This window comes from Schistocerca nitens, chromosome 3, assembly GCF_023898315.1.
Source record: "Schistocerca nitens isolate TAMUIC-IGC-003100 chromosome 3, iqSchNite1.1, whole genome shotgun sequence".
In the NCBI taxonomy this organism is placed as follows: Eukaryota; Metazoa; Arthropoda; class Insecta; order Orthoptera; family Acrididae; genus Schistocerca; species Schistocerca nitens.
This window is the reverse complement of record NC_064616.1, coordinates 977,530,370-977,674,548: the sequence shown is the minus strand read 5'-3', so window position 1 is coordinate 977,674,548 and position 144,179 is coordinate 977,530,370.

The following is a 144,179-nucleotide window of genomic DNA, read 5'->3' as shown; positions in this document are numbered from 1 at the left end:
CATAAAATCTGTATGTAGGCTTGTGCTGATTGACAAGAACCAGCAATTCTGCTTTGGTATGCAAAGAGCTATGAGGTATTTCTTTATTTGAAAGCCATGCAATAATGTCTATCTTTTTGGAGTTCGTATTTGGAACTTTCTTTACTTGCACTGAGTGGATGCTCGCATTGTCCATGACTGTAACTGAAGGCACAGGAATATGTGGCAATAATTGTTGCGTAAACCACCTTTTGAAGACGCTGTACGTCATTTCAGAGCGACAATCTTCAGAATTCTTAGCTTTAGACGCCTTAAAAATCAGCTTACCCTGGGGGATAAAACCAGTATCTGCTGATCCGACATGAAGCACTATAATTCTGTTACCCTTACCAACAGAAACTTTTAATCCACTGTACCCATTGCTCATTTTCCAGTACACAGCCCTTGCGTGGTTCTGATTAACGAAAGTTTCATCTGAGTAATAAATTCAGAGATATGCCAACTTCTCTGATCTCCTGCATTGTTCTCAAAAACACAGTCGTTGCAGCTACAATACCACTTCGTTCCATTAATAATTTCCTACCACTGTTCGTATTCTGATACCTGAACCCCACGTCTTTCAGTATCCTCAACATGGTCCATTTGCTTACGTTAAAATTTTTAGCTTCTTTCATACGCGAAACTAGTTTCTCTGCTGTTGGATACTTGCCTTGAGCATACATGCTGAACACTATGCGCCGCAAAAAGTTTTTCGCAAAATCGTCTATCTCACCCACTTCTTTTCTGTGGTTGTGTTGCTTCCCTAGTGATTTGAAAAAAGCTGAGCCGCAGTCTTGGATACAGACGTCTTAGCTTCGCTGGTTCGCTGGATATTTTCTGAACGGTCCTCAAACCAGCACCACAAGCTTCAGCTGTCTGCTCCCGGCATTTGGCAATGGCGCGACCCGCGCCTCGTGCCAGCGTGGATTCATCGGAAGATTGTCTCTTAAAGTATTGTTATACACGGAACACCATTCCTCTTGCATGTTTGTGAAGCACTTGGCGTGATTGCTTACCATCACTCATAATGAACACTATGAATGCAGTTAGCACTCAGCACGGAACACTATGACTCAAATAAGCAGTTAGAACTTCCGAACACAGCACGACCCACACAGAACGAAGACAAGGATGTCACTGGCGCCCGATTGGCTGTGAGTCACGTGGTACACTTCCGCATGCTTCTGCGCATCCCACCCTCACCTGCTTTCGTAGCTGCTCTCCACTCCAGCAATACCCAAGGGCCGCGTGGGATTAGCCGAGCGGTCTGAGGCGCTGCAGTCGTGGACTGTGCGGCTGGTCCTGACGGAGGTTCGAGTCCTCCCTCGGGCATGGGTGTGTATGTTTGTCCTTAGGATAATTTAGGTTAAGTAGTGTGTAAGCTTAGGGACTGATGACCTTAGCAGCTAAGTCCCATAAGATTTCACACACATTTTTGAATACCCAAGGACAATGTGCAGCCCATAATATCGATGTATCGGTGTTAGGGCAACTGTACATACTGAATGAATATTGTGGAAACAATAGAAAACACACATCAAAAAAAGTTTTGAAACACCTTGGTTCTGAGAGTTCCGGAACCTGTAAAAAAAATTGGAATAGAGATCAACGTAAGCATCATTTCCGACCTTCTTATTGCTCATGGAAACCACACATTGCATGTTGGACCACCATACAGCGAGACCGTCAGAGGTGGTGGTCCAAAATGCTGTACACACAGGTACCTCAAATACCCAGTAGCACGTCTTTTTGCACTGATGCATGCCTGTATTCGTCGTGGCATACTATCCACAAGTTCATCAAGGCACTGTTAGTCCAGATGTCCCACTCCTCAACAGCGATTCGGCCTCGATCCCTCAGAAGGGTTGGTGGGTCACATCGTCCATAAACAGCCCTTGTAAATCTATCCCAGGCATGTTCGATAGGGTTCATGTGTGGAGAACATGCTGGCCTCTCTAGTCGAGCGATATCATTATCCTGAAGTTATTCACACGATGTGCACATTGGGGGCGCGAATTGTCGTCCATGAAGACGAAAGCCTCGCCAATATGCTGCCAACATGGCTGCACTATCGGTTGGGGAATGGTATTCAAGTATCTTACAGTCATTATGGCGCCTTCCATGGCCACCAGCAGCGCACGTCAGCCCCACATGATGCCTCCACCTTGCTGCACTCGCTGGACAGTGTGTCTAAGGCGTTCAGCTGGACTGGGTTGTCTCCAAACACATCTCCAATGATTGTCTGGTTGGAGGCATATATGACACACATCAGTGAAGAGAACATGATTCCAATCCTGAGCTGTCCATTCAGCATATTGTTGGGCCCATGTGTCCACGCTGCATGATTAGTGAAACAAGTTGGGCATCACCCCAATGTACCGTTATCCAAGATGAGTGGCAATGACGTCATCCAAGATGGTGGCCTGTAGGCTTGGCAACAGTGCATGACATCATCCACGATGGCGGTCGTGGCGTCAGCTGATGATGCAAGATACAGTTATCCAAGATGGCGTCTGTTAGCGTGAAAGTGCCATGCCCCCTGCCACGCCCACCTGGCGGGTTGTTCAGATTCCATCAGGACGATGCAACACACAACAGCTACCTCCATTAAAATAAGAAAATGGCGGGCAAAGGGCACTTTGGCTACCTCCACTAACCTAAGCCACCCGGCCACCACCTCTTCCTAGGAACTAGTGGGAAAGGGACTCGGCCTGTGCTGGACATATGGCTTTATTTAAACAATTTGAGGCAGTACCTCCATCCATTGTGTTCACCAAGGGGTCTGGATTCCAACCGACCTAGTACACAGGACTGCCTCCACAGGTCACAGTCATCCCTCCCATGACGTAATCCAAGATGGCCAGATGGGGTGGGGGAAAATGGCGGCAAATGGATTCAACCTGTGCTGCACAAAAGAATTTATTTTGCATGCATTCTTTATTTAAACAATTACAGGCAGTACCACCAACAAATGTGTTTGCCAGGAGTGCCAGATCCAACTGACCTAGTACACAGTACTGCCACCAGAGGGCGCTGTCATCCCTTCTGTGACGTAATTCAAGGTGGCAGGCTAGAGGGGGAAAATGGCACGAAAATGGCTCAACCGGTGCTGGGCTGCTGGAGAGGGGAAGGAGTGTACTTGAATTATTTTTGGAACAATTTATTTAGGGACACATTTCGCGTAGTTTATTTATTACAGAGATACAAAACACATGCTCTGAAATGCTTGAGGTCGCAGTTCACAGCCTACAGACCCGCAAATTACTCGTAAATTACCGAAATAACGCATGTTAAACGCTCTGCAGACATGCTCACTAATTCTAAACTGTCCAAATAATGCACCACGCAGCACACTGACGTGCAAACTACTTGTAAATTATCAAAATAATGCACTACACTGAACTACAGACACGAAATCAACTCGTAAATTACCGAAATAATGCATATATAATGCTCTGCCAATACGCTCACAACGCTTAAAAAGCCGAAAATAATGCACTGCAAAGACACTCAGTGAACATAAAAAACGCTTTATAACTATAGTTAATCGCGACATAGCACAGACTCCAACACTCGCTCATCTCGATGCCACCGCGAGTCACCGTCACTGCTGAGCCATGCACAGGTGTCTATTCGGGTTCCGCAAGCATGAGGCGACATCCCTTTCATACTTGACACGTGAGAAATTCCTGTCGAAAATACATGGTGTTGTGGTTGCAAAGATGGACCTCGCCATCGACATCGGGAAGTGAAGTTACGAATCATGCAGCCTGCTCCGCACAATTTGAGTCTTAACACGACGTCCTGTGGCTGTACGAAAGTCATTATTCAACATGGTGGCGTTGCTATCAGGGTTCCTCTGAGCCATAATCCACAGGTAGCGGTCATCCACTGCATTAGTAGCCCTTGGGTGGCCTGAGCGAGGCATGTCATCGACAGTTCCTGTCTCTCTGTATCTCCTCATATCCGAACAACATCACTTTGGTTTACTCCAAGACACCAGGACACTTCCCTTGTTGAGAGTCCTTCCTGGCACAAAGTAACAATGCGGACGCAATCGAACCGTGGTATTGACCATCTAGGCATGGTTGAACTAAAGACAACACAATCTGTGTACCTCCTCCCTGGTTGAATGACTGGAACTGATCGCCTGTTGGACACCCTCTGTCTAATAGGCGCTGCTCATGCATGGTTGTTTACATGTATGAGCAGTTTTAGTGACATCTCTCAACAGTCAAAGGAACTGTGTCTGTGATACAATATCCACAGTCAACATGTATCTTCAGGAGTTCTGGAAACCGTGGTGATGCAGAACTGTGTGTTCGTAGTACCACAGTTTTCATCCACACTCAGATGGACTAGTCACAGACTGAAATTGACGACAACAAAGCAAATGGTGAACTCCATTATTAAATGTTACTTTACAAAGGAAAATCCAGGGCTATTGTCCCAGTTTAATTCTCGTAAAACCGCAGAGATGGGTGATATAGAGATTAGTGTCACTGGCACTGAGAAACTGCTGAAAGCCCTAAAACTGAATATAGTTCCACGCCTGGTGGAATCCCAGTCAGATTCTATACAGAATTTATGGCTGAGTAAACACCTCTTTTAACTATAATATAACATAGATACCGTGAAGAAAAAAAAAACGTGCATACAGTTGCTATACAGCATGTCTATTTGAATAGTAGCAAAAATGATCCATAAAACTACCATCCAGTATCTGGGTCATCCATGTGTTGTAGAATTTTAAAACACATTCTGAGCTCAAATGTAATGAAGTATCTTGAACAGAATGACCTGCTTCATACCAGCCAGCACAGCTTTTAAAACACTAATGATATGAAAGCTAACTCGCACATTTGCCATACGACAAATATAAATCAAATGATCGAGGCAGTAAAAAGATGCAGTACTTCACTACTTATGAAAAGAATTTGTGTTGTATCCGCCGTGTAGCCAATTCCACACACCAGGCAGGCTCTGTGGGCAGCCGCACAGCCAGGACTACGTGGCTCTCATCAGCACCGAGATATTTTCCTCGTATGGCCTGGGCTGTTTACCATGGAATTATACATCACCTTCACAGTGTCTGGAGGCACCACCTTTGCTGACAGGCAGCGTGCATATCACAGCAGAGAGCTTTGTCGGCTGGGCAGTATTTTGCTACGCCAGGCCATGTGCCCTCGCTGTGGCCGCAGATATCAATCCGCGACCGACTATTTAGGCAAAAAAGAAAAAAATCAATTGCGACGAGGCTGTGTTCAGGTGTGTTGTAGTTGATTTCTCTCTCCTCGTCCGCCTTATAGTGCAGAGGTGACGAGGGAAAACGTCTTCCTGTAGTAAGCTGTTAGGATGGGTTATGGTGCTCGCTGTGTGTTGATTTGTTTGTCAGAGCAGCGTTCTGCTTTTCTCACTGGTTGAGAGGCTTTGCGGCGAAATTGTTTCCGCTTTTGTGTGTTCATTTGTTTTGATGATACAGTGTATTTATGTTTTTAGTGTTGCCACAATCCGTATTCAGTGGTGTTAGTTGCATTCTGCGAATCTTCCGACAGTATCTGTGAGTCACTTTGTCCTCTTCCATTCATGGTCGCTGCTGTTTGGCTGTGTTGTTTTCAGTGGTTAGTAGGCCCCTTTTTTCGCATTTACTTGACAATTCGAGTCCCAAGGCTGCGGTATGATGGCTGACGTACTGCTGGTGAAGACAACGATGAACTGGGCTGGGTCTGCCGGCACGGAGCGCTGAGACAAAACTGTTGATACTGCGAACTTGTAGTGCTAAGACTGAACTGCTGATGCGGCCGGATAGAGCTGCTGGTACTGCCGACTAGAGGTGCAGGGCGTAACTCTTAGCACGGTCTGGCGGTGGCCTAAATAGGCGGGAGCGCATGAGCATACACTTGGGAGAAAAATAGTGCATTGCAAATATCGATTTCTGCTGCCTGTCGGCGAGATTGGCGCCCCCAAACGCTGTGGTGGTGACACGTAACTCCATGATAAATAGCCCAGTTCATACAGGGAAAGTATCTCGGTTGTTGAGAGCAGTTTACGCACGTCCTCCTGTCGGAGCGGTTGCCTGCAGGACCTGCCTGCTGTGCGGAGGAATTGACTACCAGGCGGATACAACAATTTGACTCAGTACTACGCTCACTATCGGAAGTACGATCGTATGGGATATCACGTGAAATTTGCGACTGGAATGAGAATTTGTTAGTAGCAAGGATCCAGAATGTTGTCACGAATGGAGTGTCATCAACAGAAGTATGAATAGCTTCTTTTGTGTCTAGTGGAACTTGTACATTAATAACCTCACAGACAATGTTGATAGTAACCTATGACTTTTCACAGATGTTATGGTTATCTGTAATGAAGCACCGACTGAAAAAAAGCTTCACAAATATTCAGTCGGACCTTGATATGATTTCTTACTGGTACAAAGATTGGCAGCTTGCTTTAAATACTCATAAATGTAAAATTGTGTACTTCACCAGACAAAGAGGTACTATCTTTTGACTACAGTATCAATTATTCGCTATTATAATTGGGCAACTCATACAAACATACTGATTTAACAGTATGTAGGGATATGAAATGGAACGATCAGATAGGCACAGTCATAGGTAAAGCAGGTGGCAGACTTCGGTTCATTGGTAAGAACGCTACATAAATGCAATCAATTTGCAAAGGATATTACTAATAAATCACTCGTGAAACCCATCCTAGAATATCACTCAAGTTTACGAGATCCTTACGAAAAAAAGCGTAAAGGGGATATGAACGCTTAAGGTAAAGGACAGCACGAATAGTCACTGGATTGTTTGATCCATGGGACGGTGTGGTCGAAATGATGATTAGGATAGGGAAGGGGGAAAGAAAACGAGTTTTAAGATAGATTGGCAGACACACTCAGTTTGAGAAAACAGATGAACAGGAGTCAGATTTTATCATACAGCCTCCATTTAAACAGTGTTTAACAGAAAGTAATCAGAAACTGCCAGTTCAACTTCGCCAAAGCAGTTACAATCCCATTAGTATGCAGTATCAGTTATCTTTATTACACCAGAACATTCCGGGACTTAGAAATAAAGTTGATGAACTACTCATTTGTATCGATGAAATGAATTCCTCTAACCAAATTGACATAATCTGCCTCTCTGAACATCAAGTGACCACTGATATAGATATGTTAAGACATTTCAGGATTTAAGCTAGCTTCCTACTTCTGCCGAGTAGATATGGATGGAGGAGGAGTTGCCACATTTATCAAAAACTGCCATAAATTCAAGAACATTGACATTAATAAATTCTGTTTAGAGCAGAATCTAGAAGCATGTGCAACAGAAGTAGAGTTCCATAACAGATCCTATATAATAATAACTATTTACCGAGCACCTGCAGGAAATTATAATCTATTTTTAGATCATCTAGAAGCTCTTTTGGGTTATTTAACAGGAAGAAAGAAAGAAATTTTGATTGCTGGTGACTTTAATACAGATTTTCTAATGCAATCTTCCAGTAAACATTCACTGCAGTTAGTAATGTTGTCTTTCAATCTAACTCACACTGTAAACTTTCCAACTAGGATCACTAAATCCTCAAGGACAGCCATTGATAACATTTTTATAGACAAATCAAAGGAACAAAATCATATCATAAAACCTGTTATAAATGGACTATCAGATCATGACATGCAGCTCCTTGTTTTAGATGTAAATTCTAAGCAGAGGAATCCTCGTAGTCACCGTGGTGGATGCTGTGGGCAGCATGTCGACTATACCAGCCACCAAGTGGAGCAGACAACAACAATGCAGGAAGAGGAGCTGGTTGGAGGGTGACAAAATGACAACAACCATGGCGTACTGTGACGCGACGCTAGTGAGGAAAACTAAACAGTGTTCCTGACGAGGTTTGATAGGAGACTAACAGTACAGGTGTAATGGTGATGTCGACAGAAAGAGCGGACATAACTAAAAAGTCACTGAACGACCTGTTATGAGAAAATGAAGAAAATTCTAGAGAGACAGTGACTGGTTGTGCAATTTCTTACGATTTTTGTGTTTTTTTTTTATCTTCATGGATGTGCATGAAGACCTACAGTACAGTGGTGGTAGTTTTACAGGTATTTCTGCAACGAAAATCTGTCTATCTATGAAGCAGAAGTTGGATTGTTTGATAGTTTTTATGTGTACTTTAAAAAAAAGTATTAATATGTTCACAGCAAAAAATGAAAAAAGCTAATCGCTGCAGGCTGGCTGTTGTGTACATGGCATTTACGGGTGATTAGCAGATCCATTCCTGAGGCATGCAGCCAACTGTCATGGCACATGAAATGCAGCAAAGGGATGAGAGCTGTGCCACAGAAGCCACGATACATCTAGCCACTTCTGAACAAGAAAGGAAAAGCGACTACAATAAACCATTTTCAGTTAATACTGTACAGGAGTGAGATCGCTTTTGGTTTGTCAGGAGTTCACGACGAGACTTGGCATAAATCTGCCACTTTGACATGGATGACAGACTGCCATCGATTCATTTGTTTGAAAGTTGAGTTCAGAGATTGCAATTTTAACTAAAAATGAGATTGGTTGCTTGTTTAGGAAAGGTAGGCACTGAATTTAAAGTTAAGTGATTATTTCTGTTTACGTAGGATTCAGTTTACATTCAGTTTACATAAAGCTAACATGAGAAGTAGGAAATAGGATTTTATTAAATTTAACTATAGACTACTGAATTTGCACTTTTTACCTCCAACAACTACAAAATCAAAAAGCGTAGAGCCTAATCCAGTTGCGAAAAAAATTAAGTTCAGCTAATCTTGTACTGTGGTCAGGCAACAATAACTGTTGTGCTATAGAAAATAACCGAAGCACAGTTTTTTATACTGAGAAGATGTCAAACAAACTTTCTTGTGGTTCAGATCACCACACAAGGATGAATCACCACAGAAATTATTTAGCTGTGAGACAGGAGCAGTCAAACAATATGTTTTAAAAGTCAGCATAACCTACACAACTGTGAGTCTACATCGATACTCCGCAGTCCACCTTATGGCAGGTGGCTGAGGGTAGCCCATACCACTACCAGTCATTTCCTTTACTGTTTCACTCGCAAACAGAACGAGGGAAAAACGACTGTCAGTCTGCCTCCGAATGAGACCTAATTTCTCGAATCTTATCTTCGCGGTCCTTACGCGAAGTGTATGTTGTAGGCAACAGAATCGTTCTGCAGTCACCTTCTAATGCCTTTTTCTAAATCTTCTCAATAGTGTTCCTCGAACAGAATGTCACCTTCCCTCCCGGGATTCACATTTGAGTTTCCGAAGCATCTCCGTAACACTTGTGTGTCGTTCTAACCTCTCAGTAACAAATCTAGCAGCCCGCCTCTGAATTGTTTCGATGTTTTCCTTTGATCTGACATCGTACTGATCCCAAACACTCGAGCAGCACTCAAGAATAGGTCGCACTAGCGTCCTACACGCGGTTTCCGTTAAGATGAACAACACTTCTCAAGAATTCTCCCAATAAACCGAAGTCGACCATCCACTTTTCCTGCCACAACCCTAACATGCTCGTTCCATTTCATATCGATCTGCAACGTTACGTCCAGATATTTAAACGATGTGATTGTGTCAAGCAGGACACTACTAATGCTGAATCCATACATCAAGGGTTTTCTTTTCCTACTCATCCGCATTAACTTACATTTTTCTACATTCAGAGCTAGCTGCAATTCATCACACCAACTAGAAATTTTGTCTAAATCATCTTGTACCCTCCTAAAGTCATTCAATTTCGGCGCCTTACCGTACACCATAGTATCATCAGCAAACAACCGCAGACTGCTGCCCACCCTGTCCGCCAAATCATTTATGTACGAGGGCTATTCCGAAAGTAAGGTCCGATAGGTCGCGAAATGGAAACCACGGTAAATATCAAAAATGTTTTATTTGCAACAGTTAGATACACCTTGCAGCCCATAGTCGCCGACCCGACTTAGACGTGTATCGGAGCGTTGTACCAACTTTCCCATACCCTCGCTATAGAAGGCAGCCGCCAGTGCTCTCCGCCAATTCTCTACGCTGGCCTACGGCTCGTTGTCTTGTGCCGAAATGTTGTCTTCATACCCAGCGGTTCATGTGACCTGCGCTGAAACTCAGAGGGAGACAATTACGGGCTGTATTGTGGGTAATCTCACATTTCCATTTGAAAACGATGCAGGAGCATCTTCATTGCCCCTGCAGAATGCGGCTGAGAATTGTCTTGAAGACGAAACAGCACGACAGTTATGTAATGTTAGCTGCATAGCTTCAGGGGAAATTTCTCACCAGGCCCCCGTACTTGGCGGCAGACACTATTTTCTAGACATCTTTACGCACTCACTGCGAGCTCAGAAATGAGAAGAGCGACGTGATGCTAACTGGGGTTATACTAGAGACACTACCCAACACATCTGTGCAAAGCTTTATCGGATTTTCATAGTCGTTTCCATTTCGTGACCGATCGGACCTTACTTTCGGAATAGCCCTCGTATATACAGAGTAATAGCGGTCTCATCACACTTTCCTGTGGCACTCCTGAAGTTAGCCCAGTCTCCGAAGAACACGCCGTCGACGACAACATACAGGGTTCCAGTACTTAAGAAGTCTGCGAGCTATAACATATCTGGGAGCTTATTCCTTACGCAGGTACCTTCATTAACGGTCTGCAGCGGGGTACCGTGTCGAATGCTTTTCGAAAATCTAGAAATATGGAATCTGCCTGTTGTCCTTCACCGTAGTTTGCGGTATATCATGTGAGAAAAGGGCAAGCTGAGTTTCGCACGAGCGATGTTTTCTAGAATCATGTTGATTCGTGGACATTAGCTTCTTGGTTACTGCAGCAAACAGATGTTAGAAATATTGGTCTGTAATTTTGCGGGTCCGTTCTTTTGCCCTTCTTACACACAGGAGTCACCTGCGCGGTATTCCAGTAGCTTGGGACTTAGCGCTGGGCGAGAGATTTGCGACAAATGCAAGCTCAGTAAGGGGATAATGCCGTAGAGTACTCTTTGAAAAACCGAATTTGGATTCTATCTGGGCGTGGTTACTTATTTGTTTTCAACTACTTCAATTGTTTCACTACGCCAGGGCTGCTTATTACTACGTCGTCCCCACGGGAGTCTGTTAGATGGTCAAATGGCGGTATGTGTGTACGATTCTACTGCGTGAACGTTTTCTTGAACTTGAAATTTTAAACTTCGGCTTTCGTTTTTCTATTTTCAACTGCCACACTACTCTGGTCAACAAGTGGCTGGATGGAAGCCTTAGACCCATTTAACGATTTTACGTAGGACCAGAATTTTCTCGAGTTCTTTGCCAGACCTTTTGCTACGGTATCACAGTGGTGGTAGTTATATGCTTCGCGCATAGATCTTTTCAGAGACACACGGGTCTCTACCAACCTTTGCTTGTCGTCATTTGCGCTCTCTTTTGAACCGAGAATGCAACAGCCTCTGCTTCCTCGGCAGTTTCCGATTGTCGTTAATAAATCATGATGGGTCTTTTTCGCCCTTAATCCACTTATCAGGCACATAATTCTCCGGACCACGATCTGCTACAACTTTGCCAATAGTTTTTCTACGTCCATCTTAGTGGACCTACTAAGTTCACTGTCTAAGTGAGATGATAACTGCTTATATGCTCTTTCTAGCAGAAACACTCAACTACCCTTCTTAACTGATGTACTAACTTTCGTAAACACAGTTGCTACAGTGACATCACGATCTCTAACGCCGTTTCTGTACTGTACTGTACTGTAGCTACAGGGTCTAAGGTATTTCCATTGCGTGTGGGCTGTCAAACCAGCTGCTCAAGATAGTTTTCAGAAAACGTATTCAAAAGTACTTCACATCACTGTCCGTCTATACCCCATGCAAAGAATCCATAGATATCCCAGTCTACATTCGGTAGTTTAAAGTCGCCTCCGAGTAGTAATGCATGATCTCGGCATTTACGCGCTACTGACCATAGACAGTAATTGAATGACTCTAGAGCTGTCACAGCAGAATCGAGAGGCCGGTAAAAATATCCAACAATTAACTTGTTCCAGAATGAGATTTTCACTCTGCAGCGGAGTGTGCGCTGATATGAAACTTCCTGGCAGATTAAAACTGTGTGCCCGACCGAGACTCGAACTCGGGACCTTTGCCTTTCGCGGGCAAGTGCTCTACCATCTGAGCTACCGAAGCACGACTCACGCCCGGTACTCACAGCTTTACTTCTGCCAGTATCTCGTCTCCTACATTCCAAACTTTACAGAAGCTCTCCTGCGAACCATGCAGAACTAGCACTCCTGAAAGAAAGGATATTGTGGAGACATGGCTTAGCCACAGCCTGGGGGACGTTTCCAGAATGAGATTTTCACTCTGCAGCGGAGTGTGCGCTGATATGAAACTTCCTGGCAGATTAAAACTGTGTGCCCGACCGAGACTCGAACTCGGGACCTTTGCCTTTCGCGGGCAAGTGCTCTACCATCTGAGCTACCGAAGCACGACTCACGCCCGGTACTCACAGCTTTACTTCTGCCAGTATCTCGTCTCCTACATTCCAAACTTTACAGAAGCTCTCCTGCGAACCACAATATCCTTTCTTTCAGGAGTGCTAGTCCTGCATGGTTCGCAGGAGAGCTTCTGTAAAGTTTGGAATGTAGGAGACGAGATACTGGCAGAAGTAAAGCTGTGAGTACCGGGCGTGAGTCGTGCTTCGGTAGCTCAGATGGTAGAGCACTTGCCCGCGAAAGGCAAAGGTCCCGAGTTCGAGTCTCGGTCGGGCACACAGTTTCAATTAACTTGTTTTCACCTAGACCTGTTATACGCGACCAGATAACTTCACTGTCACACTCAACTACGACCTCGCTAGAGACAATATTTTAATCAACTACAATGAACACTCCCCCTCCTATGGCCTCTAATCTGTATTCCCGATATACACTCCATGACTCGCTAAATACCTCAGAGCTTTCCATTTCGGGTTTCAGCCAGCACTCGGTCCCGAAAATAATTTGAGCGAGAAAACTTTCCTGGAGGGTAATAAATTCGAGAAATTTTTTACGAACACTTCGACAATGCACTGATGAAATTTTGACGTCCAAGTGTATTTACTCTGAACGCGTTCTGATTTCTCTTGCTGTGTATCGACCGGCGAATGCTCATCAGAGAACCTCAAACTACCGTCTAGCCTAAAAAAAAAAAAAAAACCCTCACGTGCACTCCATAAGTAATCTGCCACCCTAGTAGCTGCTTCCTTTGTGTAGTGCACCCCTGGCCTATCGAGGAGAGTCCTACAAATCCCCAGTCGATAACGCAGGTTTAGGAATCTGCAGCCAAGATCATCACATAGTCAACAAACCCTTCGGTTGGGACCCTCCACTCGGCTCCAAACGCTGGGAACGATGGTGCGAATTGCAAGCTCTGCTTGCAACCCATGCATGAGGCCAGTAGCTTTCATCACTTCCGCCAGCTGCCTGTATGAACTCAGGTTGGGCTCAGGACTCATGCAGAAGACGTCGTTGGTGCCGACGTGAGTCACAGCTTGTAGACGAACTGCACCCTGCATGCTCGATAGCCGCAGGCAAGCCCACCTCTACACCTCGGGATGAGCCCCCCCCCCCCCCCCCCCACACCAGACATACCGACTGTACATTAGCTTTCTTTCCAGCCCTGAACGCTCTCTGCCTATAACGCGCCTAACGTTGGAACTCCCGATAACTAGTTAATCCCTTCCCCGTGTGCCTCCTTGGACCCTACTGTGCGAGTGGCCATGTATCTACTCACCGGATATTCGGGCAAGGCCAGACAACCTACCTCCACACTGGCCCTCCGCCTCGAGTGGCGCGAATGCATTACCACCTGCCACTCACTCTGCTGTGAGGGTGGATCCATTGTGTCAGGTAGACTAGGAGGTGCCTCGGTAGAAGAGCGCGTGAGAAAAGCAAGCAAAACCTGAGGTGTCCCGTGCAACGCGCCAGATTCTCCGACAGTGTTACACCCCGAGGCAGCAACCAGGAGACTGAACATAGCCAAAAATAGATTTCGCTGTTCACAAACTGCGGCCAATTCCTCCTGTGTGCACACATGTTACCCATCCTAGCTGGACTAACTCAAGAAGTAAACTATAAAAGTAGACAAATCCTAGGTATGCAACTTGCTACCCTCCTGATGTGTCACCAATGGACGCTGATGCCCCAATGAGCTATGTAGCAGGCTGTTCAGAAGAAATGAAAATTGCGCTACAGACTACCAGAATTTGCAGTTACAAAATGCGAACTTACACCTCTACAAGTATACTACGAGGAAATGACAGCGAACGTTGAACACTTAATTTGCCACTTTGTAGATGTGTATCATCCGAGAGCTGAATTTCAACCATGATAAGTTAACCAGTTAAACAATAGTCCCAGTAGCAACTGTTATATGAAGCTCATCTCTGATTCATAAACAATTTAAGTTAGATACAGATCAGATATTTAGTTATTGCTTTGTTTTGCCCCACAATGTCACAGTCATTGATTCCAGTACCAAGAACACCTACCCCTACCGGTAATTTAGACATTATACAGGTACAGCAAAATTTCAGGGGGCTAGCGCAACTGTAAGCATATATGCATTAACATGAGTTGTAGACGAGTGAGTCCACTATAGTTATAAAAATTAAAGAAAAATGCAGAGGTGAAATTTTACTTTGGTCTGATTGTGCATCATTACTGTGGATAGATAGTTGGTGAGGCGTTAGACAGTTAAAAAGGTCAAAAAATGTTAAGTCCGACGAATTAGTGGACACTGTGTACCGTAGCAAATTGTTACGAGAAGTCATCTTGCATTGAAAGCGTAGCTTATCGTGCAGCCGGAAGTAGGGCAGATTTTGGTTCTGACGCTGGCACAGCTGTCGCTGGCGACAGGGCCAAGCGGGCCTTGTACTTGAGTAACGCTGCGTGCAACACGTTACACATACGCTACAGCATTTCATGTCGTACACAGACTCCGCGTGGCGTGTTTCGTGCAGATTATGAGACATTGTGGCGAGTTCTTCTTTACAAGAAGCCAACTGAACGACTGAATGTGTTAATTTACAAGTAGTCGTGGGTCAGTGACTGTTTAGGATGTTCAAAATATCGTTTCCGACTAAATATCATCTTGCTGCTTTCGTGTGTGAACTTGCAACTGAGACGGTCAGTAATATTACAAAATTGACTTCGAGATATTAAATACGGACCTGATAGCCATTTTCTGTGTTTTAAAGACAATAAACCAACTTACAGGAAATTTTAGACTTTTTAAAACGAATCGTGCAAGAATTCCGAACGCCGGATAGTTTGACTTTCAGCTGCTGACCATGGGCTGGAGTTTGTGGCCTTTGCGTGGTAGGTATGTAGTCGAATTTTCGTCAACGCTGCTTTTGTCCATCGCAAAGTGACGGGGCCGACAACATGAAACCTATCTACGTAAGTGGACTGATTATTTAATGGATAGTGTGAGACCAACCCGCCCCGCCGCAACTTGTAGTTCGATTAATGCTATTCTGCATTATGTAACAAATGGCTGGAATGTCGCATGAACATATCAACCTTTCTAGTAAATGTCATTCGTATTTTGAGTGTTGTAGGTGCTGCAAGAAGCTAAATCATCACGGAGCAGACCTTAGAAGTAGTGAGGAAGAATGGGGGCCATAGTGCTCAGAGCCATTTGAACCATTTTTGAAGAATGGGGAGGACAAGGATATCTCAGCACCAGTGGTACCAGGTCTAATGCGCCCTTGTCGGGGCCATGTTTCAAGCAGGCGATCTAGGCTGCAGCGTAGGAAACCACACCACAAAATCAACAAATATAAAAAAGTATTTCTTTTAATATTGTGCTGCAGACCTCAGAATCGCAAAAAATAGAGACATAATTACACCGGTGCACACAACCTATGGACGAAAGTAACCTTCGCTTGATGTGTCACTTCCAAGTAACATAGCTCCATAAAACTTGGACTGTACACAGAAAGAGCTGCTACTTTAAATACAAAAGGTAACTGAAAGAAATACGCAATGAGAAGAACAGAAATTACACTTTAGTCCAATGACAATAATTACATTAAAGTCACCGCAGTTTATGATGGTCCCCTGCCCCCTGGACAATACGAAAGGTGGGGCACGGTTCTTAATAGGCTGTGTGACACCACGGATGGTAAGGCACACTCGGCAACATCCTCCATCGTGGTCACAAGGTTGGTATGGATTTCTTGTGGTAGAGCATTCTGTTCCTCCACCAGAGTGCTTGACAACTGCTGGATGGTCGTTGGTATATGTGGACACGCTACAATGTGTCTCCCCAATGCATCTTACAGTGATCAATGCGATTTAAATTGGAGGAATAGGCAGACCAGTCCAGTCCCTCAATATCTTCTCAGTCCAAGAGCTGCTACTGTTTGATGCAGCCGTACACTGTTATCCACAAAAATGAAGTCACGGTTGAACGCACCCCTGAAAAGATATAAATGGAGAAGGAGTACTAAAGATTTGGAGGTCCGTATACCCGTATACCCCAACAATATAACACCCTGACCACCAAAACAAACCGAGTTCGGTGGCGCAGTGGTTAGCACACTGGACTCAGATTCGGCAGGACGGCGGTTCAATCCCGCATCCGGCCATCCTGATTTAGATTTTCTGTGAGTTCCCTAAATCGCTCCATGTAAATGCCGGGATGGTTCCTTTGAAAGGGCACAGCCGACTTCCTTCCCCATGCTTCCGTAATCCGCTGAGACTGATGACCTCGCTGTTTGGTCTCCTCCCCCAAACAACCCCAACCAACCAAAACAACCATGTTCGACAATGTTATTGAGGGCATAACATATTCCCACCTCTCGCTGTATGGGGGTACATTCAGAATCTCTACTCAGATGACTGAATCAGCTCTCATACCAGAAGAGCACATGACACCATTGCTCCATGGTCCAGTCACTACACTCTTGGCACTATCGCAAACAGTGTGGCTGAACTGCAGTTGTCAACTGAACACAGTGTACTGGTCGATGGCCGAAGAGGCCACCCCCATTCACTCCCTGTGCCACTGTGAAGCTTGAGACTACGTACCTTAAAGTCTAGTTAAAATGGTTGCAATTGCACCCACTATTTAATGCGCATCCCATCTTGCCTATTGCACAATGTAGTGGTCATCTGCTGCTATAGTCGACTATGGCTGATCACCTCCATTCCTTCGGACAGCAGTACCTGTGGTTTGCAAGGTTCCTTGCACATATGAAAAAATGCTGTCAGCAATACCAAACTCTAGGGCTACATTCGTCACACTTCTTCCTTCTTCCAGTTTCCCAATGATTCTTCCCCATTTGATATCAACCAAACGTTCTTCTTGGGGTATATTGTAATGAAGAACACCACCATAGTGCACTGTAACTGATCATTGATTGATACACACTATCTTTTTCCTGTTCCTTAAACTGCCTCATGTTGGCGCTATAGTCATGCTGACATCATGGCATATGATTTCAAGCTTTCTGTGCAGAACTGAAAGACCTCTAGCAACATGCTCTCGCACTATCGTTCGTTTCCACCAAATAGTAAATATATTATGGTACCATCACGTCCTTAAGTTTTTCAGAGCAGTGTATTGTGTATGGGCTTATTCGACTGACTTCTTCATTAAGTCAGCAGTCACCTCTCAAACTTGTGCTCCATCACATCAGTAATCAATGGTGGCCTGGTCTGACAAATTTTGAATACTTTTAACAGAATGTTTAATGGAATTGTGGCAGTTTGAAATGAGTTTGGTATTGTGGGAAGCCTATTTCTCCCGACCGAGACCAACAAAAATTTGTACTTGCTTTCACCAGATGCGGGTCCTGGAGCTCTTGAAATTGGGGAAAACTATTTTCAGTTACCGAAACATTATTCATTAACAAGACATTCTGGAAATGTACAAGATGTCTTAAGATCCATAACATTTGACAGATAACTTACTGATTTGTGACATCATAGCAAGGTCATGCAACTGCCGTATTTTAGCAGGAAATTAGGAAGTCAGAGAAATTTTCTTTTCTTTTAATATGAATGTGTATTTATAAAACATATTTTTGTCGCGATATTTGTAATACTAGCAATTGGAACCAACATCAAAGCATTTTCTACGTCCCCTATTACAGCACTATGACTGTTCAACGCTACTGCAATACCCACATTTGCATGGGAGCTGTACCCATCATTGTACGTGACTAACAATGTAACAGCATAGTAAAGATACCACTGTAAAAGACTTGGTTTATAGTTTTATAGTTTTTATGGGCTGCCATGAACTGCAAACCACTGCCATAAACTAGTATAACGACGAATTTCAAAGCACATGCATCAAATTGAAGATAGCAGAAGAAAACAATAAGAAGAATGAAGGAGTTAAAGCTATCCAAAGTCATATTCAGAGACAGCAAAGTGGTAAGTTCTACATCTACATGCTTACTCTGCAATTCACACGTTAAGTGCCTGGCAGAGAGTTCATCGAACCATTTTCGTACTTCTTCTCTACCATTCCACTCTCCAATGGCGAGTGGGAAAAAGGAACACCTAAATATTTCCGTTCCCTTATTTTATTATGATGATCATTTCTCCCTACGTAGGTGGGTGGGTGTCAACAAAATATTTTCGCATTCGGAAGAGAAAGTTGGCGACTGAAATTTAGTAAATAGATCTCGCAGCAAAGAAAACCGCCTTTGTTTCAGTGACTGCCACCCCAACTCGCGTATCATGTCAGTGACACTCTCACCCCTATTGCGCGATAACATGGAGCGAGCTGCCTTTCTTTGCACTTTTTCTATGTCCTCCGTCAATCCTACCTAGTGAGGATCCCATACCGTGCAGCAATATTCCAGCAGAGGACGGACAAGTGTAATGTAGGCTGTCTCTTTAGTGGGTTTGTCGCATTTTCTAAGTGCTCTGTCAACAAAGCCTCACGGCGTTGAATGTGAAATGCTACTTCCGACTGCTAACTGTGACTGCAATCGCAGTTAGATTTTGTGAAGTTGTTATTGTGATATCTGTGACTTCTCAATCACTGTGATTTCCAACAGATACGCGATTTCCCGCCCACCACTAAAGTGCAGTCTTTGTTTCGCCTTCCCCACGATATAATCTATGTGGTCTTTCCAATTTAAGTTGCTCGTAATTGTAATTCCTAGGTCTTTAGTCAGATTGACAACCCTTAGATTTGTGCGATTTATCGTATACCCAAAATTTATCGGATTTCTTTTAGTACCCATGTGGATGACCTCGCACTTTTCTTTGTTTAGTGCCAATTGCACCATACAGAAATTCTCTCTAGATCATTTTGTAACTGGAATTGATCGTCTGATGATTTTACTAGGCGGTAAATTACACCGTCATCTGCAAACGATCTAAGAAGACTGCTCAGATTATCACGTAGATCATTTATGTAAATCAGGAACAGCAGGGGGCCTATGACACTACCTTGCGGAATGCCAGATATCACTTCTACTCGATGATTTACCGCCTATCACTACGAAATGTGACCCCTCTGAGAGGAAATCACGAATCCAGTCACACAACTGAGACGATACTCCATATGCATGCAATTTGATTAATAGTCGCTTGTGAGGAAGGGCATCAAAAGCCTCCTGGAAATCTATGGAATCGATCTGAGATCCCTTGTCGACAGCACTCATTACTTCACGGGAATAAAGAACTAGCTGTGTTGCACAAGAATAATATTTTCTGAATCCGTGTTTGCTATGTATCTACATACACTCCTGGAAATGGAAAAAAGAACACATTGACACCGGTGTGTCAGACCCACCATACTTGCTCCGGACACTGCGAGAGGGCTGTACAAGCAATGATCACACGCACGGCACAGCGGACACACCAGGAACCGCGGTGTTGGCCGTCGAATGGCGCTAGCTGCGCAGCATTTGTGCACCGCCGCCTTCAGTGTCAGCCAGTTTGCCGTGGCATACGGAGCTCCATCGCAGTCTTTAACACTGGTAGCATGCCGCGACAGCGTGGACGTGAACCGTATGTGCAGTTGACGGACTTTGAGCGAGGGCGTATAGTGGGCATGCGGGAGGCCGGGTGGACGTACCGCCGAATTGCTCAACACGTGGGGCGTGAGGTCTCCACAGTACATCGATGTTGTCGCCAGTGGTCGGCGGAAGGTGCACGTGCCCGTCGACCTGGGACCGGACCGCAGCGACGCACGGATGCACGCCAAGACCGTAGGATCCTACGCAGTGCCGTAGGGGACCGCACCGCCACTTCCCAGCAAATTAGGGACACTGTTGCTCCTGGGGTATCGGCGAGGACCATTCGCAACCGTCTCCATGAAGATGGGCTACGGTCCCGCACACCGTTAGGCCGTCTTCCGTTCACGCCCCAACATCGTGCAGCCCGCCTCCAGTGGTGTCGCGACAGGCATGAATGGAGGGACGAATGGAGATGTGTCAACAAAGACTCACGGCGTTGAATGTGAAATGCTACTTCCGACTGCTAACTGTGACTGCAATCGCAGTTAGATTTTGTGAAGTTGTTATTGTGATATCTGTGACTTCTCAATCACTGTGATTTCCAACAGATACGCGATTCCCCTGTTCATCTCAGAACAGCACCTACACCCAACCTCCTCAGTTGTTGTATGTATTCTAATCTCTATCTTCCTCCACAACTGTTGCTCTGTTGCTGTGTTGCAGTAGATCAATTGTGTAAATGGTACAGGCACCAAGCAGCAGCATTCAGTATTCTGTGTATATGTGTATAGTCTTGTTTTCTACTGTATGAAGCTGCAGAACCACCCAAGCACAAAATGAAAATGAATAGATACAAAAAGACTCTACAGTACCTTTCTGGTTCACTGGCACTACTTGCAAACACCAATTCTTGTGTGAGCACCTGAAACAGTGGTTAACAGCATGTAATAATAATAATAATAATAATAATAATAATATGAAGAAGAAGAAGAACTGATCTAGCACTACTGTAAGGTGCTGAAACTTGGACCATTTGCAAAGCTATTGAGAACAGTGTTCCTACAGCTCAAAGAAGATTTCTATTGAATATCAAAGGATGTCATCTCTTACTTTATTCCTAGATAACAACATATGGAAATAACTAAATGCAAAGCCAATGCCATGAGCTGTCTCATTTGATTAGTCAGAATGGCTTCATTGTGTAAAATGGTGGTTGAAAGAAGATTGGTAATGTGAAAATATACAGGTCGTGTGGGAAAAGCCATGTACATTGACTTTGCAAGTGTGGAGTGACTCATAAAAAACGAACATGCTTCAGGCTTGATCGTGAATAGATGATAATCATTAATCATAATAAAATTACAGTTCGAACTGAAAAAAGGAACACTTTTTCACAGGCACCTTCTGATTGGTTTGATGCAACCTGTTCATCTCAGAACAGCACCTACACCCAACCTCCTCAGTTGTTGTATGTATTCTAATCTCTATCTTCCTCCACAACTGTTGCTCTGTATGGCTCCCTCTGGTATCGTGGAAGTTATTCCTTGCTGTCTTAATGATCACTTCCTACAGTAATTGTTTTTCATTCATTCCTGTCCTCAACAATCCTGCAGAGTATTTCACCATTTCTTATCAGTCCACAAAATTTTCAGCAGCCTTATATACACCACATTTCAGGCACTTTGTTTTGTGTCATCTCTTCTTTTTTGATTTTTTAGTCCATGATTCAATAAATACAGTGATTTACTCAAGACACACAATCTGTAAAATTTCTTCCTGAAATTAAGCCAGTTGACACTAGTAGGATTCTTTTGGTGAGTAATGCCCTCTTTTTCTGTGCTAGACTGCTTGTTACATCTTTCTTGATTCCTTAAGCATGTGTTACTTTGCTTCCAAAGTAGCAAGATTCAGTCACACTGTCTACCAGGCAGTCATCAGTTTTGGTACCAAGTGCATCACTAATCTCATTTCTGTCACTCCTCAATATTCAAATAACTGTGACTGATGCCCGAACAACAGGGACTTACATGCATTGACAACAGAAAATAGTGCATTGAGAAATGCTTGCTACTAGCCGAAATCTGGATTTGCGTAATAAAATCTAAAAAAGGATTACTGATTGCTGCACTCTATAATTTATAAGTCACATAACAGTCGCTGAGTGCACCCAGTTTCCGAATGGAAGGTAACCTGATCCTCAGTATTTTTTTTTTTTTTTTTCTTCTATGGTTTGCCTTCAGTCCATATCCTGTACTCAGTATACTCTACATCCCAGTTGACAGGTCCTGTTATTCCTCCTCACTTCCACTGAGGACAGCACTGTCCTCAATAAATCCCATCATTAATAGCCTTTCAGTCTTGATTTTGATCCCACCTCTGAATCTTCCACATTATTCAATGCTGCTTTGATATACAGGCTTGAAATGTTAAAAGGTTGAATTAGCACACTTTAATACTTAAGTAGGTGTCTGTCATTGTATAAAGTGTGGTGTAACTTTGTTAATTTTACAGCTCCTTCTTTAAAAATGTTCCTTGTGATTCTTTTCTTTACAATGTCAGGCAATTTTTGATATAGCAACTAAGAAATGATTTATGCACAGTAGACAAATTAACCTTAATGCATAAATTACAATTTTACATCATTATCTAACACAGTCTTGAAACAATAAAATCTGTTAAAACACTGCTTCTCCCACGGCTACCATCACTGGTGCTTCTATAAAGTTACAAAAATGGAATTCATTCAAATATATGGTTTGCTAGGTTGTTACAAATTACAGTTATAGTTTTACAATTGTGGATAGTTGAATAGTAAATATAGATGCATTTTTGTATGAACTTGTGTGAATGTACAGACAGGGAGGTGACATCAATAGTGACGAGCAGGGCACCGTGTGGTAAAGGGACAGGAACTGCAGAGAGTCGGTCGAGGAAATGGTTGGTATCTTTTATATGGGAGGATAGGTTCCAGGTAATAGGTTAAAGGTGTTGGTCTACGAGAGCAGAGATTTTCTCAGTGGGGACACAGTAACCGGCCACAATGGGGCATCCTGAGTAGTTGGGTTTATGGACTTTAGGAAGCATGCAGAAGGAGGGAGTACGGGGAGTGGTAGGGGTAAGTAGAGAGATGGACTCTGGCGAGAGGTTCTGGGATGGGCCTAAGGATTTGAGTAGTGACTCGAGATCCTGCTGGATTACTGGAATGGGATCACTGTGGCATGGTTTGTAGGTGGAAGTACCTGACAGCTGACGGAGTCATTCTGCCACATAATCCTTGCGGTTCAAAACAACGGTGGTGGTGCCTTTGTCTGCAGGTAGGATTATAAGGTCAGGATCAGGTTTTAGATGGTGGACTGCGGTTCTTTCTGCGGATGTAAGGTTAGTTTGCATGTTGAGGGATTTGGGGAATGATGGTGAGGCAAGGTTCGAGGTTAAGAAATTCTGGAAAGTTAACAGGGGGTGGTATGGAGACAGTGGGGTGGATCGCGGTTGGATAGAGGAGTGAACTGAGTTAGGCAAGGTTCAATATTGGTCTTTTGTTCAGTCTGATTGGTCAGGCTGGTGGCAAAAGGTGTTTCCACTGTTCCTGTCCCTTTACCACACGGTGCCCTGCTCGTCACTGTTGATGCCACCTCCCTGTACACTAACATTCCTAATGCCCATGGCCTTACTGCTATCAAAAACTACCTTTCCAGATGCCCTATGTATTCCAGACCAACAACCTCCTTCCTAGTCTCCATGACCAACTATATCCTCACCCACAATTACTTCTCCTTTGAAGGCATTACCTACAAACAAATCTGTGGTATGGCTATGGGCACCCGCATGGCACCACCCTATGCTAACCTATTCATAGGCCATCAAGAGGAATCCTCCCTAAAAACCCCGAATCCTAAACCCCTCACCTGGTCCAAATTCATTGATGACATCTTTGCTATCTGGATTGAAGTTCGGGATGCCTTATTCACATTCCTCCAGAACCTCAACAACTTCTTTCCCACTTGCTTCACCTGGTCCTACTCAACCCAACAAGCCACCTTCCTAGATGTTGACCCTCACCTCAGAGATGTCTACATCAGTACCTCCGTCCACATCAAACCTACTAACCACCAGCAATACCTCCACTTCGACAGCTGCCACCCATTCCATACCAAGAAGTCCCTTCCATACAGCCTAGCCACCCGTGGTTGTCGCATCTGCGGTGACGAGCAGTCCCTCTCAAAATATACCGAGGGCCTCACTGAAGCCTTCACTGACCCTAGTTACCCTCCCATCCTTGTACAAAAACAAATCTCCCATGACTTATCTTTCCAGTTTCCCACCACTTTCCAAAATCCTACAGTCTGGCCGCAGAGGAGCATTCCCCTCGTAACTCAGTATCATCCGGGACTAGAGCAACTGAATTACATTCTCCGTCAGGGTTTTTATTACCTCTCGTCATGCCCTGAAATGAGAAATTTCCTGTCCACTATCCTTCCCACCCCTCCTACAGTGGTATTCTGCCATCCACCCAACCTACACAATATACTCGTCCTTCCTTACACAACCCCAGCTCCCAATCCCTTACCTCATGGCTCATACCCCTGTAATAGACCTAGATGCAATACTTGTCCCATACATCCTCCTACCACCATCTACTCCAGGCCGGTCATTAACATCACCTATCCCATCAAAGGCAGGGCTACCTGTGGAACCAGTCACGTGATTTACAAGCTAAGCTGCAACCACTGTGCTGCATTCTATGTAGGCATGACAACCAACAAGCTGTTTGTCCATATGAATGGCCACCGACAAACTGTGGCCAAAAAAGAAGTGGACCACCCTGTTGCGGAACACGCTGCCAAACATGATATTCCATATCTCAATGACTGCTTTACAGCCTGTGCCATATGGATCCTTCCCACCAACACCAGCTTTTCTGAATTGCGCAGGTGGGAACTTTCCCTGCAATACATCCCACATTTCCGTAACCCTCTTGGCCTCAACCTTCATTAGTCACTGTCCTCACCCATCAAGCCCCCTCTCTGTTCCCATTCCAGCACTACACAGCTGTCATTTTACCGCCACACCCAGTCTTTTAATTTCTTTTTATTTCTCTCCTTTCCGCTACTTGCCCCCACCCCCCCTCCACAACTTCTCTCCTGCCCTCCGTCTAAACTGCAACACTTCACTGTCCGCTACTCCCACCATACTATCCCTCCCCCTCTCCGCCCCAGCCGCCTCCTTATACCCACCCAGTCGCCACTCCCATCGTGCACTGGTGCTGCTACTTGCAGTGTGGTTTCAGCTCTCTGAGAGTGCAGATGTGTGTGCAAGTTGCATATGTGTGTGTGTGTGTGTGTGTGTGTGTGTGTGTGTGTGTGTGTGTGTGTGTGTGTGTCTACTGCTGACAAAGGCCTTTATGGCCAAAAGCTACAATTGTATGAATCTTTTTGTTGTGCCTATTGCGACTCACCATCTCTGCTATATGGTGAGTAGCAACTTTCCTTCTCTGGTATTGTCACATTTCATCCTGGATTTTCCATTGTTTGAAGGCTATAGTATGCTTGATTCTTTTTTTTCATGAACTTGAAATACATAATTATGTCCAACAATGTTTTAACATATTTGTAAGGGTTGTGGGCAATGCATCAAAAACAAAATGCATCAGTAAGAAACTTCCTGGCAGATTAAAACTGTGTGCCCGACCGAGACTCAAACTCGGGACCTTTGCCTTTCACGGGCAAGTGCTCTACCAACTGAGCTACCGAAGCACGACTCACGCCCGATACTCACAGCTTTACTTCTGCCAGTTCGCAGCAGAGCTTCTGTAAAGTTTGGAAGGTAGGAGACGAGGTACTGGCAGAAGTAAAGCTGTGAGTACCGGGCGTGAGTCGTGCTTCGGTAGCTCAGTTAGTAGAGCACTTGCCCGCGAAAGGCAAAGGTCCCGAGTTCGAGTCTCGGTCGGGCACACAGTTTTAATCTGCCAGGAAGTTTCATATCAGCGCACACTCCGCTGCAGAGTGAAAATCTCATTCTGAAAATGCATCAGTGTTGTACAGTGATCGAAAATGAAGCTCGAGAAGGGATGTCGCATGGCAAGGTACACAAGCGGTTGGCAGAAGGGTGATCTGGAGGAAGACACTACCTGAGCGGCCGACTGATGAGCAGCACAATACCAGATTAATTCTGCGAGCAGTCACTGTGACATAATCCCTGTCCCCAAAAACTTTCACTCTCAGTGAGAAGGCATGGTGGACAGGTGCAAAAGACCATTCACAGATACAGGTCACACAGGACACGACAGTGCCACGGGCCACCATGGAAGGCTGGCACATGCCAGCACTATGAGACAACTCTTCTCCCCAGGAAAGGCAGACAAGAAGGGTCGACAAGACATGTGACACGCCTAATTGTAAGCCTCCTGTAGCAGCTGATGTGCCTCACTCACCCATTGACACACTGGTCTGGGGACAGGGTGCACAGCACAACCCATGCACCTGCTGGCATCTGGCTCATGGACGAGGACTGAATTGAAGCAACGAACACCCACACAGCAGAGCCAACCAAGGTACACCTCACTACTGAATTCATGCTCAAGGCTAATACCACGCCACAGGGAGAATGAACGCATCATCATGTAGCGCAGATGACAACAGTCAACACAGTAGTCAGCCACCTGTTCTGCAGTGTCTTGCTGTCAGCGCTCCAGAATGCTATCCAGTTCGAGTTACATTCGACGGCATGCAATCTCCAATTTCCTCACCATCTCTCGCCATGCCCTCAACTTGACCCTGCCCACCTTTTACCCGTACAAACCATGTTACATTCAGGACATTATGTGTGACAAATGCTGTGTGTTGAGATAGGTGTGTGGAACTTTCTTTACGTTACAGTCAATGTGGTAGGCTTTTGACTGGTGTGATGGCTAAAACACAACCCAATTCCAACTCATATATACTTGTACTTATTTGTACATACTCTAATGACACATTTTTATTGTGTTATGTTTTCTACTACTTCTTTCACTAATTAGTTCACAATTCATTTTTTCATTGTATGTTTAAATGCCTTTTCTTTGTGCATATTCTCCATGAAATATACTGATATTCAATGTTTTTTGCCAATATGATAACTTTCGCTCTTATTAATATATAATCTTATAGATGTCAACTCTATCATACAATACATTCATTTTTGTGATAATCTATATGCCTATGTACATCATACTATATTGACTTTGTGCTAGGATGCTTTCCACCATTATGCATTTTATTATGCTACATTGTTCAACTTCTATGGCGTGTATGTCTGGGGTTTGACTCTTTCTCTACACGTTTTTCAATTGAATGAAAATGATAGGACATTAGGTCAATTTGAACTGATTATGAACTAAATTTTTGCAATGGCAGGGGGCACTTTTTTCATAAAAGCCTCATGCAGGAAAGCGCAAGCTCAACATGAGTGCTGTGCTATTGTTTGTGACATTTCAGAGAAACGGTTGTCGAGCACAGGTTAGGTGACAGAACAGTGCCACATGCAGCATCCCAATTATCATATTCCATACACAACCCTCATCAAAGTTTCTTGTGCAAAGTCTTGGCAGAAGGTGTGATACACTCGTTGACTGTTATGTCAGCACAAGTTTGCAATCATCACCAGGAACTGGTAGGAAGGAATGGTATTGGCACCTTGGTTGACGGACTATGGTTGGAATTTGTTGAAAAGCCATACATGGAAAAGTTTTGTTTATAGTTGATGACTGCCCAAGTTCTGGCACAGAGTAGCAGTTGCTCTCTGAGCACACGAAGGAAGAGAATTTGATGGCGTTGGTACCTGGCCACTTCAAGAACTGGTCACATACTTTGGTGACCTTGCTGCACAGTAATTTCTTTTGCAATTTCACTTGTCTGACCACCTGGACAAATACTTAGTCTTTTTGTATTTGTGTGCTAATCAGTCTCCATGCCGGGGCCATCTCCATGCAGCAGAGCTGACCACAAGTAGCACCTGGCACCAGCACATCGCTTTGCACCATACTGCAAGATATGCAGCTTCACCCTGTAGGGTTTTACCTGACTTTTCAGCCACCCAAAATTTGAATTGAGATTTCTCAGCCATTGCATCCATAGAGCCACTTTGCTTTCTTAGGTGATATCGCAGTCCTGTTACCCACTTGTTTATTGACATTATACATTTCACCTGTTCTCTTTGTTCCCTCTTCTCGTAGTAGATAAGCACACTAGATTCCATTCTGTGTCATTTGTACTAGGTTCTTGCTAACACCTCTGCCAGATGAGGACTATTTACAAATTGGTTTATGTTCATATACATGATTGTTCCTTGCACACATTCATGATCAATTTTCTGTTCCATTTGTAGAAAAATAAATGTAATTATAATTGTAATTTTTAGGGTGGCATTTATCTGTTAAACAGTCACACTCACTAGAATTCTTTCCCACCGTGATTTTTGGAGGGACACATTGATCAGTTAACATAATGAATAAATAATATGAGAGACTAGCCACCCCACATAGGATTTATATCAGGGCCACTATAAGATTACGTCACACACCTTGTGCAGATTCAATATACACCCACTTGGGTGTGATTTGCATAACACCATGATTCTGCCCCGTAGCTTGCATATCAGTTAAGATTCCCACAACAGCAAACACACAGGTAGTGTCTACCATTCTTATTGTTCCTTCTACATTGTCACACATACTGTATACTATCTGTCTTTTCCCACAGCATATAGTGACTTTTCTGAGGATCTAAAATATCTAGCACTTGTTTAATTTGTCAAAAGCTGATCTAGGCTGACAAATAACATGAACATGTCTTGAGTTTTCTTAAGCATTGCATCCATTATGCAAACAGCTACATTCATGTCAGTAAATTGCTGGCCATTGTGCAGATCTAGAAATATCTGTTTGAACTACCTTCATAACTACTCTTACCACCGTAATTTATGAAGAAAACAACAATTACTATTCAGTATAATTACTTGTTTCATTTTATTTATTAAACATTTAATTTCTAATCAACATTCTTCCCCATCTGATCAGAATGTTTGCATCTTGTATTTGGATTGACTAAAATTGAGTAATTTTTTACATATTATATCATTTGGCAAATCACAAACTACCAAATCATATATCATTTCTTCTTGTGCTTTGCTCAGTGTCATATAATACATTTTGTAGTACAACATTTTGGCATTTGACTGTTAACATTATGCAAAACTTACGATACATATTTATATATGCCATAGAATGCTTAAAATTTTTGGCATGTACTTAGACATGAACTCTTCCACTTGAAAATAACCATGTCATTGATACACAACTTTTCAACAATGAAGAGGAAAAACAATAGAAATCAAACATAATGAAAAAGAAGGTGGAATTTTAGGACAAGTCTTAGAATTAGTGTTTAAAATATTGCACTGTCAGCTACAGTTCCAGATAGACTCCTCTGCTGCTTGTTCAATACGAGCCCCACCTTCACAAAAATTATTTCAGCTTGTACAAAACGAGCCACAGTTTACACATTTGTTAGCAGCAATGCACTGGAATATCTACTTTCTATTTTTCCCCTATTAGAGGATCCATGGAATGAAGTACAAGGAACTTGTTGTGCCACACACAAGAGAAAACAGTTGAAAGATATGGATACCATAATGGAGAAATTTTTATTAGTTAATATTAGCAGTATCAGAATGTGAAATACAATGAAACTGGAATGGAACTGTTAATTTTCTATAAAATATGAGTTATATACATTGTATATTCAGTAAATAATTCATAAATTTATCATTGACACAACCTGTGAGTATATACTTAACTACATAAAACAATAACACAAATTAAAGAATGACATTGCAGATTGAATTGTGACTGCCACAGCTGAACATTACTGAGCTATACAATACTTTGTCCATATGGGGCGTTAGTGAGAACAGCATACTGAACAACAATACATAAGTATTTAGTTCATTTGCAGACTAAGAATTATAGCTACTAGGAGTATTACGTTTTCAGGTTAATTAGTACCTGGAAGTACATGTGGCACAAGCAAGTGATTAATGCTTTTCTAACCCTGTGCGGCATGTCAGTTGCTGAAGTGTGGACACAAAAGGGTTAGTCTATACTGACAGGCATAGTGCACTTAGCAATGCAGTAACAACCACACAAAAAACATCAGATAGTAAATTATGGAACATGTCTGTGGGAAGACTGTGAGATGCAGCGAAAAAGACATTAAGACACTGAAGTGGGTACAAATTGAAGTAGCAATGATCACAATATCTACAGTTAAAACCCTAACACACTGTGTGTGTGATGTCTGTTCTTTAGGAGACATTCTTGATGCCACTGCGATACATATACATGAAGAAATGAAACGGAAATTATGAAATTGGCCACAGTCGGGCATTGAAGTGAGTTCAATGGCGACAAGAGAAATTTTTTTCTGGACTGAGACTCAATCCTGAATTTGCCACTTTACACGAGCAGTCACCTGAACAACTTTGGCTATTTGAGCATGCTTCCTGGCCAACCGAAATTCCGAAATTGTCGCACACATCTTACAAAACACCTCCCATCCACCATAATCATTTCTTGCAGCCTCACACTAATTTATATATATATATATATATGCTGTCTGTTCTTCTGGACATGTCTAAAACAACAGAAACAATTCTTTTAGCATATAACAGACTTGGATGCAAAAATATTGCTTTAATGAAGCGTTTTGCCTCTGCAGGGCATTATCAGCCTGTCACGGATTGAGGACATTAATATAACTATTATGAAGTGTAATAAGCTTACATCCAGATCAAGCTAACTGGGGCATTCATTTCTGATACAGCCATGACGGCAGGTGCAGTGGTGCAGCAAATGGGCACTCAGAATGACCTATCACAGTAGTAGACATTGAGCACATATACAATTGAGCATTAAGAGCCATCATGACTGTATCGGAGGCACAAGGCTTAATCTGGAAAATATGCTTACTTCACAGCGCAATAGTCCTATGAATGTCTCTCAGTCCAAATTATCTGATGATGCCCTATACTGAAAAAACACGCAATTAAAGCAACATTTTTGCTACCAAGACTGTTTTACTCTAAAATAATTTTTATAAGTTTGCTTGCCAGTTGGTCAGATGGAGTGACTGATGTTAAAAAGCCATTACAAAGTCAAGTAAGCCATGGATTACTACGGGAATTAAGATATCGTGTAAGAGGAAGAGGGAAATATATGGACAGGCCAGAATAAGTCAGGATCTGACGTTACTTGCTTACTACAAAAGATACTGTAATATTCTAAGGAAAATCATTAAGACGTCAACAAGCTGGTGTGTTCTGACAGTAATTAATAATGTGGATAATAAGATTTAAACTATATGGAATATTCTCAAGTGGGAGATGGGGCGGCCTGACAGTGCACAGCATACCATAGAAATAAAGCTAAATGATGATGTTGTGAGTGATAATTCACAAGTTGCAAATATTTTTAACAATCACTTTCTGAATGTAGCAGCAAAAATATGGTTAAAGAGTTCAGCTGAAGAAGCAAAAAAATATGTTAAAAATGTCATTCCCCAGGACTTTAGGCCTTTAGAAATAGCACCAACATCACCCACTGAAATTAAGGGAATTATAAATATACTGAAAAACAAGAGCTCATGTGGTGTGATGGAGCCTCTAACAGAATTTTGAAGTGTTGTTCAATTTAATAAGTGGAGTCCTTAGCAATATATGTAATGCTTCGCTGGCACAAGGAATTATTCCAGACAGATTGAAATACACAATTGTCGAACCTCTTCATAAGAAAGGCGACAAGAGTGACTTAAATAATTATAGACCAATCTAATTGCTGACTTCATTTTCTAAAATATTCAAAAAAGTTATGTATTGAAGAGTAGTCTCACATTTAAGTGAAAATAATCTACTCAGCATGTCACAGTTGAATTCCAGAAGGGTTACTTGACTGAGATTGCTATCTACACATTTACCCAACAAATAGTACAAGCCCTAAATAATAAATTATGGCAGTTGGTATTTTCTGTGATCTCTCCAAGACATTTTACTGTGTGGATCATGTCACACACTTAGAAAACTCAGGTTTCTTAGATGGCTCTGAGCACTATGGGACTTAACATCTATGGTCATCAGTCCCCTAGGTTTCTTGGAATTGAAGGCTATACACACAGCTGGTTTGAATCATACTCAATGAACAGAAAGCAAAATGTTGTGCTGAGTAGCACAAATAATGTTGGGTGGGTAGTAAATTCTAGTGAATGGGGAGTTATAACAAAGGGAGTCCCACAGGGTTCAATTTTATGTCCTCTGCTGTTCCTTATTCATGTGAAAGACCTCCTACACAACATTCAGCAAGCGAAACTAGTACTTTTTGCAGATGGCACGAGTGTTTATAATAAATCCCATTCCAGAAAAAGCAGTTGAAAATATTGTTAAGGATGTCTTTCAAAGAATTATTAAGTGGTTCTCAGAAAGTGGACTCTTACTTAATTTTGAAAAAACTCACTATATCCAGTTCTGTACACTGAATAGTCATACCGACAATTGATGTGGCATATGAACAGGGTTCAGTTAACAGGATAGATTTCTCCTAATTTTTGGGTGTTCACATACGTACAACACTAGAGGGAAAAATGACCTTTCCTAGCCGTTATTGAAGCTGTCAGTTGCTCAAAAAGGAGTACATTATTCAGCAACATAAATCTTTCATCATTTGCCCAACAACATAAAGTGTCTGGCAGGTAGCAGACCAAGTTTTAAATCTAGCTTAAAATGATTTCTTTTGGACAACTCCTTCTACTCCATGTATGAGTGTCTGTTTCAGAAATGGTCAAGAAAAAAAGTACCTCTAAATGTAGTTGCATGTGTAGAACTAAGACTTCCAGTAATATTAATACTAGCACTATTCATGTGTGTATATATATATCTCGTAATCTGACTTGTTCCACATCATATCGATAACATAATCGTAAAAATAATCTACAGAACATGACATAACTAAACTAAACTAAAACTAAACTTTTATGAGATACCACTCTTGATTCCGTAGCCGAACATAAACATGATGAAACAACATAGAAACTCTTACATGTCAAACAGAACAGACATCATACATATACATAAATATATACAACTTGATGGCCATTAAGAGACTTTCTGTGTGGATGCAATTTCACAAAAGCTTACAGAAATAAGCATGAGGGCATGAGCAATGAGCATAGTGGATTTAGGGCACTACTTACATAATGTGTAACAAATTGAGATCTAGGGCTGGACAAGAAGCATGCTTGAATAGCCACAGCAGTTAAGGTACTCGTGTAAAGCAGAAAATCTGGGTTCAACTACTACTTGTTCTTGTTCTTCTTCTTCTCCTTCTCCTTCTCCTTCTCCTTCTCCTTCTTCTTCTTCTTCTTCTCTGAGGACCATGTTAATTTGTGTCATCTTCATTTCTTCTGGTTTTTATTATTGTCCAATACTATTTCATTCTCATACTTTGCAAACTTCTGTGCTCTTCCATCCATGGTGAGTTTTCCCTGGGTCTAATTCTGTCCTGGACATCTGTGCCAGGTTGAATTTTTATTTGAAAGTCACTCTGCAGTAAATCTTTATTTCTTGTTTTCCTATTTCTTCCACGTCACTTTGTACTTTTATGATCTACTGTACTTTGGTCTTCTTATTCAAACAAAATAGTACTATCTGATGTGCTGACCTTCCCTGTTCCATTCCAAGGATGCCTCAATAGAACATGCTCATTCTTTATTCTTTTTCTGATGATATCCCAGATTCTACTGATCTGGGTACACATTCCTGGTTCACCCATTTCCTACACTAACTTTCTCCTGTTCTTCAAGGTCCAGATCCCTTGTGAGAATCCGTTGTTCCATTTCATTATTTACATAGTGTAAATTCTAAAAAACACTGAAGGTTTTCACAACCATTTGTCATATTTGCTGGTGAATCTTCCAGGTTGTATGGTTGTGGTCTATGAAACATTTTTGTTCCTGAAATTCCATTCAGAGCTGTGTTGGACACTTTCAGAGGCACTCCTGGTTCTTCTAAGTCTCACCAACAAATGGATCGTCCATCAGAGTGTGACATAAACATTGTGAAAAGGAGATGTGGTCAAAACATTTCAAGGTATTTATGCCACCCTCTGACATACGACCCATCTGTCGGCAACACACAGTGGAACCAGAACCATATCACAAAAGTGTTTGTATATGATAAAATCAATTGTGACTGATAGTGTTACAAAGAAATGGAGAATAAGAACTTCTGATGGGATATAAATATGTAGGTGGAAAAGGTCACAAGTAATTTGTAGTGAGCTGTTGGTTGCTGCCTTATTTAATGTTTTAGTTTGATTTGCTGCAGTCTGCCTGGATGGTATAATTTTTGCCTTGCGCATTATAGAGTAATTTGTGACAAGAACCAACTCACCTAACTACCAAAGCTAAGTATAGTAATTTAATTTTAACATTTGCTACCTCCATCACCGGCATGTGGATTTAAAAAATATTTTTTTGTGTCATTATATTTACTCACTAAAAATTTAAGTAAAATTATTATTTTTGAATATATTTTGATGGGGTAGTGATGTTAAAACAAAAACTGTATGACAATTGTTACTGCAAGGTATTTCGAATACAATACAATTTTTTTGCTGTGTCTTCTGAGGGAAAGATTTAATTTATTTCCTAGCATGATCCACAAAATTGTCTAATGTTGAGCAGAATGATAGCTGGCTGTTGTGGCCAGTTCTCAGCATCTCATGTGCTGCTTGCACACAAGGGAAATGTCACGCAATTGTTCAAGTAGCACATGTTACTGTGTCTGGCCCTGCAGCAGCACATAGGAAAAGCTCTGAATTGTTTAACTGCAGATGTCATATGGCTAACACCAGTTGCAGCAGCAATGTTAAGCACAGCCAAAGGCATGGTTGTGATGCGCAGTCCTACACAACAGCCAATGGACACGAATAATGCACAGAAGATACAAAGGAAACTGCTAATTCACAACCTTGTATTTGCAACCAATGTAAAAGATTGAGGCAAGGGAAAGTGCTGTCATGAAAGGTGGTGGTAGGTTTTGTTGCTGCTGTGGTTGTTACTGTTGTGATCCACTTTTCAGGATTCATTCATAGCACTACGTTTCAAAAGCTTCTACTCTTTTCTGAAGTGCTTGTCATCAAAACTTCAGTTCAATACTAGGCCACACTTTAGACCAATACCTTCAGAGAAAGATTTCCTAACACTTAAATTTATACATTGACGGAAAAAAATCACAACACCAACGACTAGTTGTGCTACACAAATTGAAGTTGGTAGCTGTGTTTCTACATGTGAAAGATGATGTCTATTCAGATTTCACAGCAGTCACATAAGAGTGGCATTAGTAGCACCACTATCAGGATGCAAATCAGGTTTGTTTTAAATACATGCTGTAACAGTTGTAAGTGTTAGTTACCTTCGAGACTGGATGTGAAGAATGCCTTTGATGATGGCAAAGATGATGATATCAGCACCTCACTGAGTTTGAATGAGGTCATGTAATAGGGCTACGAGAGGCTGGATGTTCCTTCTGTGATATTGCAGAAAGACTTAGCAGGCATGTAGCCACTGTATAAGACTGCTAGCAGCAGTGGTCACAAGAATGTACAGTCACAAGAAGACAGTCTGTACATTGAGTCGTTTGACACATAACTGCAGCCAATTGTAAATAACCTTTCACTCCTTGTATCTTATCCAAGCTACCTTCAGAATTTCAATGAGTGTATTCCACTCAACAGTGTCAAAAGTATCCTCTAAGTCCATAAATGACCCTTCTTAAACCTATCCTCTCTGAGCCTGGCTTTTACTAGTTTTTTTCGTTCTTCTGTTAATAATTTTTTCAGTATTTTGTAGGCATGATGGTTCTGTAATATTCACACCTTTCTTTAGAACTGGAATTACTACAGTCTTCTTGCAGTCTGAGAATATTTCACCTGTCGCATACACCTTTTTTTTCAGATGGAATAGTTTAGTCATGACTGCCTCTCCCAAGGATCTCAGTTACATTGAGAGTATCATTTGCTCCACGGGACTTGTTTGCACTTAGGTCTTTCAGTCCTCATCAAATTACTATCGCAGTACCTTATCTCCCACCACATATTCATCTACTTCCCGTTCCATTTCTGTTGTCTTCGAGTTCATTTCCTTTGTATACCCCTTAGTATATTCCTTTCACTGTTTAGCTTTCCATTCTTTGCTTAGTACTGGCTTGCCATATGACCCTGATGTTCATACAGTCCCCCTTTCCTTTTCAAAAGGGCTCCCACAGGCAGCCTCTATATCTCCCCTATTTATGCCTGCATCTACAGCCTTTGCGTTTTGCACTTTCTGTCAATCTACTTTATTACACATCTGTATTCCCGTTCGCCTTCTTCATTTGCTGCATTTTTGTATTTACTCCTTTCATCAGTTAAATTTAATAACTCCAGTGTTATCCAAGGACTTCTACTAACCCTTGGCTTGTTACTATGTTGCCTTCCATATTTCTTCTCTCAAAGCTAACCATTTGTCTTCTATTGTATTCCTTTTCTACACATCTCAAAACAAAATGTTTACAGTTATGCAAACTTTCTCTTTTTTAAATATTTGTAGACCACTGGAAATCCCTACCAGAACTAAGAGAAACAGGATTTGCTGCAGAAATAATAAAAATTTGGTTGAAAAAGGGTAATAGTTATCCTACTTTACAAGACAAACCGCATTCCGCAATGGTGAAGGTAATTTGTTGCACAGAAATTTGTGATACAAAACACCTGTTAATTTGTCTGGCAAAGTGAATGATCCTGTAAGATTATTATCCACAATTTCTGCCACAAATGGGTACTAAAGCAGACCTAATACCTTGTTTTCATGATTGCTGAAAGACTTGCATACATAGCTATAATGACAATTTATTATCTTTTTTCAACACAGGCTTATATGGCCAGCTGGTTGAAACTAACTGGTAGGTATGTTGAACTAGGTTTCAACACCTACTAGGGGTGTCTTCATCAGAATGAAATTCTGATAAAGCAAAAAATTATATTGCTAAGAAGCAATGGTCAGAATTTAGAGCAGCTATGTCCAAGTCATAAGGGAAATGAAATGTTCCAGCCTTTGCTACCTGTGCCCGGCTGGGAAAAACATCAGATATTGCTCTAAATTCCGACCATTGCTGCTTAGCAATGTAATCTTATGCTTTATAAAAATTTCATTCTGATGAAGACACCTCTAGTAGGTGTCAAAATCTTTAATGTACCTACCAGTTAGTCACAACCAGTTGGATCTATAATCCTATGCTGAAACTCGTATATGATTGCTGAATAACAGCCATGTTCAACTGTACATAACTTACTATCACACTCAGTGTTTTGTAATAACAAACCACCACCATGTACCTCCAGTTCGAACAAAATGTCATTCTTATCAGAACACAGCGTCTTACACTCATCCCACTAACCAATAAATTTGAGGTGCTGTCTTCTACTGAAACTGAAACTGAGCCATTGAGACTCATTTCAACTGCTGGTAATATTTACCACTTAACAGAAACATGCAGAAGAACTGCTACTTAAGTTTAAAATAGTTGGCCATGCAACTTGATCAATTTGTAGTTAATAGAACAGTTCACGACAGAGGGACCCTCTGTGATACACATTCACTGTAAAGAAACAGAGCCTATTGTGTAACGGGTGTAAAACAAAGCATAAAGTTACAGATAGTGAGATGCTAAATAAAATGCATTTGGCTGTCGAAAGAGCAATATGTGAAGCCTTCAGTGGCTGCTCTTGAAGAATATTGTAATAGGATCTTTCTGAAAACCTAAAGAAGTTCTGATTGTAGGCAAAGATATTAACTGCACCAAAGTTTGTGTCCAATCACACACAGATGAGGCAGGACTGAAATTGAGAGTAGCAAAGCAAATGCAGAAATGCTTAACTCTGTTTTCAAATATCCCCTTACAACAGAAAACCCAAGAGTATTGTCCCAATTAAATTTTTGCACCACTGCTAACATGAGTGAAATACATATTGTGCCAGTGGCACTGAGAAGTGGCTGAAATCACTCATATTACACAAAGATCTGGGCCCCATTGGAATCCCTATCAGATTCACACTTACTCTGCAACTCAGATAGCCCATCTTTCAACCATAATATACCATAGAGTCATCAAAGGAAAAACCATACCCAATGGTTGAAAGGAGGACATACAGATCACACCTGTTTCCCAGAATGGTAGAAGAAATGTTCCAAAAAACCACTGCCCAGTCTCATTGACATGCATTTCTTGCAGAATCTTAGAACATTTCAAATGTAGTGAGGTATCTCAAATAGAATGCATTTGGAAAACATTAATCATGTGAAAAACCAAACTCACATTTTTCTTAAGACATCCTGAAAGCTGAGCATCAAAACAGTGAGATAGTTGCAGTATTTACTGACTTCTGAAAACCATCTGACTCAGTACTGCATCTACAGCTCTTAATGAAAGTAACATCATACAGGGTATCAAGCAACATTTGTAACAGGATTGAGGATTTCCTTGATGGGTGGATGCAGCATGTTACATTGGATGGATGGTCATCGACAGATGCAAATACAGCTTCTGGTGTGCCCCAGGGAAGTATGTTGGGGCCCTTGCAGTTCATGTTGTATATTTATGGCAGACAACATTAGTAGAAATCTTGGACTTTTTGCAGGTGATGCAGTTATAATGAAGTACTGTCTTAGAAAAGCTGCCCAGTATTCAGTCACACCTTGATAAGATGGCATAGTAGTACAACAATTGCCAACTTGCTTTAAGTGTTCAGAAATGTAAAATTGTGTAATCTGGCATGGTGGTATCATGACTTCATAGCTTGCATGTACCACCCACACACAACTGAGCATGCAAGAGCATGGTAGGTGCCTTCAGAAGCTCCAGTCCTTCACACATTTGTCTCAGGGTTATCATCTCCTCGTAATAACACTCACTCATCCGTATCTGGCATGCAAACTGTGGGAAGTCTACTGCAATCCCTTATTCGTTTTGAAAATTATCATGTATCTGTACATTCCTGGAAGATGCTGCTGAATGTTTTTTTCAGGTGGAATGTGGTGTTGAAGGTGTCACTCATGGTACATAAAATCTCCCTGTTTGTAAAGACAATTAAATAATCCATAAGAGAATACCATGTCTGCCATTGCCCGCGTGGAATAATAGAGCTCCATTTCCCATTTACACTGTTCACACTACACTGAATCACTAACCTTATTCTGATGGCTACAGACCCTGATTTACGAGGTGGTTGTACGTGCAACTGTCTGACAACAGCATGACAGAGGACTAATAAGGAGACTTTATGGGTACGCTCTCTTTCATTTTCTTCATATTTATAGGCTTTTCAAGCTCAGTGCAAATAGATTACTTTCCTATAACAGAACGACACAATTCTCAAACAAACACAAAAAACACTTTCTCTGGAAACTAGAAAATTCTGGGCACTGTTAATAACAAAACATATCTGATGTGATGACATAGTCATTGGTAATCAAGCACATATCATGAAATTCTAGTAATCATAAAGCTGCTGGATCAGATCTCATTATCTGCAGTATTCTTTTTACTTTTCCTAAATTCCAGCTTTATTTACAAATAAAAACACTAATAAACAACTAATGAATCACATTTTTTAATGCAAGTATATCTTTATTTTTCATTACTAATGGTGTGACAATGCCAGTACTGACAATGAATTGAAATTTAGTGAAACTTCTAAAGAAAATACTTTCCTCTCCATGCAGATTGAAATATATTTTTTTCATTTAACAATAAACCATTTCACATGACAATATTATATTTTAATTCATTGTCACAAGACCAGTAATTAAAAATAACTAGATATTATATTTGTTAAAAATATGATTCATTATTTCCTAATCAATATTTATATTTAATAATAACTATAGAATTTAAATAAAAATATTTTTAAAAATTTTCATCTAGTGAAACTTGAACCAGCAACTTTACAACTTCTAGAGTTCTCAAAAGTTATGTTACTTGATTACAAATGTTTTGTATTCAAAAGTTTTCAGAAATCTTCTAATATTTAAAGATGAATTTATTGAGTTTTTTTTTCCTTTTTTTTAATAGTGTGTCATAATGCTTTAGGAAACTGATGTGCTGTTAAAATAACCTTAAAATCCTTCTAGCATGAAGAAAATCAAAGAAGGTGTGGTGTTACATACCTCTCTAAAGCAGTGCTGTTTATCCCAGTGTGTTCTCACTCACAAATAATACAAATGAAGAACATTAAATGAGTTAACATAGAGGAAAGCGCAAATATTGTGTGATTCTGTTACTGCATCTACAAGTAGAGAGCCATGTCAAGGGATGATACATGTCTTCAAGATGAGATAGTGATGGCAGTAACTTCGCATGGAAGGGAGTGTAGAACCTCTTAGCATTGCCAGCCTACTCTGAAGAAGTGTGAAGTCCTCAGGAAACACATACAGGGTGTCCATAATTAAAGTACCAGTTTCAAAATACTGTAGAAAGAGAACCACTGCTCTGAATTACATCAAATTTGAACAGCCTATGATTGATGCAAGTAACAATACTAAGCAAAATGACATCAGTTTCTAATGGTCATGAGACTGCTGCAAGACATGTTCAATATGTTGTCCACCACTTTCTGCCTCTAGTTGAAATCGAGAAACAGCATGTTCCACAACAGATCAAAGTGTCTTAGGGGCTACATTCAGAATGCATTACATAATGAGTGCCTTTGATTTGGCTACATTTTTAACTGGAGCACTGAACATAATATCTCTCAGATAACTCCACAGATTATGATCAGGTGATCTGGATGGCCAGGCTTTAGAAAAATAGTGTCTGATAATTCTAGCATTTCTGAAAGCCTCTGCAGCAGCTGCTTCACTGGCTGTGCAATCTGCAGAGGAGCACCATCTTGCATAAAAATGATCATACCCACACATGCTCACTGTTGAAGTGTTGGAATGACACTGGTGCACAAAAGTCTCTCATAGCATTTACCAGTGACAATACAAGTAACAGAACCCACAGGACTCATCTCCCCAAAATATTTTGGCCCTACGATACACAATGCTGTTAACCTGCACCACACAGTCACTTTATAGAATTAAGTGGTACTGGCTGATATGTGTGCAGATTTTCTGTTGGCCATATTCTGCAAGTCTGCATTTTGACATGTCCTTGGAGATGGAAATGGATTTTGCTGTCCACAGAATGTTCCATGGGCATTCATTGCCCACTCCTTATGACCAAGAATTTCCAGACCGAAAGTCTGTCTTGCTGGCAGGTCTGCAGGAAGCAGCCCCCAAAACGTAGGTAATTTTTTATAGATCTCAATGCAGGATGTTTTGCAGGATTTTATGCACCGAGCTCATGGGCATGTCCAACATTTAGACAATTCCCCACGCACTGCGGGTTTGCACATCACCACTTGATCCCTTGTGCAATGCTATGGCTACAAATTTGACAAATGTCAGATCAATATTTTCTTGCCCTTGCAACATTTCACTTCAAATGAATATCTTGCATTTCTTCATACCCTTCACTGTACTGTAAAAGAGCTTTACCAGCAGCACATGTTCCTTCATGAAGACAGTCATGTTGGACATCTCAAACACAACCTGAGGAACAGCTGTGCACTGTGCATCTGTAAGTGCACATATTCTGACACTTACAGTGCTATCTATTAATGAAATTTTTGTTAAACTTTTTTTGTCCCATGACATTCCCCCCACCACCCCTCACCGCCCTGCCCTTGCACCAATGATATGCTGTTCAAATTTAATGTCATTCTGAGCAGTGGTTCTCTTTATACAGCTTTTTGAAACTGGAACTTTAATTATGAACACTCTGTATATTTGTGACAACAGTTATCATGTTCACTCAGACAACTGAAATGTTAATAAAATGTCATTCAGAAGCATTCATTCTTTGAACAAACTCCTATGTAGATGTTTCATGTTGGACATTATACACACATACTGAAAAAAAGAAGAAAAAGGATTCGGGGTTTTTACATCAACTGCAATCACCGATACTACCCCAGGTCAACTGAAAGATACAATTCCACCTACACTAGAGTAACATTTATTCCAATTTCAATCAAACAGTACAAGACTTACGACTTTTACATAAATACATGATAGTCTGAAGCATTTACAAAATCTTATTATTTTCAGATTTGCATATAATGCAATGAAACATTTTTTTGTATATCACATTGTGAAAACATGACATTACAAAAACTGGTCATCCTATAGATTTCACTTTATAGGACTCTATATTCAATGGTGGTGGTGGCGGTTAGTGTTTAACGTCCCGTCGACAACGAGGTCATTAGAGACGGAGCGCAGGCTCGGGTTAGGGAAGGATTGGGAAGGAAATCGGCCGTGCCCTTTCAAAGGAACCATCCCGGCATTTGCCTGAAACGATTTAGGGAAACCACGAAAAACCTAAATCAGGATGGCCGGAGACGGGATTGAACCGTCGTCCTCCCGAATGCGAGTCCAGTGTGCTAACCACTGCGCCACCTCGCTCGGTCTATATTCAAGAAGAATCAGCATTTTTAAAAGTTGTAATTCATTTTCACTTCAATTATATAACCTACAACAAATTTCACAGGTATTCACCAAAATTCCAAATTTCATATAAGTTATGGAAAATCATAATTTATTATTTATCACACAAATTGTCTTCAGCATATTCAAACAATGTTATTAACTTCTCTTAATGGAAACTTTTTGTATTACAAAATGTAAACAAATATCTAACAATGTGTGGTGACAGTCGACTGCCAGTAACTTCACCAGAAAAAAGCAGAATAAATGGTCTTTGGAGACTTGAGACTCTTTGGAGGTTCCCTCTACTACTTGACTGAGTGATACGTATGTCATGAATTTCTGCATTGTTTTTCTTGTGTTTTCTGTAATTATACGAACCTTAATAAAAGTGTCTTATCATAATAAGTTGGAGTTTTCTGTGCGTGGTCCATCGCTATAGCCAAAAAGCCCACAAATTCATATTTTGAAATTTTTCAAACTTTCATTCAGCACTATATAAATATCTTTTGATAATATTTTGATTCTCAGATTTTTGCAAAAAGATAAAATTTTGTTCTGATTTTCCATTGTTATAACAACCAGATGTCATTATAATATTTAATTTGAGAGTGTAACTTCTAGAATGTTCTGGATATTGACTTTGGTTATAAATATAACCAAATGTGTCCCAAACAGTCAGACAATTAGTTAGTCTACAGGTAGTATTTGTCTCAGCTCTTTTCAAGCACTGATAGGTGACACACCACATGTAGTTCATCTTTTATTGTAAAAAACTGTGCACAAACAGTTCTCTTTTGTGTTAAAAACTGTATGTTGTATTTTACAATTTCTAACATGCCAAATATGAAATAATTCAGAAAGAAATAGTGTCATTAGTGGCAAGTGAACAACCTGTGGATCTATTCATCCCCTAATTAGATGACAAGCACCACATTACCAACAAAGAAAAGATGAGTGTCTTTTAATTTCAACGTTCACTAAATTTAACTCTGAATAACTTTTCTTTAGTTGATTTCCAAATGTGCTACACTAGTATTGAGAGAGGCTAGATGAATATGCAGAACTGTTGAAAATTGGCAGAACTGTACAAAGTTTTGGAAAGAGGGTCATTTCAATGTTCTGATTCAACATATTTTTTTATGTACATACAAAAGCTGTTCATATGTTTTTGAAGAAAAGTAAAGCAGCACTATTATATTTTGTTACGGCGATAACAACAAAAGGAGAAGATTAAGCCTGTTATATTTGTGTACAAGGCCATGGTCGAGCAACCAGAAAGTAAAGAAGAGACAATATTATATCTTCATTGAATAAACCACTTCTAACACCAAAGCTAAACACTACAAGGGGCAGGCTGTAAGATCCCATTGTAACTACAGAGCTAAACACAACCAATAAGGATGTGCAATGAATATCAGCAGGAAGACAGCCTGCGTCACAGAGTACTGCTCCAGAGACAAGTAAAACAGTTATACTTAAACAAGGTGTTTTTTCAGACATATATGTTTGAGCCCTTTCTTTTTTTAAGTTCTGAGGAGTATTATCTATTGTAATAATGTGGCAATTTTTTTCTTAACCTTGCAGTATACCTCTACATAAAAAGTATACTGCACTAGGTGGTGTATTTTTTTGTTACTAAAAGCTCCCACTACCCTAAACCGAATGTTTACAAGCAAATCTACAGGCAACTACTTAATATAAAGCTTGACCTTCCTCATTTTATACAGAGGTGACAAAAGTCATGGGATACCTCCTAATATCATGTCGGATCTCCTCTTGGCCAGTGTGCAACTCAATGTGGCAGGAACATGAAAAGTTGTTGCAAGTCCGCTGCAGAATCATTGTTTGGTAACATGAAGTAGATGAATGGCTGCAAATGTTCTCCAAGTAGCCAAACATACAATTTCCAGTAAATGAGGACCCAGTCCATTCTATGTAAACACAGCTCACACCATTATGAACCAACAACAGCTTATTGATGACCTGGGTCAATGATTTTGTGGGGTCCACCCCACACTTGACTTCTATCATCAGTTCTTCCTAACTGAAACCTGGACTCATCTCACCAGGCCATGATTTTTCAGTCATCTAGGCTCCGACCAAAAAACTTACGATCTCAGGAGAGGTGCTGCAGGTGGTGTCGTGCTGTTAGCAAAGGCACATCAGTCAGTCATCTGTTGCCATAGTCCAAACTGATTTCTGTGGTAATTTCAGGCAGTGTTATTCATCTATTAGCACTGACAACTCTGGAAATACGCTGCTGCTCTTGGTCATTAAGTGAAGGCCATCATTATCCGTGGTGAGAGGCAATGCCTGAAATTTGGAATTCTCAGCACACTATTGACACGGTGGATCTCAGAATATTGAATTCCCTACTGATTTCCAAACTGGAATATCACAGGTGTCTAGATGCAGCTACCATTTCATGTTCAAAGACTGTTGATTCCCATCAGGCAGTGATAATTACATTGCAAACCTTTTCACATAAATCATCTGAGTACAAATGACAGCTCCACCAATGTACTACGCTTTTATACCTTGTGTACACAATACTACTGCCATCTGTATTTGTGTTTATTGGTATCCCATGACTTTTTACCACCTCCGTTTACATGGCTGTCAGCAACACACCAACTGTAGACAGGCCACAGGGAGCATGACTCACCTCCAAGTCAGTCTCACTCACTGCCTCCTCATTCTCCATCTTCTCCATACTCAATATGCTAGGTCTGAGAAGAACTTCTGAAGATGAAAATGCCTGGAACAGTTTCAAAAAAATGATTCATAAGACAACCAAACTAAAACAAACATTGCAATGTAGCTGAATAAAATCAGTTGATGAAGGAATTAGAGCTGGAAATGAGACACATAAGTGAGTTTTGTTATTTGCACTACAAAATATCTGATGAAGGCTGAAAATGTAGACTAGCTACAGCAAGAAAATAATTTCTGTTAAAGAGGAATTTTTTGACATCTAATATAAATTTAAATGTTACAATGTCTTTTCTGAAGGTGTTTTACTGGAATGTAGCCTTGTAAGGAAATGAAATGTGGACACAAATCAGTGCAAGCAAAAAGCTGTTGAAGTGTGATGCTACAGAAGAATGCTGAAAATTGGGTGGGTAGATTAAACAGGAGGCAATGATTCAAATTAGGGAATAAAGAAATTTATGGCACAACTTGACAAAAAGAAGGCATCAGTTGATAACACACATCCTGAAGCATCATAAAATTGTCAGTGTGCTAATGGAAGGAAATGCCAGGGGTAAAAGCTCTGGAAGGAGAGCAAGATATAAATACAATAAGCAGATTGAAACGGATGTGGATTGCAGTAGTTATGCAGAGATGAAGATGCTCATGCAAGATAGACTGATATGGAGAGCTGCATCAATCCATACTTTAGAATGATGATCACCACAATACACCTTCAGGCAAAAGATGGGCTACAACAAAACTTCAGGTGAAATCCCAGAGAAATGTTCAGAACATTTTTCCTGTTTTTATACATTTTCATGCTGTGACCAATCTTTCTACACCAATTTGTTTCACCAACTAAGATGGTGTTGCTGCCAACGTTGTATTTAAGTTCAGGTTCTTTAGTATGGGGGATCTGAGAATGGTTGCTAGTCACCAGAAACCAGTAAAAATCAATAAGCAATTGTATTTTATTCAGACTGCAACTGTTAAAAATTTTTAACAAATCACATTTAATATTTTATCCATATCCCAATGCCTTAAAAATGATACTGCACGTGTTCATCTTTTCCAAAGCAAATCAGTTAACTTCACAACATCCCATTTCCCAATAACACCCAAGTACACGTACTACTTCTCAGGTGGTGAGGCAGCGCAGTGTAAAATGTGGAAAAATTATAGAAACATCACTTTCACCAGAGTAATTTCAATGTCTGTGCAGAGTGGCATTTGTCTGTCACATCAAATTGGAAAGCAGCAAGTAATGTTATCACTGATGCCATCAAGAAACTTGTCAATCTATAATGCATCTACAACTCTCAGGTAATGACACCTACACAGTTGTTTCAATGGTGTTCCAAGAACATAACAGATTTGGTTGCTTGGTTAAGAGACTAAACAGTGAGGTCACGATTGCCTCGGCCAAGGTGTAGTTCATCTGGAGTTAGACACATCATCCAGAAATTTGATCAAATTATGAAAGTATGTAGGAGTGGGAAAACTGAAGTACTGAAATAAATATTGATGCAATAGCAGAGAAATAATTTAAGGAGAATTAAAAGTATATTTTTCAGAGCAGTATGTACGTCAGAGCAGACATGGGACCTCCAAGAGCTCTTCTGTGGTGAGAGAAACTCCACATGCCTCTGACCCTTGCCTATCTGATTAAGGGCAAAGACAGAGTAAAGAATGCTCTCTAGTTGCGAGATCCATAATAGTAAAGGCAAGAAAGCTAAAAATGTAATGGACATCAATTGGACTGACAATAATAAAACAAGGTGAGAGAAATAATCAGATCAGTGTGTGGGTGGGGCCCAATAATACATTGTGTTGCTTTCATTATAAAACTAAAAGTTGGTATGAAGAAGGATCTCTCCTCCAGAGTGGTTTTCCAAGATTTCCACAATTGCAGGCACTCAGGAGTTACACCTTGTTATTCCTAGTGGCTACAATAACTCCCATAAGAAAGTTTTGTCCAGTTCACCAGACACCAGAAATGAAACTCTAACAAGGACCCAGGAAGCCCCATACCCTGGAGATATCACACGATTCATTCCATGCATGGTAGATTTCATATGTTTGAATGTTAATGAAGATATCAGTGAGGTTACAGTTAGCTTCCTACATCCTCAAAACCCTTCAAATGGTTCAAATGGCTCTGAGCACTATGGGACTTAACATCTGTGGTCATCAGTCCCCTAGAACCTAGAACTACTTAAACCTAACTAACCTAAGGACATCACACACATCCATGCCCGAGGCAGGATTTGAACCTGCGACCGTAGCAGGTTCCGGAGTGAGCGCCTAGACTCAAAACCCTTCACCTTCAAGTATACAGTCTGAGAAGCCTGATATCTTTACCATGGACAAGATGGACATTTTAACAAAGGCTGATGTGAGAATAGTAACAGATCAAACCTATGTTCTTTTAACAAAAGGTGCACAAATAGTGGTGTGGTAAGTCCTGATGATTGTGTTTCTTTTTGTAAATCTGAACCCCTCCACCATGCCTTCCACACGTACTACTTCTCAGGTGGTGAGGCAGTGCAGTGTAAAATGTGGAAAAATTATAGAAACATCACTTTCACCAGAGTAATTTCAATGTCTGTGCAGAGTGGCATTTCTCTGTCACATCACATTGGAAAGCAGCAAGGTAAAGGTCACTGCCCTTACTTCTGTACATTGTTTAAAAATGGCCACAATACATATCATTTGAAAGCATGTTCCCAGACCTTTCCAAAATTACCACTTTCACAGTTCTACCACTCCTGGAAATGAATTACACCCATTTTTTTCTGTAACATTTGTCAAATTCTTTGCAAATTTTCAGAATTCTGGGCAGCTATTTGTTTTGTAATACTTCAGCTACTGTTCATTAATTTGGCATGTTTCATTCCCCAATTATGTCCAATACCCACACCAAATTTTATAAAAAACAGAAGAAGGTAAGAATGGCACCTCTGATGATTTAACATTGAATGCCCCTATCCCAAGTTTAAAGTTGAGGGAAAGGTTCATTATTGTATGAAAATATATTTTTGAGAGTGACACCAGCAAGCTTCTGCAAATCCATGAAGAGAACAATATTTCACTGCAGGTGAAGGAAACTCTGAAAGACAATTGGTTGCATGTTCAAACTAGGTTGCTAACTCTTATGGCCATACATCCACACAGCTGTACATTCTTGTTTCAATGCTTGGATGATGATAATGTACTCTAGTAATGGTGACATTGCAAAGAGTCAGTTATGTATACATGGAATGGCAGGTTTCAGCAACACAGATATTCTGTACAGGTAGAAACCCCTTCAGAACTGAGTGTAAAAGCAACTTTGCAAGTCAGCACCAAATGTGGTAAATTTTTCATTTTGGCCGTGACTTTTTCCTTCATATTATTTTAATAAATTGAAGCTAGTATATCTGACAATGCATGAAATTGTAAAAAATCAGTTTCAACCAGACAAATATGATGCACATGCCTCATTTTAAACTTAAGGTCCAACTAGAAGCTTCATATGGCCAAATGCATCACTTTTGATCCACACTGATGTATCTGAGGTAGACATTAGTATAGGCATATAAAAACTCCAACTACCTGTTATAAAATTGCTTCAATTACAAACTAATAAAAATCTTACATTCCTTCATGTTGGTGCACTGCAAAATACAGTCCTTGCACATGAAGCTCTGAGGACAGATTTGGATTTGAGTGACAAGTGCTTGCTATGTTTGATAGCATGTTTTCATCTGCCTGCTTTGGACAGTTTCTGGTAACAGCTGTTACAATGTCATCTCACTGCAGTTGCAACCAGCTCGTGATTCCCATTCATTGGTGTCTCCTGAACATCATCAATCCTGAATACCTCATTTGCAGGAGCCTCACAGAAAGCAGTGATACCCATTTTTTCTTTTGTAACTTGTACATACACAGTATGAGCATTTACAATAGTAGTAGTGAACAGTAATTCAAAGGCCACTTTGTGGTATCAGTTCACTGACTTCCTCAAGCATAAGCCGTAAGTGTTTGTTTGATATGAAAGATCAATGACAGGTTTGGCTGCATTGTAATCCACAACTGCATTAGATGTTTCACTTCACCTCTCCTTTTTTTTTCACTGCCACAAGCTCTTTGTTTCATTGTCAAAAAATGATGTCCCTCTTGTGATGTCACTTTCTGTCAACCGCCTTCTCATTGTTTTCCACAACTGACATTTCGCCCTTCTTCAAGATTTTCTTGGGATAATAGATTTTGGATACCATATCCTTTTTTTGAGGAGTGTTCCCACCAGATGAGTTTGCTTTTCTAGAAGAATGTTCATAGAAGCGTTGAAGTTATCTATAAAGAGTGTCCTTCCAGAATTCAAATGTGCTTCCATTAAGTCCAAAACAGTTGTTGTTTTTAGATCTATAGCATTAACTTCTTTCCACAATACACTTTAACATTCCAACCATATCAACCTATAGCACAAATTCTGTATAATTCCACTCCATATTTAAAACATTTTCCAAAAACATAACCTTACACAAAATGGAACCATTGTTTCATCGATACAAACAGCTTTACCTGGAGTTAAAGCTTACTGGAATTTTGTGTTCAAAATTTCAAGGAATTTTGTGTTCAGATGTTCATAAGCTTCCTAATTTTGAACACCTTGTCATGTTCATCTATGTTTTCACTGCCACGAAAATATATGCAACACAGCAGTAAATCAAACATATTTCAGGACATAGTAGAAGACACCTGGTTCTCGTAAAGTGGATTTTGCTCAAATAATTCTTCATTCTTGGCTTATGATCAAGCCGCATCCACAGCAAAAGTCCCATAAATTTCCTCACATCATCAATGCTTATATCACTCCATAAAGTCACTCCTCATGACAGTAATCATGTCTCTGCAGTTATTCCACTAACAGCATAACAGTTTGTTTCCTTTACTGTGAAATCATACATTTCTTCATCAACAAAAAAATTGTAAATATCAGTGAGATAAATATTTGTAAGTAGATTGCCCAAAAGCGCATTGTCTACTCCACAATTACCAGAAAAAAACTGTTTAAATTCTTTTCATCAAACAGCCACAAAGTCTTAATGAAAAACAAGCACTAAACAATGCCACATATGAAATATATATATATATATATATATATATATATATATATATATATATATATATATATATATGGCCAGTACCAGCAATGAACATGTACCAACACTACACCATAATCAGGTAACAACAGCCAGTCATCCAGTGCTGCCACTACAGAACTAAGAACTAACATCACAGAACTTTTGGCAGTGGCCAGCAGTGTGTGGTGCCCATTTGTTTTCAACACAGCTGTGCTCATATATGCATCACAAGCAAATATGGCACCTCGTGTGATTGAATATGACGCACTCAGCAAAAACGGAAAAACTGATGTGCGTTATATATAATGCACATGGCAGTGAAAGTGTTAAGTTATGACAATGTTTTGGGACACATCTGTGTGACAGAGGGGGGTGGGAGATGGTGGGAGGGGGGGGGGGCAGAAAAGAATATGATAAGAATAAGAGTAAAGGGAAGAGAAAAGGCAATATGGGGGTGCTAAACGAAGACATACATGTAGAAAGAGGAGGTAAAAGATTGGAGGGCACTACAATGGAAAGGGTGCCAGATGGAAGAAAGGGAATGATGAGGATGTTTGGATTGAACTGTGTTGAGCAATACTTCCATAAGAAACATTTTTCACTGGTACATATTGTATTGTTTTGTATTGCATTCTTTACCAGTCCTTCTCATCATTTTTGTACAGCAAGTACATTATGATATTAAATACATCAGATTTTTATGACATTCTAAACATTCAAAAGCAATCACATACACTTAAACCTTATAATTTTCATCATAGCAGAAAGCAGTAAACATGCAGCTGTTCTACCAGCTCATTTATGATGAATGCAACTATTTCACACCCTGAAAAATCTTTACAAACTCTCTGCTATTAACATATCTTTTTACATTAATAATGTACACATTTAGGTTTTAGTGTCCTAGATACTGAGTTATACAACAATCACTCTTCTGAAGTAGGTAGGCTCAAAAAGATGTTTTAAATGGTGACATATTAAGTAATAAGAGGAAGAAAAAATATAATTTTACAAGAAAAGACATGCTAATGTTTCTCCCACAGATCTCAAGTTAAATGGTCCTGATGAATGTGGAATGAGTCAGATAATCTTAAACATATTTTCATTAACGAAGTAATGACGAACCGCTCATGGGCAGCACCAAACTTCGAACAGCGTCATGTCGTAACTAGACTTTCTAATCACGGCTTTAATCATCTAATCTGCAAAAACAAAACTTATCACGACCCAACCGCAACATGTGTATGTGAACTGTGTAACGAAGCCTGTGAACGATATCACATAGAACTGTGCACTAAGAGAGTGAAATCGATAAATGAATATGCAAAAATGTAAAATGTAAATGTAAAATGTTAAGCAAAGTAACTGTATATGGCTATTTGGTTGCAATTTTATTAAATAATTAAAGAAGTAATAACAAACTTGTCAAAACATGTAAACGTACAATACACTGAGCTGCATATGAAAATTCTTAGGTCATTATAGGCACACAGCATCAAACAGAACATCAGGCTACTGCATTTATTTACATTGATCACATTGCTGCACTGAAGATATCCACAGGCTTTATGTAACACTCAAATTATTTGATATTCTTAATAATATATATACATCAATCACTTCTACTAATAAATTCATGAATGGAGTAGAAGGAATTCTCTTTACATAAATCACTTGGCTCCTCTTAAACTGAACTTCATTAGTAGTCAAGTTTTCTTATGGCTAGTGGCAACTTAGAAAATGTCTGATCCTGAAAAATTGATGTCTTTCTGGACCTTAGCTATTGACTTTAATTATTTATAAACAATATGCTTATTTCTAGTATTGAATTCCAGAACTGAGCTATTGGTTTGGAAAATATGAGATAAATTATTTATGCATAAATTAATAAGCAGCAACGGACTTATTTGATATCTTGGCAATAGACTTCAACCCTACTTACAGGGGCCATAATTAATTAGGAGACTGAGGAAACTGACAGGGGGTTCAACACAAATAAATAGAGGTTAAAGATTAACAGTGAGATGTCTTCTACCAGATTTAAAAAACACATAGGCAAGAATATCCACCATCTGATGACCTAATACTACTTACATAGGAGGAAGACAGTGACAGAGACTTCAACCAGTCACTACGGAAATCAATACTTGAAACTACAAAATACCTTAAGTGCCACGTAAACTACTAATGTGCTGGAAAGACTAGTATGCACGTGGGAATTTCTAACACACTACAGACAGGGCTGTATCCACAAGATAATAATTGAGGGGACTTCTTACCACATGCCTGAAGATATCATCTCACAGCAACTGCATGACGTAGTAGTGTTGACAAGCAAGTGCCTTAGCTAAATAACAATAGTAATGAGTTGCTCTGCTCTTCCATCCAGATCCAAGATCAGCATGTTCTTGTGGCTAACAGAGTTATGCCATGTATAAGATTAAATTTTGATATTGCTATAATTATGTAATTTGTGAGTATAATGGCTTAGGAGCATGTAGAAGTAAGTCATTCTGTGTCTGAGCATCATCAGATAAATATTTTCCCCAAAAATTGCTATTTTACAAAATTTTACATCCAGCAGTACTCAAAAATACAGACTTGAAATTTTGATAATATGTGTAATTTGATGTAAAAATCTGATGTACAAATCTGCTTTAATCTTAGATTTTTTAAACAAAATATAAATTTTAGACTAAAAGTAACACAACATACTGGATTATCCACTATTTAGTTATAAGCTACAATACAAAAATTACAGCACCATATTTTATTTATTTATTTACACATCAAGTTCCATAAGATAAAAGTAGTTACGTTTAAAAATAACATGTTTATGAGCCCAAAAAAAGTCAAGCCGTAATTTTCAGTAAATACAGTCAACAATATAACATAATAATCAGCTTACTTTTTCAAGGAACTCCTCAACAGAGTAGGGGTGATCCATGAGGAAACTCTTCAGTTTTTATTTGAAAGCGCGTGGATTACCGTCAAGATTTTTGAATTCTTGTGGTAGCTTATGGAAAATGGATGCAGCAGTATACCGCACACCTTTCTGCGCAAGAGTTAAGGAAGTCATATCCAAATGCAGGTTTTGATTTCGACCGAGTATTAACTGAGTGGAGGTTCCTAATTCTTGGGAATAAGCTGATATTGTTAAAAAGAAATGACAGTAAAGAATATATACATTGAGAGGCCAATGTCAAAATATCCAGACTAGTGAACGGGGGCCAACAAGAGGTTCGCCAACTTACACCACGTATTGTCTGAACCGCCCATTTCCGAGCCAAAAATATCCTTTTATAATGGGAAGAGTTACCCAAAAATATAATACCATAAGACATGAGAGAATGTAAATAAGCAAAGTAGACTAATTTTCGTGTTGAACAAGCACTTACTTCAGATACCATTCGAATAGTAAAAATGGCAGCATTAACTCTTTGAACAAGGTCCTGAATGTGAGCTTTCCACAACAGTTTACTATCTCTCTCAATACCTAGAAATTTGAACTGTTCAGTTTCACTAATCATATGACCATTCTGTGAAATTAAAATGTTGGATTTTGTTGAATTATGTGTCAGAAACTGTAAGAACTGAGTCTCACTGTGATTTAGCATTAGTTTATTTTCCACAAGCCATGAATGTATGTCGTGACCTCCACTGATTGAAACTGAGCCAATGTTGCACACAACATCCTTTGCTACCAAGCTACCACCATCATCAAACAGAAATATTTTAGACTTACCCGTAATACTAGAGGGCATATCATTTATATAAATAAGGAGCAGGGATGGCCTCAACACTGATCCCTGGGGCACCCCCCATTTGACTGTACCCCACTCAGATCCCACATCACAGCCATTCTCAGCACTCTGAATAATGACCTCTTGCTGTCTGTTGTTAAAGTAAGAGGTGAACCAATTCAATTGTTAGCTATTCTCCATATTCGTTATGGTCCAATTTCTGGAGAAACATTTTATAATCAACACAATCAAACACCTTAGTTAAATCAAAAAATATGTCTAGTGTTAAAAACCTTCTGTTTATCCATCCAGTACCTTACATAGAAAAGAAAATATAGCACTTTCAGTTGTTACATGACTTCTAAAGCGGACCTGTACATTTGATAGCAAGTTTGCTTGCCAGTTGGTCAGATGGAATGACTGATGTTAAAAAGCCATTACAAAGTCAAGTAAGCCATGGATTATTACGGGAATTAAGATATCGTGTAAGAGGAAGAGGGAAATATATGGACAGGCCAGAATAAGTCAGGATCTGACGTTACTTGCTTACTACAAAAGATACTGTAATATTCTAAGGAAAATCATTAAGACGTCAACAAGCTGGTGTGTTCTGACAGTAATTAATAATGTGGATAATAAGATTTAAACTATATGGAATATTCTCAAGTGGGAGATGGGGCGGCCTGACAGTGCACAGCATACCATAGAAATAAAGCTAAATGATGATGTTGTGAGTGATAATTCACAAGTTGCAAATATTTTTAACAATCACTTTCTGAATGTAGCAGCAAAAATATGGTTAAAGAGTTCAGCTGAAGAAGCAAAAAAATATGTTAAAAATGTCATTCCCCAGGACTTTAGGCCTTTAGAAATAGCACCAACATCACCCACTGAAATTAAGGGAATTATAAATATACTGAAAAACAAGAGCTCATGTGGTGTGATGGAGCCTCTAACAGAATTTTGAAGTGTTGTTCAATTTAATAAGTGGAGTCCTTAGCAATATATGTAATGCTTCGCTGGCACAAGGAATTTTTCCAGACAGATTGAAATACACAATTGTCGAACCTCTTCATAAGAAAGGCGACAAGAGTGACTTAAATAATTATAGACCAATCTAATTGCTGACTTCATTTTCTAAAATATTCAAAAAAGTTATGTATTGAAGAGTAGTCTCACATTTAAGTGAAAATAATCTACTCAGCATGTCACAGTTGAATTCCAGAAGGGTTACTTGACTGAGATTGCTATCTACACATTTACCCAACAAATAGTACAAGCCCTAAATAATAAATTATGGCAGTTGGTATTTTCTGTGATCTCTCCAAGACATTTTACTGTGTGGATCATGTCACACACTTAGAAAACTCAGGTTTTTTGGAATTGGAAGCTATACACACAGCTGGTTTGAATCATACATAATGAACAGAAAGCAAAAAGTTGTGCTTAGTAGCACAAATAATGTTGGGTGGGTGGTAAATTCTAGTGAATGGGGAGTTATCACAAAGGGAGTCCCACAGGGTTCAATTTTATGTCCTCTGCTGTTTCTTATTCATGTGAATGACCTACTACTCAACGTTCAACAAGCAAAACTAGTACTTTTTGCAGATGGCACGAGTGTTTATAATAAATCCCATTCCAGAAAAAGCAGCTGAACATATCGTTAAGGATGTCTTTCAAAGAATTATTAAGTGGTTCTCAGAAAGTGGACTCTTACTTAATTTTGAAAAAACTCACTATATCCAGTTCTGTACACTGAATAGTCATACCGACAATTGATGTGGCATATGAACAGGGTTCAGTTAACAGGATAGATTTCTCCAAATTTTTGGGTGTTCACATTGATGACAACTTGAAATGGAAGAAGCATATTACTGAGCTTCTCAAAAAACGAAATTCAGCTTATTTTGCTCTTCATATAATTGGTAGTCTTGGTAATAAGAGATCGGCCTCCTAACTTACTTTGCACATTTCCCCTCAATAATGTCTTATGGAATAGTTTTTTGGAGCAACACACCACTTAGACATAAAGTTCTGATTGCACAAAAGAGAGCAGCGAGAATAATTTGTGGTGTTCACCCAAGGACGTCATGTAGTCAACTTTTCAAGGTGTTAGATATTTTAACTGCACTATCAGACTACATATATTCACTAATGAAATTCATTACAAATAATCCATCTCAATTTGCGAAGAACAGTGATGTTCATACGTACAACACTAGAGGGAAAAATGACCTTTCCTAGCCGTTATTGAAGCTGTCAGTTGCTCAAAAAGGAGTACATTATTCAGCAACATAAATCTTTCATCATTTGCCCAACAACATAAAGTGTCTGGCAGGTAGCAGACCAAGTTTTAAATCTAGCTTAAAATGATTTCTTTTGGACAACACCTTCTACTCCATGTATGAGTGTCTGTTTCAGAAATGGTCAAGAAAAAAAGTACCTCTAAATGTAGTTGCATGTGTAGAACTAAGACTTCCAGTAATATTAATACTAGCACTATTCATGTGTGTATATATATATCTCGTAATCTGACTTGTTCCACATCATATCGATAACATAATCGTAAAAATAATCTACAGAACATGACATAACTAAACTAAACTAAAACTAAACTTTTATGAGATACCACTCTTGATCCCGTAGCCGAACATAAACATGATGAAACAACATAGAAACTCTTACATGTCAAACAGAACAGACATCATACATATACATAAATATATACAACTTGATGGCCATTAAGATCCTTTCTGTGTGGATGCAATTTCACAAAATCTTACAGAAATAAGCATGAGGGCATGAGCAATGAGCATAGTGGATTTAGGGCACTACTTACATAATGTGTAACAAATTGAGGTCTAGGGCTGGACAAGAAGCATGCTTGAATAGCCACAGCAGTTAAGGTACTCGTGTAAAGCAGAAAATCTGGGTTCAACTACTACTTGTTCTTGTTCTTCTTCTTCTCCTTCTCCTTCTCTGAGGACCATGTTAATTTGTGTCATCTTCATTTCTTCTGGTTTTTATTATTGTCCAATACTATTTCATTCTCATACTTTGCAAACTTCTGTGCTCTTCCATCCATGGTGAGTTTTCCCTGGGTCTAATTCTGTCCTGGACATCTGTGCCAGGTTGAATTTTTAATTTGAAAGTCGCTCTGCAGTAAATCTTTGTTTCTTGTTTTCCTATTTCTTCCACGTCACTTTGTACTTTTATGATCTACTGTACTTTGGTCTTCTTATTCAAACAAAATAGTACTATCTGATGTGCTGACCTTCCCTGTTCCATTCCAAGGATGCCTCCTTAGAACATGCTCATTTTTTATTCTTTTCCTGATGTCCCAGATTCTCCTGATGTGTGTAAACATTCCTGGTTTGCCCATCTTCTACACTGACGTTCTCCTGTTCTTCAATGTCTGAATTACTTGTGAGAATCTGTTGTTCCATTTCATATTTTACATAGTATAAATTCTAAATTTTTACATAAAGTTTGCCTCTTTGTATAAAAATTGAAACTGATTTTGAATTTAGCATCATATTAAGTTACCATATGTATGTGGGAAAATATTAAATTTGTTAAACAAGTATAAAAATTATTATATTGAACTTAACAAAAAATGGTTCAAATGGCTCTGAGCACTATGGGACTCAACTGCTGTGGTCATAAGTCCCCTAGAACTTAGAACTACTTAAACCTAACTAACCTAAGGACAGCACACAACACCCAGCCATCACGAGGCAGAGAAAATCCCTGACCCCGCCGGGAATCGAACCCGGGAACCCGGGCGTGGGAAGCGAGAACGCTACCGCACGACCACGAGATGCGGGCAGAACTTAACAAAAGTAATGAAAAAACACATATTTATGATAGTAAAAGATATGTTCAAAAATGTTTTGATTCTAAAGACTTCAGACTGAAATATTAAAGAATTTATCACAAGGAATCTGTTATGAAATTATACACTGAAGGTTTTCACAACCATTTGTCATATTTGCTGGTGAATCTTCCAGGTTGTATGGTTGTGGTCCATGAAACATTTTTGTTCCTGAAATTCCATTTAGAGCTGTGTTGGACACTTTCAGAGGCACTCCTGGTTCTTCTGAGTTTCACCAACAAATGGATCGTCCATCAGAGTGTGACATAAATACTGTGAAAAGGCGATGTGGTCAAAACCTTCCAAGGTATTTATGCGACTCTCTGACATACGACCCATCTGTCGGCAACACTCAGTGGAACCAGGACCATATCACAAAAGTGTTTGTATATGATAAAATCAATTGTGACTGATAGTGTTACAAAGAAATGGATAATAAGAACTTCTGATGGGATATAAATATGTAGGTGGAAGAGGTCACAAGTTAGTTTGTAGTGAGTTGTTGGTTGCTGGCTTATTTAATGTGTTAGTTTGATTTGCTGCAGCCTGCCTGGATGGTATAATTTTTGCCTTGCACATTATAGAGTAATTTGTGACAAGAACCAACTCACCTAACTACCAAAGCTAAGTATAGTAATTTAATTTTAACATTTGCTACCTCCATCACCGGCACGTGGATTTAAAAAATATTTTTTTGTGTCATATTTACTCACTAAAAATTTAAGTAAAATTATTATTTTTGAATATATTTTGATGGAGTAGTGATGTTAAAACAAAAATTGTATGACAATTGTTATATCAAGGTATTTTGAATACAATACAATTTTGCTGCTTGTACACAAGGGAAACGTAATTGTTCAAGTAGCACATGTTACTGTGTCTGGCTCTTAGATTAGATTAGATTGGATTAGTTTTTCATTCCATAGATCCGTGCTGAGGAGATCCTCGTGGATGTGGAACATGTCAATTTTTTTAAGCTGAAATAACAATACTAATAGTATGAATATATACAATACATCATTTGTCTCTATTAAAAAATTCGTCAATGGAGTAGAAGGAGTTGGCCACTAGTAAGTCTTTCAGGCTCCTTTTAAACTGATCTTTATCTGTAACTAAATTTTTCATGTTTACTGGAAAATTATTGAAGATGAGTGTTACTGAGTAGTGGTCCCCTTTTTGAACTAAAGTAAGTGCTTTTAAGTCCTAGTGCAGATCATTTTTGTTCCTGGTATTCTAGGTATGAACTGAGCAGTTTGTTGGAAAAAGAGATATATTATTTAGGACAAATTTCATTAATGAGTAAATATACTGAGAGGCAGTAGTTAGTGTACCCAGTTCTTTGAAGAGGTTTCTACAGGACGTCCGTGAATTTACTCCACAAATAATACGTATTACACGCTTTTGGACTCTGAAAACTTTTGCTTGACTTGAAGAGTTACCCCAAAATATTATACCATATGAAATTATGGAATGGAAGTAGGCAAAGTATGCAAGCTTTTTCATTTTTATGTCGCCTATGTCTGCTAACACTCGAATTGCAAATACAGATTTGTTAAGGCGTTTCTGCAGTTCTGTGGTGTGCTCTTCCCAACTGAATTTATTATCAAGTTGTAATCCCAGGAATTTAAGACTGTCAACCTCTTCTATCTGCTCTTCTTCGTATTTTATGCATATGCTGGGTGGAAACCTCTTACAGGTTCTGAATTGCATATAGTGAGTCTTATCGAAGTTTAATGTCAGTGAGTTGGCTTTAAACCATTTATTAATATCCATGAAAATATCATTAGCAGATCTTTCTAGAACTACACTTGACATACTATTTATTGCAATACTTGTGTCATCTGCAAACAAAACGAACTCTGCTTCTGGCAGTGTAACTGATGAGAGATCATTAATGTACACAAGAAAAAGCAATGGCCCTAAGATGGATCCCTGTGGGACACCACATGTAATTTCGTCCCATTCTGATGATGACTGATGATTTAATTCACTAGTCCCTTGCACTGACACCCTTTGTTTCCTGTTAGTGAGGTATGACTTGAACCATTTTGCAGCACTGCCCGTGACACCATAGAATTCTAATTTACTTAAAAGGATGTTGTGGTTCACACCATCAAATGCCTTTCACAAATCACATAAAATACCTGCTGCTTGTAATTTGTTATTTAATTAAGTACATTTTCACTATAGGTGTAAATAGCCTTCTCGATATCAGAACCCTTCAGAAATCCAAATTGTGTTCTTGATAATATGTTACTTGTGGTCAGATGGTTGAGCAGCTGCCTGTACATTACTTTTTCTAAAATTTTTGAGAATGCTGGCAAAAGTGAAATCGGTCTGTAGTTTGATGGTATCTCTTTATCCCCTTTTTTGAATAGAGGCTTAACATCTGCATATTTTAGCCATTCAGGAAATGTCCCAGTTATAATTGACTGGTTACACAAGTAACTTAGAATTGTACTAAACTCACAAGAACATGCCTTAATTAACTTTGTTGATATTTCATCGCACCCACTAGAATGCTTTGTTTTTAAAGATGTTATTATGGAAGTTATTTCTTTTGGTGAAGTGAGTGATATATTCATGTACTTGAAGCTATTTGTGAAGGCTAGTTTCAGATATTCAAGGGCATTATTTACTGATCCTGAAAGTCCCATTCTATCAGTAACGGATATAAAGTACTTGTTAAATAGATTAGCCACACTATGTCCATCAGTTACTAATGTGTCATCTACCCTTAGTGCTATTTGCTCCTGTTCTTTTCTGGTTCTACCAGTCTGCTCTTTCACTATATCCCATATTGTTTTTATTTTGTTCCCTGACATTGCTATCTTCTTCTCGTAGTGCATTTGTTTAGACGTCTGAATTACTTTTTTTAATGTTTTACAGTATTCCTTGTATTTAGCTAAATCATCAGCATTGGAGCTATTCTTGGTCGATAGATACATTTTCCTTTTGTCTTACAGGAAATCTTAATTCCTTGTGTAATCCATGGTTTTATTATAGACTTCTGTTTAATTTGAGTAACTTTTAGAGGAAAACAGTTTTCAAACATGGTACTGACATTGTTCATGAATGTGTTATATTTTTCATTCATGTCATCAGCACTATAAACATCTTTCCAGTTCATATCTTTGAGCAGTTTTCTAAAACACACAATTTTTGGTTGATTGACTACTCTCCTGTACTCAGATTTAGCAGCCTTGATAATCTGCTTAGAATTTACATCTAAACCAAGGAGCTGCATGTCATGATCTGATAGTCCATTTGTAACAGGTTTTATGATATGATTTTGTTCCTTTGATTTGTCTATAAAAATGTTATCAATGGCTGTCTTTGAGGATTTAGTGATCCTAGTTCGAAAGTTTACAGTGTGAGTTAGATTGAAAGACAACATTACTAACTGCAGTGAATGTTTACTGGAAGATTGCATTAGAAAATCTGTATCAAAGTCACCAGCAATCAAAATTTCTTTGTTTCTTGTTCTGCAGCAGCACATTGGAAAAGCTCTGAATTGTTTAACTGCAGATGTCATATGGCTAACACCAGTTACAGCAGCAATGTTAAGCACAGCCAAAGGCATGGTTGTGATGCGCAGTCCTACACAACAGCCAATGGACACCAATAATGCACAGAAGATACAAAGGAAACTGCTAATTCACAACCTTGTATTTGCAACCAATGTAAAAGATTGAGGCAAGGGAAAGTGCTGTCATGAAAGGTGGTGGTAGGTTTTGTTGCTGCTGTGGTTCTTACTGTTGTGATCCATTTTTCAGGATTAATTCATAGCACCACATTTCAAAAGCTTCTACTCTTTTCTGAAGTGCTTGTCATCAAAACTTCAGTTCAATACTAGGCCACACTTTAGACCAATACCTTCAGAGAAAGACTTCCTAACACTTAAATTTATACATTGAAGGAAAAAAATCACAACACCAACGACTAGTTGTGCTACACAAATTAAAGTTGGTAGCTGTGTTTCTACATGTGAAAGATGATGTCTATTCAGATTTCACAGCAGTCACATAAGAGTGGCATTAGTAGCACCACTATCAGGATGCAAATCAGGTTTGTTTTAAATACATGCTGTAACAGTTGTAAGTGTTAGTTACCTTCGAGACTGGATGTGAAGAATGCCTTTGATGATGGCAAAGATGATGATATCAGCACCTCACTGAGTTTGAACGAGGTCATGTAATAGGGCTACGAGAGGCCAGATGTTCCTTCTGTGATATTGCAGAAAGACTTAGCAGGCATGTAGCCACTGTATAAGACTGCTGGCAGCAGTGGTCACAAGAATGTACAGTCACAAGAATACAGTCTGTACATTGAGTCCTTTGACGCATAACTGCCACCAACTGTAAATAACCTTTCACTCCTCGTATCTTATCCAAGCTACCTTCAGAATTTCAATGAGTGTCTTCCAGTCAACAGTGTCAAAAATATCCTCTAAGTCTATAAATGACCCTTCTTAAACCTATCCTCTCTGAGCCTGGCTTTTACTAGTTTTTTTTCTTTCTTCTGTTAATACTTTTTTCAGTATTTTGTAGGCATGATGGTTCTGTAATATTCACACCTACCATCAACTGCCTTTTTTAGAACTGGAATTACTACAGCCTTCTTGCAGTCTGAGCATATTTCATGTGTCTCAGAAAGAATAGTTTAGTCATGACTGGCTCTCCCAAGGATCTCAGTTATTTTGGGAGTATCATTTACTCCAGGGGACTTGTTTGCACTAAGGTCTTTCAGTCCTCATCAAATTATTATCGCAGTACCTTATCTCCCACCTCAATTTCATCTACTTCCTGTTCCCTTTCTATTGTCTTCCAGTTCATTTCCTTTGTATACCCCTTAATATATTCCTTTCACTGTTTAGCTTTCCCTTCTTTGCTTGGTACTGGCTTGCCATATGACCCTGATGTTCATACAGTCCCCCTTTCCTTTTCAAAAGGGCTCTCTAATTTTCCCACAGGCAGCCTCTACTTCTCCCCTATTTATGCCTGCATCTACAGCCTTTGCGTTTTGCACTTTCTGTCAATCTAGTTTATTACACATCTGTATTCACTTTCTCCTTCTTCATTTGCTGGATTTTTTTATTTTCTCCTTTCATCAGTTAAATTTAATAACTCCAGTGTTATCTAAGGATTTCTACTAACCTTTGGCTTGATACTATGTTGCCTTCCATATTTCTTCTCAAAGCTAACCATTTGTCTTCTATTGTATTCCTTTTCTACACATCTCAAAACAAAATGTTTACAGTTATGCAAACTTTCTCTTTTTTAAATATTTGTAGACCACTGGAAATACCTACCAGAACTAAGAGAAACAGGATTTGCTGCAGAAATAATAAAAACTTGGTTGAAAAGGGGTAATAGTTATCCTACTTTGCAAGACCCCCCCCCCCCCCATGAACCATGGACCTTGCCGTTGGTGGAGAGGCTTGCGTGCCTCAGCGATACAGATGGCCGTACCGTAGATGCAACCACAATGGAGGGGTATCTGTTGAGACGCCAGACAAACATGTGGTTCCTGAAGAGGGGCAGCAGCCTTTTCAGTAGTTGCAGGGGCAACAGTCTGGATGATTGACTGATCTGGCCTTGTAACATTAACCAAAACGGCCTTGCTGTGCTGGTACTGCGAACGGCTGAAAGCAAGGGGAAACTACAGCCGTAATTTTTCCCGAAGACATGCAGCTTTACTGTATGATTAAATGATGATGGCGTCCTCTTGGGTAAAATATTCCGGAGGTAAAATAGTCCCCCATTCGGATCTCTGGGCGGGACTACTCAGGAGGACATCGTTATCAGCAGGAAGACAACTGGCGTTCTACGGATCGGAGCGTGGAATGTCAGATCCCTTAATCCGGCAGGTAGGTTAGAAAATTTAAAAAGGGAAATGGATAGGTTAAAGTTAGATATAGTGGGAATTAGTGAAGTTCGGTGGCAGGAGGAACAAGACTTTTGGTCAGGTGATTCCAGGGTTATAAATACAAAATCAAATAGGGGTAATGCAGTAGTAGGTTTAATAATGAATAAAAAAATATGAGTGCGGGTTAGCTACTACAAACAGCATAGTGAACACATTATTGTGGCCAAGATAGACACATAGCCCATGCCTACTACAGTAGTACAAGTTTATATGCCAACTAGCTCTGCAGATGATGAAGAAATAGATGAAATGTATGACGAGATAAAAGAAATTATTCAGGTAGTGAAGGGAGACGAAAATTTAATAGTCATGGGTGACTGGAATTCGTCAGTAGGAAAAGGGAGAGAAGGAAACATAGTAGGTGAATATGGATTGGGGGGAAGAAATGAAAGAGGAAGCCGCCTTGTAGAATTTTGCACAGAGCATGACTTAATCATAGCTAACACTTGGTTCAAGAATCATAAAAGAAGGTTGTATACCTGGAAGAATCCTGGAGATACTAAAAGGTATCAGATAGATTATATAATGGTAAGACAGAGATTTAGGAACCAGGTTTTAAATTGTAAGACATTTCCTGGGGCAGATGTGGATTCTGACCACAATCTATTGGTTATGAACTGCAGATTGAAACTGAAGAAACTGCAAAAAGGTGGGAATTTAAGGAGATGGGACCTGGATAAACTGAAAGAACGAGAGGTTGTAGAGAGTTTCAGGGAGAGCATATGGGAACAATTGACAGGAATGGGGGAAAGAAATACAGTAGAAGAAGAATGGGTAGCTCTGAGGGATGAAGTAGTGAAGGCAGCAGACGATCAAGTAGGTAAAAAGACGAGGGCTAGGAGAAATCCTTGGGTAACAGAAGAAATATTGAATTTAATTGATGAAAGGAGAAAATATAAAAATGCAGCAAATGAAGCAGGCAAAAAGGAATACAAACGTCTCAAAAATGATATCGACAGGAAGTGCAAAATGGCTAAGCAGAGATGGCTAGAGGACAAATGTAAGGATGTAGAGGCTTGTCTCACTAGGGGTAAGATAGATACTGCCTACAGGAAAATTAAAGAGACCTTTGGAGAGAAGAGAACCACTTGTATGAATATCAAGAGCTCAGATGGCAACCCAGTTCTAAGCAAAGAAGGGAAGGCAGAAAGGTGGAAGGAGTATATAGAGGGTTTATACAAGGGCAATGTACTTGAGGACAATATTATGTAAATGGAAGAGGATGTAGATGAAGACGAAATGGGAGATAAGATACTGTGTGAAGAGTTTGACAGAGCACTGAAAGACCTGAGTCGAAACAAGGCCCCGGGAGTAGACAACATTCCATTAGAACTACTGACGGCCTTGGGAGAGCCAGTCCTGACAAAACTCTACCATCTGGTGAGCAAGATGTATGAGACAGGCGAAATACCCTCAGACTTCAAGAAGAATATAATAATTCCAATCCCAAAGAAAGCAGGTGTTGACAGATGTGAACATTACCGAACTATCAGTTTAATAAGTCACAGCTGCAAAATACTAACGCGAATTCTTTACAGACGAATGGAAAAACTGGTAGAAGCCGACCTCAGGGAAGATCAGTTTGGATTCCATAGAAATGTTGGAACACGTGAGGCAATACTGACCTTACGACTTATCTTAGAAGAAAGGTTAAGAAAAGGCAAACCTACGTTTCTAGCATTTGTAGACTTAGAGAAAGCTTTTGACAATGTTAACTGGAATACTCTCTTTCAAATTCAAGGGGGCAGGGGTAAAATACAGGGAGCGAAAGGCTATTTACTATTTGTACAGAAACCAGATGGCAGTTATAAGAGTCGAGTGACATGAAAGGGAAGCAGTGGTTGGGAAAGGAGTGAGACAGGGTTGTAGCTTCTCCCCGATGTTATTCAATCTGTATGGACAGTGTCTTGAAAGGAGGATATAAGATGAACATCAACAAAAGCAAAACGAGGATAATGGAATGTAGTCAAATTAAATCGGATGATGCTGAGGGAATTAGATTAGGAAATGAGACACTTAAAGTAGTAAAGGAGTTTTGCTATTTAGGGAGTAAAATAACTGATGATGGTTGAAGTAGAGAGGATATAAAATGTAGACTGGCAATGGCAAGGAAAGCGTTTCTGAAGAAGAGAAATTTGTTAACATCGAGTATAGATTTGAGTGTCAGGAAGTCGTTTCTGAAAGTATTTGTATGCAGTGTAGCCATGTATGGAAGTGAAACATGGATGATAAATAGTTTGGACTAGAAGAGAATAGAAGCTTTCGAAATGTGGTGCTACAGAAGAATGCTGAAGGTAAGGGGGGTAGATCAGGTAACTAATGAGGAGGTATTGAATAGGATTGGGGAGAAGAGAAGTTTGTGGCACAACTTCACTAGAAGAAGGGATCGGTTGGTAGGACATGTTTTGAAGCATCAAGGGATCACAAATTTAGCATTGGAGGGCACCGTGGAGGGTAAAAATTGTAGAGGGAGACCAAGAGATGAATACACTAAGCAGATTCAGAAGGATGTAGGTTGTAGTAGGTACTGGGAGATGAAGAAGCTTGCACAGGATAGAGTAGCATGGAGAGCTGCATCAAACCAGTCTCAGGACTGAAGACAACAACAACAACAACAACAACAACAACAACTTTGCAAGACAAACCGCATTCCCCAATGGTGCAGGTAATTTGTGATACAAAACACCTGTTAATTTGTCTGGCAAAGTGAATGATCCTATAAGTTTATTATCCACAATTTCTGCCACAAATGGGTACTAAAGCAGACCTAATACATTGTTTTCATTATTGCTGAAAGACTTGCATACATAGCTATAATGACACATTATTATCGTTTTTCAACACAGGATTATATGGCCAGCTGGTTGAAACTAACTGGTAGGTACGTTGAACTAGGTTTCAACACCTACTAGGGGTGTCTTCATCAGAATGAAATTTTGATAAAGCAAAAAATTATATTGCTAAGAAGCAATGGTCAGAATTTAGAGCAGCTATGTCCAAGTCATAAGAGAAATGAAATGTTCCAGCCTTTGCTACCTGTTCCCGGCTGGTAAAAACATCAGATATTGCTCTAAATGCCAGCCGCGGTAGTCTCGCGGTTCTAGGCGCGCAGTCCGGAACCGCACAACTGCTACGGTCGCAGGTTCGAATCCTGCCTCGGGCATGGATGTGTGTGATGTCCTTAGGTTAGTTAGGTTTAAGTAGTTCTAAGTTCTAGGGGACTGATGACCACAGCAGTTGAGTCCCATAGTGCTCAGAGCCATTTGAACCATTTTTTTATTGCTCTAAATTCCGACCATTGCTTCTTAGCAATGTAATCTTATGCTTTATAAAAATTTCATTCTGATGAAGACACCTCTAGTAGGTGTCAAAATCTTTAATGTACCTACCAGTTAGTACAACAAGTTGGATGTATAATCCTATGCTGAAACTCGTATATGATTGCTGAATAACAGCCATGTTCAACTGTACAATAATTTATTATCACACTCAGTGTTTTGTAGTAACAAACCACCACCATGTATCTCCAGTTCGAACAAAATGTCATTCTTATCAGAACACAGCATCTTACACTCATCCCACTAACCAATAAATTTGAGGTGCTGTCTTCTACTGAAACTGAGCCATTGAGACTCATTTCAACTGCTGGTAATATTTACCTCTTAACAGAAACATGCAGACGAACTGCTACTCAAGTTTAAAATAGTTGGCCATGCAACTTGATCGATTTGTAGTTAATAGAACAGTTCATGAGAGAGGGACCCTCTGTGGTACACATTTACTGTAAAGAAACAATGCTAAATAAAATGCATTTGGCTGTTGAAAGAGCAATATGTGAAGCCTTCAGTGGCTGCTCTTGAAGAATATTGTAATAGGATCTTTCTCAAAACCTAAAGAAGTTCTGATTGTAGGCAAAGATATTGACTGCACCAAAGTTTGTGTCCAATCACACACAGATGAGGCAGGAACTGAAATTGAGAGTAGCAAAGCAAATGCAGAAATGCTTAACTCTGTTTTCAAATGGCCCCTTACAACAGAAAACCCAAGAGTATTGTCCCAATTAAATTTTTGCACCACTGCTAACATGAGTGAAATACATATTGTGCCAGTGGCACTGAGAAGTGGCTGAAATCACTCATATTACACAAAGATCTGGGCCCCATTGGAATCCCTATCAGATTCACATTTACTCTGCAACTGAGATAGCCCGTCTTTCAACCATAATATACCATAGAGTCCTCAAAGGAAGAACTGTTCCAAAAAACCACTGCCCAGTCTCATTGACATGCATTTGTTGCAGAATCATAGGACATCAGAATGAGATTTTCACTCTGCAGCGGAGTGTACGCTGATATGAAACTTCCTGGCAGATTCGAACTGTGTGCCCGACCTACAATCGAACTCGGGACCTTTGCCTCGGGCGGGCACACAGTTTTAATCTGTCAGGAAGTTTCATATCAGCGTACACTCCGCTGCAGAGTGAAAATCTCATTCCTAAACATCCCCCAGGCTGTGGCTAAGCCATGTCTCCGCAGTATCCTTTCTTTCAGGAGTGCTAGTTCTGCAAGGTTCGCAGGAGAGCTTTTGTAAAGTTTGGAATGTAGGAGATGAGATACTGGCAGGAGTAAAGCTGTGAGTACCGGGCGTGAGTCGTGCTTCGGTAGCTCAGATGGTAGAGCACTTGCCCGTGAAAGGCAAAGGTCCCGAGTTCGAGTCTCGGTCGGGCACACAGTTTTAACCTGCCAGGAAGTCTCATCTTAGGACATATTCTTATTTCAAATGTAGTGAGGTATATCAAACAGGATGGCCTCCTCCACTCCAAACGGAATGCATTCGGAAAACATTAATCATGTGAAAAACCAAACTCACTTTTCTTAAGACATTCTGAAAGCTGAGCATCAAAACAGTGAGATAGTTGCAGTATTTACTGACTTCTGAAAACCATCTGACTCAGTACCGCATCTACAGCTCTTAATGAAAGTAACATCATACAGGGTATCATACAGGGCAACATTTGTAACAGGATTGAGGATTTCTTTGATGGGTGGATGCAGCATGTTGCATTGGATGGATGGTCATCGACAGATGCAAATACAGCTTCTGGTGTGCACCAGGGAAGTATGTTGGGGCCCTTGCAGTTCATGCTGTATATTTATGGCAGACAACATTAGTAGTAACCTTGGACTTTCTGCAGATGATGCAGATATAATGAAGTACTGTCTTAGAAAAGCTGCCCAGTATTCAGTCACACCTTGCTAAGATGGCATAGTAGTACAACAATTGCCAACTTGCTTTAAGTGTTCAGAAATGTAAAATTGTCTAATCTGGCATGGTGGTACCATGACTTTAGAGCTTGTGTGTACCACTCACATACAACTGAGCATTCAAGAGCATGGTAGGTGCCTTCAGAAGCTCCAGTCCTTCACACATTTGTCTCAGGGTTATCATCTCCTCATAATAACACTCACTCATCTGTATCTGGCATGCAAACTGTGGGAAGTCTACTGCAATCCCTTATTTGTTTTGAAAATGATCATTCCTGGAAGATGCTGCTGAATGTTTCTTCAGGTGGAACGTGGTGTTGAAGATGTCACTCATTGTACATAAAATCTGCCTGTTTGTTAAGAAAATTAAATAATCCGTAAGAGAATACCATGTCTGCCATTGCCCGTGTAGAATAATAGGGCTCCATTTCCCATTTACACTCTTCACACTCCACTGAATCACTAACCTTATTCGGATGTCTACAGACACTGATTTACGAGGTGGTTGTACGTGCAACTGTCTGACAGCAGAATGACAGAGGACTAATAAGGAAGACTTTATGGGCAGGCTCTCTTTCATTTTCTTCTTATTTATAGGCTTTTCAAGCTCAGTGCAAATAGATTACTTTCCTATAACAGCACGACACAATTCTCAAACAAACACAAAAAAAACTTTCTCTGGAAACTAGAAAATTCTGGGCACTGTTAATAGCAAAACATATCTGATGTGTTGACAGTCATTGGTAACCGAGCACGTATCATGAAATTCTAGTAATCAAAGTTGCTGGATCAGATCACAATATCTGCGATATTCTTTTTACTTTTCCATAAATTCCAGCTTTATTTACAAATAAAAATATTAATAAATAACTAATGAATCACATATTTAAATGCAAGTATATCTTCATTTTTCATTACTAATGGTGTGACAATGCCAGTACTGACAATGAATTGAAATTTAGTGAAAATTCTAAAGAAAATACTTTCCTCTTCATACAGATTGAAATATACTTTTTTTCATTTAACAATAAGCCATTTCACATGACAATATTAAATTTTAATTCATTTTCACAAGACCAGTAATTAAAAATTACTAGATATTATATTTGTTAAAATATGATTCATTATTTCCTAATTAATATTTATATTTAATAATAACTAAAGAATTTAAATAAAAATATTTTTAAAAATTTTCATCTAGTGAAACTTGAACCAGCAACTTTACAACTGCTAGAATTCTCAATACTTACATTACTTGATTATAAATGTTTTGTATTCAGAAGTTTTCAGAAATCTTCTAATATTCAAAGATGATTTTATGGAGTAATTGTTTTTTTTTTTTTCTTTTTCTTAAATATTGTGTCATAATGCTTTAGGAAACTGATGTGCAGATAAAAACAATCTTAAAATCGTACAAGCATGAAGAAAATCAAAAAAGGTGGTGTATTAAGACGATTCACGTTGTCCATCGCACTTCACATAGTGTAGACCGGGAACTGTCTGCTAGGCATGCCCGATGTAAAACTGACTGGGCACGGCCTGTGCTGCCTCAGTTGGTGTTGTTCCGCCGGCAGAGGACGCGGCCGGATTCTTGCGTGCCCTCTGGTAGACAGGACTTTACTTGTGACAACTACTGTCCGTGACGCGCCGTGCCGATGTGCGCCTCCCATGATCTTTCTGGTGGCTACTGTATTCCTCCTGTTTTGGGGGGTGAAGCCACTGTGATACACTGCATTGGAAGATGGAGCGTCGTGCAGTAGTGATGACCTCCACGTCCATTGGAATGCTGGAGTCGGGGGGATCTGCCAACCCTCGAGCTGGAACCTTCGAATATGGTTGGAAGTGACCCACATGAAGAGGCCCCCATCGTCCCACAACCAGAGCCCGGGACAGAACGGGTGACAAGCTGTCGAACTCCAGATCCAATTCCACCTTGGGAGGGGCAAGACCCAGTGGCGGGGACGATGGGGGAAGGCACGACCACAGGTGAACCAGCCTCACATCTACATCTACATCTACATTTATACTCCGCATGCCAGATGGGTGGGTGGGTAGTAAATTCTAGTGAATGGGGAGTTATCACAAAGGGAGTCCCACAGGGTTCAATTTTATGTCCTCTGCTGTTTCTTATTGATGTGAATGACCTCCTACTCAACGTTCAGCAAGCGAAACTAGTACTTTTTGCAGATGGCACGAGTGTTTATAATAAATCCCATTCCAGAAAAAGCAGCTGAAGATATTGTTAAGGATGTCTTTCAAAGAATTATTAAGAGGTTCTCAGAAAGTGGACTCTCCCTTAATTTTGAAAAAAACTCACTTTATCCAGCTCTGTACACTGAATAGAGTCATATCGACAACTGATGTAGCATATGAACAGGGCTCAGTTAACAGAATAGATTTCTCCAAATTTTTGGGTGTTGACATTGATGACAACTTGAAATGGAAGAAGCATATTACTGAGCTTCTCAAACAACTAAGTTCAGCTTATTTTGCTCTTCGTTTAATCGTTAGTCTTGGTAATAACAGATCAGCCTCCTAACATACTTTGCACATTTCCACTCAATAATGTCTTATGGAATAGTTTTCTGGAGCAACACACCACTTAGACATAAAGTAATGATTGCACAAAAGAGAGCAGCGAGAATAATTTGTGGTGCACCCAAGAACATCATGTAGTCAACTTTTCAAGGAGTTAGATATTTTAACTGCACCATCAGACTACAATTATTCACTAATGAAATTCATTACAAATAATCCGTCTCAATTTGCGAAGAACAGTGATGCTCATACGTACAACACTAGAGGGAAAAATGACCTTTACTATCCGTTATTGAAGCTGTCAGTTGCTCAAAAAGGAGTACACTATTCAGCAACAAAAATCTTTCATCATTTGCCCAACAACATAAAATGTGTGGCAGGTAGCAGACCAAGTTTTAAATGTAGCTTAAAATGATTTCTTTTGGACAACTCCTTCTACTCCGTGTATGAGTGTCTGTTTCAGAAATGGTAAAGAAAAAAGTACCTCTAAATGTAGTTGCATGTGTAGAACTAAAACTTCCAGTAATAATTAATATTAGCACTATTCATGTGTGTATATATATCTCGTAATCTGTCTTGGTCCGCATCATATCGATAAAATAATCGTGAAAATAATCTACAGAACATGACATAACAAAACAAAACTAAACTAAACTAAAACTAAACTTTTATGAGATACCATTCTTGATCCCGTAGCCGAACATAAACATGATGAAATAACATAGAAATTCTTACATGTCAAACAGAACAGACATCATACATATACATAAATATATACACCTTGATGGCCATTAAGATCCTTTCTGTGTGGATGCAATTTCACAAAATCTTGCAGAAATAAGCATGAGGGCACGAGCAATGAGCATAGTGGATTTAGGGCACTACTTACATAATGTGTAACAAATTGGAATTTAGGGTTGGACAAGAAGTGTGCTTGAATAGCCACAGCAGTTAAGGTACTCATGTAAAGCAGAAAATCTGGGTTCAAGTCGCAGTCTGGCACGAATTTTCAATTTTTGCCACTGAATTCATTTAGTGCCTGATTGCGGCCGTTGTCAGAATTTCTATTTCATTCCATCATGTACATGACTCTTTGAATTAGTTGAGCATTTGATACATGCATAGTTATCAATTCATAGTTTGTCTTTACAGGATTTCGGCACTGTAATACTGTTTTGAACAGACAACAGACTATTCTTGTTGATAATTACAGTATTTTGTTACTGGAAAAGTTAAGAATGTCTGGGAAAGATATGCATGTATGACACACTTCTTCTTCTTCTTCTTCTTCTCTGAGGACCATGTTAATTTGTGTCATCTTCATTTCTTCTGGTTTTTATTATTGTCCAATACTATTTCATTCTCATACTTTGCAAACTTCTGTGCTCTTCCATCCATGGTGAGTTTTCCCTGGGACTAATTCTGTCCTGGACATCTGTGCCAGGTTGAATTTTTAATTTGAAAGTCACTCTGCAGTAAATCTTTGTTTCTTGTTTACCTATTTCTTCCACGTCACTTTGTACTTTTATGATCTACTGTACTTTGGTCTTCTTATTCAAACAAAATAGTACTATCTGATGTGCTGACCTTCCCTGTTCCATTCCAAGGATGCCTCCTTAGAACATGCTCATTTTTTATTCTTTTCCTGACGTCCCAGATTCTCCTGATGTGGGTAAACATTCCTGGTTTGCCCATCTTCTACACTGACGTTCTCCTGTTCTTCAATGTCCGAATTGCTTGTGAGAATCTGTTGTTCCATTTCATATTTTACATAGTATAAATTCTAAATTTTTACATAAAGTTTGCCTCTTTGTATAAAAATTGAAACTGATTTTGAATTTAGCATCATATTAAGTTACCATATGTATGTGGGAAAATATTAAATTTGTTAAACAAGTATAAAAATTATTATATTGAACTTAACAAAAGTAATGAAAAAACACATATTTATGATAGTAAAAGATATGTTCAGAAATGTTTTGATTCTAAAGACTTCAGACTGAAATATTAAAGAATTTATCACAAGGAATCTGTTATGAAATTATACACTGAAGGTTTTCACAACCATTTGTCATATTTGCTGGTGAATCTTCCAGGTTGTATGGTTGTGGTCCATGAAACATTTTTGTTCCTGAAATTCCATTTAGAGCTGTGTTGGACACTTTCAGAGGCACTCCTGGTTCTTCTGAGTTTCACCAACAAATGGATCGTCCATCAGAGTGTGACATAAATACTGTGAAAAGGCGATGTGGTCAAAACCTTCCAAGGTATTTATGCGACTCTCTGACATACGACCCATCTGTCGGCAACACTCAGTGGAACCAGGACCATATCACAAAAGTGTTTGTATATGATAAAATCAATTGTGACTGATAGTGTTACAAAGAAATGGATAATAAGAACTTCTGATGGGATATAAATATGTAGGTGGAAGAGGTCACAAGTTAGTTTGTAGTGAGTTGTTGGTTGCTGGCTTATTTAATGTGTTAGTTTGATTTGCTGCAGCCTGCCTGGATGGTATAATTTTTGCCTTGCACATTATAGAGTAATTTGTGACAAGAACCAACTCACCTAACTACCAAAGCTAAGTATAGTAATTTAATTTTAACATTTGCTACCTCCATCACCGGCACGTGGATTTAAAAAATATTTTTTTGTGTCATTATATTTACTCACTAAAAATTTAAGTAAAATTATTATTTTTTAATATATTTTGATGGGGTAGTGATGTTAAAACAAAAACTGTATGACAATTGTTATTGCAAGGTATTTCGAATACAACACAATTTTTTTGCTCTGTCTTTTGGGGGAAAGATGTAATCTATTTCCTAGCATGATCCACAAAATTTTCTAATGTTGAGCACAATGATAGCTGGCTGTTGTGGCCAGTTCTCAGCATCTCATGTGCTGCTTGCACACAAGGGAAATGTCACGCAATTGTTCAAGTAGCACATGTTACTGTGTCTGGCTCTGCAGCAGCACATAGGAAAAGCTCGGAATTGTTTAACTGCAGGTGTCATATGGCGAACACCAGTTACAGCAGCAATGTTAAGCACAGCCAAAGGCATGGTTGTGATGCGCACTACAGTCACAGGTTCGAATCCTGCCTCGGGCATGGATGTGTGTGATGTCCTTAGGTTAGTTAGGTTTAAGTAGTTCTAAGTTCTAGGGGACTGATGACCACAGCAGTTGAGTCCCATAGTGCTCAGAGCCATTTGAACCATTTTTGTGATGCGCAGTCCTACACAACAGCCAATGGACACCAATAATGCACAGAAGATACAAAGGAAACTGCTAATACACAACCTTGTATTTGCAACCAATGTAACAGATTGAGGCAAGGGAAAGTACTGTCATGAAAGGTGGTGGTTGGTTTTGTTGCTGCTGTGGTTCTTAATGTTGTGATCCATTTTTCAGGATTCATTCATAGCACCACATTTCAAAAGCTTCTACTCTTTTCTGAAGTGCTTGTCATCCAAACTTCAGTTCAATACTAGGCCACACTTTAGACCAATACCTTCAGAGAAAGATTTCCTAACACTTAAATTTATACACTGATGGAAAAAAAAAATCACAACACCAACAACTAGTTGTGCTACACAAATTAAAGTTGGTAGCTGTGTTTCTACATGTGAAAGATGATGTCTATTCAGATTTCACAGCAGTCACATAAGAGTGGCATTAGTAGCACCACTATCAGGATGCAAATCAGGTTTTCTTTAAAAACATTCTGTAACAGTTGTAAGTGTTAGTTACCTTTGAGACTGGATGTGATGAGTTGATGGTAGTCACAAATGCCTTTGATGTGACAAAGATGATATTATCAGCACCTCGCTGAGTTTGAATGAGGTCATGTAATAGGGCTACGAGAGGCCAGATGTTCCTTCTGTGATATTGCAGAAAGACTTAGCAGCCATGCAGCCACTGTATAAGACTGCTGGCAGCAGTGGTCGCAAGAATGTACGGTCGAAAGAAGACAGTCTGTACACTGAGTCCTTTGAAACGTAACTGCAGCCAATTGTAAATCACCTTTCACTCCTTGTATCTTATCCAAGCTACCTTCAGAATTTCAATGAGTGTATTCCACTCAACAGTGTCAAAAGTATCCTCTAAGTCTATAAATGACCCTTCTTAAACCTATCCTCTCTGAGCCTGGCTTTTACCAGTTTTTTTCTTTCTTCTGTTAATATTTTTTTCAGTATATTGTAGGCATGATGGTTCTGTAATATTCACACCTACCATCAACTGCCTTCTTTAGAACTGGAATTACTACCGTCTTCTTGCAGTCTGAGCATATTTCACCTGTCTCATACACCTTTTTTTCCAGATGGTATTGTTTAGTCATGACTGCCTCTCCCAAGGATCTCAGTTATTTTGAGAGTGTCATTTACTGCAGGGGACTTGTTTGCACTTAGGTCTTTCAGTCCTCATCAAATTATTATCGCAGTACCTTATCTCCCACCTCATTTTCATCAACTTCCTGTTCCCTTTCTATTGTCTTCCAGTTCATTTCCTTTGTATACCCCTTAATATATTCCTTTCACTGTTTAGCTTTCCCTTCTTTGCTTAGTACTGGCTTGCCATATGACCCTGATGTTCATACAGTCCCCCTTTCCTTTTCAAAAGGGCACTCTAATTTTCCCACAGGCAGCCTCTACTTCTCCCCTATTTATGCCTGCATCTACAGCCTTTGCATTTTGCAATTTCTGTCAATCTAGTTTATTACACATCTGTATTTCCTTTCGCCTTCTTCATTTGCTGCATTTTTGTATATTCTCCTTTCATCAGTTAAATTTAATAACTCCAGTGTTATCTAAGGATTTCTACCAACCCTTGGCTTGATGCTATGTTGCCTTCCATATTTCTTCTCTCAAAGCTAACCATTTGTCTTCTATTGTATTCCTTTTCTACACATCTCAAAACAAAATGTTTACAGTTATGCAAACTTTCTCTTTTTTAAATATTTGTAGACCACTGGAAATCCCTACCCGAACTAAGAGAAACAGGATTTGCTGCAGAAATAAGAAAAACTTGGTTGAAAAAGGGTAATAGTTATCCTACTTTGCAAGACAAACCGCATTCCCCAATGGTGCAGGTAATTTGTGGCACAGAAATTTGTGATACAAAACACCTGTTAATTTGTCTGGAAAAGTGAATGATTCTGTAAGTTTATAATCCACAATTTCTGCCACAAATGGGTACTAAAGCAGACCTAATACCTTGTTTTCATGATTGCTGAAAGATTTGCATACATAGCTATAATGACAATTTATTATCTTTTTTCAACACAGGATTATATGGCCAGCTGGTTGAAACTAACTGGTAGGTACATTGAACTAGGTTTCAACACCTACAAGGGGTGTCTTCATCAGAATGAAATTTTGATAAAGCAAAAAATTATATTGCTAAGAAGCAATGGTCAGAATTTAGAGCAGCTATGTTCAAGCCATAAGTGAAATGAAATGTTCCAGCCTTTGTCACCTGTGCCCAGCTGGGAAAAACATCAGATATTGCTCTAAATTCCGACCATTGCTTCTTAGCAATGTAATCTTATGCTTTATAAAAATTTCATTCTGATGAAGACACCTCTAGTAGGTGTCAAAATCTTTAATGTACCTACCAGTTAGTACAACAAGTTGGATGTATAATCCTATGCTGAAACTCATATATGATTGCTGAATAACAGCCATGTTCAACTGTACAATAATTTATTATCTCACTCAGTGTTTTGTAATAACAAACCACCACCATGAATCTCCAGTTCGAACAAAATGTCATTCTTATCAGAACACAGCGTCTTACACTCATCCCACTAACCAATAAATTTGAGGTGCTGTCTTCTACTGAAACTGAGCCACTGAGACTCACTTCAACTGCTGGTAATATTTACCTCTTAACAGAAACATGCAGAAGAACTGCTACTCAAGTTTAAAATAGTTGGCCATGCAACTTGATCGATTTGTAGTTAATAGAACAGTTCATGAGAGAGGGACCCTCTGTGGTACACATTCACTGTAAAGAAACAATGCTAAATAAAATGCATTTGGCTGTTGAAAGAGCAATATGTGAAGCCTTCAGTGGCTGCTCTTGAAGAATATTGTAATAGGATTTTTCTCAAAACCTAAAGAAGTTCTGATTGTAGGCAAAGATATTAACTGCACCAAAGTTTGTGTCCAATCACACACAGATGAGGCAGGAACTGAAATTGAGAGTAGCAAAGCAAATGCAGAAATGCTTAACTCTGTTTTCAAATGGCCCCTTACAACAGAAAACCCAAGAGTATTGTCCAAATTAAATTTTTGCACCACTGCTAACATGAGTGAAATACATATTGTGCCAGTGGCACTGAGAAGTGGCTGAAATCACTCATATTACACAAAGATCTGGGCCCCATTGGAATCCCTATCAGATTCACATTTACTCTGCAACTGAGATAGCCCATCTTTCAACCATGATATACCATAGAGTCATCAAAGGAAAAACCATACCCACTGGTTGAAAGGACATACAGATCACACCTGTTTCCCAGAATGGTAGAAGAACTGTTCCAAAAAACCACTGCCCAGTCTCATTGACATGTATTTGTTGCAGAATCTTAGAACATTTCAAATGTAGTGAGGTATCTCAAATAGAATGCATTCGGAAAACATTAATCATGTGAAAAACCAAACGCACACTTTTCTTAAGACATCCTGAAAGCTGAGCATAAAAACAGTGAGATAGTTGCAGTATTTACTGATTTCAGAAAACCATCTGACTCAGTACCGCATCTACAGCTCTTAATGAAAGTAACATCATACAGGGTATCATACAGGGCAACATTTGTAACAGGATTGAGGATTTCTTTGATGGGTGGATGCAGCATGTTGGATTGGATGGATGGTCATCGACAGATGCAAATATAACTTCTGGTGTGCCCAAGGGAAGTACATTGGGGCCCTTGCAGTTCATGCTGTATATTTATGGCAGACAACATTAGTAGTAACCTTGGATTTTTTGCAGATGATGCAGTTATAATGAAGTACTGTCTTAGAAAAGCTACCCAGTATTCAGCCACACCTTGATAAGATGGCATAGTAGTACAACAATTGCCAACTTGCTTTAAGTGTTCAGAAATGTAAAATTGTCTAATCTGGCATGGTGGTACCATGACTTTAGAGCTTGTGTGTACCACTCACACACAACTGAGCATTCAAGAGCATGGTAGGTGCCTTCAGAAGCTCCAGTCCTTCACACATTTGTCTCAGGGTTATCATCTCCTCATAATAACACTCACTCATCCGTATCTGGCATGCAAACTGTGGGAAGTCTACTGCAATCCCTTATTCGTTTTGAAAATGATCATGTACCTGTACATTCCTGGAAGATGCTGCTGAATGTTTTTTCAGGTGGAATGTGGTGTTGAAGATGTCACTCATGGTACATAAAATCTGCCTGTTTGTAAAGACAATTAAATAATCCATAAGAGAATACCATGTCTGCCATTGCCCGCGTGGAATAATAGGGCTCCATTTCCCATTTACACTGTTCACACTACACTGAATCACTAACCTTATTCTGATGTCTACAGACCCTGATTTACGAGGTGCTTGTACGTGCAACTGTCTGACAACAGCATGACAGAGGACTAATAAGGAGACTTTATGGGCTGGCTTTATTTACAAATAAAAACATTAATAAACAACTAATGAATCACATTTTTAAATGCAGGTATATTTTTATTTTTCATTACTAATGGCGTGACAATGCCAGTACTGACAATGAATTGAAATTTAGTGAAAATTCTAAAGGAAATACTTTTTTCTTCATGCATATTGAAATATATTTTTTTCATTTAACAATAAGCCATTTCACATGCAATATTAAATTTTAATTCATTTTCAGAAGACCAGTAATTAAAAATAACTAGATATTATATTTGTTAAAAATATGATTCATTATTTCCTAATTAAATTTATATTTAATAATAACTATAGGATTTAAATAAAAATATTTTTAAAAATTTGCATCTAGTGAAACTTGAATCAGCAACTTTATAACTGCTAGACTTCTCAATAGTTATTACTTGATTATAAATGTTTTGGATTCAAAAGTTTTCAGAAATCTTCTAATATTTAAAGATGATTTTATTGGGTTGTTTTTTTTTCTTTTTTTTTAAATATTGTATCATAATGCTTTAACAAACTGATGTGCTGTTAAAATAACCTTAAAATCCTACAAGCATGAAGAAAATCAAAGAAGGCGTGGTGTTACATACCTCTCTAAAGGAGTGCTGTGTATCCCAGTGTGTTCTCACTCACAAATAATACAAATGAAGAACATTAAATGAGTTATCATAGAGGAAAGCACAAATATTGTGTGATTCTGTTACTGTATCTACAAGTAGAGAGCCATGTCAAGGGATGATACATGTCTTCAAGATGAGATAGTGATGGCAGTAACTTCGCATGGAAGGGAGTGTAGAACCTCTTAGCATTGCCAGCCTACTCTGAAGAAGTGTGAAGTCCTCAGGAAACACATACAGGGTGTCCATAATTAAAGTACCAGTTTCAAAATACTGTAGAAAGAGAACCACTGCTCTGAATTACATCAAATTTGAACAGTCTATGATTGATGAAGGGGGAAACATCAAGAAATAAAAGAAATTTTGCCAATACATGGTGCTGTAAGTGTGTTACTGTAAATGAAGTCAGCTACAAATGACAAATTAATTGCGAAATCATGGTTATGATTTGACTCGCATGTTACTGTTGAATGTGCATGGCTGCACAAGTTCGATAGTCAACAACTGTGGCACTGTTACTTAGGTAAGCCCATCCATGACAGAAAGGTTGTACCGCATCGGATGGGAAAAATCAGTTTTTAATTGTCCCAAGGCCAAAAAGCAAATAAAAAGCAAAAATACATCTGTTTATCATTGTTCCAAGTAACAATACTAAGCAAAATGACATCAGTTTCTAATTGTCATGAGACTGCTGCAAGACATGTTCAATATGTTGTCCACCATTTTCTGCCACAAGTTGAAATCGAGAAACAGCATGTTCCACAACAGATCAAAGTGTCTTAGGGGTTACATTCAGAATGCATTACACAATGAGTGCCTTTGATTCAGCTACATTTTTAACTGGAGCACTGAACATAATATCTCTCAGATAACTCCACAGATTATGATCAGGTGATCTGGATGGCCAGGCTTTAGAAAAATGGTGTCTGATAATTCTAGCATTTCTGAAAGCCTCTGCAGCAGCTGCTTCACTGGCTGTGCAATCTGCAGAGGAGCACCATCTTGCATAAAAATGATCGTACCCACACATGCACACTGTTGAAGTGTTGGAATGACACTGGTGCACAAAAGGCTCTCATAGCATTTACCAGTGACAATACAAGTAACAGAACCCACATGACTCATCTCCTGAAAAATATATGGCCCTATGATACACAATGCTGTCAACCTGCACCACACAGTCACTTTATAGAATTAAGTGGTACTGGCTGATATGTGTGCAGATTTTCTGTTGACCATATTCTGCAAGTCTGCATTTTGACATGTCCTTGGAGATGGAAATGTATTTTGCTGTCCACAGAATGTTCCATGGGCATTCATTGCCCACTCCTTATGACCAAGAATTTCCAGACCGAAAGTCTGTCTTGCTGGCAGGTCTGCAGGAAGCACCCCCAAAACATAGGTAATTTTTTATAGATGGCAATGCAGGATGTTTTTCAGGATTTTATGCACCGAGCTCATGGGCATGTCCAACATTTAGACAATTCCCCATGCCCTGTGGGTTTGCACATCACCATTTGATCCCTTTTGCAACGCTATGGCTACAAATTTGACAAATGTCAGATAAATTGCTTTCTTGCCTCTGCAACATTTCATTTCAAATGAATATTTTGCATTTCTTCATACCCTTCACTGTACTGTAAAAGAGCTTTTACCAGCAGCACATAATTCTTCATGGAGACAGTCATGTTGGGCATCTCAAACACAACCTGAGGAACAGTTGTGCACTGCACATCTGTAAGTGCACATATTCTGACGCTTACAGTGCTATCTATTAATGAAATTTTTGTTAAACTTTTTTTGTCCCATGACATTCCCCCCCCCTCCCCCCCCACCCCCCACCCCTGCCCTTGCACCAATGATATGCTGTTCAAATTTAATGTCATTCTGAGCAGTGGTTCTCTTTATACAGCTTTTTGAAACTGGAACTTTAATTATGAACACCCTGTATATTTGTGGCAACAGTTATCATGTTCACTTACACAACTGAAATGTTAATGAAATGTCATTCAGAAGCGTTCATTCTTTGAACTGCTATGTAGATGTTTCATGTTGGACATTATACACACATATTGAAAAAAAAAGAAGAAAAAGGATTCGGGGTTTTTACATCAACTGCAATCACCGATACTACCCCAGGTCAACTGAAAGATACAATTCCACCTACACTGGAGTAACATTTATTCCAATTTCAATCAAACAGTTCAAGACTTATGAATTTTACATAAATACATGATAGTCTGAAGCATTTACAAAATCTTATTTTTTTTCAGATTTGCATATAATGCAACGAAACTTTTTTTTTTTTTTTTTTTTTTTTTTTTTTTTTTTTTTTTTTTTTTATATCACATTGTGAAAACATGACATTACAAAAATTGGTCATCCTATAGATTTCACTTTATAGGACTCTACATTCAAGAAGAATCAGCATTTTTAAAAGTTGTAATTCGTTTTCACTTCATTTATATAGCCTACAACAAATTTCACAGGTATTCACCAAAATTCCAAATTTCATATAAGCTATGGAAAATCATAATTTATTATTTATCACACAAATTGTCTTCAGCATATTCAAACAATGTTATTAACCTCTCTTTATGGAAACTTTTTATATTACAAAATGTAAACAAATGTCTAACAATATGTGGTGACAGTCGACCGCCAGTAACTTCACCAGAAAAGTGCAGAATAAATGGTCTTTGGAGACTTGAGATTCTTTGGAGGTTCCGTCTACTACTTGACTGAGTGATATGCGTGTCGTGAATTTCTGCATTTATTTTCTTGTGTCTTATCGTAATAAGTTGGAGTTTTCTGTGCGTGGTCCATCGCTATAGCCAAAAAACCCACATTGGTGACTCCGAGTCGCGAAAATACGTTGCATTTGCTCGCTGTGTATCATCAGTTTCACGCCAATAGACAATGTCACAGCCTCCAGTTTTTCCGGCAGTGCAGGACGCCGCGACCGCAGAATGGACAATCAACTGTCAAGCGCAATGCTATACCACGTGTGCTACTAATACACCGAGAATGTTCATGTCCGGCGTTTGCCTCGCCTGCCGGACAACTCTAACCTCTGCCAGCATACCACACCAGGCGCTGTACACATCGTCGCGGACACCTTCTACGGCTTTCTACGCTCAACAGAATGCTCCTCCAGCACAAGATCCTGGAAATCCCTCGCCCGAGTTTCTACTGCACAAGACAGACCACGAGGCTGTCCAGTTTCGGGGTCCACACGCACGGCCACCCTCTCCTCAGAGCAGCCCACCATTTAACGTGTCCCCTCCGCACCGGTCAAAGGGACACTCGTGCCGACTGCGTCGGGCCATCCATCCTGCCGTCCTGTGCACACCTCGGGCGACGCACCTGCCGTGGTTCCGTCCCATCACTCGGTGCTCAATCGTGATCTCGCGTCTCTGCTCGAGATTTCGGCTGCATCGGCTGTTGATCCTTCCGCACCTGCCACACTGGGCTCGTCGTGTGTCTGTACAGATTCCCTGCCTTCAAGGACTGGATACCACGTCTCACCTACACAGATAATGGACGTTCAATGCAACACATCGCCCATCACTGAGGCACAGTTCGCACCAGTGAACACCATGCAGAATCCCTGTACGTTTTGTGCCTTTCCTACAGCCCCGCAAGCACTGGCCCCTGGTCATTTTCCGTAGCTGTCGCCGTTACAACCGGACAACCCAGTGACGTGGTTTACCTTGGTGGGCAACATGCTGGACATACACAGTATTGCAGACGACAGCACTCGTTTTGTGTGTTTAGTGAACCACCTGCACGACCACCCTGATCTCATCAGTGACTTGTTGCTGAACCCACTCAAAAGACAACAAATATGTCTCTACTCGTGCATTACTCATCGAACGCCTCTCTCGCCCGCCAGCTGATACGATTCACAACATAATTTACGATGAGACTTTAGGTGACAGAACACCCTCACAGCTGTGGTGACGATTGCGTGCGCAGTTCAGTACCGAGATCTTGTCGAACTTAGCGCTCTCGGCATTGTGGTTGGTGAAGCTGCCACAAGAACTACAGTTACATTTGCTTCCACATACCGCAGCGTCACTCGAGGATAAACTATGGCTGGTAGACTAGGCATACACCATTATTTCACACAGCCACCTCCCTCCGCGCAGCACAGTGCCTAATACTGCCGAGGTTGGTAATCCTGTGATTATACTTTCACCGTCGGGCGGTAGAGGCCGGGCGCGTACGTATTGCGGACAGCACACGGAACAGCAGCCATCTAGCGGCCAAGACCTGGAACTGCCAGCGGGTTGGCAACAGCCTCTCCTCAGCCCAACTGGGCTAGCGCCTGCCCACCCCCCCTTCCCCTCGCCTGACACTTCGGCTGGCGGGAGGAGTACAGCTGATTCACGTACATGCTGGTTCCACTCCACTTTCAGGGATGCCGCTCGCAACTGCTGTCTGCCCTGCACGTTCCCAAGCGCCGCACGCGGGCCACAGTAGGAGCCATGGCCTGCGGATACATGCAGGGGCCGCCCCAAAGACGTTGCATTCTGTCAGATCACCCACCTCACGAGGATGTCTGTACGCCTTGGATTTAGGTTCGCGCCGGTATTTTCTCGTCGATACCGGAGCAGACATTAGTGCCATACCTTCCACATTTTCTGTAAAGGACACTACACCAATCAAACTGTCCCTTTGAGCAGCAAATAAGTCGCCACTTCGTGTCGATGGTTTGGCCAAGTTACCTATTGAACTCATACCTGGCAAACAGTTTACTTGGTCCTTCTAATGTGGCTGACGGCGAACATCCAGTATTAGGCGTTGACTTCCTTTTCCACTTCCGACTGTCTCCAGCTCTTCAGTCGGCCGCATTATTGCACCACACCTTGTCCACTTATATTGCATGTTCAGTCGCCTTTTCGGCCTCCCCCCCTCCCCCTCAGCTTCTGGACAACTTCGACACAGCTCCCATCGAGTGCTCTTCACTGACGGACAGCCTCACAACTTCCATTGGCCAGCTCCAGCCCGAACGCCTTGCAGTCGACGATCCCCGTGCTCACAACGCCGAACTGAACTGTACCATATTGTCAGCTACGCAAGCCCTCACCGAGGCACGATGCCTCATACAACGCCTGTCAATGCCACCACCATCCGACACCGGAGATGCACCTCGTGGAACTTCGTCGTCACCGACGCAGACAGCTTCCCCGGCACATCAGGATAGTGACTCTTGTGTGATACCGATTCCCGTTCACGATGGCCCCCGAGCGAGTTCGCCAGCCGAGCTGAACGCTATCAAGAATGGCACAACACACAAAATTGTCACGACAGATGGGCCACCAGTGCGTGATAAAGCAAGCTGACTGCCACCACATAAACTACGTCTTGCTAAAGCCGCAGTGGAGGAACTTCTACGGGCACATATTGTTTGCCCATCGGACAGTAACTGGTCCTCGCCCATACATTTAGTCCCCAAAAAGGATGGCACAGTGCACCTCTGCGGCGACTATTGTCGCCTGAACATGAGGACGGTATTAGACAATTATCCAATACCTCACATACAAGACTTTGTGCAAGTACTTAGCGGAGCACGCATCTTCAGTGTCTTGGACTGCTGCAAGGCATATTTACAGATACCAATGGAACAGAGTTACATACCAAAGACAGCAGTGATCACACCTTTCGGCCTGTACGAATTTTGTTACATGCCTTACGGTCTCAAAAACGCGGCCCAAACTTGGCAGCGTTTTATATACTCACTTCTGTCTAATTACACATATTGCTACACATACGTCGATGACATACTAATTTTTCCCCCCTCTGACAGGGAACATGAACCCCACCTGGCCACGATACAGGACTTATTGACATGTAATGGAGTCGAGATCAATAATAAGTCACAACTCCGCTGCACCGCTGTCACTTTTCTGGGGTACACCATCTCCCTGCTGATGGCGGCAGCCATTCAAGCCCCTTTCACTGACGCATTGGCCAGCAAACAAACCTCAGGCAGTCACCGAGTACAATGGTCTGACAACGTAGTGAAAGATTTGAAGACCTTAAATCAGCGTTAGAACATGGTGTCACTCTCGCTCACCCTTTGCCAGATGCCTGCATCTCTATTACAGCGGATGCAAGTGATTTTGCGATCAGTGCAGTCCTCCAACAGCATGTCAATGACACGTCACAACCATTCCAGTTTTTTTCCCAAAAACTATCTACAGCTCAACGTAAATGGTCAGCATTTGACAGAGAATTGCTAGCAGTTTATGAAGTTGTAAAATATTTCTGCACAGACATCGAAGGAAGGAATATAACAATTTTCACAGACCATCGCCTCCTCACAGAGGCTATCCGTAACCCCGCTGCTGACCTTCCCCCACGTAGGTTTCGGCAAATGGACTTAATTTGCCAATACACAATAGACATCCATCACATTCGAGGGCCGGCCGGAGTGGCCAAGCGGTTCTAGGCGCTACAATCTGGAACTGCGCTACTGCTACGGTCGCAGGTTCGAATCCTGCCTTGGGTATGGATGTGTGTGATGTCTTTAGGTTAGTTAGGTTTAAATAGTTCTAAGTTCTGGGGGACTGATGACCTTAGCAGTTAAGTCCCATAGTGCTCAGGGCCATTTGCACCACGTTCAAGGTTCAGAAAATGTGGTGGCTGTCTACCTATAACGTATCACTGCAATTTCGTCCCCCATTAATTTCGATGAATTGGTCCACTTACAGGACAGTGACACTGAATTGCACAACCCCCGACAGGTCCCAGATACTTCCCTTCAGATAGTTTCGTGCAACCTACCGGGCTCACCCAGGCCACTGCAGTGCGATACATCCACGGGCACCGCCCGGCCTATTGTTCCCCCTGCGCTGCATCGCTAAGTGTTCACTACGTTACATATCCTGGCACATCCTGGTGCTAAGGCTACTACGCGCCTGGTTACAGAACACTTTGTGTGGCAGAGGGATTGTCGTACTTGGGCTCGTGCTTGTTTACAGTGCCGGTGAAGCAAAGTCAGCAGGCACACACAACCCAGTCTAGGTAAATTCGCCATCCTGAAAGGCCGCTTCCAACATGTACATGTGGACCTCGTAGGACCGTTACCTGTGTCTGATGGTTTCAGGTGTATCCTGTCCGTCATTGACCGCATTACATGTTGGGTGGAGGCAATACCACTGCAGAACATCACAGCAGATTCCGTAGCACACGCATTTGTATCCTCCTGGATAGCTCCATTTGGCTTCCCTACATCCATCACCACCGACCAGGGAAGACAGTTTGAATCCTTGCTGTTTAAAAAACTCTGCGTCATCTGTGGGGTGGATAGATTCCGAACTATGGCTTACCACCCTCAGAGCAATGGACTGGTTGAGCGGTGGCACAGGACTCTGAAAGCAGCACTCATGTGCCCCGGTGGTGAGTGGTGCGACGCCCTTCCCTGGGTTATGCTAGGAATACGCACTACTTACAAGACAGACCTCCAGGCTTCACTCACAGACCTCCTGTATGGCGAGACCCTAGTTCTCCCCGCAGAGTTTGTCAATGACGAACCAATCGCCAACCTATCCGACCTCCCCATGCTAGTTCAGCATGTCCGGACATACATAGCTGCAATCCGCACACCTCCTCCATGACCACATACCCATCCTCGGGTATTCCTGCATTCGCCACTGGACTCTTGCGAGTTCGTAATGTTACGGGATGACACAGTCAAACCGGCATTACAGCCACCTTACTCTGGCCCGCATCGAGTAGTGACTCGCACAGACAATACTATGTACATTTTTGTCAGTGGCCGCCAGCAGACAGTTTCCCGCGTAAAACCAGCCTGGACAATCGAGGGATCTGTACCCCCCCCCCCCCTGAGTCGAGAGTTCTTCCATCAGATGACGACACTGATCTCACACAGACCGTCCACTCCCCACTTGCATTTGATGACACTCCACCCTCGTTTCACACAGGCACTGCGTGTGACAATCCACAACCTCAGGCTCAACTACATGTTGCGTGTGACATTACCCTGTCCCAAGTGTTGGCACCCAATACCCCCACAAAGTGTTCCAGTGTTTCTCCTGAACTCTGTTACTTCTCCCCCCCCCCCCCCCCCCTATTGCCCCCTACATCCACCGTCGACGAAATTTCCATCTCAATCAATGCCTCTGAGTGCCCACACGACAAGATTTCCTTGCAGCTCCACGAGGGATCCATGTTCGTCCTCCGCATAGGGGACACTTCATGTGGGTCCACACCCACGTCACATATCATCATCCTGCAACCAGTCCCTATCCCAAATGGGGTGGATACGGCTGCCACAGTTGCAATGTTCAGCACTGACGGGATGCTCAAGATTCGCCACTCCCTCTCCGCCTGTACTGCAACAATGACATCTTCGGTGCCACTCCAGTTCACGCATACAGGTAGACCAGTCCGCCCCCCCCCCCCCCACTAGATGGTGGTGGCGGACTATACAAGCGGTAGTCCACTCTGCACAGACAGTATGGACTCGTAGCACACGCTGCTATCAACCAGCAAGCATCCCACAATGCCACTACACAGGAAGACACCATCGTCCTTCCCCCAGAGCTCCGCAATGGGAGGGGGGGGGGGGCGGGGAGGTGGGGGCTCTGTGGTGACAGTCGACCGCGACCGCCAGTAGCTTCACCTGCGAAGTGCAGAGTAAATGGTCTTTGGAGACTTGAGAATCTTTGGAGGTTCCCTCTACTACTTGACTGAGTGATACGCATGTTGTGAATTTCTGCATTGTTTTTCTTGTGTTTTCTGTAATTATACGAACCTTAATAAAAGTGTCTTATCGCAATAAGTTGGAGTTTTCTGTGCATGGTCCATCGCTATAGACAAAAAGCCCACAAATTCATATTTTGAAATTTTTCAAACTTTCATTCAGCACTATATAAATATCTTTTGATAATATTTTGATTCTCAGATTTTTGCAAAAAGATAAAATTTTGTTCTGATTTTCCATTGTTATAACAACCAGATGTCATTATAATATTTAATTTGAGAGTGTAACTTCTAGAATGTTCTGGATATTGACTTTGGTTATAAATATAACCAAATGTGTCCCAAACAGTCAGACAATTAGTTAGTCTACAGGTAGTATTTGTCTCAGCTCTTTTCAAGCACTGATAGGTGACACACCACATGTAGTTCATCTTTTATTGTAAAAAACTGTGCACAAACAGTTCTCTTTTGTGTTAAAAACTGTATGTTGTATTTTACAATTTCTAACATGCCAAATATGAAATAATTCAGAAAGAAATAGTGTCATTAGTGGCAAGTGAACAACCTGTGGATCTATTCATCCCCTAATTAGATGACAAGCACCACATTACCAACAAAGAAAAGATGAGTGTCTTTTAATTTCAACGTTCACTAAATTTAACTCTGAATAACTTTTCTTTAGTTGATTTCCAAATGTGCTACACTAGTATTGAGAGAGGCTAGATGAATATGCAGAACTGTTGAAAATTGGCAGAACTGTACAAAGTTTTGGAAAGAGGGTCATTTCAATGTTCTGATTCAACATATTTTTTTATGTACATACAAAAGCTGTTCATATGTTTTTGAAGAAAAGTAAAGCAGCACTATTATATTTTGTTACGGCGATAACAACAAAAGGAGAAGATTAAGCCTGTTATATTTGTGTACAAGGCCATGGTCGAGCAACCAGAAAGTAAAGAAGAGACAATATTATATCTTCATTGAATAAACCACTTCTAACACCAAAGCTAAACACTACAAGTGGCAGGCTGTAAGATCCCATTGTAACTACAGAGCTAAACACAACCAATAAGGATGTGCAATGAATATCAGCAGGAAGACAGCCTGCGTCACAGAGTACTGCTCCAGAGACAAGTAAAACAGTTATACTTAAACAAGGTGTTTTTTCAGACATATATGTTTGAGCCCTTTCTTTTTTTAAGTTCTGAGGAGTATTATCTATTGTAATAATGTGGCAATTTTTTTTCTTAACCTTGCAGTATACCTCTACATAAAAAGTATACTGCACTAGGTGGTGTATTTTTTTGTTACTAAAAGCTCCCACTACCCTAAACCGAATGTTTACAAGAAAATCTACAGGCAACTACTTAATATAAAGCTTGACCTTCCTCATTTTACACAGAGGTGACAAAAGTCATGGGATGCCTCCTAATATCATGTCGGACCTCCTCTTGGCCAGTGTGCCAGCAACTCAATGTGGCAGGAACATGAAAAGTTGTTGGAAGTCCCCTGCAGAATCATTGTTTGGTAACATGAAGTACATGAACGGCTGCAAATGTTCTCCAAGTAGCCAAACATACAATTACCAGTAAATGAGGATCCAGTCCATTCTACATAAACACAGCTCACACCATTATGAACCAACAACAGCTTATTGATGACCTGGGTCAATGATTTTGTGGGGTCCACCCCACACTTGACCTCTATCATCAGTTCTTCCTAACTGAAACCTGGACTCATCTCACCAGGCCATGATTTTTCAGTCATCTAGGCTGCGACCAATAAAGTTACGATCTCAGGAGAGGTGTGCAGGTGATGTCATGCTGTTAGCAAAGGCACATCAGTCAGTCATCTGTTGCCATAGTCCAAACTGATTTCTGTGGTTATTTCAGGCAGTGTTATTCGTCTGTTAGCACTGACAACTCTAGAAATACGCTGCTGCTCTTGGTCATTAAGTGAAGGCCATCAGCTACTGCATTAGCCTTGGTGAGAGACAATGCCTGAAATCTGGAATTCTCAGCACACTATTGACACGGTGGATCTCAGAATATTGAATTCCCTACTGATTTCCAAACTGGAATATCCCAGGTGTCTAGATGCAGCTACCATTTCATTTTCAAAGTCTGTTGATTCCCATCAGGCAGTGATAATTACATTGCAAACCTTTTCACATAAATCATCTGAGTACAAATGACAGCTCCACCAATGTACTACGCTTTTATACCTTGTGTACACAATACTACTGCCATCTGTATTTGTGTTTATTGGTATCCCATGACTTTTTACCACCTCAGTTTATATGGCTGTCAGCAACACACCAACTGTAGACAGGCCACAGGGAGCATGACTCACCTCCAAGTCAGTCTCACTCACTGCCTCCTCATTCTCCATCTTCTCCATACTCAATATGCTAGGTCCGAGAAGAACTTCTGAAGATGAAAATGCCTGGAACAGTTTCAAAAAAATGATTCATAAGACAACCAAACTAAAACAAACATTGCAATGTAGCTGAATAAAATCAGTTGATGAAGGAATTAGAGCTGGAAATGAGACACATAAGTGAGTTTTGTTATTTGCACTACAAAATATCTGATGAAGGCTGAAAATGTAGACTAGCTACAGCAAGAAAATAATTTCTGTTAAAGAGGAATTTTTTGACATCTAATATAAATTTAAATGTTACAATGTCTTTTCTGAAGGTGTTTTACTGGAATGTAGCCTTGTAAGGAAATGAAATGTGGACACAAATCAGTGCAATCAAAAAGCTGTTGAAGTGTGATGCTACAGAAGAATGCTGAAGATTGGGTGGGTAGATTAAACAGGAGGCAATGATTCAAATTAGGGAATAAAGAAATTTATGGCACAACTTGACAAAAAGAAGGCATCAGTTGATAACACACATCCTGAAGCATCATAAAATTGTCAGTGTGCTAATGGAAGGAAATGCCAGGGGTAAAAGCTCTGGAAGGAGAGCAAGATATAAATACAATAAGCAGATTGAAACGGATGTGGATTGCAGTAGTTATGCAGAGATGAAGATGCTCATGCAAGATAGACTGATATGGAGAGCTGCATCAATCCATACTTTAGAATGATGATCACCACAATACACCTTCAGGCAAAAGATGGGCTACAACAAAACTTCAGGTGAAATCCCAGAGAAATGTTCAGAACATTTTTCCTGTTTTTATACATTTTCATGCTGTGACCAATCTTTCTACACCAATTTGTTTCACCAACTAAGATGGTGTTGCTGCCAACATTGTATTTAAGTTCAGGTTCTTTAGTATGGAGGATCTGAGAATGGTTGATAGTCACCAGAAACCAGTAATGTCAATAAGCAATTGTATTTTATTGAGATTACAGCTGTTAAAAATTCTTAACAAATCACATTTAATTTGTTATCCATATCCCAATGCCTTAAAAATGATACTGCACGTGTTCATCTTTTACAAAGCCATTCAGTTAACTTCACAACATCCCATTTCCAAATAACACCCAAGTACACGTACTACTTCTCAGGTGGTGAGGCAGCCCAGTGTAAAATGTGGAAAAATTATGGAAACGTCACTTTCACCAGAGTAATTTCAATGTCTGTGCAGAGTGGCATTTCTCTGTCACATCACATGGGAAAGAAGCAAGTGATGTTATCACTGATGCCATCAAGAAACTTGTCAATCTATAATGCATCTACAACTCTTAGGTAATGACACCTACACAGTTGTGTCAATGGTGTTCCAAGAACATAACAGATTTGGTTGCTTGGTTAAGAGACTAAACAGTGAGGTCACCATTGCCTCGGCCAAGGAGTAGATCATCTGGAGTTAGAGACATCAGCCAGAAATTTGATCAAATTATGGAAGTATGTTGGAGTGGTAAAACTGAAGTACTGAAATAAATATTGATGCAATAGCAGAGAAATAATTTAAGGAGAATTAAAAGTATATTTTTCAGAGCAGTATGTATGTCAGAGTAGACATGGGATCTCCACGAGCTCTTCTGTGGTGAGAGAAACTCCACATGCCTCTGACCCTTGCCAGCTGATTAAGGGAAAAGACATAGTAAAGAATGCTCTCTAGTTGCGAGATCCATAATAGTAAAGGCAAGAAAGCTAAAAATGTAATGGACATCAATTGGACTGACAATAATAAAACAAGGTGAGAGAAATAATCAGATCAGTGTGTGGGAAAAGTTGGTATGAAGAAGGATCTCTCCTTCCAGAGTGGTTTTCCCAGATTTGCACAATTGCAGGCACTCAGGAGTTACACTTTGTTATTCCTAGTGGCTACAATAACTCCCATAAGAAAGTTTTGTCCAGTTCACCAGACACCAGAAATGAAACTCTAACAAGGACCCAGGAAGACTCATACCCTGGAAATATCACACGATTCATTCAATGCATGGTGGATTTCATGTGTCTGAATGTTAATGAAGATACCAGTGAGGTTACAGTTAGCTTCCTACACCCTCAAAACCCTTCACTTTCATGTATACAGTCTGAGAAGCCTGATATCTTTACTGTGGATAGTGGTGTGGTATGTCCTGATGATTGTGTTTCTTTTTGTAAATCTGAACCCCTCCACCATGCCTTCCACACATGTGTCTGGGATGATTAGATCATGTTTTGCATCACTGAAGTTCAGAGGTCATAGTCTGTTAACTTGCATACTACAAATGCTACCTATTGCACTGTTCATGTAACTACGTTACTGTCAAATTTCTAACACACCACACTTTAAACAGTTAAAATATTTTTCAGTCTTGGCTACAATAATGTGTTCACTATGCTATTCGTAGTAGCTTACCTGCTTCTGGTTTTTTTTTTTCCTTCATTATTAAGCCTACTCCTGCATTACCCCTATTTGATTTTGGATTTATAACCCTGTATTCACCTGACCTGAAGTCCTGTTTCTCCTGCCACCAAACTTCACTAATTCTCACTCTATCTAACCTATCTATTTCCCTTTTAAAAGTTTCTAACCTACCTGCCAGATTAGGGGATTTGGCATTCCACACTCAGATTCATAGAACACCAGTTTTGTTTCTCCTGATAACAATGTCCTCCTGAGTAGTCACCACCCGGATATCTGAATGGGGAATATCTTTCCCAAGAGGATGCCATCATCATTTAACCATACAGTAGAGCTGCATGCCCTCAGGAAAAATTATGGCTATAGCTTCCCCTTGCTTTCAGCCATTTTCCTAGTACCAGCACAGCAAGGCCAGTTTGGTTGATGTTACAAGGCCAGATCAGTCAGTCATCCAGACTGTTGCCCCTGCAACTACTAAAAAGGCTGCTGACCCTCTTCAGGTACCACACATTTGTCTGGTCCCTCAACAGATACCCCTCTGTTGTGGTTGCACCTACGGTACAGGGTACAGCTATCTGTATTGCTGAGGCATGCACACCTACCCACCAACAACATGGTCCATGGTTCCGTGGGGGGGGGGGGGGGGGGGGGGTAGTTAATATGTTTTGAGTATTCTGCCATAAGCAATGTACAGTAATAAGTGGAGAAGTGCATGCTCCAAATATAGTTCACTGAAGAAGACAGTCAGTGACATGAACAACAGTATGTGCTGTTAACTAAAATAAACGTAAACCCACTGGTGATGCTGCAGCTTCACCTAAACATGTGTGTCTGCAGATTCAATAAACAAAAATTGTGTTTTGATCAACATAGGGTCTTCCTAACATATCTGAAGTTCATACAACCAGGGTAAAACAAGATATCTTATTTTAGATAGCTTACAGAGGTGCATTTTTTGATACTTGTAGGAGTTTACTACAAATGCCATACAATGTGAAATTTTATACGTGACTCATTTCTCACTTTATTATTTGTAACAGGTCTCTACATCTACATCGTACTCCGCAAGCCACCTAATGGTGTGTGGCAGAGGGTACTTTCCGTACCACTATCTGATTCCTCCAACCCTGTTCCACTAACAAATACTGCGTGGGAAGAATGATTGTCAGTAAGCCTCTGTATTGGCTCCAATTTCTTGAATTTTCTCCTCGTGGTCAATACATGAGATGTATGTAGGGGGCAAGTAATATGTTGTCTGACTCCTCCTGAAAAGTGCTAACCCGAAATTTCAATAGTAAATCTCTCAAATGATGCACAACGTCTCTCATGTAACGTCTGCCAGTGGAGGTTGTTTAGCATCTCCGTAACACTCTCTCAACAGCTAAACGATCCCATGATGAAATGCGCCACTCTTTGTTGGATCTTCTCTATCAGTCCTACCTGATAGGGATCCCAGATATATGAAAAATACTCAAGAATCGGTCGAACAAGCGCCTTAGAAGCCACTTCTTTTGTGGAAGAGTTACATTTCCTTAAGATTCGTCTGATGAATACGAGTCTGGTGTCTACTTTTCCCACTATCTATCTTATATGATCATTCCACTTAAGGTCACTCTGGATAATTACGTCTATATATTTTACGGCAGATGCTGTCTCCAGCTGTTTGTCATCAATAGTGTAGTTGTACAGTAGTAGATTTATTTTCCTATGTATGCACAATATGTTACATTTATTTTCATTCAGGGTCAACTGCTAGAGTCTGCACCATTCATCAATTCTCCGCAGGTCGTTCTGCAAAGTCTTACCATGTTCTGGCATTGCTACTTTGGTATAAACAACTGCATCATCTGCAAATAGCCTTAAAGAGCATCTGACACTTTCCACTATATCATTTATATATATTGTGAACAGCAACGGTCCTATCATACTTCCCTATGGTACTCCCAATATTACCCTTACATCTGTCGATTTAGTTAAATTAAGAGCGACATGTTGGATTCCATCTGCAAGAAAGTCTTGCATCCAATCACAGGTCTGCTCCAATACTCCGTAAGCTCATATTTTTTTCATTAAATGGCAATGCGGGACGGTGTCAAATGCCTTACTGAAATCAAGGAACACGACACCAACCTGAGCCCCATTGTCCACTGCGCTGTGGACCTCATGGAGGAACAGAGCAAGCCAAGTTTTGTAAGATCTCTGTTTGCGAAATCCATGTTGATTTTTATAGAGGAGCTGTTCATTTTCCAAGAACATCATAATTCTTGAACATAAAACATTCCATAATTCTACAACAGACTGATGTCAATGATATAGATCTATAATTGTGTGGATCTGTCTTACCGCCTCTCTTAAAAATGGGAATGACCTGCACTTTTTACCAGCTATTAGGTACATTTCGTTGCTCAAGCAATCTACAATAAACTACTGCTAGAAGAGGGACAAGTTCTCTCCAATAATCTTTATAGAATCTTATAGGTATCTCATCTGGTCCTGAAGCCTTTCCACTACTAAGTGATTGTAGCTGCTTTCCAATTCCACGATTGGCTATCTCAATATCTGCCATTTTGACGTTTGCACGACGATTGAAAGGAGGGATAGAGTTACGATCTTCCACAGTAAAACAACTTTGGAAGACCAAATTCAGTATTTCAGCCTCCTCTCTGTTATCTTCCATTTCGGTGCTGGTGTGGTCGCTGAGAGAATGAATAGATTATTTTGACCCACTTACTAATTTTACATATGACCAAAATCTCTTAGGGTTTTCACTCAGGTTGGTTGACAACGTCTTACTTTCAAAATCATTGAACGCTTCTCTCATTGCTCTCCTTACACTCATTTTTGCTTCTTTAAGCTTTTTTTTGTCAACTAGGATTTTACTTCTCTTAAATCTGAGATGAAGTGCTCTTTGTTTACGTAGCGCTTTTCTAACACGGATATTAAACCATGGCGGGTCTTTCCTCACTCAGACCTTACTCAGAACATACTTGTCTAGGGCATATTGAACGATGCCTTTGAATTTTTCCATTTATTCTCCGCATCTTCGACCTCATCATCGAATATTTGATGCTGACAGCTGAGATATTCTGAAATTCGTATCCTGTCACCCTTGCTGAGCAAATATATCTTCCTACCTTTCTTAGCATTCCTTGAAGGACCCGTCATCATAGATGCTGTCACAGCCTTATGATCACTGATACCTTCCTCTATGTTAACTGATTCAATAAGTTCAGGTCTGTTTGTTACCAGGAGGTCTAAGACGTTACCCTCCCGAGTTGGTTCTCTAACTATCTGCTCAAGGTAATTTTCAGACAAGACATCCAGAACAATGCCACACCAGTCCCTGCGTCTGGCACCAGTTTTGATGGTGTAACACTCCCAATCTACACCTGCCCAATTGAAGTCACCCCCTATTACAATGGCATGACCAGGAAAATTACTAATGATATTATGCAAGCTCTATCTGAAGTGCTTTACAACTACTGATCCTGACCCAGGTAGTCTCTAAAAGCATCCAATCACAATTTTTGACAGTTCATTGATACTCAATTTCACCCAGATTAATTCACATACGGAATCCGTGATAACCTTCCTAGATTTTATGGAACTTTTAACCGCAATAAACACACTGCCACCATTGGTGACTAACCTATCCTTACGATAAATATTCCATTCTGAACTTAGGATTTTGTTGTCATTGATGTCTGGCTCCAACCAGCTTTCTGTTCCCAATACTATCTGTGCATTATAACCTTCAATAAGCGATACTAATTCTGGGACCTTTCCTTGGATGCTCCTGCAGTTTACTAAAATCTATTCACCTTTTCTATCTCTGATCTGGCAGGACCCATATTCTCTGAGGTCGCTGCAGCTGATTTAAGAGGCAAATCATGTTTGCTCCCAACGGAGTGGTCCTCTAACCTAAAAAAAGCCCCATGTGCACGACACACGTACTCCGCTACCGTAGTAGCTGTTTCCCGAGTGTAGTGCATGCATGACCTACTAAGGGGAACCCTACAATTCTGCACCCGATAGCAGAGGTCAAGAAATTCGCATCCGATACTGTCGCAGAGCCGTCTGAGCCTCTGGTTTAGACCTTCCACTCTGCTCCAAACCAGAGGACTGCAATCAACCCTTAGTACAATGCTACAAATAGAAAGCTTAGACTGCACTCCACATGCATTGCTAGTTGCCTTCACCAAATCAGCCAGCTGCCGAAAGGAGCCGAGGATGGCCTCAGAACAGAAGCAGCAGGCATCATTCATGCCAACATGTGCCACTACATGCAGCCTATTGCACCCTGTGCGCTCGATAGCCGCCAGCAGGGCCTCCTCCACATTACGGTTGAAATCCCCTGGCAAACATACTGAATGCACATTGGAATTCTTTTCTGTCTTGCATGCTATCTCCCTGAGGGTCTCCATCACCCGCCTAACATTGGAGCTCCCAATGACTAGCATACCCACCCTCTGTACTTGTCTGGACTGGGCAGAAAAATCCACCACTGGCCCAACAGGAGAGGTATCATCAAGACTGGGAAGCACTTCGTACCTGTTTCTAAGACGTAGGGAGCCAGTCGCACAGCCTGCTCCCTCTTTTGCCTTCTGCCCAGTGACATTCGAACCCTCCACTGTCTGCCACCCACTCTGGAGTGAGGATGTACCGGTCAGATGTTGCGTATCAGAAGCTGCAGTGACGTCCGGGCCACCAGGGGATTTCAGTGGCACCAAAGGTGTCGCAGGTCTCATCACTGGCACCCCGATGTCACCGCAACTTTGAGCATTAGCTAGAAACTTGTCAACAGTAGCCAACAAAGCTTCCAGCTGTTTACGGACAGCTCAGTGTCCGCTCACAACAAGCACAGTCCCTAGCCATATCGCACTGTGTATAAAGCAGATACATGGTCTCAAATGGCACTACTGAGTTTGAAAATATACCAAAGGAGAATAAAGTAGCACTAAAAGCTGGTGTGCAGATTTTACACTGAACTCTGAGACCGCAGGCTATTAAACCGAAATAAATTTCTCTACACAGAAAATTTACTCTAGGAAGCAGCCCTACACAAGGATATTAACAAGACTTATGCTAAAACAAAAACTATGATTAATTTTCTAACCACTAGTCTACACAGTAAAATACACATGTACAGTTCACTTCTTTGCAGAATTACGTGAACAAAAAACAAACAAAGGCTAAATTAATTTATAGTTTATCACAAGTGCTGCTGCTGCTCGCCGTCTCCACTCGGCGGCTGCCACTAAGCTCATGGAGAGCGAAAATTAGAGAACTTAATGGGTGGTTAAATGCATGCTATACATACATATGACCTCACCTAGAGTATTGAGTTATATTATGCAGTAATTCTTCATCTGATCTTAGCACTCTTAGAATCAAGAGGCACAGTGGTTAGCACACTGGCCTCTTATTTGGGAGGACGATGGTTCAATCCTGCGTCCGACCATCCTGATTTAGGTTTTCCGTGATTTCCCTAAATCGCTCCAGGCAAATGCTGGGATGGTTCCTTTGAAAGGGCACAGCGGACTTCCTTCCCCACCCTTCCCTAATCCGATGAAACCGATGACCTTCCTGCTTGGACTCTTCCCCCCAAAACAACCCAACCCCAATCAAGAGGAGAGCCACAAGGATTACTTATGGAAGCAACATTACAGAATTGTGCAAAACCCATTTTCAGAAAGCTGGTGATCCTAACACTGCGTTGCTTATATACAGGGTGGTCATAAAATGTTTGAAACGCTTGTCGTGATGTACTGAGACATAAATGTTAAGAAAAAAAATGCGATACGTTGCGCGGTTTCCGAGTTATTTAGCATTGAAGTTAGCCAATAAGGTCGCTGCGCGCGTGAATTGAAGTTTCTGCTAACCAAACAAAGCACTCGTTAGGTAACACCGCCCCTGGCAGGCCGCTTGAATGTGAGCGCGCGACACCCCGATTGGCTAACTTCAATGCGAAATAAATCGGCAACGGCGCAACATCTCGCATTTTTTTCTTAACATTTATGTCTCAATACAATCTGCCCTACAACATCACGACAAGCGTTTCAGACATTTTCTGACCACCCTGTATATATATTCGAGACTGTACAATTCCAAAAAATGCTATACAATACAACGAGTGGAGCAAAACAGTGAAATTCAAAAACATTACAACAGAATAAATTCAAACTTGCATGTGTTACACGGTAATACAGAGTTTTGTCAAAAAGGAGCATTCCAAATGGGACTTCATATATTCAAGTTATCCACAAGTACAGTATCAAGTCTAGCGAAAACAATCACAATTTTGTGAAGACATGAAGTCTGTTTATACTCAATACTTGGAACAGTAAATGTGCTGGTTATGATTAAGTGCAACACATTAAATTTCAGTAAAGCAAATTTTATACAAACAAGTAGCAATGTATTCTACATAAAAAGGTAACAAATGTAAATGTTAGCAAATTTTGTCCAACCTTTATAGCACACTGTACAATATCAGATAACATGAATCAAATAAATAAATAAGGATATACAACGGTTTACTGGTATGATAAAACTAACCGTTTGCAGCGTGAATATTTCGAGACACTGCTCTGGTTTTTTCTTCTCAACAAGTCACCTCTCGTTCAGAAATATCTTGCCGAAACTGATCGACAAATCTGGCTCGCGCTTTTATTGGTAACGTAATGTACGCGCTTTTAGTTGCAATTAATCGATCAATCGAGTAGTCGTAATCATTCTGGTAATCGATTATGGGTTTACAATTATTTCTTGTACGTCAACTGAATTTTACATAATCGATTAACCTTACGATTAAGTTCTCCAGTTTTTCTTTTTGTTCATGTAACAAGTGTGTTTGTACATGAATGTTTCTATGATGTGCTTGCAGCAAACCTCGTTGCTTCTGTCACAAGTTATACTACAGCTACTGATGACAAACAAACATTTGAAAGTCAAGACTCTGCAGTCGCTGTATTACCACGTGATCTGAAAGTAACTTTTCACAAGGTGGCAGCCATGCCGAGAAATGCATGAACGCCAGAGCCGTGGATACAGCCAATACAAGATAGTGTACCGTGCAATTGCGGGCATACCTGGATATTTACCTTCAGTCCAAATTTTGGCAATGGTGCGAAGCGCTTGGTCACGCAGGAAAGAAAGCAGAGGCCAGAGCGAAATGAACAAGGGAACTATGTTACTCTTATCCAGAAGTCTGATTCTGCCTGCCGTAGTCCATGTGCATCGAGTTTAACATGAGCTCTCCACAACGCGTACTAGATTAGTCATATCCTCCATTTATTTGTTCGATTCCTGTCATCGTGACCACGAAGTACACAGCACTCTGCGTGTTGGGGAGACTTATCAGTTTTGTACACTCTCGCAGCCACTGTTTTCTCGCAGTTATGCGATCACACAACATGCTCCATCACTGAAGTGTATAATCCTTTTTGGAACATTGTTCAAGCAGTACTCTTGTGCAGTGCCTGTTACTGCTGTCACATAATTGCGAGACGCAGACTTTTGCTATAAAAAATATTGTTAGGTGGTAGTGTATTCCTTTACGACTAATAAATGTATCGTTTGGCGGACATGTGCCCTGTCAGTTACCGCCACCACCATCTACACCCTGAGCACAGTTCGTGGGTGTGTCAATAAAGCCAGCCCACTGCAACACTATCTTGCAAGCAGCAATCCTACACGATTCTTCTTTACTAGTGACATCAATGTGATTGGTAGGCTAACCATGTGATGACAAACTGTGATAGGCATGAGTAATGCAGAAGTGGGAGTGGAGTGATGCCGACTTCCTCACATGCGAACAGTATTTTGTTAGCGAATGAAAAATTCCGGCCATGCAGTCATGTGTGAGAAATAAAGTGACGGAAAAACGACTATCTAAATGCCTCTGTACGATACCTAATCTCTCTAATCTTATCTTCATTGTCCTTACGCAAAATGTACGTTGGCAGAAGTAGAATCGTTCTGCAATCAGCCTTGAGCGCCAGTTCTCTAAATTTTCTTGATAGTGTTCTTTGAAAAGAATGTTGCCTTCCATCCAGTGATTCCCATTTGAATTCCCAAAGCATTTCTCTAACACTTTCATGTTATATGAACCTACCGGTAACAAACCTAGCAGCCCACCTCTAAATTGCTTGGATGTCTTCCTTTAACCTGTCCTTGTGCCAATCCCAAACACCCGAACAGAGCTCAACAATGGGATGCACTGGTATCCTATATGCAGTCTCCGTTACAGGTGAAACACACTTTCCTAAAATTCTCCCAGTAAACCAAAGTCGATGATTTGTCTTCCCTACTACAGCCCTTAGATGGTCTTTCCACTTCATATTGCTTTGCAACATTACAACATTATGCGTAGATATTTAATCGGTATGACTGCACCAAGCAGCACACTACTAATACTGTATTCGGACATAATTGGTTGTTTTTCCATGTTCATTTGTATTAACTTACATTTTTATACATTTATAACAAGCTGCCATTCATCACACCAACTACAATTTTTGTCTAACTGAACTTGTATCCTTTTACAGTGACTCAATGATGACACCTTCCCATACGTCACTGCATCATTTGCAAACAGCCACAGATTGCTTCTTATCCTGTCCACCAGATCATTTATGCATATAGAAAATAACAACGGTCCTATCACACTTCTCTGTGGCACTCCTGACCATACCCTTGTCTTTGATGAACACTCGCCATCTAGGACAACATACTGGGTTCTGTTACTTTAGAAGTGTTTGAGCCTCTCACATACCTAGGAACCTGTTCTGTATGCTTCTACCTCCGTTAACAGTTGTCAGCGTAGCACCACAACTAATGATTATCGAAATCTTGACATATGGTCTCTTTCTCTTGCCTGTCATCCATGGTTCGCAGGATCTCGTGTGGGAAAAGGACAAGCTGAGTTTTGCACCAAGGATGTGCTGATCTATGTACAGAAGCAGAGTAAATTTATTGTACTCAAACTGAGACTATGTTAAAGGATTCTGCAGCTAACTGGAGTTAAAGATATTGGTCTGTACTTTCGTGGGTCCGTTGTTTTACCATCCTTATACACAGGAGTCACCTGAGCTTTTTTCCAGTTGCCTGGTACTTTGCACTGTGACAGAGATTCGCCATAAATGCAGGCTAAAATAAGGGCCAATGCTGTAAAATACTCTTTGTAAAACCGAATCCGGTTTCCATCATGATCTGGTGACTTAGTTGGTTTCAACTCTTTCACTCGTTTCTCTACACCAGTGTTGCCCATTTGATGTACTCCATATAGGACTCTGTGTAATGGTCAAACGACAGTATGTTTGTACGATTCTCCTGTGTGAACGATTTCTTAAATGCGAAATTTAAAAATTCAGCTTTTCTTTTGCTTCCTTCTACTGCCACACCACACTGGTAAATGAATGAATGGCGCCGATGAAATGGACACCAACATCGATATGCATTCATCTTTGGACTCTAAGCATTATCTTTGACTCTTCCGCCATGGTCAGTTCTGTTCTTTGTAATCCTTGTATGTGTTAAGGTTAATAAATGAACTATTGCTGAAGGGGTGTGAGTATTGGTGCAACCAACTCGAACACACTCCTCACTGGTGACCCGAGTTGTAACGTCTTCCGTTTTCGCCGTTTTAATGTGTCCACGACCTCCGTGTCGGTTATTTTCGCATGTATTACATCGACACAGCATCCAAACAATGACTTCGGCCCAGAGCCTAACGCCAGATTTTGTGATCGACATGCATCGTGTTGTGGGCGATGTACACTCGCCAGGACTGCAACACGATGCCTCTCACACGATGATTTCGCCGATTTCGCAGGACGTTTTCGAGCTTGTAATAATAAGTGAGGTTAGGAGTGCGCATGACTCCAGCTATCAAACGCCTTTGTTCCTTCCACATGTGCCCTTCCTCATCGACTGCGCAGTTACCTCTTACAGATCTCCCTGCAGTGAAGGACCAATGTCGACTTCTGCAAATGCTTCGTCGGACAACCTACTACCGCCGTGACAACAGTTTGCCATGCCGAAATCTATGCAGTACCACACGGATACCTGCCCCATGGCCGGAACTACTTTGTTCACAGGTCAAACTCCTTAGCATCTGACCACTCCCGCGCCTGCCTTGGTTCAGAATCAGCACATGCCTTCCTACTTTGATACCTTGGGCTGCAACAGGAAAAATAACTTTTTATATGTGCCTGACCTCCACCTCTGTCCCACTGCTATGCCTCAGTGTTTTGTGCCACGACATTCACCTTATCCGCACACCGTTTTGAGTGGAGTGACTATGAACAGTGAACATTCACACATTCCGTACCACGTTCGACACCATTTCCCACACTGTGCTTCTGAACAGCCCGCACTTCCACACCCTTCCTGCAACACAGGCGGCCCCAGCTCTGATCATATGTCGAGTTTTCCTCCGACTAACACGTGTTCTCAAACTCTGAACTTTTTCTCACCTGTTGCCGCCGCGCCGGCTCCAGTCAAGCTTCCGCTACCATTCTTGGCACATCTCGGTGCCTCACCCGTGTTGGCCTTCAATGTCGCGACAAATCACACTCAACCACAACGTGTCACCTTCACACTGCCACCCGAATAGCTGTCGTTGCCACATCCCCTGGAGCCACACTCTCCTGGAATACTACAGCAACAACAGCTCGATTCAGGCAGTGCCCCGATGAACTCAACTCAACCTATTGTTCCGAAGATTCTACAATGCTTACCGACGCTAACGCCATTTAATCCCGACAGAGCTACAACCTGGTTCAAAATTGTGGATGAAGTGTTCGAGCATTACAAACTCGAAGAGTCAACCAGGTTTCTGTGCCTCATCACCCACCTGCACGACCAGGAGGACTTGATTGTTGACCTGGTCGACGCCCCGGACTCATCTACCCGGTAAACTCTAGCCAAAAAGACAGTTCAACGTCGGCTTGCACGCTCAACTGAGGCAGCAATACGGCAAGCGCTCCAAGCCAAGCAACTAGGTAACAACAAACCTTCCCAGCTCTGGAGACAGCTACGTGCCCTGGTCAGCGCCGATCTACTCTCTGACGCAGCTCTCCTCGGCATCTGGTCAGATAAACTATCTCCTCACATCCGCTTTTCTCTGGCTCAGAGGTCTCCCGAATCTGTTGAGCAAAGAATGACAATTGCTGACAAGCTACACGATGCATCACTGCTCTATTTCGCCAGCCACTGCCTACCTGACAAGTCTCAGGTTCAGGCTCATCGTCCTGTGGTCAGACGCGGCCGGAGCCACACTGTGCTGACCGTTCCGCTCGCTCCGGGAAGCAGAAAACAAGCACTGGGACATCGCCAGCTCCGTCCACGGTCACGCCCCTCCTGCAACCTGCTGCGGCCACCGAACCTCGGCCACCGCCATTGGCAACGAACATTCCGCAGGAAATGCAACCGCACTACCCATACTGCTACTTCCACACACGGTTTGGTGAGGCGGCATGGAACTGCAGACCACCCTGCTACTTCTCAAACGCCAATCGCAGGTAGGTCCGGGTGCCGCCTCCTGAGCACAACATGACAGGCACCCCCCAGTGCTCCATTCTGTCTGAGAACGGAACTGCAGACCACCCTGCTACTTCTCAAACGCCAATCGCAGGTAGGTCCGGGTGCCGCCTCCTGAGCACAACATGACAGGCACCCCCCAGTGCTCCATTCTGTCCGAGAATGACTGGATAATTGCGGACGACTTTAGATTAAAGACATTTCGTCGGGATACCTCTTCCTAGTGGACACAGGCGCTGATGTTTCGCGGCTGCCTACGTTCTTAGCGTCATCGAACATCCGCCCTCATCATACTTCACTCCAAGCCGTGAATTCAACTAAACTACAATGCTCGAGTTCAACTTCCCACGTTGTCTAACTCTCCGCAAACTGCAAACTCGAGTGGACTTTTTTAGTGTGCGAAATTGACGAACCTATACTAGGCATTGACTTCTTGTGACAACAAACTTTCACCGGACCTAGTGCGAAACACTGTGTTTCATCATCTGTCAAAGACTCACTTCCCCTGTGCTCCGTTGAGCAAACCCCCCCCCCCCCATGACACATTGGTCCGGGCTTATCTCATCCGTACATGCTTGTCTCTGTCGACGACGTTACAAGAAACCACGCGCAAGTGCCTTGTCGAGCTTGAACACGTCGCTCACCTACGCAAGGAAAACTTCGAGCTCTCCCTCCGGCTCCATGAAACACAGCTCCAGCTCTCCGATGCAGCAAAGGAATTACAGACTCTACAGCAAGGACAAAGTAAGGTCAGTAAGTGCGACGAATCTGCTTGCAGTCCCAGCAATCGAACCTCCATGTGTTTACCTCCCGTTAGCCCTCGCAACTATGCTATCAAAACTGCCATAACATGTATTGAAAGTTCCGCAGGGCCACACCCTCCTAACACGGCAGCGTTTGACACTCGGCCAGACACAAGTGCGCATGCGCGATGAGCGTCACGTGTTCCCGAACTGACGGCTCCTACCCCGCCCCTCGTGGACAGTACCTCAAACTATGAAATTTCAGCTCCTGCGCACCGCTGTGCGACTGCCACTGACAACACAAACAGTGCAATGGAGCCAAGCGTTTTGCCCGCGACCGTGCTGCCACAGGCTGCGCCCTCGGACAGTGGACTCACTAACGGCTCACTAGCTCTACCAAGCTCACCCGACCACGGTGTCACTGCTTCGGGCCGGCGGCCATCTTGTCGCGTTGACTCCTGGGACACTTAGCCACCTCGGCTCCCGTCAGATCCGCCGAGTGGCTCCGAACACCACGACCACACCTCACCTGCCCCGCCTCCCGTGCTGCTGGCAACATTTCCGTCGTCACCAACGGCACGGTTCACAAGCTTCGCCTCATGCCAGGTCCCCGATCTCCAGTAAACCACGTCAATTTGGTCCCAAGTGCCTCTCCAACCTTAAAAGTCAGATTTCTGAACTACTAAGCTCCAGCGTCATTGAACCCTCTGCCAGTAGCTAGTCTACACCCATACATATGACACCCAAGAAAGACGGGTCCTGGCGCATGTGTGGAGACTACCCTCGACTAAATGCATGAACAATTATGGACACCTACCCCATACCCAACATTGCTGACTTTACCAGTTCCCTCGCAGGTGCGACCACGTTATCTGTCATTGATTGCAAACGGGCCTACCACCAGATCCCCATGGCACCTGAAGACATCGAGAAGACAGCAATCACCACCCCGATCGGGTTATTTCAGTTTCTATTCATGTCCTTCGGTCTGAAAAACCAACCCAGACCTGGCAACGCTTCATCAACGAAGTGCTATTCGACCTAAAATTCTGCTTTGCATATCTTGATGACATTCTTGTGTTCAGTTCCTGCATCGAGGACAACATTCGACATGTGCAAAGTGTTATGAACACTCTCGCGGCAGCAGGCATCGAGACCAACCAGGACAAATTGCCTACATCAACCCGCTCTCACTTTTCTTGGTTTTCGGGTCTCTGCCAATGGCATTTCACCACCCAAGAAAGTTCAAACAATACTAAACCTAACCAGACATTCGTCATTAAAAGAGCTCCAGCGCTTTCTGTAGATGGTTAATTCTTATCGCCAACATCTACCTCGGGCTGCGGAGATTCAAGCTCCACTGACGGACGCCTTGGCAGGCACCAACACTTCTGGATCTCAGCCCATTCCATGGACCCCTGCTATGACTGACTCTTTCACTGCCCTCCAAAATCTTCTTGCCGAGGCCTGCACCATCGTGCATCTTCATCCCACTGCGCAGCTTTTCATCACCACAGACGCGAGCGATACTGCCATCGGCACTGTCCTTAGCCAGACAATCAACGGCCAAATTTCGCCTCTGCAGTCTTCTCGCGCAAGCTCACCATTGCACAACGGAAGTATTCCGCGTTTGACAGGGAGTTGCTCACAGTCTATGAAACAATCAAGCATTTTAAGACTGACATTGAGGGACGCCATTTCTATGTTTTAATGAACCACAAACCCCCTGGCTGCGGCCATTACAAACCTGCCAGCTGACCCACCTCCTCGTCGCTTCAGATACAGGGACTTCATATCTCAGTTCACCACCGATGTCAGACACATAAAGGGTGCTGACAATATAGTTGCTGATTTCCTTTCACGAGTCGACGCCGTCCATTCGCTATTAGACCTCCCTGAACTGCCTATCCTCCAACCTGCCGACGAGGAAACACAAAGCCTGATTTCAGACTCTACTTCTTCACTACACTTCGTTCGCACCACCTTCCCTGGAATTTCTGGTGAGAACTGGTGTGATGACAGTAGGGGCACGTTACACCCCCTCATCCCAACCACGCTCCATCGAGCTGTCTTCAATGCATTATGCCCACCCCAGTGTTTGTGTGCCCGCCTGCCTCATAGCAGAGCATTTTGTGTGGAGAAATGTCAACAAGGACTGATAGCAATGGCCACTCTCCAGCATCGCGTGTCAATGCTGCAAAGTACACAAGCACACTTCACCCACCCTCGGCGCCTTTTCGATCGCTCCTGGGCGTTTCCAGCATATTCATATTGACATTGTCGGCCCTCTCTCCCCCTCTAACTGCTTTCGTTATGTTCTCCCGTCTATCGACCGAACAACTCGCTGGGTCGAGGCTCTCCCCCTCCCCAATATTACGGCACAAACTGTTGCTCGAGCTTTCATCGAGTCATGGGTATTGCGTTTCGGATGTCCAGCTATCATCACAACTGACCAGGGCAGATAATTTGAGTCGGCCCTGTTCAATGGGATTTGTAACATTTGCGGAATCCGGCGCATCCATACCACAGCATATCACCTGCAAAGTAACGTGCTAGTCGAGTGCTGGCACCGCACTTTCAAGACGGCTCTTCAATGCCATGAGTCTATGGACGGAGGCCCTTCCCCTTGTGCTACTCGGCATTCGTGCGATCTATAAGGACGACCTCAACTGCACAATAGCCGAGTTCGTATACAGCCAGAACATTGTTCTCCCTGGCGAACTTGTGAGCCCTTCCGCTTCTCTCCCTCAGTCTGACTTATCTTCCTTCATGGACCGCGTCAGACTCCATTTCAGCAACTTCCATATCCCTCCACCCGCCAGCCATTCTCGCCCTAAGGTTCACGTCCCGAAATCTCTGGACAGTTACGAGTACATCATCTCTAACGATTGTCTGGTTGAAGGCATATGCAACACTCGTTGGTGAAGAGAACATGATGCCAATCCTGAGCGGTCCATTCGGCGTCTTGTTGCACACATCTGTACTGCGCTGCATAGTGTTGTGGTTGCAAAGATGGACCTCGCCATGGATGTCGGGAGTGAAGTTGCGTATCATGCAGCCTATTGCACACAGTCCGCGTCGTAACACAATGTTCTGTGGCTGCACGAAAAGCATTATTCAACATGGTGGCGTTGCTGTCAGGGTTCCTCCGAGCCATAATCCGTAGGTAGTGGTTATCCACTGCAGTAGTACCCCTGCGGCGGCCTGAGCGAGGCATATCATTGACAGTTCCTGTCTCTCTGTATCTCCTCCACGTCCGAATAACATTGCTTCGGTTCGCTCCCAGATGTCTGGACACTTCTCTTCTTAAGAGCCCTTCCTGGCACAAAGTAACAATGTGGATGTGATCGAACCACTGTATTGATCGTCTAGGCATGAATGGACTACAGACAACTCGAGCCATGTACCTGTATTGATCGTCTAGGCATGAATGGACTACAGACAACTCGAGCCATGTACCTCCTTCCTGGTGGAATGACTGGAACTGATCACCTGTCAGAACCCCCTCCGTGTAATAGGCACTGCTCATGCATGGTTGTTTATATCTTTGGGCGGGTTTAGCGACATCTCTGAGCAGTCAAAGGGACTGTGTCTCTGATACAATATCCACAGTAAACGTCTATCTTCAGGAGTTCTGGGAACCGGGGTGATGCAAAACTGTTTTGATGTGTGTATGTTCCACAAATTACTAAATATCTGAGAGCTTCTTACTATGGGTTTTGGCTAGCTCTGGATCCCAAGAATAATTCAAGTGCGAGAAGTTTCCTGGAAGGCAGTAAATTCGTGAACTTTGAAACAAATACTTTGACAATTCACTTATAAAATTTTTTGCATTCGAAGTGTCTTAACTGTGAACGTGGTCTGATTTTCATATGTGTGGGTCATCTGATGAGGATCAGTCAAAGAACTTCATCCTACTGCTAACCCAACAAACTCTCATTGTGCACTCCACAAGTACTCTGCTTCACTACTGCTGCTTCCTTAGTGTAGTGCCCCTGTGACCTGTTGAGGGGAGATCTTGGTGTCCCCACCTGATAATGCAGGTCCATAAACCGGCAGTCAAGACTGTCACAGAGTAGAGAAAGCCTATGGTTTGACCCTCTGCATGGCTCCAAACTAGAGGACCCCAATTGACTCTGGCTACAATACTGCAAATTGTGAGTTCCCCTTGCACCCATTGCTGAAGGCAAACAGCCCTCACCACCTACGCCATCCAGCCATATGAGTCAATGGGACAAAGCAGGCCTCAACCCATCTGCATTGTTGCCAGATTTATTCAAGATAGCGGATCCAGGATGGCGGCCATAGATGTGGCAATGTCACAGTGATGTCATGGAAGGAATTTCAAATTTTGGCAGGAAGAAAGGTCAAATGGGTTACTTCCACTAACCTAACCCCTCCCCTCCCCTTCCCTTCCCCCTCCCATCCCACCTCCCCTCTCCCCCTCCGCCCATCTGATAAAGTTCTATCGTTATAGCATGTTTTAAGTGTAGAGCAATGTACCTTTAGAAATGCATGTGTTTACGTTCTCTCTTACCAACACATCCTTGTCACTGACCTCAAACACTAGATGAATACTTCTGAATTGATAGTGCAGTTGATTCACGCAAAATGCTTCAAACCATGTCCGTCTGGAGCTCCATAATGCATAAACAACTCGTTTCTTCTGCTTCTTAACCATCTGTTATATCATGACAACACTTTCATATGTACTATACATCGATATGGGATGCTAACCTCCTCTGTTCCTTCATGAGACGTGGAATGTAGCAGTTCACTTTTGATCAGCTGCTAATTAAACCAGCTACTATCCAAAGAATGTGAGGATGCTCTGTGACTTTGAGAATTAACGATGAATGGATGTACTGCGCATTAATCTGTATACATGTGCAATCTAGTATATGATACTCGCAGGGTAGTGGAGGGCTGGTTTAGCAATGATGCAGAATCTCTGAAGCATGCTGCTGTGTCACTGATCGGCATTGAAAAACTGGTAAAATGGCTAAAACTGATCGCACCATCAACTGTAATGCTTATTACAGTACACTGATGGTGTCTTTTCCATGCTATCCACACACTTGTACACTGTTGATTACCACATAATAATTGACTGACACTACTTGTTTGAGATGGAGAAAGAGTCTTGGTGGAGGGGCAACATCATCTGGCGATGGCTAGCGCCGAAATAGTGATCGTGTACATGACCACAAGATGAGGAATCAGTCAAAATGGAACACCGAGTCATCTGCTAAAGTGTCACTGTGAAAGATGAGTTTAAATGTAGAGGTCATCAGTCACCTTCAGACAGCTGTTTGGAGATGCTACACAGTGCCAGAAAACACTTCTAGTTTCCTTATGTCGTGACTATTTTATTTCAATCATCCAGAGTGAGTGAGTGTGAGTGTGTGTGTGTGTGTGTGTGTGTGTGTGTGTGTGTGTGTGTGTGTGTGTGTGTGTGTGTGTGTGTGTGTGTGTGTTTTTTGAGAAAGCAGCAGCTACATGATTTACACCGTGTTATGTCCAGTTTTCTGTGGAAGCCCAAGGCTCGAAACATTTTAATATCAGTTTAGAACCTGACACAGGACTTCAAGTCATTCTGGAAAAAATAAAAAAATGTATGGCTGTGTACAAAGCTGCAACCGATAGTCTGCGGAATATGGTCCTTCTACAGTACAGGTGATGAAACGTAACAGTGGTCTGTACAAGCGACTTCAATCACTGATTGCATCAATACATGTATATTTAATAGCGTCGCCACATATGCTCAATGCCAGCAGACAGATGGTATTTGTTTTCGATGTATATATCTATTTCTCTGTCGGACGAAGTTAGCACAGTTCATAGTTTCTTATTCTCTGTTGGGTGGTGCATGATAGAGAGAGCGTTTGAGCGACAAACGTGGATGCACCCTGAGACACACACATCTCCTTTGGACTGTAGTACCTCTATGTAGTTTAGAAACGCATTGCAATGTAGTAGCATAATGCTCATATACTGTATGTGATCATTCTCAATCAGTCATTGCTTATAACCCAGTGGATATATCACAGAACGGTATGATATGGCACTGAGATAGAATGTGTCACAAATACTGGAGAAATATCTAGCAGTGTCATGAGGGAGTTGCAAATACCCAGCTTCATACCACATTCCTTAACCGAATAACTTTCTAAATTCGGTGCTTTTATTACGAGCTTACACCACTGGTGACATGCACCCACACTTTCGGTCTGTTAATACACACCCTGTGATCACCATCTGCATTCAATGTGGCAGTATTTGTGTGGAAGACTACTTCATCCAGAAACAATACCATACCTTGATTTATAAAGCCTGTATAGTTTTTAACAAGGATATCCTTAGCGTTACTTGTCTGCACCGGTAGAACCAAGACCTCTTGTGGCAGTAACACAGCCATTGCCATCGTGTTTTCTTAATAGCTCGTCGCTTATAAGACGATTACGTCTATCTTCCTAAATCACGCTGGTACCACTCGCAAGGAAAGCAAATGAGACACGTCCATCCATCGCAGATTTTCGCTCAGAATTGTTTGGTGTCATCAACATTAATTTATTGTGGAAGAATTATATTTAGCAGAATGGGATGAGTGATGAGTTCGCTATGATCAGCATGTTTATAAAGTATGTGTGTATTCCAACATGTGCAAAGAAGATGGCTTTGTCCTGTCATAAGGGAAGGTATGTATTTAATGTGGAAAATTGTGATAGCCGTAATGGGAATCAAAGATTTTTTTTCATGTGGAAAATTTTGTCCAGTCAGGAGAGGGTTATACATATTTATATTTCCAGAACCACAGCTGTCAGGTGGGGGCATTTCCGATACTTCACTCATTGCCAAATGTCATCAGATTGAGAGTGCAATCATAATATTTAATTGTAAGTACAGTGATAAAACATATGTTCCTAGGACGATTCTGCCTGGCGTGCAGGAGCGCATGTGTTATGGCAGTAGACTGTGGTGGGAACCATTGACACTTCTGGCTTACGGTGGGACTTGTCCAGACTGGAGAGCCCAGCAGGAGTACAGGAATGCACGTGTTCTCCATGGAGATTTGAGAAGATTCAATATGGGCATGTGTTTGCTCTGAACCATTATTCTCTCCCATGTAAATTGTCTGGCTGACGGCTTCTACATGTTTCCCGTTTTTATTTGGTTGAGAGAACATCGATTGTGATGCACGTTGTGTGCATCTAGATGGTGAAAGATGGGTGGAAGACACCTTTGCGGGTTCTCTAGACATAAGAAACACCTTGGTTGACTTTGTAAATCATGAGGATGAATTGGAATCTGTTATACCATTGATATCGTATTCGCGCGTGGAACTACCAGTTTTCTCTATTTTTTTCGAGTTTTCATATAAAAATCTTCACAGACGAGATAAGTTTCTAGTTACTCAATGGTTTGCAGCATGTCCCACGTTGCTGCACCTCGCTAAAGTTTCTAGAGATACAATTTTCACTACTTATCTTCGGAATTGCACTGTGCAAGCGATCAGTAGCTAACCACTATATGACTGATAACGATAAATATCGCGTGAGTACTATGATGAACTGTGAAACAATATGAAAATACATATGTTCTTGTAATCCCAGAGACTGGAGATGGCTGCAGGAAGCAAGCAAGCAAGCAGGTTGGGGTTGGAAACAGTAACACCTTTGTGCCTGGGTGGTAGGGGGGAGTCAATTCAGCCTTTATACACCAGTTTGGAGAGTGACCGCAGTCTGCTGAGGGCACTCTCGTCGTGCATTGCGCCACCATGTGTGCAAGAGCAGTTGACTCGTGACAGGTGGCTGTGGTGAATGACTGCCTCACCTTGCAGGAAATATCTAGTGCTGCAACTATATGTATGGTGTATGTGATTATGTTTTTTGGGGTCTGCTTGTATTCATAGTATACATACGAAAGTCTGGTGGTTGACGGCTATATGCAGGATACGGAAGTGATGAGTGTGTATAGTGGAGGATATGAACTGTCTGTGCTTACTACATTGATATCGTATGTGGTGATATAGTCTAGCTCGATATGGGTTTCACACTGAAAAAAATTCAAGCTTTCGTCGACAGTAGCTGGGCAGTGTAATTAAGGAAGTGTGTTTCCGTATTTCATGAGCTGTAGATCACTTTTGCAGGGATTAACTGTTAGTGCAATATGATTGCTGTATATTTTTTTCGATCTGTACAAAATAGTTTTGTCGCAGAAAGTCTGGTATGAAGAAAATGGCGGACGGTGCTCCCACACCAGCAGCAACAGCAGTTTGGTGTGTTTCACATCGAAAAATTCAAGCTTTCCTCGACAGTAGCAGACCAGTGTAATTGAGGAAGTGTCTTAGGCGGTAGTTTCCACATTTCAAGATCTGTAGACCATTTCTGCAGGTTTTAACTGTCAGTACAATATGAAATCTGTACTTTTTTTCTCCTTTCTGTCCAAAGAGTGTTGCCACTGAAAGTTTCGTCTACAGAAAATGGTGGACTGTGCTCCCATACTGGCAGCAACAGCTGTTTGGCGTGTAAATTCAGTAAGAACCAATCAGAATGCTCCATTCACAAGACATCGTTTGTGTGGGGATAGGATCCTCTACGGACTGGTTCGAACAAGATGTCTAAAGGTCTCTATGGAAAGTTCTGTGACATCTGAGAACAAAATGATGTCTTTTTGTTCGAGTGTTCAGAGAGTCGCCCAAGCAGACCATCCATCTCTGGTGAGGTGCTGTCCCTCATCCACCATTGTGGCTTTAGAGTATCTCCATACCAGCAGCTGTAGGACATGGAAAATTCACCGCAAATTCCAGCAATTTTTCTCGTCTGTAGGACTGTGCTTCGAATTCTGTTTGAGTAATTATTCTGATTTTCCTGTCTGTGTTTAGACATCAGTGTGAGCTTCGAGAAGAGAGGAAAAATAATATTCCTGACACCAGCAACGGCAAATATAAAACTAAGCCCAGTCACCGTTTCAGAAAAGTGATGAACACCACAGTAGCTGTAGGACTCAGAAATTTTTCTCTGTCTCTGGCAGTGCCTTCAAACCAGCAGCTAAGACTCTAAAAGTGGTGACCGTCTTGTTTAGAGTTACAGAAACGTTTATTTAGACTTTCAAATAGCATCGTTTTCGGCGTGTAAAATCAGATATTGCAGTTGATATCGGTTTCGGGACCTATTTCCCACAAAAGTGTGTGAAGTGTCTCAGGGAGATGTCATAAGTGTGCTGCGATCTTTTTTTCGAGCCCATCTTCGAGCGTGACGTTATACATAGCAAGATTGAAGCAAACTACTCTGCAGCTATCTTTTTTGAAAGTGCATTTACAGACATGTTCAATTGGATTTAGTAGCTCTTCAAGCAGCTCGTGCTCAAAGACAAGGGGATTTCCCACAAAAGTGTGCATGTCTCAGGGCTGAGAGGTGAGTTGCAATCCTTTCAGAGTCCGTGTTCAGTTGTGGTGATGGCGGTATTCCTCGGAATTAAACGTGTAATCGCTTAAATATTCTCACGTCATCTGCAAAGCTCTCTCTCTCTGTCTCTCTGTCTCTCTGTCTCTCTCTCTCTCTCTCTCTTTGTGCAATGGTACATTTAGTTCCCCTGACATCTTCACGTTATGTATGTGACAATGTTCCTCAACACCAGATTTAGTAACTCCTGAAGCAGTTCGTGTTCAACAACAAAGGGTATCCCTGTGCCTGCAATAGGAAGGAAAAAGGCCGCGGGTATTTCCAACGCAACAGGAAGTGCTTAGTGCGTGGCCCTGCAGCAACCGCATGACCATATCGTAAGCCGTTGCACTCCCTGGTCGTGCTGTGACCCGGCATGTTGCCTCTCTTCCAGCAGGAGATGGAGACTCTGGACTGTTCGTCTTGCTTCTTGTGCTTCAGAAGACAGACAGACTGGACTTTTATCGAATGTTCTACATTTACAGCACAGGCATTTATCAGTATGAGTTGGGAATGCAACTTAGCCCCATTTCATTATTTCATGAAGCGTATTCATCTCCGCCAAATATCATTGCTATCGAAACAGCTCAGTTGGTAGAGCACTTGCCCACGAAAGGCAAAGGTCCCGAGTTCGAGTCTCGGTCCAGCACACAGTTTTAATCTGCCAGGAAGTTTCATATCAGCGCACACTCCGCTGCAGAGTGAAAATCTCATTCTGGACAGTCCCCAAATGCATGATTAGAGCTGTATACTCCTCCTCCTCCTCCTCCTCCTCCTCCTCCTCCTCCTCCTCCTCCTCCTCCTCCAGCACAGACAGCTAGTCCATTGAACACAATAAACAATTATGTCCGTTCTCACAGTCCAGCAGCTAGACACAGACCAAGTCCTTTCCCTGCCACTTTTTTCCGCTGACGCCATCTTGGATTATGTCACAGGAGGGGAGAGGAGGGGCGACAGTGCCCTCTGGTGTTGGTGCTGTGAACTAGGTCAGCTGGACTGCATACCTCATTGTGGACACACTGGATGGAGATCTTGTCTATGACCAGTCAAATTGTTTAAATAAGCAATGCATGCAAAATGAAGACTTATGTCCATCATGTCTGGCAGACCAGCACGGACCGAGTCTTTTTCCCACCAATTTCCAGATGTAGGAGGGGGGGAAGGGGAGCAATGCATACAAAATAAAGACTTACGTCCATCGTACCCAGCAGCCCAGCTCACACTGAGTCCTTTTCCCACATATGTCCAGATGGTGGGGAATAGCAGAGGTGGGGGGGGGAAGGGGAAGGGGGAAGGGGAGGGGTTAGGCTAGTGGAGGTAGCCCAATTGACCTTTTTTCCCACCAAAATTTGAAAGTCCCGCCATGACATCACTGCGACATTGCCACATCTATGGCTGCCATCTTGAATAAATCTGGCAACAATGCAGAGTGTGGTGACGCCCGCTTTGTCCCACTACTTGTATGAACTGAGAAACGCCTCAGAACCTAAGCCAACTTGAACTGCAACTTGCAGACAACTGCACCCTACACATTCGACAGTGGCAAACGAGGCCTCCTCCACAATTCAGATGAGGCCCCCCAGCGGATATACTGAGTGCACATTGGATTTCTTTCTGAACCTGAACTATCTGCCTAAGGGGTTCTATAATGCGCCTAAATTTGGAGCTCCCAATAACTAGTAAACCCATCCCCCTACATGCCTATTCAGACCCTGCTGCAGGAGCAGCGACCTGTCCATTCACAGGGCGAGTGGGTGAAGGCAGACAGTGTGTCTCCACATTGGCCCCCTGGCTTTAGTGATGTGAATGCATTACCACCTGCCACACATCCCCTTGTGAAGGTGGATCCACTGCATTTGGTTCACTGGGAGGTTCTTCAACAGCAAATCCAGTGGGCAAAACAAGCAACACCTTAGGTGTCATGAGGCATCTCTTGGGATGCTTCATTTTCTCTGCCACCGCAATACCCTGGAGCAGCTGCCTAAAGACGACTGACCATATCCAAATGCACATACAGCTGATTGCCAAATGTGGGCAGCTCTTTCTGCATCCGCATACAACATGTACACATCCTAACCATACCAGTATTACTAACTTATGAACTGACTGTAAAAGGCAGTGGAGGCTGACGCCTAATGAGCTGTGAAACTGGCTGTTCAGAAGAAATGAAAACTGCACTACAGATTGCCTTGTCACTTTATAGTTACAAGGACGCAACAATAAACCTTTTAAATAGAGAAAGCACAAAACTTAAGAACGTTACTGCTAAGAAACTAAATACACTTTGCCCTTACCAGGTGTATCCCAGATGGCAGTAGCAGCCTGTCCGACGCTTGTTAGGCTCAAAGCAAACAGCCCTGGCTCTTAAAAACAGACAAGTCAATAACTAGTGAGCAAATGACTGCCCGAATTTACGCTTAGTCGTAAAACGCGAGAATAAACGACTTAAATAGAGAAAAACATGCGTGAAATTTAAGAACTATGCTAATAAGAAAACACAGAAGGAGCAAAATACATAATCAATGACCCGCCATCACAGTCTTCATATACTTGACTGAAAGAGGAGGTAATCCTGCACATTTAATAGTCATAGAAACAAAGCAGCTATCAGTTGCTGTACCAACAGGAATGCAGAGACAGGAGGCCAGCTCAGTTCCTGCTTGAACCACAGAGCATTGCAGTGTCAGATTTGGTTCTGGACAAGATACTGCATGCTATCAGAGTGCACAGTCTCCCAGCACAAGTGCAAGCAGTCGTAACTGCACAGACAGACATGCAGCTTGGCACAGTTTTAGACTTGGTCGATCAGGTGCTCGATGAGCTGGCAATGGCGCTTTGTACCACAGCTGTAGCAGCTCCTGACACAAGTACCCCCACCTCCGCAGTAGTACATGCCTCCTGCAGTCACCGCTTTGGACACCAATCTGCACCACCTAGTTCAGAACTTGGTCACGCTGGTAGCAGCATTAAGCATACTGGTTGACCAGCTGGTACACTCATGGCCAGAGACCAACAGCCATCACAGCAAAAAGCAGATTATGCCACCGCTGCACAGGCTCACACAACCAGCAATGCAGCACCAGCTGCTCTAGCAGTAACCTGCTGATGCCAGAGGAGTCACCAAACAGTTTTCGCTGGTACCACATATGACAAAGTGCCATCCATCCTGCTCATACCCAAATTCTGGCTGCAATCGGTCTTAGACTTACCCTGCTACAGTTCTATATCAAAGTGTCTCTTCATGGTTGAATGGGCTGTCAGTGCCAGATATCTTGTATACACAATATTCCAACTAGCCATGGTGAGGGGCCGCAGGACTGCTCAGGTGCTGTTTCTTATGGCTGCGAGTAATTAGACTATCAAAACAGAAGCACAAACCAACAAGATTTGGACATTGGACTACACCACACATTATGGACCTTCACTGTGGCAAACATCAATAAGCCAATGGTGGGTGCATATTTCCTCAGTCAGTAAAAGCTGCTTGATGATATTGCAAACACCCAGTTGACAGTTGTAAAAACAAGGTTGAAGATAGCAGGACTGTGGCAGCAGACGAATTTCTTCAGTGTAGAACTACTCAAGTGCCTGGGCTATATGCTGTCATCCTCCACAAATTTACAGAGGTCACTCACCCGCCTGGTGCTCTGACAAACTTGAAACATTCGAAATTCAACCACACTGTACCTATGCCTGGTCCTTCCACCTCACCTCATGCTGTGCACATTAACTCACGCCCGGTAGGCTCACTGCAAGGAAGGTTGAGTTTCAGGCTATGATTTGACAAGGCATTGTCTGACCATCAAGCAGCCCATTCTTCTCTCCCTTGCACTCAATCCAGAAAAAAGATGTTTCATGTCCTCCATGTGGGGACTATTATGCCTTGAATTCACGAATGATACCAGACCAATTTCCAGTACCACACCTACAGGATTTTTGCCAAACCTTGGGAGGCTCAGTAATTTTTAGGAAAATCGACTGCATGAAGGCATTTAAGAAACGGCAATTATCACGCCGTTTGTGCTCTTTGAGAGCATGTATATGGCGTTCGGTCTTTGGAATGCTGTCCAGACCTGGCATAGTTTACAGGATGGCGTCTTGTGAGGCTTACCATGTTGTTTCACACATCCTAACGACACCCTAGTTTTCTCAAAGTCGCCCATCCTCCACCAACCCCACCTGAAACCATCATTCAGTGCCTGAGTGACGCAGGAATCGTCCCCCTGAAGTGTATATTTTTGGCATGAAAATAGACGTTCTTAGACTTTTAATTACGTTAACCGGATCCATGCCACTACCTTACAAGGTACAGGTGATCTTAAATATGCCACACTCACTCTCAGACGCATAAAGAATTACACTTCTACCTCAGCATGCTTAACTTTAACCATTCGACCTTCCTAACTGTGCAGGAACAACTGACAGCAACTCTATGCAGCCCCACTCTAAAGGGAAGGAGTCCCATGTGCTGGATGGATGCAAGGGGGAAAAACTTTGCTGAAATCAAATGGAACCTCACAGAATAGATGTTGCTCACTCACCCAGTGCATGATGCAGAACTGACTGTGGTTGTGGACATCATCCAGACCACCACAGGTGCAATGCTTCATCAACACATCAGCAGTAGCCGTTATTTACTCTGCTTCTTCTCACTGAAACTACTGATGTTACAATGCGTTTGGTTTTCTTATGATCATTAGTAGCTTTGCGGTATATGAGATGGTAAAATACTTCTGCCCACCTGTAGAAGCCCTCTCCTTCATTATTTACAGTGACTACACGCCCATCACAAACGCTTTTAGTGTAAACAACACCAAATGTTTGTCACGCCAATCCCAGCCTTTGGAATATGTGTCACAGTTCTCTATAAGCATTCATCATATTTCCGGGACAGAGAGTACCATTGCCGACTGCTTGTCTGATGCTTGTGCCATTGTCTCTCCACCTGTGAACTTTGTGGGTATCGCCCAAGAGCGGGTGAGCACTGAACAACTGGAGAGCCTCCGCCATGACGCCTTCAGTAGCTTACACCTTGAATTAGTGCCCATTCTTGGTTCCACCCATAAGATTTGGTATGATGTATCAACAGGCAAACATCGCACATTCCTCCCAGAGAAATTGCAGCACAGTGCTTTTGTTCACCTCCATAGACTTTACGCCCCAGTGTCACCTCTACTGTATCGCACATTGCCATAGATTGCATCTGGCCAGGACTCCAGAAAAACTACTGTCGACAAGTAAGCACTTGCACTGCATGCCAATTTGCAAATTTTGGAGGCACACCTGTGCACCTGTCAGCATCAGTCTCGACACGACATGCGACATTCCACATGTCCACGTGGACATTGTGGGCCTGATTCCTCTGTCTGATGGCAAGGGGTACCTGCTGATGATGCTGGACCATTTCACTTGTTACATGAATACATGAAATGTATTCGCAGTTGCTAATATGGACGAACAGTACTTGTATTATGGAATAACGACAGTGAAAATATGTGCTGGACCGGTACCCAGAACTGGATATTCCGCTTATGAACAGTCGCCTTACGATTAGGATATCCAAGTGCAACTCACAGCCAGACCCAAACTTACACCACAATCACACTGACCCACACTATCCCAGCCTCTGATGGATTACATCACATGTGTTAGCCACCATGTCCACTTCAAACACCCATGCTGTGTAATAACAATGTCATGCCATGTGACACTACCCGCATGTGCCCCAGCTGCCATATGGGGTTAGAATATGGCCGCTGAACTGCTGCTTGCTGTAGAGACCCTGTCTCCAGTGGTCTGCATCATCAGTTGATCTCCAGTCAAGTTCCGGTTAACACCTCCCGTCTCATCAGCAGCTTGTCTGTCACAGCTCCTGGACTCACTTTCATGTCCTTGTGCTGCTGTCACATCAGGCATTGAGGCGAAATAAACTGCCTCACTGGTTTCCATATTTACATTCGGGTTTAACTATAGACTGTGCCCACCATGTCGCCTGGCTGTTCTGCCGCTGTTGCCAGACTTGTGTTTGAGTCGCAACGTTTCTGCACTTGCACAAGTTAAGACACTTTATGCAGTTCCCTTGTCTCTACTCTCTCGAGTGCTGTGGCCAGACTGAGCAGTGTTGGTGAGCTCAGTGAACAATGAACAGCACTACTTTGTGAATGCTTCATTTCGTTACCTTGCATTAAGTGTGCAACTCATGAATGCATTGTTTCACTATATTAACTGCCAGCCAGACATTGCTCGTGTGTTAGTGTCCTCTCAGATGAACCACATATGGACTATGGACTGTGCACAGCCAGCCACCAATGTCACTAGCCGGCTGCATGCAGACACACAGGCGTGTACTCTGCCAGCCTGTGTGCTGACGTCTCTGGCTGCTGCCTAATCACTGTCAACTGGCCCACTACCATTGTGCTCATGCTGATGTCACCACAAAGGACGTGAGCTCCAAACATGCTAGTCACAAGCTGGTTGCCTGCACCCTCTCATAGCTCCTGAGCTCCACTCCCAAGGAGGGATCTGTGTGGCAGTCATACGGAGAAATGCACGAATGCCAGAGCCGCAGTTACAGCCAGCACATACTAGCAGTGCCTGATATTCGCCAGCCCATTCAGAGATTTACTATGTGGTCAAATTTTGGCAATTGTGCGACGTGCAAGCCACAAAACTGAGGCAAGTGCTAGCTGAGTGACAGAACAGTGTAAACGCTTCTCCAGGAGTCTCATTCTGCTTGAGCAGTCCACGTGGGTCAAGCGTAACGTGAGTTCCCACAACTTGTATGGTATTATTTCATTAGCGCCATCTGTTTATCCATCTTGTTTCACCACAGTTGTGTAGTGCACAGCACCCAATCTGTCGGGAAGGTGTTGTCAGTTTCGTCTACTCACACATCCCTCGCTTTCCTGCAGTTACATGATCAAGCAATGTGCTCGTTCACTGAGGAGTGTACACCCTCTGGGAACAGTGTTAAGGGGATACGGAATCGGATTTTGGGTTAAAAAATCGAATTTTTTTTTTATTGGCGTATTATATTCTGCCATGTTTCCTCTTTAAAATGACGTATCATACATAGCTCTACTACAATTATAACTATTTTATTTTTATATATTTGTGAGATCGGGTATTGCGCTTTAGTTATACACGTCTCTCGTGGCTGACCATGAACTTTTTGGCAGTACCTTTAAAGTGACATGAATTCAAATATCCCGGTTTCCAGCGACTATTTATACACTAGTTGCCCGAAAATGTTTCTCTCTGGTTTCCTCAAGTTACTCTTTGACTTTGTGGCGGGACTGTTTTGTAAACAGTGTGATATAAGAAAGTAGTTGTTGTTGAGTTATTTCGTATTTAGTGCTTCATTTTTCGCAGTGAAAATGCCTAGAGCTAAAGCAAAAGTATTTAAAAAGCGTGTGAACTGGCAAAAGAAAAGAAATAATGATTCATTAGCAAAGCAAAGCAGTTCATCATCATCACTGTTGGAAAATGTGAATCCACTTATTACTGATTTGCCGAACGAACTTACACCAAATTAAAACAGTGCTTCTCATAAAAAACTAAGAGATTTGGAAGAGAAATATAATTTACTTGATAGAGGGAATGAAGTTTTTGAACTCATTGATACGAATATATTGTGTGAAGCTCTTGAAAACAGTTTGTGCTGCAAAAAATGTCATGGAAACGTTTCTCTGAAAGTAGAATCCCATGTTGGCCTGGCTGCCCAGTTTAATTTAATATGCAGTGTTTGTAAATACAGCTGTAAGTTTCCAAGTTCGGTTTCAGTAACTGTAAATAATGGATACAAGAAAACTGAACTTTATAGTGTAAATATTAGGTTAGTTTATGGATTGCGAGCAATTGGTAAGGGCAAAGCAGCTGGTGATATGCTATGTGGTGTTCTAAATCTTCCAAGTGCACCTTCAAAGTTTGAAGCTTACAATTATGTACTAGGATCTGCAGTTGAAGATGTAGCACAGAAGTCAATGCAGGTTGCTGTGGAAGAAGCAGTGGAAGAAAATGACGGCAGTCGTGACCTCACAGTGGCGTTTGATGGCACGTGGCAGAAAAGGGGCCACACCTCCAACAATGGTGTTGTAACAGCAACTAGTGTTGATACTGGCAAGGTTATTGATGTTGCAATAATGTCTAAATACTGTAGGTGCACAGGCAGGCTGAAAAATGAACACAGTGATGACTGTATTGCTAATTATTATGGTAGTAGTGGTGGCATGGAGGTTGCTGGGGTGAAGAAAATTTTTCATCGCTCTTCACAGTGGTATAATGTTCGCTATGTCAAATATCTGGGAGATGGTGACTCTAAAGCATTCAAAGAAGTTTTGGAAAGCAAACCATATGGGAACAGTGTAAATATAAGCAAACTTGAATGTATAGGACATGTGCAGAAGAGAATGGGTGCCAGGCTGAGAAGGTTAAAATCAGTTATGAAAGGGAAAAAACTAGATGATGGGAAAACCTTGGATGGCAGAGGAAGATTGACTGATTCCATAATAGACCACATTCAGAACTGCTATGGCCTTGCAATCAGGCAAAATACAGGCAATCTTGAAGAAATGAGGAGAGCTATATGGGCTTTATATTTCCACACCGCATCCACGGATGAGCATCCACAACATGGTTTGTGCCCCAAAGGTGAAAACAGCTGGTGTAAATACAATAGGGGACTAACAACAGGAGAGAAATACATTCACCACCACAGTCTACCATCAGCCATCATGGCAGAAATAAAGCCCATTTTCAGAGATCTGGCTGACAGAAGTCTTCTGATGAAATGTCTTCACGGAAAAACGCAGAACCCCAACGAGTGCTTGAATAGTGTGATATGGCATCGTCTCCCAAAAACAGTGTTTGTCGGAATTAATACACTACATTTTGGTGTGTATGATGCTGTGGCAACCTTCAATCTTGGAAATATAACTGCCAGGTCCTTCAAAAGTTGGGTATGTGTGTTGGTTCCCGTACGGTACGTGCTATGTTCTTTTTAGATCAGCACAGACTAAGGCATGCTGATAATATAATCAAGACATTAGTGAAAAAAGCAAGACAGGTGCAGAGGGGTGCCAAAAGAAGACTTGAAGATGATTATGAAGACTGTGAAGGGGGTATTAGCTACGGATCAGGAATGTTTTAATCTTCTTTCTCCGTTTCCCGTAAGTTTACTTTTTACTTCATCTAGGAACATTATCTCAGGTACTGGTCAACCTAGAAGTCTGAAATTTTTATGACGTAGTGACATAGGTCCCTATTACATACTGAAACAACGATTTTTTAATTACTTGATTTACAAAAGACTTAGGGGTGATAGTCTAGTAAAAAGCGATGGAAAAAATTTACTTAAAAATAAATGTACAATATCTCTGTAAGAAAATACTTTGACAATAAACTGTTGTTTCAGTATTGTTGTAACATATGAATGCACATACAGTAAAATTTTTACCTCTCTGTCTCCAGTAGTTTGTGAGAAAATGTTCCCTATAGTAGGCATATATTAACATTGCGGGGATAGGTGATTCCGTATCCCCTTAAAGCAGGACTCTTGTGCGATGCCTATAACTGCACTCACGCGATCGCAAAAACACAGACTATCACTGTTGTTGTTGTGGTCTTCAGTCCTGAGACTGGTTTGATGCAGCTCTCCATGCTACTCTATCCTGTGCAAGCTTCTTCATCTCCCAGTACCTACTGCAACCCACATCCTTCTGAATCTGCTTAGTGTATTCATCTCTTGGTCTCCCTCTACGATTTTTACCCTCCACGCTGCCCTCCAATACTAAATTGGTGATCCCTCGATGTCTCAGAACATGTCCTACCAACCTATCCCTTCTAGTCAAGTTGTGCCACAAGCTCCTCTTCTCCCCAATTCTATTCAATACCTCCTCATTAGCTATGTGATCTACCCATCTAATCTTCAGCATTCTTCTGTAGCACCACATTTCAAAAGCTTCCATTCTCTTCTTGTCTAAGCTATTTATCGTCCACGTTTCACTTCCATACATGGCTATACTCCATACAAATACTTTCAAAAACGACTTCCTGACACTTAAATCAATACTCGATGTTAACAAATTTCTCTTCTTAAGAAACGCTTTCCTTGCCATTGTCAGTCTACATTTTATATCCTCCCTACTTCGACCATCATCAGTTATCTTGCTCCCCAAATAGCAAAACTCCTTTACTACTTTAAGTGTCTCATTTCCTAATCTGATTCCCTCAGCATCACCCGACTTAATTCAACTATATTCCATTATCCTCGTTTTGCTTTTGTTGATGTTCATCTTATACCCTCCTTTCAAGACACTGTCCATTCCATTCAACTGCTCTTCCAAGTCCTTTGCTGTCTCTGACAAAATTACAATGTCATCGGCGAACCTCAAAGTTTTTATTTCTTCTCCATGGATTTTAGTACCTACTCCGAACTTTTCTTTTGTTTCCTTTATTGCTTGCTCAATATACAGATTGAATAACACTATCAAAAAATATTGTCAAGTGGTAGTGTATTCCTTTATGACAAATAAATGTATGATTTTGTGGACATGATTCTTCTCAATTACCAGCACCACGGTCTACATCCTGAACACAGTGCATGGGTGTGGCCATAAAGCCAGACCACTGCACCACTAAATTTGTAGGCAGTGACCCTACACATCCCTGCTTCAATTGTATTTTTATTTTTTTTAAACGCTGTTGAATGTTGACTTGCTGCCCATTATTTGATTATGGAAGGAAGTCTGTCCCCTAGGAGCCATCATTTAATGCTGGCACGAATTGTAACATTTCATGTTGATTTTATTCTGTTGGTGCGAAGATCAGTGATAGAAAGTCCGTAGTGGCTCTTAACCTTTAACTCGCGAGATGACTTTTCTGTGGCGTATACCATGAGGTGGAGTCCCTGGGACCCCTATGTTTAAAGCGAGGTTTAAGGCAAAAATCATATGAAATAGTTAATTTATGCGATATAACATTTATTTTCAGAATTATTTAAGTGTTGATTAAATGCTTCTACTTTATTTTATTGCACTAAACAAAGCCTCCGGCATTTTTCAATTTATCACACAAAGGCACATAATTTTTTGTAGTTATTTTAAATAGTAAACATAAATGGACTGTTAGAGTACTGAATTTCAAATTCTGAAAAATTATACAATCTCTGTAGCAAATAAATTTCCATATAGAACTAAATTCCAGGGTTTACATTTGCGCAGAAAGATTCCACCCAATAGCTACAAAAAGAAACTTTGTCAAATTCACATGGATTGCTGGGAACTACATTTTTATTATCACCAGTCAGAACACATTCGATTTTAACACACACACACACACACACACACACACACACACACACACACACACACACACACCTGAGGTTATCAGTTCCCTAGACTTAGAACTACTTAAGAACCGCTCGGCCACAAAGACCGGCAGAAAACTTCGATTTCATGGTTGAGCGGCTGTTCATAAGCCACACATCACGCCGGTAAATGCTAAACGACGCCTCGATTGGTGTAAGGAGCGTAAACATTGGACGATTGAACAGTGGAAAAACGTTGTGTGGAGTGACGAATCACGGTACACAATGTGGCGATCCGATGGCAGGATGTGGGTGTGGCGAATGTCCGGTGAACGTCATCTGCCAGAGTGTGTAGTGCCAACAGTAAAATTCGGAGGCGGTGGTTATGGTGTGGTCGTGTTTTTCACGAAGGGGGCTTGTACCCATTGTTGTTTTGCGTGACACTATCACAGCACAGGCCTACACTGATGTTTTAAGCATCTTCTTGGTTCCTACAGTTGAAGAGCAATTCGGGGATGGCGATTGCATCTTTCAACAAGATCGAGCACCTTTTCATAATGCACAGCTTGTGGCGGAGTGGTTACACGGCAATAACATCCCTGCAATGGACTGGCCTGCACAGAGTCCTGTCCTGAATCCTACAAACAGCTTTGGGATATTTTGGAACGCCGACTTCGTACCAGGCCTCCCCGAGCGACATCGATACCTCTTCTCAGTGCAATACTCCGTGAAGAATGGGCTGCCATTCCCGAAGGAACCTTCCAACACCTGATTGAACGAATGCCTGCGAGAGTGGAAGCTGTCATCAAGGCTAAGGTGGGCCAAGAACATACTGAATTCGAGCATTACCGATAGAGGGCGCCACGAACCTGTAAGTCATTTTCAGCCAGATGTCCGGATACTTTTGATCACATAGTGTGTGAAAGTCAGGACTCGGCAGCCGCTATATTATCACGTAATCCGGAAGTCAATTTTCACAAGAACACAAGAAGAAGGGTGTAAATGTAATCGATTTGTGTGTGTGTGTGTGTGTGTGTGTGTGTGTGTGTGTGTGTGTGTTCGTGAATACTTTTTGATCCAATAGTCACGTGAATGGTGATTGCTGAAGTGACAAATACTTTACCGAAACGTGAGAAATTTTATATACTGACAATGCGGTCAACATCCCAGAAGAAGAATTTTATAGCATCATATGTTGAATGAGAATGAAGTAAGAACTGAGGATCATATTGTTAGTGATCCAAAAAAATTGCTGATATAGTCAACAAACATTTTTTAAGACTAACAGCACAAGTAGGATCGCAAGGCTCCATAAATCAAGCAATAAAGTTTTTGCTAGCCGTTGTACCAAGCACAGAACATCAGACTCAAGTAACAGCGGTTACTGTTCTGGAAATTGGTTCAAATGGCTCTGAGCACTAAGGGACCTAACATCTGAGGTCATCAGTCCCCTAGAACTTAGAACTACTTAAACCTAACTAACGTAAGGACATCACACACATCCATGCCCGAGGCAGGATTCGAACCTGCGACTGTGACGGTCGCGCGGTTCCAGACTGAAGCGCTTAGAACCGCTCGCTCACCGCGGCCGGCTTCTGGAAATTGAAAGAGTCATTAAATCTCTGAAAAGTAATAACTCTATTGGAACTGACAACATACCCAGAAAATAATTAAAATACTGCAGCAGCCATGTAAGTAAAACTCTTTGCCACATTTACGAAGCATGACTTGAGCAGGCTGAAGTACGCAGTCGTAAAACCTCTGTATCAGAAGGAAGATAAGGCTGATACCGCTACTGCACACTATTGGCCAAAATCGCTATTGACATGTTTCTCAAATGTTTTAGACAAACTATGCATGCCAGGATTGTTTAGCATCACAGAGAGAATAATGTCGTCAACAAAAGTTAGTTTGGATTTCAGAAGGGGTTAGCAACTGGAGATTCAATGCTTGTATTTGCTGTCAATGCAGTTTTACACAAAGCTACGTATCTAGGGATAAGCGACGCAGCAGGGAAGTACCTAGAGTCGTATCTTTCAAACAGAAAACGTGTTTCACCAATATAGCGAACTCCGCCCTCTAGTTTTGTTTTCAAGCAGCTCCACGATTATGACGTCTTATCTCTTGAAATGTCTGTCTTACAATGATATAATTTTGCAGGTAGATCCAGTGGTGCATGTGGATACTGCATGCGAAATGTGTTGCGAATAGTATTAGTAGTAAAGAAGTGATAAATTAAAACGTCATGCATGATGTGGCGCTTTACCACGCATCCAAGTGTTCATGGCGTCGTATTTCCTCAACTATGCGTTGTACAATGATATAATTTTGCAGGTGCATATAGTTCTATATGTGAATACTGTCTGCAAAATTTGTCGCGAATGCAGACGTCAGTAAAAAAGTAATAAACTAAAGTGTCACACCTGATGCGGCAGTTTCACTGCATCTACAGCGAAAATGTAGTCAGCAATAAGCTCTTTCCTTTCATCATTTTTGTTGGAGCTGTCGGCGAGAAAAAAAATTCTTAATGGTTTGACACCATGTGTAATGTCTTGCAAGTTACCAGGTGCTACTGTCCTCAGATACTGATGAATAAAATTTTGGTATTCATGTCATGGGTTACACTTCTTTTCCACGACTTTTGAACAGAAGAAACGCGATATTTTGCTTTCATTTTAAACAAAAACTTCCCTACTGTAATTGCATATATGATGCATTGGTGAACTGTAAATACAGATAGTGGTATACCACGCTGTCAATGTTTTGGTCAGAGTGGCATGGCGGCAAGCCACGCTGCCCTGTCTTCGAAGCGTAGTATGTCTGGGGCCCGTAGCACAATATCCCTTTATCCCTACCTCTATGACTGTGTCCGTACAGTAAAATGAGTCCTGTACTTCTGGTATTTTGGCGTTCTGTGCTGCTACATACTGTTACAAACAGACCTCGACCCTTGCCTGCTCTATGTACAATGGGCCGCACCGTCCGCCAGGGAGTTGCTGTAGTTTGGAGGTTAGCAGGGTCAGTGGAGCAGTTTATGACTAAGATTTATTCCACCTGACCATTAGGACTAAACCGAATGCTGGAATGTGATGTAACATGAGTGGCATACTATTATCCATGTATAGGTGCCAGTGGTTAGTCACTTGAGAGCCTCGGTGCCACAGATTGTATTCAATCGGGTGCGCAGTGGGACCACAGAACAACAAGTAAAGAGAAGCGCAACTCCCGCATTAAAAGAGGGCAACACTGACCGGTAGCAGCGCCTCTAGTGGTATGGAGATGAACTGAAAAGGATAAACATTGCGGGTTGCATCCCTCCTAGCTTATGTACGCTGTTTTACTTTTTTCCTTTTAATTTTCTTATCTCAGTTTTCTGGGCGTGCTATGTAATTATTTTGGCTAGCATCATAATAAAATAATTTAAACACGGCTATAACACACTGCAATACAGCAGTGACAACCTATTATTCAGGAATATTTGTAGTCCAATTTAGCTGCAACAGTTTTGTTTAGCTTCAGCTATTTAAGCTACAAGCTTGTTTCGACTTACTGTCAGTTTCAAGTGTTGCGTCTAGTTTTTATGATGCACAAAACATCCTGGAGCTCTTATATGTTGATAGAAATCAATATAAGTGTGTCAGTTTACAAGTCTATTCTTGACGTTTGCATCTGACAGTCACTGCTTCTATGATCTTCTCTGGAGCTGTGGGGTCAATGGAAGAAAAAAACTATTATTAAGAGAATAATCGGCAGTTAAAGAGGTTCAATTAAGAAATCTTTGTCACAGTGTTAATGAATGAAGAACTCTAAAAATTTTTATAACTATGTTTCTGGACTGTAATTTCTGAGTAATTGCCCAGGAAATGTGCTCTACTGACCATTAAGTTCTTAGAAAAGTTCCTACATCTTAGAATTGTAAACGCTTCAACACAAAAAAGACATCAATATTAAGTACCAAAAATAGTAAAGGTGGATAAAAACAGTAAAATGAAAACAAAACTTACTTTTTATTTGTTAAGCATACAATAAAAAATTCACTATTAGCAACAGTTTCACCTGATTCACTACTTATATTAACAATTTCACATGGAACACCTGCCACAGGTTTTGGAAACTCACCCCTGTTTAGCCTATGCCTAGTTTTATTCATAAAATCTCCCTCGAAAAAGTAATCTTCACAAACAAAATAAGTAGCACAATTCACATCAGGTCACAGTTTACAAACACTTTTCCGCTTCAGAAGCAATCCTTGAAGTAGTTTTGGAAACTTGTTGAAATGCTTGTTCCCAACTTTCTCCGTTGAACCGACGTAATATCCAGATGAACAGCCAGGGAATTTACAGGAGTATTTCTACGTCAATTTGTTGTGTTGAATATTCTGAAGAACATAAAATTCTTCATCAAATAAAACTACTACTGACACATCAAAGTTATTTAAGTAAGCAAGCAGAAATGACAACTTCATTCACGACAGAAGAGAATACATTTGATTTATAGGATACGAGATCATTTACTGAAAATTAAATGTCTTACCTTAGGATTAATTGCGGACATTTTTTCTGCAGGAAATCTCTTCAGTTCCACAGTGAACTTTATGAAATTTAAAGTAATAAACCCCTTTATAATGAAGATGAGTAGTATGTAAATATGAAACATATTCAAAGACGACTGTAACCGTGGACCTCAGTGCAGAGCAAGACGATATAATATCAATAACCGCCATTGGGCAGTTCTCATTGGTCAATTGCAGCTTCGTTTGACCCATAGCGCCTGTAGTGGTCTGGAAGGAACTACCTGGCTTGTTGCCTCTTCTCCCATATAGCTTTCACCCCCGTGAGTGGGACAATGCCCACCTAACATTTGTTAGGTGTCGTAAGCACCACAGACCACGACCTTTACATTTCTCGAAGACGTTTGACTTTCAAAGATAGTTCTGCTCTCCCGCTCTCGATGCTACTCATTGTAAGCAATCTTGGGAAGCACCAAATGAACCAAGTAATATTGTAATGGAAAACGGTGTTGCAGCAAGTAAGAACACGGACCTACTGTGATAAATAAAATATAGTTCCGAGGCGCAAGGTCCTCCAATAAAGAACATGTTAGAACTGCAAGCGATCGTTAATACAGTAATGTTTGACACCTGTAGTTAATCTGAGAGCACACAAATGACAGAGTATCAGGCTAACGTCTTCCCTTAAGCGTCTTATGATGAGACATCTCTCGTTTATGTTCGTAATTTATCTTCACAATGAATCAGGCTCTATCCTTTAGAGTCGGCCGCTGTGGCCGAGCGGTTCTAGGCGCATCAGTCAGGAACCGCACTGCTGCTACTGTCGCAAGTTCGAATCCTGCCTTCGGGCATGGATGTGTGTGATGCCCTTAGGTTAGTTAGGTTTAAGTAGTTCTAAGTCCAGGGGACTGATGACCTCAGATGTTAAGTCCCACAGTGCTTAGAACCATTTGAACCATTTGATCTATCCTTCAGAACAACGCAATAAATGTTAGCCCCTTCTAGAAAAATCTGTCTTCTCTTTATGTACATAGAATTTAGATACTGGTTTCACTCATAGTTAAACAATTAATTTTGCACTGCCACACGGGACTTCTAATCATGCAACTGCAACAGACACTCGCTTGCCTGAACAGTAACACATTACACATTGAATTTGGATTCCTTTAACTGCACTTGACTCTATGGCCATCTTGCGTACAGTAAAACCTTGAAGACTTATGGGAAATACACACCAGCGCCGAGTCATGCCAGAAATCACTTACCCGTGACGATGAGTCTGCATCTTGATTGTGATACGCGGTTCTACCGTTGTTCTAAAGTTCATCACAGTTCCAATGAGACTTTGTATCACACCGTCAAAATCACTGCCTCACGTACGCTTTTACTAGCATATTAAATTGCGGAATAACCTGTCGCTGCTCAACTGCTGTTTCAGACACTCTGAACAGAACCTTGAAAGCCATTTGTAATGTGGAAGTACTTGCTGACCGAATAGGGTTAGTATCTCATCGGAGGGGACAGGTAAGAGTCTGTCCACGATGAAGGACACAGAACGACACACTAGAGCGAAAGCACCAGCGCCAAAACAAGCGCTCCCCTCCACTTTATTCGTACCTCTGCGCCGATGAGTAATCAAGTCTTTACTCATTTTGTAAATCAATGAAAGAAAATAGCATATAAGAGAGGAGATCGTTTTCTTAAACCCTGTCCTCAATTACGTGCTTTAGATTACATTTAAAAAATATTTTTCTTAACCTGAATGGTTAAGAATAAGTGGGATTATTTTCTCTCAACGCCGATATCTCGCAATATCGCCATCGAAGCTCTACAGGGAGGAGCTCCCCTCAGCACTCTTAATCGGCGCACTTTCTGGTACCGGAACAGTATTACTAAGCTGAAACTGTTCTAGAAGGTACTAGAAACATATCAATTTTCCGTGAAACTGGCACCCCTATCTACATCCAGCCACATCAACCAGTGCGCCTTCCCGCTCGAGATGACTCAGAACCTTCTATACCGATCGTTCGATATGTGCCTGCCCACAGCCTTCTGCATACTCTCATTTACATTTACTTTGATTAATAAGGAAAATATATTAATTCATGCCGCCTTGTGGGTGGCGTGAATTACTTTGGTTTAAATTGGGGTAAAGTCCTTACATTAGTATTATTATTAAAAATTACTATTGAAGCTTGTAAATAACATTGCAAAATAGAGTGGGTATATTTATATAGTACTATGTAAAGTAGTTGCTACGTTACAAGTTGTGCAAACCCTTGGAGTTTGGTTTGAGACTGGCAGCATTTCTAGGTCCATTATGAAGCAACAGGAAAGTTGGATGACCGAAGGTAGTTGATAGCAACATATTTTGAGGCATATATTAGGATCCCTAAACCAAAAAATATATAAGAAAAGGTAACACATGAAGTGTAAAATTATTGTGAGTTGTGCAACAGAGCAACAATACCACAGTCCGTCACTGGGGATTAATGGAGTGATTCACATCAACATCAAAAGTGTCGCAGTATTGCTACTACTGTACACTGCTTACATTTACATTCATTTCAACTAGAATTTTCAGAGGATGTAACTGGTGTTCCAAATATAAACATTGAAACGGTTCGACATTTCAGCTGCTGGCATTTTGGGATACTGATCAGAATACAAATCTTGTACTTGAACAAAACTGAAACCCATCCCCCTCAAAGAAAAAAAATTAACTACGTCCATGGAGTCATGACCAAGTACCTCAGTTTGTAAGAACATTGCCACTAAAAGGTAGGGATCTGGGTTTTGAGTCCCAATGTATCACACATTAGATTACATTAGTACTTGTTCCATAGATCATGAATACGACACTTCCTAATGATGTGGAGCGTGTCAGGTTAATAAAAGTGTTTATACAAGATATTATATTAGACAAAATATTACATGACACTCAATATTTTTTTTTTTTTTTTTTTGTCGAGGTTGGGAAATTACCCACTTACTATATCCAGAAATTCATCTAATGAGTAGAAGGAGTTGCCATTAATAAATTCTTTTAATTTCCTTTTAAATGCTATATGGGTATCTGTCAGACTTTTGATGCTATTAGGTAAGTGACCAAAGACTTTTGTGGCAGCATAATTTACCCCCTTCTGAGCCAAAGTTAGATTTAACCTTGAGTAGTGAAGATCATCCTTTCTCCTAGTGTTGTAGCCATGTACACTGCTATTACTTTTGAATTCGTTCGGATTGTTAATAACAAATTTCATAAGTTTTAATCTGCCACTAACATTGTTAGCTGCAACAGGAAGAAGATGTGCTTTGTTGGTGCTGCACATTTTAGCGACTATGACCAAGATAAACTCATGCTGCAGTGTTCTCCTTTGGCACACCAGTGTAGAAGTGTGCACAAATCTTCGAAGTGAAAAATCCGTGCAGTACGCACGTTTATTTAATATAAAAGCCGGTTTCAGAATTTTTCTTAGTGCGACACCGCGTGTACAAGATTCGCCTGCCAATTGAAGTCCTAGATTCCCATATTTCACTGTTCACGTCCCTTCTGCATAATCTTTTATTAATGTGTATCAATATCCATCTGTATTGTGATATATTGTGACATTTCGAACATTCGTGAGTGCCACAACTAACTCGTACTGTTATTGTCAATCATATACTTCAACTTAATTGCGCTCTTTTAAAATTTTTGAGAACAGCAGGCCTATCCTTGTTCAAAAGAATCGCTCTCTACTTTCATTGAACAGTTACTTGAGAAACACATTGATTTTGAGAATTTTCGGACTCTTAAACTATATTTTTGTGAGCTACTGGTACGAGTGTTTTGTATACTGTGGTGTCTTAAGCTGTCGCCAGCACACCAGTCGGCAAAGATGTAGCAAGAATATCGATAGTAGGCGTTGGCTCAAGCGCGCCTATCAGGAGACAGGCGAAAGACAGACTCCCAAGCAACATGCCACCAACGTCCTCTCGACGGCAAGTATTTAGATCGCCGCTGCTGACCAGAGAGACAGTCTCAATCATTATCCCAGTTGGCGTCTGTCAGTTCCCATCACTGGCTACGAGAGTGTATAGCGACCGAAGTAGTGTTTATAGCGGGACTTGTACTCCACAAACAGTGAGGCTAACGTGGATGTTTATTTGAAGAGCTTGTACCACAACACATGGACCCTCTTAACGATAAGTAGCTTCCCGTTAATGTAAATAAAGGAGGAGGAGATTAGTTTTTAACGTCCCGTCGACATCGAGGTCATTAGAGACGGAGCACAAGCTCGGATTATGGAAGGATGGGGAAGGAAATCGGCCGTGCCCTTTCAAAGGAACCATCCCAGCATTTGCCTGAAGTGATCTAGGGAAATCACGGAAAACCTAAATCAGGATGGCCGGACGCGGGATTGAACCGTCGTCCTCCCGAATGTAAATAAAGAACCCTGTTAATACATGTGTGCAGTTGTGTTGTAGAAAGAGGATACTGGCCACCATCCAACATCCTATCTCTCGATTCCTGTGGTACAAGACCCTACAGTGTCGATGACGATACTATAGTGGTGACGAGGATACAACACATACATAATTTATTTCCTAGCAAATCAGCGTTTGTGTTTCATAGTTATGCCAAAGAATACCTCACCCCAAATTTCATTGTTCATCAACGCAAAAAAACGTGCGTTTTTGAGAATTTTCTCAAGTCACCATAGTCCTTTGCATAATCTACTAGTAATTTGTAATAAATTGGAGATTTGGATTTAAAAAATGGCATTTCAGTCTTTAATCGCTATTTTTTATTTTCAGTGACCGATTTCAGGGTAGCTGCCCATCTTCAGATCATGTATTGCAGTTACAGAGTAACCTGTCAGTACAGAACTATTGGTTCGCTGTCATAACTAACTTTTTTAGTTATGACAGTGAAGCAATAGTTCTGTACTGACAGGTAACTCTGTAACTGCAATACCGGTACATGATCTGAAGATGGGCAGCTAGCCTGAAACCGGTCAGTGAAAATAAAAAACAGCGATAAAAGACTGAAATGCCATACTTTTATTTAAAGAACGATCGCGGCAATCCCAATAAGACAATTGTGTCTAGTTTTGATGTTTTGGATTTAGTTACTGTAGCAGATATTCTATCTAACATGTATTAAATCTAGTTTTCCCTTACAGAGGAGTAGCCCTATATATTATCTGCATTTATAGTAAAGAAACTCTGTTTTCTAGTTTGCTAACAACTTTGATTAACCTCAAAACTAGTAATTTTTAGCACAGTTTTTGTGTTACCTTAATAGAAATCTCGTTTTGTGTATTTGGTTCAATTCTTATAGGGTATTAGTAACTTTCTGTCTCAATAGATTAAAAGATAACCATTGCATTTAATTTAAAGTTATTTGTTCACTGGCTTGTAATACATCTCACCAGCCAAAATGCAGCCCCACTGTGAACGCTGTTCTCGAACGCAGGATGAATTGGTTGATGTTTGTAAGCAGGTGGAAATTGCCCTGACTACTGTCAGACAATTGGCAGCTGTAGCAAATTGGTGTGTTGGAAGAGCTCCTGAGAGTTGTGTGCCTGTGATACTGGCACCAGAAGTACCACAGTTACCATCCTATCCTGTGAATCCTGTCTCCTCTGCAGAAAGTTCAGGATCTGTCATTACTCGTCCACTTGACTGTGAGTGGTATGTCAATGGTAGATCTAGATGTCCTGTACAGGATGGATGGAGATGAGGGAGGACGCAGGGTGTTGTACCGATCCCCCAACCAACAAGTTTGAGGCGCTGTCTCTCACAGAAACTGAAACTGAGCCAGTGGGACTCAGTTCACCTTTTTGGGTAAACCTGTTTTGTCCTTTGTCAGGAGGAGGTAAATGCACAACGGTAGAGGTCTATTAATTGTCGGTAGTTCAGATGTATGCTGAATGATGGTAACCCTTACAGAAATGGCAGCAAGGGACAGGAAGGGACACCAGGTGCACTCAATGTGTATGCCTGGGGGGCTCATTCATCATGTTCAAGAGGCTATTTCAGCACCCATTAAGGGAACAGGGTGCAACCAACTGCATATTGTGGCACGTTGGAACAAATGATGCCTGTTATCTTTGCTCCAAGATCATACTTGGGTCATTCCAGCGACTGGCAGAGAACTGATTGTGGCCCCTTGATTCTGAGTCGAATGGAAGGACTGAAGCAGAGACCTCGAAAGTTACATGACGAACTAGACTGTGACTTCCTGGGCTTGCACCATAGTGTCGAGAACTCTAGGGTCCCCTCAAACGGGTCAGGTGTGCACTACATATCAGAGGCTGCTATTCAGGTAGCTGACTGTGTGTGGGGTGTGTACAAGCGGTTTTTAGATGAGGCAACTCTCCATTTAATCCTGATAACGATACCTGTAGCAAACCCAGACATATCAGTGTAAGATCGAAAGAAATGCCTCTCACGAGTGAGACTATTAAAATCCTAATGGTAAACTGCCGAAGCATTTGCAACAAAGTACCAGAGTTTGATGCACTCATGAAAAGCAGTGAAGCTCACACGATACTAGGTACAGAAAGCTGGTTGAAGTCTGAAGTTGATTACAATGAGATTTTTGGGGAAAATTTAAGTGTATATCGAATAGATAGGCAAATGGGAATTGGAGGTGGTGTATTTGTCACAGTAGACAAGAAACTCAAATCCACCAAAATAGAAACTGAAGCTGCATGTGGAAGTGGGCAAGAGTCAGTATCAGAGCTGGGCATTAAATTATAATTGGATACTTTTATCGCCCATCAGACTCATCTCTTGATGTAACCGGAAACTCTAGAGAAAACCTCAGTTCACTTGTATGTAAGTTCCCCGAATATGATGTAATCATTGGTGGAGATTTTAATCATTTTCATTAGTGGCAGGCATGGTAAGACATCTTGTGAAACATTAATAAATGTCTTCTCTGAAAGCTACCTAGGACATATAGTTAGGAACCCCACTAATGATGAAAATATATTGGCTCTAATACTAACAAATAGTCCTGACCTCTTTGAGAATGTCCATTTCAAAACTGATATCAGTGATCACGATGTGGTTGTGGCAACAATAATTACCAAAACACCAATGACAACTAAGACAAGCAGAGAGATATACATGTTCAGTAAACTAGATAAAAAGTTAGTAGTGTCATACGTCAAGGAGGAGCTTGAAACTTTCTGCACAGCGCAGGACTATGTGATGAACTATGACTCAAGTCTGAAAGAATAACTGATCATGCACCAGATAGATATATACTGAGCAGAACAGTTCATAATGGGAGGGAACCTCCATGATATACAGTCTCTGTAAAGAAACTTCTAAAGAAGCAGAGACTACTGCATAATAGGTGTAAAACAAAGTGTATGGCTATAGGAAGAGAGATGTTGAATGAAATGCGTTTGGATGTCAAGAGAGCAATGCGTCTTGCCTTCAGTGACTACTGTAGCATAACATGGTCAAATGATCATTCACAGAACCCAAAGAAATTCTTGCAGTATGTAAAGGCTGTTAATGGCACTACAGTTAGTGTCCAGCCACTATCGAATGAGACAGGAACTGAAACTGAGGGTAGCAAAGCAAAAACTGAAATGCTTAACTCCATTTTGAAATGTTCCTTTATGAAGAAAAACCCAGGAGAATTTCCCCAATTTCATCCTCATACCACTGAAAAGATGAATGAAATAAGTATTAGCCTCAGGGGTGTTGAGAAATAGCTGAAATCGTTAACACTGAACAAAGCTTCAGGGCCCGATGGAATACCTGTCAGATTCTATACTGAATTTGCGACTGAGTTAGACCCTCTTCTAACTACAATCTATCATAGATAGATTATAGTTAGTTCTTGGAAAAATGACAGGCCACGCCTGTTTACAAGAAGGGTAGTAGATGTGCCCACAAAACTATAGGTCAATATCCTTGACATCAATTTGTTGTAGAATCTTAGAACATATTCTGAGTTCAAACATAATGAGGTACCTTGAACAGAATGACACCTTCAATGCCATCCAGCATGTATTCCAAAAACATCTACCATGTGGTACTCAACTCACACTTTTCTCACATGGCATACTGAAAGTTTGGATCAAGGCAACCAGGTAAATATAGTATTAATTGGTTTCCAAAAAGCACTTGACTCAGAACTACTCCTATGCTTGTTGTCCAAACTACGGTCATATGGGGTATCAAGTGAAATTAGTGACTGGATTGAGGACTTTTTGGTAGGGAGGACACAGTATGTTATCTTTGATGCAGAGTCATTGCCAGATGTAAAAGCAACTTTGGTTGTGTCCCAGGGGAGTGTTTTGGGACCCTTGCTCTTCACGTTGTACATTAATGACATTGCAGACAACATTAAAAGTAACATCAGGCTTTTTGCATATGATACAGTTATCTACACACATCAAAAAATGTTTTGCATCACCTTGGTTCCGACAGTTCCGGAACCTGTACAGAAAATTGGAATAGAGATCAATATAAACATTATTTCCGCCCTTTTTATTGCTCATGAAAACCACACATTGCACATTGTACCACGATACAGCAAGACCTTCAGAGGTGGTGGTCCAGATTGCTATGCACACCGATACCTCTAAACCCAGTAGCACCTTCTCTTGCATTGATGCATAACTGTATTCATCGTGGCATACTATCTACAAGCTCATCAAGGCACTGTTGGTCCAAATTGTCCCACTCCTCAACGGCGATTCGACGTAGATCCCTCAGAGTGGTTGGTGGGTCACGTCGTCCTTAAACAGCCCTTCACAATGTATCCCAGGCATGTTTGATAGGGTTCTTGTCGGGAGAACATGCTAGCCACTGTAGTCGAGCGATGTTGTTATCCTGAAGGAAGTCATTCACAAGACGTGTACTATGGAGTTGCAAATTGTCGTCCATGAAGACGAATGCCTCACTAATATGCTGCCGATATGGTTGCACTATCGGTCGGAGGATGGCATTTGCGTATCATACAGCTGTTACTGTGCCTTCCATGACCACCAGCAGTGTATGTCGGCCCCAAATAATGCCACCCCAAAACAGCAGGGAACCTCCACCTTGCTGCATTCACTGGACAGTGTGTCTAAGGTGTTCAGCCTGACCGGGTTGATTCCAGACTCGTCTCTAACGATTGTCTTGTTGCATATGCGACCCTCATCGGTGAAGAGAACATGATGCCAATTCTGAGCGGTCCATTCAGCATCTTGTTGCGTGCATCTGTACTGCGCTGCATAGTGTTGTGGTTGCAAAGATGGACCTCGCCATGGACGTTGGGAATGAAGTTGTGTATCATGCAGTCTATTGCGCACAGTCTGCGTCGTAACACGACGTTCTGTGACTGCATGAAAAGCATTATTCAACACGGTGGCGTTGCTGTCAGGGTTCCTCCGAGACATAATCCGTAGGTAGCAGTCATCCACTGCAACTGTACCCCTGGGGCGGCCTGAGTGAGGCATATCATCAACAGTTCCTGTCTCTCTGTATCTCCTCCATGTCCGAACAACATCACTTTGGTTCACTCCAAAATGCCTGGACACTTCACTTGTTGAGAGCCCTTCCTGGCACAAAGTAACAATGCGGATGCAATCGAACCACGGTATTGACCGTCTAGGCATGAATGGACTACAGACAACTCAAGTGATATACCTCCTTCCTGGTGGAATGACTGGAACTGATTGCCTGTCAGACCCCCTCCGTCTAATAGGTGCTGGGATCCCCTCCGTCTAATAGGTGCTGCTCATGCATGGTTGTTTACATCTTTGGGTGGGTTTAGTAACATCTCTGAACAGTCAAAGGGACCGTGTCTCTAATACAATATCCACAGTCAGTGTCTATCTTCAGGAATTCTGGGAACAGGGGTGATGCAAAACTTTTTCTGTGTGTATTATGAAGTACAATCTGAAAAAAGCTGCATAAGTATTCAGTCAGATCTTGGTTGAACTTCAAAGTGGTGCAAAGAAGTATCCTGTGACTACAATATCAATGGATCACTGTTGGAATCGGCCAACTGATACCAATGCCTGGGCGTAACACTTTGTAGTGATGTAAAATGGAATGATCACGTAGGCGATGGTAACCCAGGTGATAGACTTCGGCTTATTGGTAGAATGCTGGGAAAGTGCAGTCAATCTACAAAGGTGATCGCTTACACATCACTCGTGCGACCGGTTCTAGAATATGGCTCGTGTGTGGGAGCCATACCAAATAGGACTTACAGTGGATGTTGAACATATACAGAGAAGGTCAGCACGAATGTTCACAGGTTTGTCTAATCCGTGGGAGTGTGTCACCGAGATACTGGAGGAACTGAACTGGAAGGCTTTTGAACGTAAACTATCCTGAGAAAGTCTGTTAAAGTTTCAAGAACAGGCTTCAAATGATGTCTCTAGGAATGTACAACAATCCCCTATGTATCGCTCACATAACGATTGTGAAGATAAGAATAATTGCTGCATGCACAGAGGCATTCAGACAATCCTTCTTCCCACGTTCCATGTGTGAATGGAACGGGAAGAAACCCTAATTTCTTGTACAATAGGATGTACCCTTTGCCATACACCTCACGGTGGTTTGCAGAATATAGATGTAAATGTAGATAGAAGCTCTTTTAGTGCGATCTTTATCAGAAAAAAACTGGAAGCACACACATCAAAATGAAAAAGTGTTAAAATATGTCATTTCTTACTAGACACAAAGTGGAATAGAAAATTACCTTGAAAATACCCGTGAAAATACATGATAACCAGTAAGGTATTATTATAAGTTTGATATCATTTTACATTTCCTTTTAATATCTTATGCTGTGACTATGATTTTGTAACCATGTAGCTTTTGCCCATCCTCCCCTGTCAATTACATTATGATGAACTAGTTCCAAAATATTTGTTGAAGAATAAATGTTTTGTACAATAGCTTAAAGGTGTGAGACGTCATGTATTCACACAGCATTCTTCTATCACACGTCACTGTATTTCGCTCTGTAGAATTCAAACATGTATATTTTGTAATGGAAGCCAACAAACCTATATTCAGGACAGTGGAAATTAAAATGTCCTGTGATGCCTCTCCTACTCCCAGTCGACTGGTTTCACGTCCTACCCCCTTTTTTTTAAAAAAAAAAACTCACAGTTAATACTGGGTGGTATTATTTGTGACCAGTAGAATAATAACTCTTCAGAAAATTTGCATTCTTTATTGCCTATTAGCTAATAACTTTCTCTTTTGTGTGACATAAAATTAAATATAGGAAACCTAAAACCAGTAAAGACAAGAGACAAACAAGACAGTACACATTTTTTCAATCCTTAGATTCCAGCATTTTTTTCCTATCTCTACTCTTGCTACAGCTTTACACTGTGTGCTTTCCTGTCTGCAAAAGAATCCAATACCTCATCAAGGTTTGTCAAATGTCTTGCTACAAGAAAAATTAAAATGTTGTTGTCTAATACTGAAAAAGCTGTTAATACAGATAGTACCCAAGACTGGTGTGGTTTCTCGATCAGTTTACGCCTGTTTTGTTACTGTCTGCTAGATAAAATGAAATAGGCCTTTCTAGTACTGCAGCATTTGTAGCTAACACCAAATAAGCGAGACTGTTTTGGCATGAATGGTTTTTTTTATGCACATCATTTACATAAATAACATGACAGAACATAATTTACTAAGTACCAATATCAAATGCCTATTAGGCCTACTACGAGCAGGAAGTTTCATGTTAGGAAACAGTTTCACATTTCATTCATACGCTCCAGCAGTTTCTCAAGCATGATATTGAAAAGTATAGTACGAAATTCTTACATAAATTTGGAATTGTCATATTCTTCCATATAATTTGTGTGATGTCCCTATTTCTTCACCTTCCTTCTTCTAACAATGTGGTCATCACTAATTCTGTAACTGTTCCTGCCACTGTCAAAACTTATCCTCCAGTTAATTTTACTATCCCTGCCAGGATCACAAGTACAGTTACCCCACGTTTATTTTCCAGTTAGGCATTTACACATTTTCCGTACAGTGCTATTCTGAGAATTGTAGCACACGCCAAATAAGTGAGACTGTTTTGGCACGAATGGTTATTTTTATGCACCTCTTTTACATAAATGTACTGCTGGTAGTGTAGCAATCTGGCAAAAATGTTTTGTCTTCTTGGATACACCGCGAAGATAATACGTAATCTTTCTTACCTGTTACTGTTGTTGGTCATTTATTTCCACTCTGGTAATCTGAATCTATGGATATTGCTAACAACCCTAATCATTCGTACACCCAGTCAACCACATAACGATTGGCATTCCACCAGTTGGGGTTTATTCGGCTCAGCTCATACAGCCATGTCCTCTTTTGTCTGTGGGAAAGTTTTTTTATTTCTAGATGTGATGGGGATTCCCCTGGCACAGACATCATGTACAATATGCAAATATTAAACAATCAGCTAATGATTCGTTCAGAAATCAACCTAAAATGCATTCAAAAACCAACTGGGATGCGTTTCAAAATCATATGAATACTCGATAGACCAACATGCGATAGATGCTAGGCGCTTTGTGAAACAAGATTTTTTTTTTTTTCCTTCAAGAATATCAATCTGGTGCCCACTGAAAGTTTGATCCCCCCCCCCCCCCCCCCCCCCCCCCCGAATTCCGGGCCTGGAGCTGGCATCTGCATTGGTAGTCTAAGCAAGCTTGTGAGTTAGTTAGTTAGGTGTTCCTTTGAATAGCACGGAAATCCATTATGATGTGGAATGTGTCGAATGAACAAGAAATGCACGCAGGAAACAAGTTTTTTTTTTTTTTTTTTTACATTATAGTGTTATACATAAATATTTCTATTATCTATCCCATTCCCTTAAATGGCACAAAATGCATATTACATATCTCCAGATTTATTTACTCATATTCAAGGATTCATCTATGGTATAGAGGAGTTGTCGAGGAGGTATGATTTCAATTTGTTTTTGAAACTG